At 40.1% G+C, this 144,179-nt stretch overlaps 1 protein-coding gene across 5 annotated transcripts; it reads right to left on the bottom strand.

Annotated features, from left to right (window-relative positions):
* Positions 1–22,957: 22,957 nt before the first annotated feature.
* Positions 22,958–93,330, bottom strand: LOC149772518 (uncharacterized). 5 transcript variants are annotated; one of them, XM_089947681.1, is made up of 9 exons: positions 92,985–93,330; positions 67,759–67,879; positions 45,816–47,792; positions 45,091–45,314; positions 37,203–37,274; positions 33,704–33,931; positions 32,066–32,259; positions 26,764–26,985; positions 22,958–24,977 (listed from the first exon to the last, which is right to left on the bottom strand). In XM_089947681.1, exons 2-9 carry the CDS (start codon positions 67,820–67,822, stop codon positions 23,714–23,716), a joined length of 4,245 nt encoding a protein of 1,414 aa, XP_089803807.1. In that variant the 5' UTR covers positions 67,823–67,879; positions 92,985–93,330; the 3' UTR covers positions 22,958–23,713. The 5 variants fall into 5 exon arrangements, with proteins under 5 accessions (XP_089803807.1, XP_089803808.1, XP_089803809.1 ...); XM_089947682.1 differs by lacking the exon at positions 92,985–93,330 and adding an exon at positions 92,637–92,917; XM_089947683.1 differs by lacking the exon at positions 92,985–93,330 and adding an exon at positions 68,675–68,770.
* Between the last annotated feature and the right edge of the window lie 50,849 nt (positions 93,331–144,179).

Raw genomic sequence — 144,179 nt, forward strand, 5'->3', positions numbered from 1 at the left:
CTTCAGAGTAAAATTCATTGTCCGGGTGGAATCAGGTGATTGGATCATACGTGATAAATTTGAACCAGTTCTCAGCGAAAAGAAAACAGTCATTGTTAGCCGCGACTCCAAGCCGGGGTTGTTAACCGGAATTGACAGACCATACTATGAACGAGCGTATCCTGAAACAGCAGTTGTTTATGGAATATACCCGTTAAATAAGAAACCTGATATCGGAAAACTAGCGCCGATGAAACAGTCAACGGGGATAAATTGTGTAGCAGAACGAGTAACAGAGCATTTTACAAATGCGTGTCGAGGAAACAAGTTGACTGATTTACGACGTAGCAAAATCAACCGGTGGGAGGAGACAGTGCGCGAGCGTGGAGCAACCATCAGCGACATAGCGAGATTAGAAACGTCGTTGAGATTTCCAATAACCGTTACAACGATAACCGGTGAAGTATTATACGAATCGAAGTACAAATCAAATGGATCCCCAATCAAAATTATTGATCATAACGAACACGCGTGGACGCCCGCGATCATAGTGTTTCCACGGGATAGAACGGTAAAGTATATCCCGGGGGAATTCCTGGAAGAGAACGGGTTTCTCGCGGAGAGGAAACTATTTGATGCTATCGCTTATTTGTGTAAAAACGACCCTGTATCAGTGTGGTTACTTCGCAGCGCTGATACCTTTGATCAGTTTGTAAGACCAAACGGCGAATTATATCGCACTGAAGCGTTTCACAACAGGATGAAAAAAACCGCCATAGAATTTGAAGAGCATGATGAACAACTGCTAACAAATTGTTTTACGATTCCATCGGTTGCGGCTCATGTTGCAGCGAGGAAAAATGCGTGGAGTCCAACACGCAAGGAATTTCTACCGGATGTACAATCCAGTTGTTTGGAATACTATCACGGTGGACTATGGAACACTGAATACAACCGCGACGCTATGATTTCCGTTGATATGGTTGCCTGTTATCCAGCGAGTTTTCTCGGGTATGGATCCGCCGCTGAGTATTTCAAACGATTTGGACACCCCAGACATGAAATGACTCGTGTTGCTATTAATGGACCACTGCCTGATTTTGATTTAACCGGATTCGCTCGCATAGTATCATTTGAGTTCGCGGCAGGACTTCATCGCTGTTGCTATATTTGGATCGGTAGACACATGGCTGAAAAGAAGTGGCTGCCAATAGCGTTGCTACGGTACATGCTTGATTGTAGCATGCTTGTATCGTTGATTGTCAGTGACGCGATTATATCATACCGGGCGCAGACTGAAGTCTGGTTACCAGAACCGGAGCGTCTAGATAGCATAATTGACGAATCCAGAAAACACATCGATGCCGACGAGGAATATATCATCGAATGGTGCAGGAGGATATTCAACCAACGAAACCGCGAGGCAAAAGATCTCGGTAGAAGAATAATCGGTAAGTTCACACAAGGTGGAAAAAACTGCGACTACAAACGATATTGCTCACGGCTGATTATAGATGACGCAGAATATGATTTCGTAATCAAGGACGCAGTGGCGAAAAATAGATACGTGAACTGCGAAACAGCTTTCTTGTCCAATGGAACAAGGTTGGGTACAGTTGTTACCTACAGCGATGGAGACAGCCCGGCATACCCGCATTTGAGGGCGTCTATGCTGGGTTACGCCGCTATCAATTTATTCTCGATGATAAATAGATTCCCCGACACCGCGGTTAGAGTGGCCGTTGATTCGTTTTATGTTGACGTAGCGTATAAGGGAAACGTAGCCGAGTTTACTAGTCCAGACGAGAGTTGGGGTACATGGAGAATTAAAAATGAAATACAACGCGATTATTCCCCGTCAGCAGATGTCACCGTTGAAAACAATTACCTACGCGGTGATAAATTATCAGAATGGTCTAATGCACCACCGTGTTCTGATCCAATTTGTAGACACAAGACGGTTTATTTAAGCGGCTGTGGCGGGTCAGGAAAGACGACTCGGGCAATTGAATTATTTCGAACGCGGGCAAGTATAATCGTGCTTACACCGACCCATAGACTAGCGCGAGAGATAAAACAACGAAATGTTGACGCCGTTACTTATCACAGCTTTTTTCGATACAGCGGCGGTGAGTGGACTCCTGATCGAATGGGTGAAAAATTTATTCCTGGGGTTATCATCTGGGATGAGATATGTACTGTTTCGTTAGACGTTTTACAAATGTTTCTTGAGTGGTTGCTGCGCGCGAATACAGCGGTGGTCATGTGTGGCGACCATGGCCAACCACCACCATTTGTCGGCGGGGGTCCACATGATTGGTTAAAGGGTTTTGTGGACTATTATGAAGAAACCGATACTGATTACCGGGCACTTGATGAACAACTGCGCGGGGTTAAAAAATTAATCAGATTACAGCCGGATAGAATTCAGTGTGAAATAATCCGCGAGGTGATTCCGGAAACGCCGTTAAATGAATTCTGGGAAACATGGAGACCAAACGATTTGATTGTAGCGAGTAGAAAGATAGTCAGGGACACACTTCAGCGGAAGTTGTTTACGTTGCATAAGGAAAAGTTTCCAACGCGTCCAGTGCCGTTATGTTATAGACCCGCGGATACACGGCGGCAGAACATTGAAGTTGAAATCCCGGGCCGGACAGAAAAACAAATTCTCGTGCTGAATGATATTGTGCTCGTTGATATCAGCGTCGTCGAGGACGCGCTACGTGCTGATAAATCCCCGTGGACGCTAGGATACGCAACAACAATACATTCCTCGCAGGGACTAACCATCACGGACACAATTGTTTGGATGGTTGATAATCGCATCGAATGGTCAAATCTAGTCTATCTTGCAGTGTCCAGAGTACGAAGGATAAATCAGCTTCGAAGAATTGTTATTGACGAAGCCAGTGACGAAGCCGGTGACGGGGTCACTGACGGAGTCATCGATGCAAGCGTCATTGATAGAAAACTCTCGGGTTACCGCCAACAGGATAAAAAAAAACAGCGGCGTTTTGATATTGATGCCGAATTAATAATTGCGTTACGACAACAACATAATAATCACTGCGCAAGTTGTAATTGTGTAATGCGCTGGCGTTATTTGGATAAAGACGCTCGCCAATTTACCGTGGACAGAATCGATAACAGTCTCGGTCATGTTAAAAACAATGTGAGGTTGACCTGTCTTGAGTGCAATAGACGCAACGGCGCTAGTTAAGACCACGCGGGGGTAATTGAGTATCGTCAGGTATCACTTGTAGTTGCTCGCGTGTAAATCCGCGCTGAGGAGCAGTTGAATCCAGTCTATAGATCGGTGGTCTACCAGTTGATCGTGTTATCGTTGATATGTTATGTGTGGTAACACTCCAAATAGGATCAGTAGCTCTTTTTTTACCGCCTTCAAGCTCTCCTGGTTCATATAGATATCTAACAGTGACATCGCCGAGAATCGGCTTGGAAACGCTATCTATTTTTGATCTTCCGGGTATGTACTCGTATTTAATCGCGTCGCTGGGCTTCATGTTGATTGCTCGGGTAATCTCGTTATTTAACGCTCCAATTACGCCTGGTAACCTTTTAACCCATTCACGAGATCGTTTTTCTTGGATGAATTCCTTCGCGTATTGATACCCAAATAACCGTTCAGCAAGAGTCCGATTGAATCGTTCAACAATTGCCTGATCACGATGTAGTGCAGTATGACCTCGTCGTATCGCGACGCTATGATGTTTCAGCGTTGATAAAACAGCGCCGCGAAATTCACTACCAGGATCAACTTGTAATAGATTTGGCCAGCGCAGAGGACCTCTTTGATACATTCTTTCAAACGCAGCGGCTACTTCAGTTGCTGACTTTGTTTTTAACGGCTCCGCTTGTTTGTATCGACTCGCAACATCAACTACGGTTAGCGCGTATTTGTAACCGTTGTCATGCGGCAGAAATAATATGTCAGCTTGATGAACTTCATTGGGTACGCTGACATCAAAGCGCGAGAAGTTGATTTGTTTAGGTGGTGGTAGATAAATTTGCCATATAGCCTGTTTGGATAACCAATTAGCCGCAGTGGCCTTTGTTACCTTTGCAACGCTTGCGAGTTTACCAATTGCGGCCTTTCCTTTCCAGTATCCTCTCGGAGAATAATAGATGGATTCCATGTTGTTATTATAAACGCTAGCGTTTTCAATTACCAGCGCGAGAAGCTCCGCTTCCAATCATTAATTTACCTTTCATAGCCGATTTTACCAACCATGAGGCCAATTTTTCTTTGACGGATTTATCGGGAATAGCATTTAACGCGTGAATTAATTTTACATCCGCGATATGACGCTGTTGCAGATCACCGCTACGATAAGCTATATCATGTATCCGACATGCTTCGTCGATAGCGTTTATTGGATACTCACCGGGTCGCGGCTGATTTTGATCATCGAGTCTGATATCTAATCGTGTTCCGGGGCCACAGTAGCTATATCCTGGGAGGTGTTTTTCTCCTGGATACTTTGCCCACGGTGTTCCGGGGAGTTTTGATAACTTGGCTGCAATATCACCTCCTCGCTTTTTTTTAAAACATCTCCGGGTCTAATAGAAATAAATCTAAATTTCTTTGCACCGCATTGTGCACACTTGCCAGTAAGCGCCGATCTGTTATTTTTTGTTGTAGCGGTTGTCATATCATTTGTGCCAGTACGCACTCTACACTTTACACAATATAGATCCATAATTTATGTATAGAGACATGAATATAATTGACTTTTCAGCGACTAAAACAAGAGAACCAGTTAAGCATGTTGCAGCGTTACCAAACTCGATCCGGATGATTATCATCGGACCATCTGGATCCGGCAAGACGCAATTGTTACTTAATTTAATAATGAGATGGATGAAGTGGGATAAGTTGTATTTAATCGCCCCTAGCGTAGATGATCAACGATGCTACGAGGTGTTGAAAGATTTCAACGAGAATGCATCAGCGATCGCTAAAAAAAATGTTATTGAGTTTATTACAGATATCAATGATGCACCAGGTATCGATGATATTGATGGCGACGTCAACAATCTAGTCGTGTACGATGATGTTATGTTAGACAATCAAAAAAACCCAGCTAGGATATTTTCCAGAGGCAGGCATAAAAACACCGACGTGATATATGTCACTCAACGATACACTCAGATTCCAAAAGTAATCAGAGACAACTGTAATATTCTTGCTGTATTCAACGGCGTTGATACACACACGCTACGAAATATTTGGCAGACATGGTGCGGCGGTGACATGGACTTTAATGTTTTTCGAAACTTTTTTAGTCATGCTCAGTCGACCCCACATGGATTTGTAACGATAAATTTACATGATCCTCGGACACGATATCGTATCGGACTTGACCAAATATTCGGTTAAATTGCAAATAGCCACTTAGCAGCAGGGGGGGGCGATGACATCGACGCGGTCGTCGATGTGCTTATCGGACGCTGACGACGCTGGGGATCGGCGCGCAGAAGGTATTAATTAAACCAAATGACGTCCGGACAATTGTCGATTTGGCCCCTCGACGATGACAACGACGACGACGTCGTTTTTTTTTTACCAGGCGCTGACGACACCGGATCCGCTGAGTGCAGAAAGTAATAATTAAGCAAAATAACGATTGGACAAAATGTCGGATTCGCCCCCCCCCCCCTGCTGCTCCTTCCGAAACAAGACATAAAAAACGTAAAAAAGGAAAGATGTACAAGCTGGAGACTGCATTGCGACTAGTATAAAAAGGGGGCTATGTTCAAGATGGATAGTTCATTGTGACTACCAAGACCGAGCAAACAAGATGAATACTTTCAGAGAAACACAGAACAAGTTGTTTAGAAAGGCACAATTCAAGCTTTGTGACCTGAGCGATGTCGTAAAGCATCATGGGAACTTTAGTGTCCCTACCCCTATCATGGAAAGTGATGCTGTGCGTGTCAAACCTGAGGGATGCGAAAGTGATGCCGCTCGTCCTCTTGGACATTTTACTGGGTTTCGTTTTAAAGGGGAATGTTCACCTTCACGTCTACCACCTTACGGATGTCATCCAGCCCTGAGCAAACTCCTGTTCATGTCACCCAACCCTCATCGAAACGAACCTGTGAAAGACGAATATTCGTTTCCTGTGCGTTTGTCGGAATACTGCGACTTTGAAAATCGTCTTCAATCGTTCAAAGGAAAATGGCCTAAGTATCTGGGAGGACCGACCCCCGAAGAATTAGCCAGAGCCGGATTTTTCTACTTGGGCGAAGGAGATAAAGTCAAGTGCTTCAGTTGCGGTGTGTCACTTCACCACTGGGAACCGCAAGATTCGGCCTACGTAGAACATGCTCGATGGTCACCGAATTGTCATTACTTACCCTTAGTGGGACCGAGACATTGAAGTAACTTACCATAATCTGTTCATGGATACTTTACAAGAGAACATTTGTGCTTTGCCTGTGGAGTTGAGAGAACGCATTTACCGAGAGCTGGTCAAAATACAAGTGAAACGTAAAGAACAATTGCATCCGTTACGCCACCAGATCTTTAAGCACTGGTACCTGAATGGTATAAGAGAACTGATTCGTCAGAAATTGTTTCAGTGGTCAGACCTTGTTCAATACTTCCAGGCTCCCGATGATCCACGTGTTGATCATTTTGGTTACTTCGAGATTCACCTAATACAACACATTGAGGAAGACAAGGTAAAGGATTACAGACATATTTTACGTGGAATCTACTTAGTGGAAGAGGCAACTCCTAAACAAAGTCTGACGTCTCGGTTACAGTATGCAACATTTAGATTCCCCACTGGAGAACGAAGATGTCTGGCTAGAAAGTACGTGTATTCTTTTCGAAACAAAGAGACTATAAAAACAGGCTGCCATGCCACGACTTATGTCGTATGTAATCCAACAGATTCCGTGGAAGGTACTCAATGACCATATTCAAACCGTGGATCATTACCATCGATTATTACAAGAACTGTATCCATTCAATTTGGGACGACAAGTAGTGTGTGTCTTAGTGACTTGTTTTCTGGGATTTCGTTTACCAGCCGATTCTTTGTGGACTCTTTACGATCAGTACTTACCACCTCAATGGCCTTAAATGGTCACGAAAAACTCCTTTTGCTCAAAGCCTTGCGTTTTCATCTGGATACTTCTCGACCTCAACAGGAAAAAAAGATTCGTCAACTTTTAGCTACCCAAGACGTGTATGACGATGTGTGTGTAGCTTGTGACTTACATCCCCATTGGACAGATGTCCGTGCCTGGAAAGAACGGGGTTTTTAGGCTTGGACCCAAGAAGTGGCCCAGTATGCACGAGAGTTGTTCAAGGAAAAAAGTTACTTTTCAACCCGTGTTAGTGACGGTGCCAGAAGAACCCGTCACCCAGGACAGGACTGTCGTGGACAGACCTGAAAGACCCTTTCGGGAGGACACTTGTGTGACCTTACCCCCTACTATAGAACTGGTTAAAACATTACCCAAAACATGTTGTACAGACACTTGTGTTTATTCCACGTTAATGGTTATCATGTGCCTTTTATCCTTGTACTTAAGCCTTTGGCTTTTATGTATTTTTGTCTTTCGTATTCATGTTTGAAAAAAAACATTCAATAAACGTGTTCTGAAAAAGTATATAAACTATTGTCTTGTTTGTTTTTCGTGTCACAAGTGACATTTCTCACATAATGGCTACCTCTGCTGTCTCTGCTCCCTCTTCCTCTACTGTCAAAGTCATCGACGAACACTTAGATCGTGCCAGTTGGGAGGCTTTGTATCTTCGCCATCCCTTTAGCATGCTCATTGCTGGACCTAGCGGTTCAGGCAAAACCGAATTCGTCAAACGTTTGATCGAACATAAACATCATTTGATCGATCGACCACCTCAACGGATCGTGTGGTGTTACAAAGAGTGGCAATCGGCGTACAACCTCTTGCGAGAAAGTCAAGGCGATTCCATCGTGTTTGTGGAAGGCATTCCTAAAAAAGACGACGGCATCGTCTCTGACTCCCGTCAAACCCATTTGGTCATTTTCGACGACATGTTAGGAGAAGACGAAGAAGAAATTAAACTGTGGTTCACGCGCAAAGGGCATCACCGTAATGCCAGTGTCGTTTACATCACCCAAAATTTGTTTCAACAAAGTAAAGCCCATCGCACCATCAGTCTCAATGCGCATTACGTGGTCTTGTTTAAAAGCCCTCGAGATAAATCGCAAGTGCAAGTCTTAGCCAAACAGTTAGGAACGCCTTGGCTGACTCAGGCGTACGACGATGCCACTCAAACGCCACACGCCTATTTACTCGTCGATTTGAAACCTACGACCCCCGAGGATTTGCGATTTCGTACCCACTTGTTTCACCACTGGTGCCAAGACGGAGGGCCTGTCCTGTACACGTCTCCGTCCTCGACTTCATTTCACTCCCCATAAAAAAAAATCTATAAAAACCTCAGACCCTTTTTCGTCTGTCTCACACAGTGTGAACATGACGTCCCTTCAGTCGCATCTTCCCGTCAAATTGATTCGTGCCTTGTATGGTATCAGTCGAGAAAAAAATCCACAAACACGAGCCCGTGTCTTAGAAGCTAGTCTCAAAGAAGTCTTACGATGGTTCACGGTGACGGCACGTCAATTACTCCAAGGAATCATTCAGATTCCTCATCAAACCCAACGCTTTTTCGATCGAAACAAAGTCGCTTTGGTCCAACTGGCCGATCCCCGCATCGACACTCAAACCAAAAAACAAATCATTTTGAAACCTGGAGGGAGCGGTACTCTAGGAGGGGTCATCATTCGCTCTCTCTTAAGATGGGATCCTAATGCCCCCAAAGTTATCCCCAAGAAAAAAGTCCAACGAAGCTCCAAGAAGAAGAAAAAGACCAGGTCCCCAAGGAGAACTTCTCCAGTGGCAGGACCCTCCTCTGACCAGACACCACCACCCCCGAAAAAGAAAAGAAGCCCCCAGAAAAAGAAAAGTCCACAGAAGAAAACTAGTCGCAAGAAAGGTACTTCGGCCAGGACGCAACCTTACACTCGCAAACCACGACCTGCCACAGCGGTGACTGCGTCTCCGGCAGCCTCACGTTTATCCACTTCTCCGTTAATGACACCCAGAACTGAAGAGTACTTGGAGACGTTGATTACTCCAAGAACTTCTCCGTTGATGACCCCCAAAAGAACATCCCCAGTGGCAGGACCCTCTAATTTAGTGGCAGTGGCTGCTGCTCACAAAGTACCTTCTCCCAAAATCAAAGTCCAAGAAAGATCGGGCATGTTACAAAGTTTACTGGATTTGTCCAAGCAAGAACTGGCTCGATTTAGTCCGTTACGTACCCCTGCACGACGTGTCATGCCTGTCCTCAAACTGATACGACGTAAAGACAATCAGTGGCGACGCGTTCCAGTATAAAAAAGGCCTGTGACCAAGTAGGGGTATCAGTGAACTTGTAAAAGATGTCACCTCCAAGAAGCCAAAAAAGAAAGAGACAAAGGCAGACGTGTCATCCGACAAAGCGCTTAGTCAAGCATCGACATTACCCTAAGAAAAGACAGTCGTTCCAAGAAAAAGAGGCGTCAACAAAGGGGAGGATTCCTTGGCGATTGTGGGAAAAACATTGTCACCTTTATGACAAAGCGATAGTCCCAAAAAAGATAAAAGGGTGTGTGTTAAGTCATCGACGTTAGTGTCTGTTTGGTGAATGTCCCGGAACCCACAAGCAAAGATGTCACCCTCCAGAAAACCCCAAGGAAAGAAAAGGAAAGGATTGCCTCCACGTTTAGTCAAACATGGGGACATGTTATCTGTCCTGTCCAAAGATTCTCCACAGCTACGAAAAAAACTCATTCAATCGGCCTCCAAAGAGGTCATCGATACCGTGTGCGAATGTTGTTTGAACGATTTGTAAGGCACGATCCCTTTGTCCAAACACCAGAAACAATGCTTAGGCAAACATCGTCACGTTCTTCGCCAAATGGTTCAAAAGAAAATTCCCATTCGTCAAAAAAAGAAGATGTTAGTGCAACGTGGAGGTATTTTGCCTCTCTTGTTAGGCCTCATACTGAAAGGAGTCTTGGGAACCATGTTGGGAGGACTGGTGGGAGCAAGATAAAAAGGCCTTCGAAAGTCCCAAAATCTCAGAATCGACCTCTGACAACCCCATGGAAGGACGAAAACTAGCTTTAGTGCCTTACAAACGATGGATGGAATACCATCGGAGGCAAGAACAACGCACCCCGCATTTACCTCCCAATCCCCATTTGAGCGAGATGTCCCAGTTACAACACGAACTGAAGACCTTGATGGATCGCCAAGATTTGTCCGAAACAGAAAAATCGCAAAAGTACGGTCAACTCTTGCAACGACTGCAACTCTTTCACCAGAAAGCTTTAGACGAAACAGCTCTACCCACTCTGAAAGATTTTAAGACCTTGATGAAAAGTCCAGCACCATCACCAGTACCAGTACCAGTACCACCACTACCAGTGACCAAGACAGAAAAAAGAAAAGAAGAAGAAGAAGAAGGGTTTCAAACTCCACCTGAAAAAGTACGCAAGTTAACAACACCACCTACCTCCAGAATTGGACGGATTAAAAAGATGATGGCCACCCCTTCTTCATCACAAGAGAAAAAGAAAGTGAAGACAGAAGTGAAACAAGAACCGATATCCCCCGCTCAGACATCCTGCTCTTCGACACCTATTGCTGGTCGCACACGCAAAGCATTGCAATCCAAGAAAATACCCCAAGAGAAAAAGAGTAGCATCTTCCAACAGTGGGTGCCTTATTAACACACCAACCAACACACCAAAAATGGAAAAAGGCTTAGCCAGCATTTACTACGATCACTCGCATCCTGCAGGTTACGCAGGAGTTCAAAAATTGTATCGTGCTGCCAAAACGCGACTGAAAAGTCTCCGTTTACCTCAAGTGCAACGATGGTTACAAGAAGAAGCTACCTACACTTTACACAAACCCATTCGACGCAAGTTTGCCAGAAGTCGCACCCGAGTGGAAGGCATCGATCATCAATGGCAAGCCGATTTAGCCGATGTCTCTCATTTGGCCAGCTACAATCGTGGCTACAAATATTCGTTTTGTGTCATCGGCGTCTTTTCCAAATTTGCCTGGGTCGTGCCCTTGACTTCCAAATCGAGCAGCGAGTTAGTGCGAGCCCTGCAACGGGTGTTGAAACAAAGCGGTCGTCACCCTCTTCGATGGCAAACGGACAAAGGCACCGAATTTCTGAACCAAGCTTTCCAAAAAGAATTAAAGAAACGTGACATTCATTTTTTTACCACCGAGAATCCCGAAACCAAAGCCAGCATCGTGGAACGTTTTCAACGCACTTTGAAAGAACGCATGTGGAAATATTTTACGCATCACCACACTCTGAAGTACATCGACATCTTACCGCACCTGGTGCAAGCGTACAACCAATCTTACCATCGAAGCATCGGACGTGCCCCGCAAGAAGTGACTCCCGAGAACGAAGTGTTAGTGTTTGAGCGCCTGTTTGGTACGTCCCCGACGAGGGCTGTCCCCAAGAAAAGTGGAGAGTTGGCCGTAGGAGATTGGGTGCGCATTGGCAAAACCAAACGCACTTTCGACAAAGGTTACTTACCTAACTGGACGACCAAATTGTTTCGCGTCACTGGACGAGTGCATGGCCGTCATCCTGCCGTCTATAAATTGGAAGACATGAACGGAGAAGTGCTCAAAGGAACGTTTTATTTGCCCGAGTTACAACGTGTAACCAAAAAAGAAGACGACGTGTACGACATCGAAAGCATTCTCGAACGCAGAACCCGTAAAGTGGGCAAACGACGTGTCAAAGAAGTCAAAGTACGTTGGAAAGGATATCCACCCAGTTTTGATTCTTGGATCGACGCTTCGCAAGTCATCGACTATAAAAAGAAGTGACCATCATGCCCTTTCACACAGACGCAGCTACGTCGACCACTCCTCCTTCACCTAGTTCTTCTGTGCAAGATTTACAAAAACAACCCTTGTGGGTGTGGTGCGGAGAACGTGTGCCTAAAACGCAAATCGTCTTTTTCTGCCAAATCTTCGTGGTGTATTGTGTCATCGGGGCAGCCATCGCCAATTTGAGTTTGCAACAAGAAGACAAACAATTGTGGACCATCTTATTGAGCAGTTGCATCGGTTACCTGCTTCCCAATCCCTCCCTGAAATTCTCTTCCAACGGGAACCACGGGAACCTTGTGTCCAGTGCCAGTGCCAGTCACCACTCCAACCACAACCAGAACCCCATTTTGAGCGGAGACAAGCCTCTGACGTCCAGTAATAACCCCTCGGACAGCTACAGACCTCTGGAATTATGAGTCACGAAAACCAATTTTACTTAACCTTACCCAGTGACAGTTCCATGGAGGTGTTTCCCAACAACACGTTGTGCTGTTACACGGCCAAATTACCTCAGGCCATCCCCTTAGATCACGAAGCCCATTGGGAAGTGGCTTTGGTAGAAATGATTCACCCAACACAAATCAAAAACATCACTGAAACTCAAAACACTTTTGACGTCGAAATTCTGGACCCAGCACTGCAGCAAACCATGACGGCCACTTCTCAACATAGATCACATCTTGCGAAGGACCCAATACCTCGCAGCAGCAGTGACCCTTCTCCTCCTCTTTACGTGTATCACTTTAAAATTAATTCAGGCCATTATTTTAGTGGTCAACATCTGGTGGAGGCCATCGCTGACAAATTCTATGCAACCTTTGAGAAAGTTCTGAAAAAACGTGTCACCATCGAGTACCACAAACAGTCTCACCGTCTACTCATCAGATTTGATAGTGAGGAAAAAAGTATACGTATTAAATTTTGCCCTGGATTGTATGACATTTTGGGTGGAGACCTCAATTTGGTCACGGATAAGCAGACCAAACAAATTCACATCGCAGAGATTGACAACAACTTGCATTTTGCGAGGTATTTTCGTTACCCAGTAGAACTGAACCAAGGACTGAATTTGATCTTCGTATACTCCGATGTGGTGGAGTACAACGTGGTGGGACACACCTCCGCGCCGTTACTGCGTGTCATTCCTTTCAAAGTAAATTCTGCCATGGCCACTGACGAGGAAGGTGGAAACACTTACCACGTCCACCGCGAATTTGTCCATCCTCACTATTTGCCTGTCAGCAAGTCGTATTTGGACACGGTCAACATTGCTGTAAAAGGAGATTTGGGACAAAATATTCCATTCACCAAAGGAAAAGTCACGGTGAAACTCCATTTTCGTAAACGGTTCTCTCACGACTCGTAAGTCGTGTATCCAGTGTACCGAGGGGTTGCTCTACAGCGAGGACACGGTTTAGGAGACATGTTAAAATCCGCCTTTCGTTCGGTGGCCCCGGTGTTGAAACCGATGGTGACACGCGGATTGCACGCCTTGAAAGATGCGGCACTGACGCAAGGCAAAGAATTTCTCCAAAATGTCATCATCGACATCAAAACCCTAAAGAAGCCTTCATGAGGGCTGGTAAAAATGTCTTGCTGCAAACGGACAAAGACATTTTGGGTCGCGAAGAAACACCTATAAATGCCCTGCACGCTACCGAGTCAGGCATTCAGCAAGGACAAGGCAGAAAGAGACGACGACGAAGAAAACATCCTTTCACCAGACTTCAAGCGAGAAAGATCAAGAAAAGAAGAACCGTCCGAGACTTAGACGTTTTCGATTATTGAGACACAGCAACAAAAAAATGATGCACCGAGAGTCTTGCGCCTGTTCCAAGACGGAACTGGATCTGTTTGCCATGCCCCCTACCATGATGACGATGCAAGAATCCCAATGGGTGGAATTTCATCCCGTCTCCTCATTGGCCGATTCCGCTCCCATCGAGTTTGAAATCAAAGGACAGCCCGAAGATTACATCGATCTGAATAGCAGTTACTTGTACCTGAAAGTCAAAGTTCTAGATAAGGATAATGATACAGTAGGAGACAGTGAGATTATAGCTCCCGTCAACAATTTCATGCATTCCTTGTTCAGCTCAGTGGACCTGTACTTGAATAACAAACTAGTCAGCAGCAGCATGGATACATACCCTTACCGTGCCTACCTGGAAAATCTCTTGACGTACGGAACAGATGCCAAGAATACTCATCTCAATGCCTGCGTGCTGTGGGAACTTGACGAAGCGGGCAAGTTAAAGATAGCTGACGCAGGTGACAATGACGGCTTTGGGGAAAGACGAACCAGAATCAAAGATGGAATGAGTTTAGAACTGATGGATCGTTTACATCTGGACATGTGGTTGCAAGAGAAATATTTGCTAAACGGAGTCAATGTCCGCTTGAGACTGAATCGCAGCAGTGCCGCTTTCCATTTGTTGGCTGATGATACTGCTACTAAGACTGGCAATCCCAAAAGCAAAATCGAGGAGGCCAAACTCTACGTACGACGCGTGGAAGTGTTACCTAAAGTGGGAAACGACATCAGTCAGACGTTGAGCAGAACGACCGCCAAATATCCCATACAACGTGTGGAAGTGAAAACGTTCACCATTCCTGCTAACCAGCATTCCAAAATCGAAGATCATCTGTTCCAAGGACAGTTACCCAAACGTTTAATCCTTGGTATGGTCTCGAATGCAGCCTTCAACGGAGCCTTCGCTGAAAATCCTTTCTACTTTCAACACTACAACGTGAAGAAAATCGAAGTCAGTCGCGATGGCAAGACCTTGTGTACCCGACCTTTCGAACCTGACTTTTCTCTCAATAAAATGAATTACTTGAGATCGTACTTGTCCCTGTACGAAGCCACGGGCCAGTTAGGAACCAACACCAGTCACGGCATTACGTACGAGGATTACGCAGGCGGTTACGCTTTGTGGGCTTTTGATTTCACTCCAGACCAAGGCAGCGACGAGGGACATTTCCACCCTATAAAATCCGGCCAGATTCGTGTGGAACTTCAGTTTGCAAATCCTCTGCCAGAGACAGTGAACGTCATCCTGTATGCAGAATTCGATAATACGATAGAAATCAACAGTTTGAGAGAAGTCATTCTAGATTATTAGAAGCCATGGAAGACTGTTCTCCCTCTTTACCTAGTGGAGAAACTTTGGAGATGGAATGTGAGGAAACCGTGGAAGGAGAAGAATCCCAAGACAAAGACAAAGAAGATATCATGATGAAGTCAAGATGGACAGAACAAGAAGCCCATTTAGTCTCCTGTTTTGCCAAACACTTGGTCGAAAAAATGACGGAATTGATCAAGAAAAATTGCTATGGATGTCAAAACGCTCATCCCAGTCAAATTCAACACGATAAATGTCTGATGTTAAGTCAAGAAGAAAAACTGGACGAGTATCTGGACGAGGCTTGGAGTCTCATCTCGGACGAAGACGTGCTACACCAGTGGTATAAAGACTTGCGTGAACATTCTTGTCCACCATTAACCACTCAAGAGATCCATCGTATCGAAGCTCTCCTGAATCAGAGTGAGGAGACGAAACGAAGAAACGGTTATTTGTCAGACATTTTCAAGCAAAAAGTCAGGATCGAATTGACGACTTATTATTACCTGTGAAGAAGAAAAAACAACACAAATCAATGGATACTTGGGAACTTTATTACCTTTTGAACCACAGTTCGTATACGTCTTCTTGGAATCCTGTTGTCTGTGCTAAAGATGAACTCCCTCATCGCAAACCTCAAGACCATCTAGCTTACGTGATCAACACGGACGACAGTCATCTCCCAGGAACCCACTGGGTAGCCGTCTACTTTCCTCAAGAAGGATGTGTGGAATATTTCGATTCGTACGGATTGCCTCCTTTGGAAGACGATATCATCGACTTTATGAGAAGAAATGCTCAAACCACCCGATTCAATAATGTGAAATTACAAGGCACAGATTCCTTGGTGTGTGGACAGTACTGTGTGTATTTTCTGCATCATCGCAGCCTTGGCTATTCCTTAGAACATTTAGTGACTCATTTTGATCCTCGTTCTTCTTCTAGAAACGATGTGAAAGTAGATCGATGGTTTTGTGACCATTATGCTTATCTTTTGTCTCGAGCTAGGAAACGTAGTGTCCATCAATGGCCTAATGATTTCCAACAGTGGAAATCACAATTTCATTCACAACGTTGTCAGCCCTGTTTAAAGTAGACTGTATTTGAAGAAAAAATGTTTGATGTTATCATATTGGATTATTGTTTAAAATATGTTAGAGTTGTTGTTGGTTAGTGTTAAGTGATTTTTGAATAAAAAATGTTGTGTTTTGAAAAAAAAATGCCTTTGTGGTTTGTTTACCTATAAGAATGTTGGATTCATGCTCTTTGACTTCTTACTATCCCTCTCATGACACTCACTGAACGTTGCGGCTCGAAATCCGTGTGGGGGATGTTTTCCTTCACGTCCGCGCTTTGACTTTAAGAACCGGGGTTGTTTCCAGTCTAACCATCCATTGTTGACTCATCCTCCTAAGAAGATGTGTTCCAAACTAGCTAAGCTCAACGAAGCCTACGTGAATTTGCATAGGATCAGACACAGTCTGATACCGAAGCCAGAAGAAATAGAGAATGTGAGAATGTTAAAAATCACTGAAGACCTGATAGAAGAGCTCTTCAGAGAAGAAATGAACAGGGAAAAAGAAGAATGGACAGAGAAGTACAGACTTCAGAGACAGCAGCAACAGCAGCAACAGCAGCAGCAGCAGCAGCAACCTGAAGCTGACAGAGGCTTTGTCGATTGTCGTATCGACACCAAAGAGTTCTTCTTCTCTTTCCGAAGAAGCAGACCTATCGCCAGAAAGTCTATCCTCAGAGGACATCACATTCTTAGAAACTAAAAAGAATGCCATAGTAAACAAAAAACAGCCCTTTTCAGGGCTACCCAATACTCTAGAAAAGAAATAACCATCCATTTGCCAATGTGTAGGTAGAGTAGTGTGAAAATAAACACTAACTCTTTATTGATAGTGAGAGTGTAGGTGTTTGTGTTAGTAACAGTTCACGTAAGTTTGGGTCAATAGTAGATTAAAATAATGTCTTTTTTGGTGTTTGAGGTGTATATTTGGGGTTAGATTGGATTGCTTTGCGTATGTGGATAGTCTATTGAAGTGATTTATAAAAAAATTTAAAATAATGATGGGTAGCATAAAAAGTGAGTGTTTCTTTTAGGTCCGCGCGTTGTTGTTTTTTTGGTCATGATCTAGGTAAGATCAATTTTCATGTGCATCTGGAATATGCCAGGCGCATATTAAATGAACTGGCCGCGGAAGCCATTGTGGAAGAGGGAAGGATAAAAGAGGAGGAGGAAAGAAGAAACAAAGAAGAGGAGGAGAGAAGATATAAAGAAGAAGAGGAAAGAAGATACAAAGAGGAAGAGAGAAGATACAAAGAAGAGGAGGAGGAGGAAAAGGAGAGAAGAAGAAGAAATTTCAGAATCCCAAAGAGCGAAAATTGGGATTCTGAAGCCACATATCCTGCCTCTGCTCTCTCCCCCCAAAAGGTAAAAAGTAACTGGGGGATAAGATGTGTATGTGGCGCCAGGCCTGGAAGGTGCCACCATTAACCAGGTGTCCATGAAGTTCAAAAAAAAAACAGCCCTTTTCAGGGCTACCCAATACTCAAGAAAAGAAATAACGATCCATTTGCCAATGTGTGTAGGTAGAGTAGTGTGAATATAAACACTGACTCTTTTTTAAAAAATGTGAGGGTATGTGTTTGTGTATTAGCGTTTGTAAGAGCTCAGGTATGTTTGTGTGAATAGTAGATTATGGGTTTATTTATTGTTTCTTAGCGTATGTGGAGAGTATAGTTTTGGTTTTATTATATGAAATGAGAAAGTAGGGGATGTTTCCTTCACGTCCGCGCGTTGTTTGGTCATGATCTAGGTAAGATCAATTTTACGTTTTTAGGGGGATGTTTTCCTTCACGTCCGCGCTTTCACTATAAGAACCCACCACGTTCGTCCTTCGAACCATTCTAGAAGATGGCTTCTAACCAAATGGACAAGATGCAAACATTGCAAGACGTTGTAGACAATTTAGCAATGATGGAGCAGATGTTAATAAGACTAGTTGAAGACCACTATTCCTATAGTCCCCATCGTGTAAAGATGGAAATTAATAATTTAAGAAAGATAAAGGATAAGATATGTAGTGTCATGAAAGAGATAAAGGAGGAGAAGGAGGATGAAGAGGAAAGGATAAGAATACGCAAATGGAACGAAAAAATTGAAAAAGAAGAAGAAAATGAAAAGAGGAAGAAAGAAGAGGAGGAAGACAAGAAGAAAGAAGAGGAGGAGAAAAAAAAAGAAAGAAAAGAAGAGAAAGAGTGTAGGAGAGAAAATAAGAAGTTGGTGGAGCAAAAGAAGAAATTAGAATAAGAAGAAGAAGAAGAAGAAAACCCAAAGGCCCTTTTCAGGGCCAGCCATATTTCTCAAAAAGAGATAGCCTTTCAATTGCCCACCCCCTTTTTTTTTTTAAAAAATTTAAAAAAAAAAAAAAAAATCCCATATTCAATTCCCCTTGTCCCTAAACAAACCCAAACTCTATGTTAAATTCCCATTGTCCAAAGAGTGACCCACGATTTTTCTCCATGTTAAATTTCCATTGCCCCTAGAGTGACCCACGATTTTTCTCCATGTTAAATTTCCATTGTCCCTAGATTGTCCCAGGGGTGTTTTTAATGCTAAGTCCCATTGTCCCTAAGGTATCCCCATTCACTACTAACGTCTTCCATACTGGCAAATAAGTCATATCAATCTTAAACAACCACCGAATTTGACAAATATGATACCAATTTATAGGTTTCTCGTCAGTCTAAATAGACCTAACCCAATAGAACTGTGTAAAACTGCACAATAAAAAAATAATTCGATTTGTGGAAAAAGATTTGTTTTAAATTTTTTTTTTACAAATGGGGGGAGGGGAGGTACCGTTGCAATTTAGAGATGAGACGACAGACAAATTGCGATTTGGTGTGGATTTGGTGTGGATTTGAGTGGATTTGGGTGTTTCGTAACACGTCACCAGGATGTCAGTCGACGGGCTACCAAAGAAGATATTCTACAGCGAGCTGAAGGAGGGAAAGTGATCTCAGGGTGGTCAGAAGAAATGCTTCAAAAATTCCCTCAAGCCATACCTTAAATACTTTAACAAAGACGCTGAGTCTTGGTATGATCACACACAGAATCGCTCTACCTGGTGGAGTCTCATCCATCTTGGTGATACAGATTTTGTACGGAAGAGACACGGACACTAACTGTTGAGGTTCTCACATGGGCAGGCATTTCAAGCATCCACACTCTGTTGACGAAACAACATCTGAGATTGGCAGGCTACATCACCATGATGTCAGTAGACCGGCTTCCAAATAAGACATTCTACGGTGAGCTGAAGGAGTGAAAGCGATCTCAGGGTGATCAGAAGAAACTCTTCCACGATTTCCTCAAGTCATCCCTTAAACACTTCAACAAAGATGCCGAGTCTTGGCATGATCGCACCTGGCAGAGTCTCATCCATCCTGGAACTACAGACTTTGAACGGACGAGAATTACAGAGGCAGTGCAGAAGCACAATCAGTGCGAATCTCGTAACTGTATCACGTCTTCTATTGATGAACCAGACCCAAGCTGCATCTCCTGGCAAGTGTGACAAAGACAGAGCACAAATTGTCTTGGTTAGCCATTCACGTACCCACAGCTACGAAACCTGTTAGTGATGACTTTGTCATCTTCGATGTCAAATGAAAAACAAAAATATTGAAAGTAAAATCTTGACTGATACATGAGATGCGATCAAACTGAAGCACAGGAGTATGACTACATCCCTGTACCCTAAACTACTAATTATATAAAGCAAAGCTCAAAGAAACCTTAAAATACTTGTTACATGCGACCTTGTAGATAAGATCGACACAATTCTAGTGACAGTATATTAAACCAAGCTTCCTTCATTTATTTTAAACAACAATAAATTATAAGGCACATGTGACTGCATCTTAAAAGCTTGACCTGTGACCCTGACTTTGAAGACACCTAGTTTGATCCCTTCTTCTCAAATAATTACAAAATTATAGAGTGGAAAGGAGAGAGAAATAGAAAAAAATTAAACATTTAACACCTTGACACATATCTTAAAAATAAGACTCTTAATGTGATGCACAATACACCTGTTAGTGATGACATATAATTATAACAAGTTGCACCCATTAATCTTAAACAGCTCAAAAATGATAGAATGAAACCGCAAGTATGAAGGAAAACTTCAAACATTGAACCATGGCTTTGACCTTGAAAATAGGAGCCTAAGGTGGTTTCATACAGCACATCCTTTAAAGATTATATCTATCTATCTATCTATCTATCTATCTATCTATCTATCTATCTATATATGTATGTGTGTGTGTGTGTGTGTGTGTGTGTGTGTGCGTGTGTGGCATTTGGCACAACTTCGAATGATGATATATAAGTATAAAAAGTTACATAAATTGGGTAACACTGTACACTTAGTATGTACTTCTGTTAGACAGACATTTATACGGTGAAGTTGTTTGCATTGTCAATATGCACAGTGAGGAGAATGTTGGTATACCTCTATGCTACTTTCATGTACTGTGACTGAACTCTCTTTACCCGTCATAATTATCAGAACTAAAGCACTAACTAAAGTAGACAGTTGATAAAATGGCTGCTCCCATATGTTTGAAAAATGAGCCTAAACAAGTACACTAACTTAAGCAGTCACTTAAAATCGGGAAAATTACCATTGCCAGATTAGACAATACCATCTTCTGAAAATGCAATGAATCAATCATAAAAATAGAAATAATTTTTAAAAAAATTATTTCAGCTCATTTTTCATAATTTAAATTTGAAGTCCAGGAAGTAAAACTGACCAAACAGAGCTAGCACTCTCTTGAAAGCTGCACATCTGAAGTAAGGCCAAGCTGTATATTCTATAATACAAATTATACTCATCAATCATGCAACAGACAAAAAGGGAATTAAAAAATATTTTAACAATAAGACAAAATACAAGGTCTGTTTTAAATAATCAAGACAACCAGAGCAAAAATATGGTAAATTCTATTTCTTTAAAAATCAAAACCCTATGCAAAGTGTGAAACTGTAGTGCACATCCTTAAACCAAATATGAACACTTGTGCTATTGCTTTTCTCCTTTTCATATTATCATGTACGATTTTCTCAATAAAATGGTATATTACCATTTTATATTTTATATGAAAATAAGCTAATTATGCCTATTTCACTCTTGCTTATACAGTGGCAGTATTGTGTGTGCAATGACCTTAATTATGGGGAAATTAGAAGTTTTGGAACACAAAAATAAAGACAACTTAAATTGTTGGCTCAGGTGAAAGAAAAAAATGAGAAAAATGTTTCTTTACATTCACTGGCAATAAAATTAAGGACACAAATAATGACAAAACTGATTTGCTTTCTTCTATATTCCATTGAAAATAGTAGGAGAGAGGACAATAAATCTGGCAAATGGAGAAATTGCCTTTTTCACATCCGAAGTTATATGTCATAAGGTATTTTAGTACATGCACCAAGCATAACAATAGGTTTCTTAATCAAAATAACACTTTATTCATGTGACAAGAACCCATAAAAATTTGGTGTTAATCTAATAAAAAATTTAGAATCAAAGTGCATTACTATCATGCATTGAACCAGACTTGTTTCAAGTCCAATGAGAACAAACAAATGAAACATTACGTGGAAATAAATATGGATTTATAAAATATTCAGGTGTCATAACTCTACCAGACAGTGGAAATAAACATGGGTTTATAAAATATTCAGGTGTCATAACTCTACCAGACAGTGGAAATAAACATCGGTTTATAAAATATTCAGGTGTCATAACTCTACCAGACAGTGGAAATAAATATGGATTTATAAAATATTCAGGTGTCATAACTCTACCAGACAGTGGAAATAAAAATGGGTTTATATAACATTCAGCTGTCATAACTCTACCAGACAGTGGAAATAAACATCGGTTTATAAAATATTCAGGTGTCATAACTCTACCAGACAGTAGAAATAAAAATGGGTTTATATAACATTCAGCTGTCATAACTCTACCAGACAGTGGAAATAAATACGGGTTTATAAAATATTCAGGTGTCATAACTCTACCAGACAGTGGAAATAAACATCGGTTTATAAAATATTCAGGTGTCATAACTCTACCAGACAGTGGAAATAAATATGGATTTATAAAATATTCAGGTGTCATAACTCTACCAGACAGTGGAAATAAAAATGGGTTTATATAACATTCAGCTGTCATAACTCTACCAGACAGTGGAAATAAACATCGGTTTATAAAATATTCAGGTGTCATAACTCTACCAGACAGTAGAAATAAAAATGGGTTTATATAACATTCAGCTGTCATAACTCTACCAGACAGTGGAAATAAATACGGGTTTATAAAATATTCAGGTGTCATAACTCTACCAGACAGTGGAAATAAATACGGGTTTACAAAATATTCAGGTATCATAACTCTACCAGACAGTGGAAATAAATATGGGTTTATAAAATATTCAGGTGTCATAACTCTACCAGACAGTGGAAATAAACATTATTTATAAAATATTCAGGTGTCATAACTCTATCAGACAGCGGAAATAAACATGGGTTTATAAAATATTCAGGTGTCATAACTCTACCAGACAGCGGAAATAAACATGGGTTTATAAAATATTCAGGTGTCATAACTCTACCAGACAGTAATCAAGGTGAATATGAATGATTGCAATCCAATTATTTAACAGCTATTGTGTGGAAACATCAGATAGTTGGAATAGAATCATGAAACAACTAAAATGTTCATTTTCATGTCCCTGTTTTCTAACCAAAATAATGAACACAAAATATCATCATTCTCTAACTATACCTTCAATTCAAGGAAGAAAGAAATAACTGAGAAAAAAAATCCTTTTTTACCAATTTTATTTCTATACAAGCATGTCAGGATACAAAATTCCATGACAATTTCATTAAATAATATTGTGATGAAAAATACATTTTATGCTCAAATATAAGGGAAAATTATGTGCTTATAAGGATTAAATGACTTAAACATCAGGTTTGTGTAAACCTGCTTCAACCAGCCAAAATTGGTTGCCATATTATTCTCTTTATTTACACTTCTGGTATTAGCTATGATGAGGAATACAAAAGGCAAACAATGAGAATAAACTTTTATGCATTTACTTTCAGAAACTAGCATAGGTCTGTGATGTATGTTGCATGATTATATACTCATAATGCTTCATTAAACACCCATAATGCATCATTATACATCCATAATGCATCAGCAATATAAAAGGCGAGCACTGTATTATGGCTATTATAAACAGAATTGTAAAGGGAGAGCACTCTACATGTTCCCATTAACAGCATTATAAATGGGGAACACTGTGTCATTTTCTATCATGTACATGCATGATTCTATACATTCATTTTTGTACAATCATAACAAAATTAATTTTGCATGATTTAGATTGTACCATCTCTTGCTTGAATAACAAAATTAAATTTCATGTCTTAATGCTTACTCATAGCACTGAAAAACTTAAAACAATTAATGCATTGTTTATAGCACAACACTAAAATAAAAGAAAATCTGACCACAAAACAATGCATTGATAAACCTAAATTTCTGTATCATAATGCCACTCTTGTAGTATTACAATATACAACAGTCACTCTTTTTACCATTGTAGCCTTTACCCTGGGACATCCGAGAACTACAGTCATATGAACGATGAGAAGGTAGCGGGGAACAGTCAATACTGCTAGAGACGCCATAAGATGCAGTATGAAAATTAGAATGATTGACCATGTAAGAACTGGAACTACTTGTAACAGAATGAGGTCTCTGAAGGCTTGCAGAAGAAGCAACATTAGTCAATTTTGGGGCTGAAGGTGATGAAGATGACAAAATCCTTGGGAGACTTCCTTGATGGTTGACTGTGTGAGAGCTGGGGCTACTTGTAACAGAATATGACATTTGAAGGGATGCAGGGGAATTACTACTGGTTGATTTGACTGAAGATGGGGAATTTATTTGTAGACTTGCGGGATGGCTGACCGTGTCTGTGCTGGGGCCTCTTGTGGTTGAGGGTGACACTTGAATGGGTGCAGGGGAAGCACTACTGGTTGATTTGATTGAAAATGAGGAAGTTCTTTGAAGACTTGCTGGATGGATGACTTTGTCAGAGCTGGGACCTCTTGTGGCAGAGGGTGATCTTTGGTGGGGTGAAATGGAAGCTCTACTGCTTGATTGGACTGATGATGAAGAAGAAGTCTTTTGGAGACTTGCTGGATGGGTGAAAGAGCTTGAATGTTTGAGAATAGATCTCACTCTCTTAATGGGTGCAGGGGAAGAATTAACATTAAATGACGAATTAGTCCTTTGGAGATTTGATGTAGACTGTGCAGACTGGGAAATATGAAATAAGGTTGCATTATTGTTTGGTCTAACTGAAGTTGCTTCCTTTACTGGAACCTCTTCAAGATTTATGTAACAAATCAAATATTCTGGATAGCATTGCTTCAGATCAAAGACCACAAATATGGAGGGGTTATTCATACGGTCAACACATGAGTCAAACAGCAGGTGCCCTGTTCCTCCTGGCTTATTTGGGGGACGTGTGTAACTGGAAGAACCAGTTGTATAATCTCCCACCAGCACTTTAGCCAAGAACATGTACCTTTCCTTTGTCACCACTGAACCTTTTGTGTAGGTGTGGCTATAACTGGCATCACTAGCAAAATAAGCCCCCTTTCCATAGACAGTACCATTTTTACCACAAACACGAAAGTCAAAACAGTTGGTGCAGATTCCTCTCACACTGTCTAGGGAGTCTGTGCCATGGAACAGGCTCCTCTCATCTACATTCTTGGTTTGACCACCTCTCTCCAAATTGCCTTTCATGCTCTTCTTCTGCCTGCAACATGATCAAATATGAATGACTAAATCTGAGCTGGAGAAAAATGGCTGTTTTTGTATTTATTCAAAATATAACAAAGCTAGTATTTATGGGTGCATCACAAATGACACTGTTCTCCAAATTTTGCTAGGCCGGGCCTTAAACAAATTAATCACTGTTAGAAACCCAAAGTTTGGAAAGATGGATACTTAGGGATCCAAGCTCTTTTAAATGATGAAGCAAAATTCTAAAAGTACAACTCCTTCAAGCTTTCATCAATATAAAGTTTCACAATGACTATGAATGAAGTGCAATATTCTTTATTAAAGTTATGCTGAGGAAAGCAATATCTGGAGGTTTTCAGGGGGCATAACTCTTCTAAATAATGTGGAACACATAAAATTAAACACATTTAAGGTCTCATCAATATATTACTGCATAATAAATTTGGTAAATCCACCAACTGAAGAAAATAAAAGTCAAGAGAGTGAAGTCTGGGGCCACAACTTATTAAAATGTTGTCATGGAACACTGGCAGACAAATTTATTCAAGGTTTCAGTAATATGAAACCACATGACAAACATGAGTCAAATCCAAAATAACTTGTAATGTCAGGATGATCTGTGATTGGGGGCCATATCTTTTTTTTAAACAAGACTAAGTCCATATGAGGCAATGTTCATATCAAATTACAATAGAATATGTGAATGGTTATTGAGCTCTAACAGCTACAAGCAAGATTTATTGAGAAAATATAAAGTCAGCTGTCATGGGCAATAACTCTATCCAAAATGGAGTTGACTGGGCAAAACCAATCAAAGACACACCATAGTCTATGAGACAATATACACACCAAATAGCATCTGAACATGTTTAAGAGTTCCTGAGCATGCATGAGATGGCTTGTGTATGCCATATAACACACCCCATATCTCAGTTTGAAAAAATATCTGTAAGCAAACTCTCACAGAATTTTTTACCATTTCACTGACTCACCCCATAATTCATTTCTTAAGATTTTCCTGGATTTTTAACCACATCACCACACTTTGCAAGTAATAAGTTGTATTTTTGAGTAAAACTGAAACATAACTAAATGATCATTTCAATCATGGTTGTATGTATATTCCACACACTCAATGCATGGGAAAAGCAAACACAAAGGACAATTTATTTGCATTTTTATCATTCTTCATAAATGATAAAAAATATCAGATCTCACAAAATTTCCTAAAATTTCATGGAATATTCAGTCAGTGCATACTTATAAAGCTGTCAGTTTATACGTTACAAAACTATTTTGCTGTGCATTGCAATTTTTACTATTTATTGGGGGCCCCAAGTAGCCAAGTAGTTTAAAGTGCTCACCATTATGGATCACTGCCATTTCACCGCTGTCTGTGTGGGTTCAAGTCTCAAGCTTGGCCAATGTGGGCACATGAGAAAGCTTGCCAGTAGCTTCTTGTGGTTCGGTGGTTCTTTCCAGGGTTTTCCCGGGTTCTTCCTCCACCATTTATACTGGCTACCATGTATAGCCTTTTTTGTGTAGAAAAATGGCATTAAGCCCTCCAACAACAACAATAACAACAACCATTTCTTAAGTTTCTAAGTTTCTTTTTCTGGATCATGACAGTTACAAACTTACTGCAATGTTTCTTCTCCCTGAAAATTATAAAACTTCTGTAGCTACAATCTGCAAGTAGTTATTTCCATTCCAAAAGTTAGTCCCCAAAGATGGAATTTAAACTTCCCTAATTCAAAGTTTCAAAAAGAAATGTATACAGGATCCTGTGGATTACTCACCCACAATAAGCAGTCCACAAGTCCATATTCTGCACACGACATATGTTGTTGATACGCAATTTATTGCGAAGAAGAGTGGTGAAGAAGGAGTCTTCCACTCCTTTGAACTCAGCTGAATCTTGTTGTAGCATCACCAATTCAAACTTATGGGCTAGATCCCATGGGACCCAGGTGCTTGGGAATGGTGTGTTAGCCCCTGTTGGAATGGAAATCATTGCAGGACTGCAAAACAGATAAGATCTTGCATAAGTACTCATTCAAAATGAAAGTTATCACACAAAATGAATAATTTCAACCTTGTGTGAGCCTTGGTGATCAAACAATTTAAATTATTTAACAAGTGTCATACATTTGATTTGGACAAAGCACAAATATTTGATGATATTTATCATATGGTGAAATTTTCCTATTTCATTTGATAAAACCACAAATTACACTAGTGAAACTAGATCTGTCAGTGCCTATGGAATATACCACCTATAAAACTATTAAAAAGACAAAGCCCATTCTTACACATGACACAAACCCTTTCCATGATACAAACCCTTTCCCTGATACTAACCCTTTCCATGACACAAACCCTTTCCATGATACAAACCCTTTCCATGATAAAATGCAAACAAAGTTAACTGGGTGATACAGGAGATACTAACTGGAATGTGCTTGATGAATGGACACAATATGTAATAAAACTCAAAATGTATTAATCTGAAAAATTCAAATCCTTTATGGGACACAAATGACTGTCACAATACAACACTTACAAGGAACACAGTGTCATATATTTTCTATGCTTTTGATGAGATACATTATCTGGAAACTCCTCAAAGGAAATTTCACTTTAATCTGGAACTATTTAGCTGTTCCTTAAACAAGTATGCACTGGGTCAGGCTTAAATTTTACCAGTTCATGTTATGTTGCAAAGTGTAAAGATGCCAACTGGTGGAGTACAAGGAATCTAGCTGTACATTGTCTTTGAATTCAGTGCAAAGTGTAAGGATGCCAACTGGTGGAGCACATGGAATCAAGATGTGCATCGTCTTTGAATTCAATGCAAAGTGTAAGGATGCCAACTGGTGGAGCACATGGAATCGAAATGTGCATTGTCTTTGAATTCAATTGCAAAGTGTAAGGATGCCAACTGGTGGAGTACATGGAATCGAGATGTGCATTGTCTTTGAATTCAATTGCAGCATAGCATATTAACTGTGTCCTGTCTCTCCACCTGCAAGTCTGTCAGCCTTCGGTGACTGGTTACAATAAAATCACTTCTTGACTTGCATCAATGAAATTTGGTAGGCATGTTAATATGCTGTTTTACCTTATTACATTTTCACGTGCTTAAAGACTATTCCAGTTAAACAGACATGTTCATACCTTATTAAATTTTCATGTACTTAAAGACTATTCCAGTTAAACAGACATAGTCTTACTTTATAAGGACTGTTCCAGTTAAACAGACACGGTCTAACCTGATTAAATTTTCATGGACTTAAAGACTATTCCAGTTAAACAGACATAGTCTTACCTGATAAGGACTGTTCCAGTTAAACAGACATTATAAGTCTTACCTGATAAGGACTGTTCCAGTTAAACAGACGTGGTCTTACCTGATAAGGACTGTTCCAGTTAAACAGACACGGTCTAACCTGATTAAATTGTCATGTACTTAAAGACTATTCCCATTAAACAGACATAGTCTTACCTGATAAGGACTGTTCCAGTTAAACAGACATAGTCTTACCTGATAAGGACTGTTCTAGTTAAACAGACATAGTCTTACCTGAAAAGGACTGTTCCAGTTAAACAGACGTGGTCTAACCTGATTAAATTTTCATGTACTTAAGGACTGTTCCAGTTAAACAGACACGGTCTTACCCGATTAAATTTTCATGTAATTAAAGAATGTTTCGTTTAAACATACATGGCACCCAAGGAAAGCATTTCTTTTGAAACTATATCCCTGGGTACTTTACTTATTCATAGATTTCATATGAAAATAAAAGTTCTAAACTGCATCTATGGGTGGTTACTCCACACTGAAAGTTTCTTCTCTGGGTCCCAGATATGTTGTATTGGAACAGCCCTAACTGATATTTGCATTTTCTTTTCTTTTTATAATGGGGAAGGGCCTTGTTTTAGAGTTGGTTTTTTTTCATGCAAAAGCTTTGTTGGAATAGTAAGACAGAAAAAGCTGGACTTAAGTAAAACGATTTGAGAAGCAAGTTCATACATGTATTTAGATGTCCTAATATGATGAAGGCCTTCATGCTGTGTTTTCATTACACTTAAGACTTATAAGCTACATGTGAAAATCTAGGTAGCATAATTACAAAGAAACAACACAGTCAGGGCAAATACCTTTTTGGATTTTCATGGTTTTTATGTTTGATGTTCGCATTTGTAACAGTTGTTTTTTTTTTACTAAGGAATTTGTTATTACTAATCAGCAAAATTACTAAGAAAGCCAGGTAAACGAAATCCAAAACAGATACTAAGAAAACAATGTAAGCCAACTTGTTGCCATTCATGCAACTGCAGTAGAAGAATGATCTCAGAAAAAATGAAATCAAAGAAAGGTTTAAATAAGTGGATTATTTTAATATATTTGATTGTTGTCTGGAGAAAGAACAATGTACATATATCTTATATTAAAATGAAAATTGCAGAACTTATGACACAACTAGACTAATTTGTTGTTGTTGTTGTTCTAGGATTTAACGCCATTTTCAGCACAAGATAGGCTATACATGGCGGCCAGTATAACTGGTGGAGGAAGAACCCTGGAAACCCCAGGGAAGAACCACCGACCCACGAGAAGCTACTGGCAGGCTTTCCCACGTACCCACGCTAGCCGAGCCTTGGACTCGAACCCACACAGACAGAGGTGAGATGGCAGTGATCCGGAACGATGAGCGCTTTAGACCACTCGGCCACTCGGGGCCCCCAACTAGACTATAAAAAGTTGGGGGCGGTTTCAGAGGTATTTAGTATCATAAAGAAACATATATTATTTCTAAATCAAGAGATTAAATAATTTTAAAATACTGACTGCCTACCATTGTGCACTCTCAGCCAAAGATATGACTAACATCTGTATACGCTTGACCTGTAAAGTCTCAAAATGATTGCACACTCATTTAACTCATGTTGTAATTTTGCACCATGAGATAATACCCTTGTTTTCACACCTGTGATGTCAACACACTTCATTACAGATGCAAGCATGTGGTATTAGGTAAAAGAATTACTCATCTTTACACTGATGCTAAATAATGTCAATACTCTATACTGTGAAGAAAAAAATGCAGAAAAAACAACGCTTCAGAGGACAGTCTTTGGAAACAAAAATCTTTGCCAATTCCTGAATCAAGGTTTGCACATCTATTTTATATTACTGCTTGGAACTGTACCCAAGCATGAGCAATCATATGACTTTATTGTTTGATGTGAGCTGCTTAAATAAGAAGACAGAGAAAACTTGAATACTGTGTACCAGTATTGGATGGGTGATTCTGAAACATGGAGTCTGAGGTGAGCTTATTTCAACAGCACTTCATGAATTTTAAAATCCCCTCAGAAAATATGTTGAAAGTAAGTGAAACACAATCAAATAAGCTTTGACTGATATAATGAAATTCACTTTTTTCCAAATAAAAAGCACATACAAGTGGAATCAACCAACACCACATGGAAAGTGGCTAATTAGGTAGAAAAAAAGGACATTTAAAATGGGCAGGAAGAAGAAAACAAGTAAAGTGTGGTAGAGGTTCCTGAAATTTGAGAGACATGTGAAGGATGGATTGTAACAAGAGAAATGTTATCATTTTAGCAGTATACTTAATATCAGTGTTACAGAAAGTAAAAACAAAATGTTTGTTCCTACATGAAACAGAAACAGTGCTTATAGTAAGAACAGTTGTACAAGTTACCTTCATGCAAATGATGTAAATACATAAACCTAGTATGAATTCATTTAAAATACTAGTGTGAGAAATAAATTCAAGTCTATAATCAAATAATTTAGAAGTCAGGAGGAGTTTCAGATGAAAATGGCAGTTAGTGAGTTTTCACCATTTATCTGTAGAGGAATTGCTTTCTAAAGTTCAAGAATTATAAGAAACATCACTTTTAATAGTTTATTAATACCCCCCCCTCCATTCCGTCAAAGACAATTGCATGATCCAATTAAGATTATCTTCTTCTGGTCAATACCGAAGGTTCAAGTCTGGAAGAGACTTACTTTTTCCTGTTTGTCATTACTAGAAATGCCCACATACAATTCAATCTCTGTTAAATAGAAGCATAATTGTTCTGCCTCTTTACTCTCATGCCCAACTGATCACAATCAACAGTGATAATCAATGTCCACTGTAGAAGGCAGGACAACAGACACTACCAGATAAATAGCTGAATTAGGAGTCAAAATACCATTGGTAATGAATTATCATATGATACCTTTATAAATTATGCAGAACGGAGGTGGGGGTTGGAGTTGTGGTATGAAAGAGAGATGAAATATGATAGGCTAGCAGATGCTTACATATACAATATAAATAAAGGGTAAGAAACAATTATCATTTCAAAAAATTTGATTAGAGTTTGATCAATGCAGATCAGGCCTGATTATTACAGACATTGGAACACAAGTGGATTTAACAAGAAATGTGGAAAATGAGACAAAGCTCACATTTTGGCCAAATGTGGAGTCAGATGATGAGTGTTTGATGTTTATGATTAAATTCAAGCACTTGTCAGGATCACTCAGTCATTTTATGTAATCATATTTAAGTGAGAGATAAAAATAGACATAAAATATTTTTTTCCAGACAATTGTCTTTTTCTCTAGATTTTTTTAACAGCTAAGTAGCTAAAATATTTATCTCAAACAAATCTGACATTTCTCCATCAAGGGATGGGGGTATTGCCACCCCTGCACCTCAGCTGAACATGAGTTTATTCTGAGGCATCATACAAAATTGCTTTTCTGATAATTCTGATAAAATCTGGACACCTCAAAGCAACTTTATCAGATTGCCACATAGAAAAGTCCCTGATTGTATTAATTAATGAATTTATTTAATGGCACGCTGAGTCAAGCTATCATAATTTGTTTTGAATACACATAAAAGTGATAATAATCAAAGATTCACTGATAATTCTAGCAGTCGTATATTTTCTAATATTCACTAAATGTTGATATGTTAGTATTATTATTAGTATTAATACACATGAAGCTCAGTGTAATGTTCCACTTCTTAAACACTCATTTGAACAGACAATAAAAATAAAAACCCTTACTAATGTTTAGATTCCACATCATCTTCAGATACAAACAGTGGACGTCGGAGAAGCTCCCGCTCCTTTCCAGTGTCCATGTTTGTCTGCTTCATGTGTTTAAAATCAATCTGATAGCTGAAGTTCTGACGGTAGAAGAGGTAAGTTTCTTGGCATTTCCTTGTATATTTCTGTTCCAGAGTAAACTGTATCAATTCCTGGACAAGAATAAATTAAAACTATCCTTATTCATTACTCTGGTTAGCAGATAAGAGCATAATATTTTAGGTGCAAAATGTGTAGGTCATTGTCTAAAGTCATCAAATTTGGTGGTGGGTATGAATTACCTTATTCCTTTTTACAATCTTGTGTGTTTTGGTAAACAACCTATAAAACTATTGAAAAAGAGGCCTAAATGGGTCTAGGAGTTCTCTCATGGTTCACTTTTCAAGCAATAAAACATTGTTAACCAGGTAATATTCACTGAAAGACATTACTGTGTTCACTGTGTTCCAGTGAAAGCATAACATTTGCATGAATAGGCATCAGAAAATCAGAATTGGTAGAACATTGGTTAAGCATGGAATATTAAAAATTCGTTCTGTATTTTATTCAAATTTGCAGAGAAGTATTAGATAATATGTACCCTATATTCTGTTACTCTCAAGTGTTATACTACTTGTACTAGTACACTATGATGCATCACCCCCAGTTTTATACTAATACTTATGCTGGTACTACATGGTGTAGTGCTCTAAATTATATACTATCAATGCTACAGTTTGTTTCCATAGTAACATTAAAAAAAATACTGAATGCAAAAAATTCTAAGTATCAAAAGGCACCTCCAAGCAACCTTTCTGACATGCATATCATGTCTGGTTGAAACAGCTAATGATTAGAGAGTTATGTTCTGGAAACAAAAATGTTTAATATTGAAAGACAGACAGAAATTTTAATAGGATCCACTGGTACTCCACCAGGACACTTTAAATCCAAACCTTATTAGTAATAAATTGCTTAGTATTTTTTATTCCTTATCCCTGCAACTAACTAAAAAACATTAATTAATCTAGCAATTTATAAATAATAATGTACAAATTATCAGTCATGTCCAGTAATTACCAAATGTGGCCTGCGATGTGTTTTCTTTAAACTACTAAAATCTTATTACCAGTAAATTCATTTTTGGTACCCAAGTTATTACATCAATTACTTCACAACCAGAAGCAACAGTCTGTGTCACTGCTGTCCATGATACAATAAAATCAGTCAATGAAATTGATTCTACCCTGACCAAACATGCTTTGACTCTATCCAAAAAATGCCATGGTACATCATTGTATATCATGGTCTTGCTACATAAACTTAACACAGTCAAGACCACTATAAACAACCTTGAATCCACATGAAGAAACCATGAAATTTTATGTAATGAGTTTCAGGAGAGCAGACGACATCTTAAATATTGATAAAAGTATAATGAAGCCATTTACATGCTCTTAATTATATGGGAGAATTTTAAAAATAAAGAACAATGATAGATACTACATTTGCACAAATCACCGACATTAACCTATTATGTTCGAGTCCAAATTATACATTCATTCCAGGGTGTAGCTTTCTTTTAATGCAATAATGTAATCATGAGGGGCAACTTACTGGCTCAAACAAACACCATGTCCCAAAATCATCTTGGTAAAACCATCTCCACTGAGTTTTGAAGCTTGCCTCTCCAGATAAATTGGTTCCTTCTGCATAGGATGTTGTAGACAATCTTCTGACACTAACAGCTTTGGGAACTTGACCCTTCATTGTAACAACTGCAGTCTTGATATCAGTCTTTGGAAATTTCAACATGGCAGTATAATTACTGCCTCCAAAAAATATCTGAAAATTATTTTTTAAAATATTGTGCACAAATATACTAGATGAGACAGGGTGTTTGGCCATTTCCTTCATACAATGATTGATTGGGATGGAATGTTTTCCGTGGTAAAGAACCAAATATTTAATCTAAATGTATCGATACATTTGTGGTCCAAAACTGAGTGGCCATGGCTCTGAAAATAAGTTATTATTATTAATTTTATTATTATTATCACCAACTGTACTCCCCACAATAGCTGTCAGCTGCCATGCAGTTTATCATTCACTATTAAAATTTTGTTGCATTGATTGGTAACATCTGAAAACTTACATTTATACCAAATTTAAAAATTAAATACTCCCATTCCTCATGCAGGCAAATATTTGTTGATTGAGTCTGGCAGTCAGAAATTGATCTCATATTAAACAGATTTATCCTACATAGAAACATCATAGCCATTTCTCCTAAACATGGTATAAGAAAACTGACACTTCTAGAAGGACAATGTTTTTGGTCTCTTTCATTAAATTCTATAACCTTTATACATCTATATGAGGACACCTTCCAGAACAGAACAGATTTTTTGGGTCCATGGAATTTAGCCTTCACAGACAGGATTCACTGTAATTAATTTTCCAGACCCATATTATATCTCCTGCAATTTTGGGAATCTCTTGCACTTTTGGGAATCTCTTGCAATTTCCTCCTCATTCTCCTACATAGAAGACAATACCTTCCAAATTTTAGAACAAAATCAACAATAGTTCTGCACACATCTTCCAAATTTTAATAGTCCTCTATGTAGGCAGTAGTTGGCCTTACTGAGTCCTGATGACCTTTGGCTTTGGTCAAGGTATTTTGTTTAACACTAAACTTACTGAGCAGAAACCGTTGTTTTCATATTAGACTTACCATTACCATGAACTCTGACCATTAAACCCCACAATCTATAGGTTTCTTTCTTACTCTGTGTACAAGTCATTCACATAGGTTGCCCAATGAAGTTACTCCAGAATAAAAATTATTCTGCAAAGCCCATTTTTATTTGAGTCACCAAGAACATGATCTTAGATTTTTTTTCTAACCCTAACCCCCAAATGCATAGGACTCTTCAATTCCTTAAGTTATTCGCAAACTGCGATCCAGGTAGGTCATCTTGCAGATAAAGAATTTATGGAAAAAAGTTTGCTTTCAGTCCCAGTGCTCTTGACCGTTTTACCTGCTAAACAACATGCTTCGTTCTGGCCCAAAGTACAAATTTGGTGAAGATTCATGGTCAAGCTCTGAAATTTTTTGTAGAAACTATCTTTCGTTTATCAGCCATACTGACCTTCTTCTTTGACCTTCTAACTCCAAAATCAAAAGGGCTTATTCCAAGTGCATGCCATCTGCTAGTTTCTCTGTAGAACTAAAGTTATTTTGAACAAAACAAGTTTGCTTTGTTCAGTCACACAGACCTTGACCTTTGAACTTTTAAATCAATAGTTACCCCAACTGCAAGCCATCCACAAAGTTTGGTCCAGATGTATTATGTTGAAATAATGCTGCTGTACAAAATAATTTCTCTTCTTTCAGCCACATTAACCATTACCTTTGATCTTGTTTACCCCCCAAATTAATAGGCTTCTTCCTTTTTCCATACACAAACTATACAAAGTTAAGTCTAAGTTTGTGAAGTAGAACTAATGTTATTTTGCAAAAACCATTTTTCTTCTTTCAGTCCTAGTGACAATGTTCTTTCATCCCAAAAGTGACAAGCCACTTCTTTGCCCCAAATACAAGATACTTGTAAAGTTTGGTAAACTAGATCATTATAAGGATGAATGTCTGTTTAAAAGTTTCAATGCAATCCTCTAAGTAATTGAGGAGATGTAGCAATTACAACACTGTGCATAATGAATGGATGGAAACCAGATTATAGCCATGGGATTAAAGAAAACAGATCATCCAATAAGATATTCTGGTCGATAACCAATAGAGCTAAAATAATAATGCTTGAAAACTTAACAAAACAAAATTATTTTCAAGCACAGTCCACACATCTGTTCTAAAGTACATGTAGCAGTAGTACTTGTAATAATAAAGTAGCAGTAGTACTTGTAATAATAAAGTAGTAGTAGTAGAAGTAGTAGTATGCACAACAATTTTGTAGTCACCCCACTCTGTTCATAGCAATCTTGTTATTCTGTGAATAAAAGTTTGCACTAATAATGTGCTTGAAACTATATATGTGTCAAAAATACCTGTAACAGGCTTTTGGTAGCTGCTGGTATTTAATAGTGATGCAGGTATTGGAGAAAAGACATCAGCAGATAAATACACCAAAATGCAAATCAATAAATATAAAAATATTTTTATCGTACATTGAAAAATTCAAATGATTTAAATATTATTCCTAAATTTAATTGCTTTTCTTTCTTTGTCCTTTCCTTTGAAAACAAAATTAGCTTAGAGAAAAAATATTATTGAAAATTGTAAGTGATTAAATCTTTCAAGCATTTTTGTCTGGTCTCTAACATACTATGAAAAATTCTCCTGCAAATTGGTAGAGAAGTTAAAACATGTATGTAGACCCTGTAATTGACTTCTGTTTAAAATTCCATTTTTAAATCAATATGAATACAAAGATTTGGCTAAAATCTCAGACTCACTATCAAATGCAATCAATGTTTTTTTTTTCTTCTTGCCTTTTACTGGTGAAATAAAGTGACAATTATGTTCAGGATGCCATACAAAAGTTCAAAATGAACAATTCACTGTAGATAACTAAGAATTTGTATGTGGTAGTAAAGTAACAAGTTTGGATAAATAGATTTAGATGAATGAACAGGATTTAAATTAACTGTTTAATTTTGTCAAGTAACAGGCATTCACCACAGTAAAACCTGTAATGAGCACCCACTGGTATGAGACCATCAATCTACACAGACCAGATTCTTAATTTTGTCAAGTAACACAGGCATTTACCACAGTAAAACCTGTGATAGGCACCCACTGGTATGAAATCATCAATCTTAATAGACCTGATTCTCACTGCACATATTTATTATGTTATAACCTGTCAGGAAAGACTACCTGTCTTGTGAGACTATGATTTTTGGGCTGAAAGGGTGGTCTTTCAAGATAGGTTCTACTATAATGACAACTTAATGCATTATTATATCCTAAGACAAGAAACAAAAGTGTTTTATGAAGGTGCCAACCATGTCAAAATGTAGGGGGGGGGGGTTTGGGAAGGGGGCAAAGTCAACTAATTTATGGTGTAATACCTGCTGCTTCTATCTTGCTTACCTCTTCTGGCCAAGAGCTCCCTTGTCCAAGTTCATCTGTCCATCCCATCATTAGATAGAATGTTCTAGAAATCTATTAGAGAGAGAGAACTCAAAACCAGTCTTACCTCCACATTATAGGCTCAAGTAGGATATACGTCTTGGACTTGGATCAAGACTACACATGGGCCATCAAAGTGGGGTGGCAGAAGGGAATATTGCAATAATGACAAGTATGTATTACATTATTACAATAAGTTTTCCCAATGCCACCCCAAATACATTTTAATAGCTGCAATACATTACATATAACTATAGCCTTGCTCAGTTTGCCCATTTAGAGGGAGGCTGATGGCCTAAACTAACTGGCATGTAGTATTTTATGGGGCAAAACAAATTTATTTTTTTGTGTAATATTTACCTGTTGCTGTTTTGTAGCTTTATCCTTTTACATAGAAAAACTTCATTTCTTTGATGTTAATACATTCTTCAATAGTGTTGAAAATTATCATGGAGGATGATGATGCCAGGTCATCAATGTGGTGTGGGAGGATAGCAATCAGCAATAATGACAAGTAAATATTACATAATTAAAATCAGTTTTACCAAACAAACACTGCAGCAATGGAACAGAATCCTGTTGGAGGGACTGCATGGTACAGTACCTGAGCATTGTGGATTAGCCAGTCACTAAAGTATTGAGGAGCTGGAAACCCCAGTAAACAAAGTTATACTGCTACTATTCCCATAAAACAGATGAAACTCTGGGTGTGGATGCAATTCCAAATGGCAGAACACAGAATTTAAAATCTTGGTTCACGCAAAACTGGAGATGTTTGCAATGAGGAGAAAATATTGGGATTTGTAAGCATATATCCTGAATGTCAGTTGAGACTGCCCAATGGGATCGATTCTTTACATTCCAGTTTGAGGATGTGGTCTCCATCTTGAAAGATTCCTGCACAAGCAACCAAACAGACTGATAATGTGATGAAATTTCCTGCTATTCTTGCTGACAAGGAATATTCAGAAGTAGAATGCAGTAGAACGTTTGTTCAGAACCCTCTCAACTGTCCCTTACTGTAAGAGTCCACACCTCTTCATTTAATTTCAGGAGACTGGGCTGGTGCAAAATATAGGATCTTGACAGTGGGGATTGTTTCTGCAACTGTCATCAGTAATCCCTGCTCACAATGGAATGGACCAAGTCATCATCCGTGATGCTTGACAAAACATCTGAAAAGAGACCTAGATAAGCATCTATGGCAACATCTGAAGAAACACATAACAGGATAGGAATTGAGGCCCAAAGATGGATTAAATAACTTTGGGGTCATTCATGAGTGTGTGTTGAACCCAACAGTGGTGGGGATTTAAAATGTGGATGTGGATTAGGCAGAACTGCATTTATCTACAGAACTTAGCTGTTGGTTCCTGAGGATGATGAACATTATCAAGCTTCCTGGCCAACTGCAATGGGCCAGAAGTGGTTGGAACAGATCTATATTCATGATACTTTAGATAATGGAATGCATGTCAGGAATAAGTCCTCTGAAAATGGTCTCAACTTACAAAGGCACATTTCAAAAAAGGACTACACTACGGCTGAATATGACTTTTGAGGAGTTCAACACATTCACAGTGGATGTGCAGAAGTTTTGCCAACAAAGCCAAAGATACAGAAAAGTCCTGTCAGCGGTTTTAAGCCACAGCATCAAGCACAACATGCAATGTGGTTGGGTTTGGTGAGGCCTCCTCCAGCATACAAAATAAAGTTTCTAAGAAGAGATTGGCATGAGAAGCTAATGCAACCAACCATCAAATTTTCTATTCAATAGCCCTGACAACCTGGAATCCATCTGGGGAGGTTTAAGTGGTCACTTAGAATAATGGATAAGGTGGCTCAAGACAGTCTACAGATCTCTTAGCAGAGGGAGAAACAAATCACTCTCTATGCTACCAAGCAATATCATGGCCTGCAGAAAATTTCTGACGGACAGAGTTTCTTAATTTGCTGATGAATGATGAAGTAGCATGAGCTATGATTGAATTTGTGTAACTGAGATTTTTCCAAGCAAGAGAAAATATTGTTACACTATGCACCTGACGGTTTTGGTCACAAGTCAATAGGTAAGATAAGGAAAACAATGGACCAGATCATCTTCTCTTCATCCATCTGGGACTGACAGAAGGTGTCAAATTTACTTCTTCCACACTGAACTCATTGGTTCCTTCCTGGGTAATTTAGATGATGCAACACCACTGCCTTCCTGAATGATGCCATCTGATGAGAGAAAGATAGTTGTTCAGGAGTTGCAGCATCAGCATTACTCTGGGACCAGCACCAGCAGTCCACAAAGGTATAAAGGACCAATTCCTTTGAGGTGGTGAGCCCCCACATCCCGTAGGTTTCTGACCGGAGTGGTCAATGACTTGACACTCAAAAGAGATCCGTTGGAACCCTGTTCTTCCAATCTATCACTGTCAAAGGTGCAGTGCTGTCCCTCCTTCATTGGAAGGTGACATGGGGGTCCTTACAATAAGAGGATTTTCCCAGAAATGAAGCCAGTTTCCTCCTTAAGGATAGAAATCACCCATTATCTTAAAGTATGCCAAACCAAAGCTCTAAACGGATGGCTAGCCTAGTGTCCAGAGAGATCCAGGGAATAAAAATGCATGGTAAGAGACGGTTCACATCCCTATTGCCTCCACCAAATTGAGAAAGGTTGAGAGAGACTGTTAGGATAAGGATGTTTCCTGACTGGTTTTGACAGACCAGAGGCGGCTGTGAGGGACTGGTGTTTTCTGGTCCCTAATGTCATGAAATGCCACGGTCAAAGGAATTGGACATCCAAACAAGATTCCTTCTGTGGTTTAGTAAAACCTACTAAATGACAAGAGCAACGTCCTTGCAGAAGTAAAGTCTCTCCACCGATACGTCTATGGTCATTAAAAAGCATGCTACAATATTTTGGCAACCGACTTCAGCAAGGACTACAGCACGGCTGGAGGAAAAGATTCCTCCTTCTAGAGACTGAAAAAGGCTGCCAACAAAAAGATTAGCATTAAAGCCTTTGGTGGTAAATATACAAGTCAAAAGCTCCAATATATCCAGTTTCTTGACTGGAAGGTGAGTCTAGTCCCTGTTGAAATACCCACTTGTGATGTCCCAGCATCTAAAAATGACTTAAGAGACAAAATAGGAACGTGAAACATGTATCTGGAATCTGCATGCTAGAACCAACAATCACGGAAGAGATGGGTAACACGCCGAAAGGCAAACTCCTGGTCCTTCAAAATCCTTTTAAATCAAAGGGCTGCCCCAAAGCAGTCCGAACTGAAGAGGATTTATTTTCTTGTCATCCATGACCGAAGGCTTGAGATACAAATTTGCCATCCACCTTATCAAAAGATCACATCACTTACACCTGAGCCAATCGGCGGGAGGGGTATGGAGATTCGAAAGGATGAGGGACCGTCTCAGGCAGTCCCTCAGCGAACTCGTTCAAGGCACCAAAACTAAATGAGACGTTTAGCTCTTGAGCAAAAACAGGACTTTCAAACCCTGTGTATCTGTTTATTTTCTATTCAAGTTAAAATCTTAATGCCAAAGGGAGCATTCATTTGAAGCAGTAAAATTATGTCCTGCAATAATAAATTGGTCCTGCATAAGCAATTAAAATGTACATATGATATGAAGCGGTGCAAACACATATTTTCACTACAATAATTGAGTGTACTGACAAACTTTTTAAATAGTTAATTTCCGCAACTGATGAGCTTATGGTACTGCCCTAAGGCAAGTACTAAGAAATATTTATTTGAACAACTAATGAATAAAAATGGTATTAAAATTCTGGAAGAAATGGGAATTAATACTGATCTCAGGCAGAAAAACAGAGTACTGCCGAAGCATGCAATATAATAAAATTACGTAACCATAATACAACGAGAAATACTTGAACTATCACCAGCAATGGAAACAGGAAGAACAAAGAACACCACTAGAAGAACGAGGCACACTATAGTCCCCTTTCTCTTTTAAATTATCAAGAAAGCTAAATTCTCAAATAAATTTTGCATGGATGCAGGGCATAACCACTCAATTAAAATAAAAATGTCCAATAATTTCTGGGTTCTATAATATTCTGTTCCATATTTATAGAACGTTCTATCTAATGGGATGCTAGAATTTGTAGCTTGGACAATGAGAATAGTTCTGCAAGACGTAAGCAGGCAAAAGTGACAATTCATGTGTTGACTCTATTAAAACGAGATTGGTTTGGTCTAATTTGTGTCAACTGTCTAAATAAATATGCTAGTCTCTCACTTTAAAGACCCCTAGCATACTGCTGTCACTATTATAATGCAGTATGATCATGCGTCCAATTAAACTGGTTAAATTTTGTCTTAAGCTTAAAACTTATAATTCTACTTAAATTTAGTTTGTCACAAATGGGAACCAATTATAATGTGAATTTACATCATTAAATTGTATGCACTATTATTTGCTAATATGGTAGTTCTTAACATTATTTTAAGTGATAGTTTGTCACTTTTCTATAACTGATAATTTTATACAATGCATAGGATGTAGCTCCATACTTGCAAGTTCTTTACCTACAAAAGCAATAATAGTCTATACTGTGGCAAGTTATCAATTTGTTGAAAGGTATTCTAAATTTTGGTAGATCTGAGTACCTTTATTTACCGTATATGTTGGGACACGATAAATTAATTTTTTTCCTGTCCCAGAACGTATAGTGAAACATTTGTTCACCTTGGTCATATGTCCCAAGACTTAAGAAACGAAAAAAGTTGTACTGCATTTGTGTTTGCCTGCCCCCACTGCACGTTGCAATAAAATAGATAAATAAAATGCTTAATTGATAATAAAAAGAATGAAACTAACCTTGTGTTGTTATCGTTTATTCCTTTTTTCAACATGAGCATTATAAAATAAAATATATCCACGAAATTTGTATAAGTGGCATAGGTTTCCATACTGTAGCGTGTATTAATTATGTCCGATACCACACACCATGTTGTTCATTGACATAAACATTGAGAAACAACTGTATGTGGTTGTGCTCAAAGGTTTGAACATGTTATCCGACTGAAAACTGGAGCCAACAAAATCGCAAACAAGAAGGAAATAGTAACCAATATCTTGAAGATGCCATTCATGCATGACACAGTGTTGGGTGCAAAATAATCAAGACTGACTTATATCCAGGTCTACTGTATGAAGTATCTCGCAAATAAAAATCATCATTTGAAAACACATTCACTTGAGTGCAAGCGACAATCTTTTCACCAGCTCGGGTTACAAAAGTATCCTTACTATTTACTCACAGACATCAGTGCTCCTTTGTATTAATTGTAACCACAGATGCCAAGCACATAGAAGCCCTGGTGGTGAATAAACACGAATGGCAGCAAGCAGTTAATTCCTTCGTTGAACCTACCGACAGGATATCAAAGACAAAAGGGTATTTTTATTACAAAGCAAGTCGATCTCAGAAGCTGACTTTGGTTACTTTTTTTTGTAAAGGATATCAATACAAAGGTTATTTTATTGAAAAGCAAGCCGACATCGGAAGCTGACAATGGATTCTGTGAAGTGAGCCAATTTGTTTTTTGAACATACAAAGACGGCCAAGATATGGAAGCAAACTTGGTTTCTTTTTCACCTGTATTCACGGGAAATTTTGAAAATAAATTGAAAAAATGGAACAAATTTTAAAGTGACACAATATATTGCTTTGTGCTCAGATGTCGATCAATGACCCAGAGTCACCCAGAATATCTGGATAAAATAAAACCATGCGATGAATTCGTGAAGGCCAGAAGAGAAGCAATCGATTTCGCAAACAAGAGGGAAATAATCAACCGATATATAGAAGACAACTGTCATTCCCGCATGACACGATGTTAGGTGCAAAATAGCCAAGACTGAATTATATCCAGGTCTACTGTATGACAGTATCTCACAAATAAAAGACATCATTTGAAAACACATTCACTTGAGTGCAAGTGACAATCTTTTTGCCAGCGCAGGATACAAAAGTGTCATTACTATTTACCCGCAGACATCAGTGCACCATTGTATTAATTATTACTACAGATGCCAAGCACACAGAAGCCCTGATGGTAAATACAATTGGCAGCCAGCAGTAAACTTCTTCTTTGAACTTACCAACATGACATCAAAGACAAAGGTTATTTTTATTACTAAGCAAGCCGACCTCGGAAGCCGACTTTGGACTCTGAAGCTGGATTTTTTTTTTTAAAGATATCTATACAAAGGCTATTTTATTGCAAATCAAGCTTACCTCGGAAGCTGACAATGGATTCTTTTAAGTGTGCTGATTTTTGATTTTTGATTTTTGAATATACAAAGATGGTCGAGTTAACTTTGGTTTCTTTTCACCAGTATTTATGAAAATTTTGAAAATAAAGTGAAAGAATGGAACAGTTTTTAAAGTGACACAATATAATGCTTCGTGCGCGAACATCGATGATGCAGCATCACCCAGAAGATTTGGAGAAAATAAAATCACGTACTGAATTCGTGAAGGCCAGAAGAGAAACAGATCATTTCACCAACAATATGACCATTAACATGAATGAAACTCTAATGTACTTTGATCACATTCCTGGATGGACTGATGATAAGATGTGGGTCAAAAGTGTAAGAATTAGCAAGACTAGTGCAGATTTTTAATAATCTGACTTTTGTCCTCGCAGTTTCCGCTTCAGGTGATGTGTGTTGCCTCTAACAATTTTTCACGGTATGAGAAAGCTAAAAGAATATTCATGTACCGAAAGAATGGATCGTACGCGTGCAGGAGAAGGATTGTGTTAATCATATGCTGCTGCAGTGGATTAAAGAGTTTTATCTCAAGTACACAGTTTTATATTTTTAAAACTAAAATTTCAGTTGGAGTGCATTTTCCAACATGTAATTTTAGAATGATTTAAAAGGTGTCCCACAACCTACGACTACAAAAAAACAATGTGTCCCAGAACATACAGTGCACAAAAAAATTACTTTTAAAATTAATTTATAGTGTCCAAACAAATACAGCGTCCCAACATAAATGGTAAATATGGTAAGCTAGCAAATAATTTGGATATAATTTAATTTAATATTAAAAGTTCACATCCTAGCAGTGTCTCACCATATCTTAATACAATTCTGAGTAGGCTGGACCAATTGAGAGCCATGCAACTGTTTCCTCGTGTATTTCGATAATCTTAATTAATTTTCATTATTTACTATATCTGAATTATAAACCTTGTTCTTTTTACAAAAGTGACTGAACAGACTCATGTACAATTGACATAATGGATTTGATTTAGTGATATCACAACTTTATCATCATTAGGGATATCACAACTTTAGCATCATAGCAACTCTCGCAGTCCAGCTTTTAGATGCAATTTTGTTTAATTAATCCACCATATCTTTAAGACACTACTGTATATCTTGATAAATTTTGGTATTGATTTTGATTCACTTTAATATGTTTATTAAAGACACAGTTGGAAATTAGATTGTTTTCCTTTAACATATAGCTTAGTACAGGGTTCCAGAATAATAAAATGGGTCATTTTTTTGGCTCCAATGAACAGTATTACGAACAGAGAACACAGTATTTTTAAATAGCTTAACTTCCCTACACCTGACACCATTGGGACCAAACGTTTGGCAAATACTGTAAATAGAGGTGGCAAGCATTAATGGACTTGTTCAACATTAATGTCAGAATAGATTTATTGGGACAAAAAAATTGTAGCCAGTCTATACAGAGAGCCAGTTTAGGGAAATTTCATTGTGCAAATTTTGCAGATTCCTTTCATTCCCAACTCTTAGTAAATAGTGTTTCACAATTATGGTGCCTCACCATTATCTGACATGTGGTCTTCTTGTTACAGTATTCTCTCTCAACTTTACTCATCTGCATCTTGTCCAGTGTCAGCCATTTATTAGACATCCGAATCTGCCAGATATATGGCAATCTGATGCTGTCGATGTGAAGATATGTACATCCAGCTGTCTTACACTTCCCCACAATGTAGGAATCACATACTGGATTGGACTGTGCAGTATCCATCTCAAGGACCAAGTCTATACAAACATTCATATAAGAAGGAGTATTAGTCCTACTCTGAACTAAGTCGGATTTCTGCACAAGTTACAAATAGAGTCATTATAAAATTATGAAAATATTCCTAGTCGTGCAAGATATCACATACACCAGTTTGTCCACAACAAAGTACAACACAAGTCCTTTATAAAAATGGTTAAGATCATAAAATTTGATATACTGTGTTAACTTTAATTTTGAACTGTTTCTGAATGTAAGGATCTTAATTAATGTTCCTCACTCCTCTTCCATGAAAAATAAATCAGCCTTATGATCATTGATTTCCTTTATAGCATCCATGGGCATCGCTACCAATGCAATGAAGGTGACAATGTCCAAATTGCTGCAAATCGTTAAGACATGGATGTTTGTCCCACTTATTTTGGAAAATACCCATAGCCATTTGAGAACCCATTCCACATGAAGTATTGAATGTTACTGGCAGATATCCTAGATTAAAATCAGGATGAAAGTTTACTCACCTGATGTTGTGGATCCCTTGCATTCTTCTGACCCATCTCTTGATTTACTTCTACAGCCAAGCTTTCTTTTCTGCTCCTGTTGAAGGTTCAAAGAATCGTCTTGATAATATCTTCGACAAGGTGTTGATGATCTTTTATGTCCTTCTGTAGCATCTCTTGATTTACTTCTATAACGAGACTCACGCTCCTCCCGAGGAGTCAAAGTGTCTTGCCCATATCTTTGATAAGGTGTTGATGATCTTTTATGTCCTTCTGTAGCATTTCTTGATTTACTTCTACAACGAGACTCACGCTCCTCCCGAGGAGTCAAAGTGTCTTGCCCATATCTTCGATAAGGTGTTGATGATATTTTATTTCCTTCTGTAGCATCTCTTGATTTACTTCTACAACGAGACGCACACTCCTCCCGAAGGTTCCAAGTATTTTGCCCACATCTCTGACGAGAATAAGGTGTTGTTGATCTTTTACATCCATGTGTAATGTCACTTGATTTGCTTCTACAACGATGTTTTCTCTTCTGCTCCTCGTGAAGGTTGTTTTTACCATGTGCCACTCCAATGTGCTCATTTTCATACCAGTTTTTCTTTTCTAGCGTAGATTCCACTGAGCTGAGAGATGAACATTCTTTTCCAGCTGTGTTTCCACTATCGTTAATGAAGGAGCAAGAGGTAAAAATAATTTTCTTAATCAGCTGTTCCTTCCAGTGTGAAAGGTTATAAGCTTTTAGAACATATTGGTTCTGAACTGTTCGGAGACTATGACCCAAAGGGCAAGTGGATTCCAATTCACATTTTCCTAACAAACTGTCACAACAAATGTGAAGGTAGGCGCACACTGGCCGACGACAGATATGTTCTAACATGTGTTTTTTACACACACGGGGAAACCGATGCCTGTAGATGAGGCGGATCTCATCATTACTAAACATATCCAGACCCAGCTTGTAAATAAGACCAGAATTTGTTCCATCCAAGAAATTATGAGAAAACTGGCATTTATTTCCATCCTTGCAAGAGCCACCAATAAAATCCTTGCAAACATGTGCATGAGGACAATCTGACTTGCCACAGTGGTTATTCTTGCTTAAACCATTATAACTAAAGCAAAATGTAGCTTCTTTGTAAAAGGGTACAATAAAGTGAATTTTCCCCTTTCTTTCAAAAAGGATAAACCGACTTTGGTGACTTTGAAACCAACCTGAAATATCAAACTTTTTTGGAAACAATCTGCTATCAGCTATGTTAGTGAGAGATGAAGGACCTCGGACTTCTTTTATAAAGTACTCAAAGACTTCATTTTCATCTGGACAATCTGCTGGGCTTTCAAACTCAGTCTCATCATCCGAATCCGAATCATCATATTCACTTTCGCTACTCCAACACTCAGAGGATCTCTCACTGTTGAAAGCTTCACTGGTTCTGCCCCCTCTTCCTCCAACTTGATTCTTCTCTCTTCCCCGGCCTCTAACTCTGCATCTGTAAGTTGATCCTTCAAACTCAGATTCATATTCCGAACCTGAATATTCACTTATTTCACTTGAACTCTCAGGCATATCTTCATAGAACCTTTCAAAACAAAATGCTCCACCAGTGTTGGCCCCTCTCCCTCTACCTCGGTTTCCCTCCCTCCCACGGGAACTAATTCTCGATCTGATATAATTACCCCTTCTTTTGCCTGGTCGATTTGATCTATTTTCCCAGGGTCTGTCTTCCTTTTCTCCAGATCTGATATTATGGCCTTCACACTGAATTTTACTTTTATCATGACTAATAGGATTTGCTCCACCCGTGCTGCCATCATAACCTCCATTCTTCTTTCGACAAGATCCTCTTTGGGCCTGACCACTGTGTCCTCTCTGTCTGTTCCTACCCCCTCTTCTTTGCCATCTGTTCCTACCTCTATTCACAAAATGAAAAGTCTGTTGATCTGCTTCAAGGGAACTCATTTCATGATTTCTAGACCCACTTCCTGTTTGTTCTTTAAAGAAAAAACACTAGATTACTCGTTTGCAATATATCATACACTAGTAGCAATGAAAACTTTGCTGAAATCTGAACCTAAAGAGTACAGTGAATTAGCAACTGTTTAACCCCACCCCTTCCCCTTAATGACCCAAGTCCTATGCGAAAAGTGCCTATTCTTGTTTTGACAATCAGTGTTCCTCCAAGGGTTCCAAGTGCAGGAGTCATTGTGTCCCACACCCTCAAAAAATACGAGGGACACATAAGGTTTTCAAGGGACAATGGAAAGTTATAGTGCATAATGCAGTAGTGATAAATATAAGTCCTAGATTATATTACATGTTTTGACAGTTTTTTCACCTTAATTTTGTCGTGTGCAATGTACTATCATATGCTCTGTGGAAGCTTACACTATTGCCTTGAACGCTTCATCATGTGCTAAAGTAAATCATGAAAACATTCACATGGCCTACTTGAATTACTAGTTGGCCTAAAATAAGTTGCACCATGGAGGTTTCTGTTCTGGAATTATTTAGTGTTCGCTCAGTTCACTAAAAGCATTTGTTATAATAAATGCCCATTGTTGTGAGTCTATGCTCTTAAAATAATTAACAGAAAAGTGTGAAGACAATAAGATTTGTAAAATTTAACAAATAATTTATTTCCCTAGAATACAAATGTGAAAAAAATGAGAAAATAGAACTTTGTGGTATTGTGAATCAAATCCAAAAATAATCCAAGAATTAAAGACACAGGTCCTAGTAATAAAAAGTCCTGAATAAAACTCAGTTCAGGCCCCAAAGAGATCCAAAATTGAAGGCGATGACATTGTCTGTTATGGTCTATAAAGTGTTGATGTGTCAAAAGTGTCTTGTTTAATCACAGAAATATTATTCAAGGTTTGAATTCGGTATAAATTCCAGTGAATGTCTTTAGCCAAGAATTTTGTCAGAGCACTTGTATTTCCAGAGAAAATAATCACTTGAATTCAATAATCTGAAGGAAATAAAATTCAGCCCAAACTGGTCACAACATAAGACAACTTAAAGTGCTACATAATAAAGCATGACCGGAAAAATCCTCACAGTCACATGATAATATAGTTCTCTGATTGACCTCAGGTCAAAATTGGCATTTCTAAAAACAATCATTACCTAATGGAAAATTTATCTTTTAGAATGATCTAATGAGCCTTGTTTACTTACAACACAATAGCCTTAAAAATTCACTTTGGAATCCCCAAAACCCTGACCCAAATCAACATGTTTACTTGTATAATAATTCAGTTCATTAACTCATACACAACAGAGAATAATGAAGCTATTATTAATTGTTTACATAAATATTAATTTTTTAAAAAAAACAATGTCAACCAGGTCAAGCAGAAATGAACTCAATTTTGGACAAGGGCAAGTCCATTAAACAATGTTACATTACAATAACATGTAATGAAATTACAAAAATTAAAACTAACAAACAATTTATATTACATATACATAACACCAAGTTTTCTTGATTCCTTTTCTTTTGAAATCAATAATTCATTAACTAAATGACAAAGTGTATATTTTCATAAACCAAGCCCCTTTTATTGTTAATTCAACCACGATATAAAATAAATCTTTGTTGCGGTGGGTTTGAAGTTGCTCTTGAAAATACGTTACACTAGCGGACAAATTGACTGCCTACTACAAGCTTTGATTTCATGGTCAGATACATTGCTTCCAAATGGACGCACCTTTCAATTTCACACATTTCTCACCTTTAGTGACTGTGGCCATTCTTAGTGCTGGCATAGACACTGATGGACATTCACTAAAGAAATTTTACTAATTTTTCCTGACGAAAATGCTTGTCCAATGGGGAACTGGGGCCAAGGTTTGGGCAACAAAGGATAATTATTGCAGGTAACCCACAATCCTGCTGTTAACTTTATCTGGTGATCTATTTTTACACGTATAAGTTCTAGATGTCTTACATTTGTTTTTATTAGGAGTTAAAGAATATTTTGAAATTATTTATCTTTTATCCAAGAGTTAGAATTTTTATGTTTGGATTGGTTTTCATCTGACACTTTTAGTAAACCAATGAAATCAACATTTGTATCAATTTATAAAACGTGTTATCATCTGCATGATCAATCTGCTATCATAAACCAAATCAAATGAATCGTTTATAGAAAACAGTTAACAAAATTGACCCAAAGAACTTCCTTATGGAACTCATTTTTAAATATATTGAAAAGCAAATCTCATTGAAGCCAAGCTTTACATACCGTGTGTTGAGTGCCTCATTTGTGATTCCATAACTTAGCAACAGTAAGTCATGCGCTAAAAGGTCAAAACCCTTTCACTGATCCAAGATTAGTAGCAAAGTATTTATTAGTCTTCAGTTTATATTCTTTGTATTTGTTTAGCATACACAACCTCACCTAAATTCTTATAAGAATAAATGGAAATGTTGTTCAAAAGTACTTTCCAATTGATAATAAAATTGTTGTTTCAAATATTTTGACAACGGTGGTCAGTCATAACACAGCATTCAGCTAAGGACAGATCAAGAGATCTGAAAACTTTGTGAAGGAGTCTCAACTTGAAAATCAGGATGATTTTCGTCGACCCGATTTTTAGCATTCAAATGGACAAAAGTTGCAACTATTGAATGCATTTCTTTTACTATATTAATGTATGTTCATTATCTCATCACATCAGTCCTTTCACAGTAATTTGCTTCATTTCATATTGGCTTTATAGCCTTTAGCCGTTATTAGTAGAGCATTGCCTGGATTATGTGTCAGTCCTCACCGTTGTTGATCTCAACACTTATGAGATGATGTGTCGTTTTTGGATCCAGGTTACCTCTCGAGCCAGCCTGAAATTTCCTCAAAATAGAAAATGTTTTTTCTATGTCTGCTATGCAGTAGGTCAATATTAGTACAACTCTACTGTGTCCACCACCAAGTTTAAAGTGTTTCTCGCCTGTGGATAGATTCAGTTGCAGACTGCTTGCGAAAACTTCTCAAGATTATGAAGGTCAAATATGGGAAGTTCTTAAAAGCGACTTAACAGAGATGATGGAACACATATTCGTGTCCCTTTGTACCTGATTCCAACGATTAAAGTTTTTGCTTCCATCCAATATGGAATTTTGTGTCATGGGTTAAGAATTACGCCTTAAATTCTTTTCGAAGTACTTTTTTATCTCAAAACTCTTTAAATTAAAGTTCAACACTGAATGTCTGACGCCAAAACTGACCCTGCTGAATGGATCCAAGTAAAGTTAATTATTTCACTTGAGATCATGAGTAACTCAAAGAGTTTTATTCACAAATGTTTATAATCCTCTCTGAATTACTAATGATCATATACAGTATAATCCAGTGACTCATTTAAGGTTTCTCTCTGTTAAACTTTAGCAATTAAAGTTTCATTGAAGACGAGATCATATCCATGTGATCAATGGAGGTCATTACTGGAAATATGCTACACTGGAAGCATGGTGCAAAATAAAACAGAAACAAATGTCTGTTTGCAAGTTATTTAAATATGTTTGAAGACGTGAGCGATTTAAATAAGTGACGTGAGGGGCCGGGGACACTCATCTCAACAGGAAAATGCTCCGTTGGAAGGTTTACTTGCATGGGCAATATACTGACTAGTTTTATCAAAAGTACTATTTATTTTGTGCATTGGTACAACCTGTGCTAGTAAGATTTTCTGAGAAAACTGATGTTGCTTGAGGCTTGTTTCTGATAACAGAATAGGTTAAACAACTGCTGGCTTTAATAGTCTAAAAATGTTTGGCGAAATGTATTCTATCAATTTCGGTAACCATTTATACACCTCACATGCTTATATCTTTACTTAACAAATCGCCATCTACTGGGAATCAAGTCTGCTTATTTTCTGTTGAGGCCCTTTGTAGTATAGCAGATACACATGACTGTAAACTATTTACTTCAATGTAATTTTTAACGGATAAAATCTGAAGCACTTGCCTTCTTTCTGGTCCTTTCATAACTTCACTAGGTCTTTCTGTGATAGGGTTCACTTATTGGTCCAAAATGTTTTAATAAGTGGCCAAAAATCTTGTCAGGTAAGACTTATTTCTACTCTGCTTATATTAAACAACATATTTTATTGTGTAAATAGCTTTTCAATGTAGATTATTCATAAACAGTCTTCGGCTTTTGACAGATAATTGTTTTTCTTGTGGTATACATTTGCCTGGTTCTGCAGAGAGTTTATCAATAAATACTTCATATGCATCATTTGCATAATTACTGTCGATAATGCTCATCCCAAAACTCTTACTGATCCTCAACAAACCTATCGTATCAAAATTTTAAAATCTTCTGCATAATATTCGTATATGTTCTACAAGGTGGAAACTCATATTTCAGGTAGATTAATCCTGGATCATGTATTGTAATTTATCCTATTATTTAGGCATTAGCAAATATTTTCTTGCTCTTCATTAATTTATACGCATCATATGGTTGCTTGAAAACAAAGAACACATTACAATTTTGGGTATTTTCTTTCACAGGTAAATAATACTAATTGCAACTTTTGGTGTTTATTTTGTTTCTCCTCTTGTACATATTCTGCCATTGGTGGAAAGTGTGTACAAGGTCTATTTCCAAATATGCCACCTTATTGCATTTTGCAAGAGTGATATTCCCTTTTGCAGATGTGCCTGTATTGTCTAAACAATCACAACAGCAAACAGAACCAAACCTTAGATGGCTCTACATACAAAATGATACATAGTCTGGTTCTGGAGCCCTCTCCATTAATAAATTTGTTTGATATGCATTGAGTGAAAAGAATATAATAATATCTCTGATGAAAATAATAACCTACTGATCTGTTTATGTGCTTTTCTCTGTCACTCTCTGCCAAACAAAGATACAAAGATTCTCGGAGTGTCTGAGGAATATGGAGTATAATTAGGAAGTGGTTTCAAGGTCCGATGGACAATCAATTCAATCACCGATTTCTGATTATGTTGAAAACATTAAATAAGTTTGATGCTCCATCTGATCTGAAATATGCTACAAAGTCTCTACACTCCTACACCACCCCAAGCTCTCCTATTGTCTATCCACACATGACAATTGTTTTATACTGACCCGAGCCTTTATGAAGTGTTATAACTCTATGGTGACAAATTAAGTAACAGACAGAAGCAAACCAACAATTTGTATAAAACTTAACAAATAGTTTAATTATCAAAGTATAAATAAAAAAGTGAGAGGAACTTAAGATTATTATGAACTGAATCCAAAATAATCCTGATACAATTCTATGTAAGTCCAAATAAATTAAAGTTCGGTATATATTTTAAAGCCGGAAATTTACTGGTCCGCCAAGAATTGTGACATTGTCATGATGTCGTTGTCCAGAACTCTTTGGAATAATTCATAACAGTTGCAGAGAAATATTACAGTCCAAATAATGAGCACTTTATGTTTCCACAGAACAGTCTAAACAAATGTTTTTTCTCTTGAATAATATTAAGTACAACATACAACACGTCTGCACACTTACAACGGGAACACAAGAAATGAGGATGACTCCAAAATTGGAAATAATCTGTTTACTTCTTTCCAATATACATCTTTATTTCACAATCTACAACACGTCACGGATCTTAGTACTCATTTTGTCTTGAAATTCCCTATTCATATGACCTGACCCAACTAATAGGGAGTTACTGAATTCTTCTAGAAATGCTGTCACTCCCATATTTTGGATGAAGACTCTTGGTGCTTAAGCAATTCTAAAGTGCAGAGCGGGAAGTGAAAAACTTCCTGGTCCAAGCAAAACCGCAGTTACATGGAATGTGGAGGAAACGGTAAGTTGTGCAAATAGGCAACTTGAAGGTCGATGGAGACAGCCTAATCGGACGGACGCATTGCATTCCGGATCGAGAAAGTGATCTCATTCTTGAAATGTTCTTTAAAAGGAAACTGGTTTAACGTGAGAGATTAATTATGATAAAGAAAATTCCCGGTGTTTTATGACCAGGATGACTCAAGATGCGGAGACTGATATGCGGAGATTGATGTTTCTGGACACCTCTCGACTAATCCTCTCTGCATAAAGGTGTGCGAACTTTCCTTAATTTCAACAGATTAGACAGTGAAAAAACATGGGATTCTTGATATACTGGGTTGATCCCAAAACTGAAGTTGGTAACCTTCGCTCACAAGGGAAAAGACCCACCCACCGTCTGTTATGGTTGACCAAGCCACCAAAAAGAGACCTTGACGAGCACCTATGAGGATGTTTGGGAAATCAATGTATGGCAGAAAAAGGATGCAAGTCCCAAGAATGGAACCCCCACCCCTCCTTTTGAAAGGAATCTAGGTTAGATAAATTCTTTCAATAGACCATTCAGCGATTTCCATGCCGAGAACCAGACTAACAAGGAAGATATTTCATGGTGATGTTGCTAATTGGACAGAGGCTGCATCGATTTGAAGAATTCAGTGGATGGCTCCTTGGGATGATATGCATTTTACGCTTCTCAGCCATTTGCACTGGGTCATGAGCGGGTGTGAAGGATCTCTTGCGAAACCGTGGTAGGAACGCGTCTTCTGAACTGGGTCTCGACTTCCAATAAAGTAGCCCTTAGAAATCCTTTACTGTGATTAAGACATTCGAAGAGACCAAAGCAACATCATGGCAAACGTTCCGTCAATAAATATACTGCGACTAAGAGCTCATGCCATGATGTCTTGGCCACAGCTTCCAGTATTCATTGTAATGATGGGGATCTACATTTGCATAGAGTTAGATATTTAAAAAAAAAAAATCGGGTTTTCTCCACTAGCTCTCTGGCTATCTAATTAAAACCTTTTAGATCTTATTAAATATTGGTATACACATTGTTAAAAGATATTTTGATTCCCTTCATTTGGGTATATAATCGATTGATGAAAGTTGGGTTAAAGGATATATTCATTCATTACAATTTCAGACGCTAGCAAAATTTGTTTTCCGTTTTAATAACTATTAAAGTTAGTGTACTCTGGACACCTTTTAGGCTGGTTTTTCGAGCACATGAGAACAGCCATTTTTGTCAGCTGTCACTTTTGTCAGTTCGGTTTGTTGGGTTTATATATGTATTCCCTCTGCTATCTGCTCTCAGTCTCACCTATGGAGCTGGAATATATGGGTTGAGATCGTGAAACGGCGATCTAAACGGCACGAGAGTTTGCCGCTGCTATGATGGACAGAACATCTACAGATTGCTCATATAAAGACAGACCATGTGTAACATGTCCACCTCCAAAATGACCAGTCACAGGAGCTGAAGGAACTCCATTGCCTAAATAAGTATCTTAGCGGAATCCTTCTGTGATGCATATGAACGATATCGTTGATGTGTTTGGGATGAAGACGAAACAGACTGACACGAGCCAGAAACTCAACAGATGAACAAATGCTGAGAACGGGCATGATCTGACGTCTCCATAATGACTAACCAACATAAATAACAAGTGAGACTCAAATGATTGTTTATGTCATGAACAAAAACCGAACTTCCTGAATGTTTTTGTAATAAATTGTCCAGGTACACTGCTATCACTTTGGATGATAACATCCTGAAGTAGAATATGATACCGTCCAATGTATTGTGAAGGCTCATGGGCTGAGATTGGGGCCGAATGGGAGGGCATGGAATTGGTACACTATCCCGTGATTGGCGGCTATGTAAAGGTATTTGTGTGATCTCTTGTAAATATGCATCGGACTGGTCAAGACTGATCGCACATTCATCGTGTCATACAAATAGATATACTTTCATGGCAGTGATAAATCTGGCCTCATCAAGTCTATGACAGTTCTCAATGTCCTGTTGGATTTTGTCACTAGAATCTAAGAAATATAAATTCTGTGAGTTTGGTTTCGACTGCCAGTTCCTCCTGTAAAATACACACATGCACACACACCCCCGTTGTTGGATCGCTTGGGATCGCTGTCATGATGAGGAACAAAGGAGGAGGGGGCTGGATGTACGAAAACATGCACCCCCCTGAAATGACTTGGAATTATCTGATCATTTCTCGGATATAGTTTAGTCAAAACAGAAGAAGACTAGTGATCACAGGAAGGTCGACTTCAGGCAGGAGGGATGTCAAGTTATTTGCAGTGGGCAATGGGCCAGGAGGAGACGAAACCTTGACCAGCCTGCTTGCAGAAGTTAGGGGCATATGGCAGCCTATAAAACTCACTTGCCCACAAAAGGTTGCTATTGTTCTTGGGAACTACCTGTGCGATCTTTCTGGCATCAGTTGTCCCTCCTCTGGTATGTTCACTGACAGGGACATGCTTGAATATGAGCTTGCGCTGAGAACAGAAGGAGAAACTCTGGTACCATCTGCTATTTCAAATCCTCTTTTTGGGATAACCGAAAGGAAGGGAGGGCTGGGTCGCCGCATTGACTGAGAGAAAGCTGTATGAGTGAATCTCTTCTTATCAAATCCATGTTATCTTAAGCCATTATGGCAATTACCATCATCTGGTGAGCAGCCTTGCTGTCTACATTAGTAATATGGCCGATGAAATCCCAGGCATGGTTCCTTCCGGTCTTCTTGGCTATACAAAAGATGACTAATGATGCCAGATTCAGAGAGAGGCAGATGACACAACATTCATGACCAACTAAGACGTGGCATTAGAAACTTATCTACTTTATAACAGAGTGGAGCAGACATGTTAGGGTCAGTAATATCATTGTCTAGGCTAGGTATGTCTTAATAATGAACATCGGAATGTGATTTGTACCAGTGAGGTAAGACAGTTGCAGACAGCTGACACACCGAAAAGAATGTTCTGAAGTTACAGGTTCTGCAAAGATGCCTGGAAATTTCTACCGTCTTCGACAATTGTGATACAATTCCGAAGGACTTAACTTTGCAATTAGGATGGAGTGAGTTTCCTAAGGGACAATATTGTAAATTGCTTTCATTGCCACCTTATAACTGTATGTATTTATTACCTTTTTCATCCAATAGGAATAATGATGGAATATTGTCACCATGTGTCAACCAATTCCTGTCAAATTTACTATACGTGCAGGCTGAGTCATATCCAATGCAGAAGATGGTTCAGCTGATAAAAGTCAGCATGGTGTGATCAGGTGGACAGAGGCAAACTGCTCCAAATGGTTAGTCATGTACTGTAGTATCATAGATATGGTAGGGCTGACTGGCATGTGTCTCTTGAGAGTATTGCGCCAACACTGTCAAGAAACATGGATGGCCAGCTGGGTAACTGGATTGCCAATCCAAGATGACAGATTCATGACCAACAAAACTGACATTCATTGTCCTTCTAACTTGCTTAGTCTGTTGGCAGCCAGTACGTGTACATAGGATTAAATATGAGTTGTGTGCCAGCCCTGCTGGTAAAGTTGATAGGTTATCCATCACGCCAGGCTTCAATATTTCCGATTTCATGCATGGGTGTAGATAGGGACTTATACCCAGTGGAGTGCCAATTTGTGTTTTACTCCAACTCACTTGATGACATTCTCATCAACAGAATACATAACAGCATAAACTTTGCAATTTGAGTACTTTCTTGGAATCGCTTCTCATGGAATCATTTGGTGAAGTCATCATCACAACAAATGCTCTTTTAATTATCTTCCCGACCAGATAATTACTAAAACCAGAATTATTTAAGCATGCTTTTATTTCACGGCCCTTTGTGATGTTGGACTAGATGTATTCCATTCATAATGAAAACACACTACATGTCTGTGAAGATCACTTTGTGGTTGACATCACATTAAAAGAAACAACCAGCAAAATTAAATTCAACAGGAATCAGGTCAAATTATTGCATACACAGCATATAACATTTTGACCTATAGATTCCTGCTGGCACTCTTCACCATTGCAAGTGAATGTTTAAACTGGTTACGTCTGATATATCATTGGCCACCAGTCAGGAACACGGGTCGAGTTAACTTGCAAGAGCTAATTCCCTTTATCTGTAATATACATGAACACAGATGATAAGCGTGATTTCATCTTTCAGCGACAGGTTGAATGGCAGGTAGCGATCCTAATGTCAGTGTGATCAGGTACAGTACTTGACAGAAAAATTTTGGAATAAGTCACTAAAATATTGTTCTATTATTTCAGCAACAGCAGTCGAATTTAATGAATAATCTGCATCATTAGAAAAAAATAACTGAAAAGCCTTAATGCCTGAATGCTCAGAAAGTTTCTCCAAGCTGGGAAATTTAGTGTCACAAAAGTATAAAGGCTTGGGATGCAGATCACAGGGAAAAATACAGAAGTCCTCATTTACTGCTTTGTCGAAAGTCCAAATCTCATCCTCCTCTGCCACCTGTACTGATGGAGGCATGGAACTTGAAGGAATGGTGTACCAGTTGTGTGAACCGACGATGACAAAAAAATGACCTCTTTCATCTCGATCTCATTCCTTACTCAGCTATTTCATAAAGAAAAACATTAGTAATCAATCTTTCCTATATAGTCTCTACATTTGTTTGCCTATACTAAACTTTTCATTATATCCAAATCCTAATAAATCAAATATTAATATAAAGTATATTTAAACACGAATTCCAAGTAATAAACAATTTTCTTCAAATGAATATCAAGAATGCCTAAATCTAAGTTAAGGATCACCACCAAAAAGCAAGGAAAAATGCTCTGAAACAGATTGTGACTACATTCTTTAGTGCAAGTCAGGATATAACAATTGTTACCCGAGTCCTACAGCTCAGCAGCTTCTAAAACAAATGGCATCCAACAAGAGAAAATATGTTGTAGATGAAAATGACAATCAGCCTTTTTAAAAGTTTAAATAATTAGCACACAAATATTAAAAGGAATATTCAGATTCTTCGGAGGAAAAATAGTAAAGGCAACAATTAGGTTTAGATTTCATGTCTTGATCTGAGTATGTCTCAAGACTGAGGCTGTCGGCAAGATGTTAGTCATCACCACATGAAATTCAAAGTAAACCCAAAGAGTTTCAAGAAGGGAGAATAAACAAGAAATCTTTGAGCTCCATGAAGTTTGTGAACAGCAGTTTCTGAAATTTGTATACGCATATACTAGCAGTGATGTGTGTGATATAGATTTTTTAACATAGCTTTAACAATTTTTCAGTCATATCGCTACGATGTCTGCAGTGTGATAGTTTATAGTGACGTCTAAGCACTGGGGCATCATGCCGCAGCCATGTAGCATGATGTCTGATCCACTTACATTATCCTGAAACCAGGCCGATTAGTCCTAACACTAACCTCTTAATGCTGAGCGCCATGCGAGGCAACTGTTAGTACCATTTTTTAAAGTCTTTGGTATGACTCGGCCAAGGTTCGAACCCACGACCTCCTATGTCCGAGGCGGACGCTCTAACCACTAGGCCACTGGAGCGGTGTGCACTAGCAGTAATTAAGGTCTAAGTGTACTTTACAAACTTATTAGTCAAACATAATGTTGGCAAACAAATGTAGGAACTATATAGGGAAAATAAGTGTGAGATTGTCCTAGTCATATCAGTGTGTTAAGCTTAGAATTTGAAATTAGAATGGCATTTAATTAATTCAGATAGATATGTAATTTTTTAAAGTTTTATGTATATTTACATCAATAACAGAACTATATCATTCAAAATTCAAAGTTAATTTTCATTACAAGTTTAAATTAAAATATACAAACTTTAAAATTGTCATCTTTTGCAAATATGTTCAAATTCAGAGTATCTTTGGGGTTAATGTTCATGATTATCATTACATATGTACTGCTACAACATATAAAAGTTCACATTGTGGCTAATTTTCAAAGTATACCTGAGGAAATGTCTTTCATAATCAGAATGAGGCCTTTATTCAGAACATAAGAAGATATCTTCCTAGTTGAAAGTGTGCATCTAGGTTCTTAATAGCATGTTAATATTATGGGTCCAAGCAGTTAATATATGTGTTTACGATGCAGTTATTATATGAATAATACATATCTGCTTGTATGGATTTTGGTAACTGTTTAGAAACAATGGTGCTTAATGAAAGGATGGCTATACTAGACCTGACTATAAACATAGTACAATGGGGCTTAATGAAATGATGGAATTACTAGACCTGACTATAAACACAGTATAATGGGGTTTAATGAGAGGATGGATATACTAGACCTGTAGTACAATGGTACTTATTGAGAGGAAGGATATACTAGACCTGACTATAAACATAGTACAATGGTACTTAAATGACAGGATGGATATCCTAGACCTGACTATAAACATAGTACAATGGTACTTAATGAGAGGATGGATATCCTAGACCTGACTATAAACATAGTACAATGGTACTTAAAGAGAGGATGGATATACTAGACCTGACTATAAACATAGTACAGTGGTACTTAAATGAGAGGATGGATATACTAGACCTGACTATAAACATAGTACAATGGTACTTAAATGAGAGGATGGATATACTAGACCTGACTATAAACACAGTACAATGGTACTTAAATGAGAGGATGGATATACTAGACCTGACTATAAACACAGTACAATTGTACTTACATGAGAGGATGGATATGCTAGACCTGACTATAAACATAGTACAATGTTACTTAATGAGAGGATGGATATCCTAGACCTGACTATAAACATAGTACAATGGTACTTACATGAGAGGATGGATATACTAGACCTGACTATAAACATAGTACAATGGTACATAATGAGAGGATGGATATACTAGACCTGACTATAAACATAGTACAATGGTGCTTACATGAGAGGATGGATATGCTAGACCTGACTATAAACATAGTACAATGGTACTTACATGAGAGGATGGATATACTAGACCTGACTATAAACATAGACCAATGGTACTTACATGAGAGGATGGATATACTAGACCTGACTATAAACATAGTACAATGGTACTTAAATGAGAGGATGGATATGCTAGACCTGACTATAAACATAGTACAATGGTACTTACATGAGAGGATGGATATACTAGACCTGTAGTACAATGGTACATAATGAGAGGATGGATATACTAGACCTGACTATAAACACAGACCAATGGTACTTAAATGAGAGGATGGATATACTAGACCTGACTATAAACATAGTACAATGGTACTTAAATGAGAGGATGGATATGCTAGACCTGACTATAAGCATAGTACAATGGTACTTACATGAGAGGATGGATATACTAGACCTGTAGTACAATGGTACATAATGAGAGGATGGATATACTAGACCTGACTATAAACATAGACCAATGGTACTTAAATGAGAGGATGGATATGCTAGACCTGACTATAAACATAGTACAATGGTACTTACTGAGAGGATGGATATCCTAGACCTGACTATAAACATAGTACAATGGTACTTACATGAGAGGATGGATATACTAGACCTGACTATAAACATAGTACAATGGTACATAATGAGAGGATGGATATACTAGACCTGACTATAAACATAGACCAATGGTACTTAAATGAGAGGATGGATATACTAGACCTGACTATAAACGTAGGACAATGGTACTTACATGAGAGGATGGATATACTAGACCTGTAGTACAATGGTACTTAAATGAGAGAATGGATATACTAGACCTGACTATAAACACAGCACAATGGTACTTAAATGAGAGGATGGAAATGTTAGACCTGACTATAAACATAGTACAATGGTACTTAATGAGAGGATGGATATCCTAGACCTGACTATAAACATAGTACAATGGTACTTACATGAAAGGATGGATATACTAGACCTGACTATAAACATAGTACAATGGTACATAATGAGAGGATGGATATACTAGACCTGACTATAAACATAGACCAATGGTACTTAAATGAGAGGATGGATATACTAGACCTGACTATAAACATAGTACAATGGTACTTAAATGAGAGGATGGATATGCTAGACCTGACTATAAACATAGTACAATGGTACTTAAATGAGAGGATGGATATGCTAGACCTGACTATAAACATAGTACAATGGTACTTACATGAGAGGATGGATATGCTAGACCAGACTATAAACATAGACCAATGGTACTTACATGAGAGGATGGATATACTAGACCTGACTATAAACATAGTACAATGGTACTTAAATGAGAGGATGGATATGCTAGACCTGACTATAAACATAGTACAATGGTACTTACATGAGAGGATGGATATACTAGACCTGTAGTACAATGGTACATAATGAGAGGATGGATATACTAGACCTGACTATAAACATAGTACAGTGGTACTTAATGAGAGGATGGATATACTAGACCTGACTATAAACATAGTACAATGGTGCTTACATGAGAGGATGGATATACTAGACCTGACTATAAACATAGTACAATGGTACTTAAATGAGAGGATGGATATGCTAGACCTGACTATAAACACAGTACAATGGTACTTACATGAGAGGATGGATATACTAGACCTGTAGTACAATGGTACATAATGAGAGGATGGATATACTAGACCTGACTATAAACATAGTACAATGGTACTTAATGAGAGGATGGATATGCTAGACCTGACTATAAACACAGTACAATGGTACTTACATGAGAGGATGGATATACTAGACCTGACTATAAACATAGTACAATGGTACTTAAATGAGAGGATGGATATGCTAGACCTGACTATAAACATAGTACAATGGTACTTAAATGAGAGGATGGATATACTAGACCTGTAGGACAATGGTACTTATTGAGAGGATGGATATACTAGATCTGACAATAAACATAGTACATAGGTACTTAAATGAGAGGATGGATATACTAGACCTGACAATAAACATAGTACAATAGTACTTAAATTAGAAAATGAGAGGATGGATATACTAGACCTGACTATAAACACAGTACAATGGTACTTAAATGAGAGGATGAATATACTAGACCTGACTATAAACATAGTACAATGGTACTTACATGAGAGGATGGATATACCAGACCTGTAGTACAATGGTACTTAAATGAGAGGATGGATATACTAGACCTGACTATAAACATAGTACAATGGTACTTAAATGAGAGGATGGATATACCAGACCTGTAGTACAATGGTACTTAAATGAGAGGATGGATATACTAGACCTGACTATAAACATAGTACAATGGTACTTACATGAGAGGATGGATATACCAGACCTGTATTACAATGGTACTTAAATGAGAGGATGGATATTCTAGACTTGACTATAAACATAGTACAATGGTACTTAAATGAGAGGATGGATAAACTAGACCTAAGCTTGTGTACCAAACCATTTTAAACTGTCAGCAAATAAAAATGTCTTAACAAATATATGTAAAAGGGATTAAACAAACTTTCTCTTTATCATACTGACTTATATGTGGGAACAAAGAGCACCATGAAGCATGTCTAACACAAAATGCATTCTTTTTTTGATAATTCTTGGTGAGACAAGGACTGATAGAATGTGGAATAAGGTGATATCCATTTCTCATGAATTAACTTGGTACAATGATCTAAATATGTACCTGGTATGTGTCCCACATGTGCAAATTGTCCACCCTTGTTGAAAACGTTTGGGGATTGGAATTTCACATTTAGTTGATGATATAGGATCCATTTGTAGTTATTGTTGATCTGTCAAGCACATAACTGGCTGCATGCACTTGAAATATCCCTAAATGGTATTTCCATAATGAATTAGCTTACTTAGGGTAACATCTTTTAATTTAGTAATTTGCTACTGAACTTTCCTGTATTCTGTTCTATTTTAATTTTTGTGCAAACAAACAAACCACACTGTCCCCACAATGCCTTAAACATCATGATAGCTAGTGCACCTTATTACTTATTTAGCCTATAAATGGCTAAACATACTCTGATAAATATACTTCAGGAAACTTCATATATTTTGGGGATGAACTGTCACTTTTGTACCTGTCTACTGCTTCACGTGTCCAAGTGTCACTCAGTCCCGTTTAATGTTTTTCCCTGTGCTTGCACACTTAATGTGACCTTTTCATTTTATTTACACACATCTTCCGGATCTATGAGATTAAAAATACAAATGTTATCTCTTTTTGGGTATAGCATGTTATCTGGAACAATGCAGAAGAGTTGAATTAGCTTTGAAGCTCTCCAGAAGTCAGGTAGTGATACCATGGTTTCATTAGTACATGTCCAATATACATGTACCTGCCAAAAGTTACCACAGCACTGATATATAACACCCCAACAACACGGCTTAGGTCTTCATGAGATTAGCACCATAGTTCAGAAAGGTACAGCCTCCCTGTGGTCATCAGCATTGAAGTGCAGTGAAATTTGCTACCCATCAAAATGGGACATTTCAGCATTTGAATATTTATATAATTAAGGGAGATATAACAGAGTTAGTTTGGGGATCTCAAAAGCTTTTGTCAAAACATTTTACCCTGTGGAACATGAATACTACACATTTTATAATAGTTATCACATACCTTGTTTCCCTTGAAAGTCAAAAAGACTTCATGAGTAAAGAATGTAGCCTCAGTCTATTTTAGAATATCTTTTCCTTTCTCATTTTGGGATTGAGGCATAAGTTAGATTTAGGCATTCATAGTATTGCAGGAAACTGCTAATTTGTTTAGAATATTAACAATAAAGTGTGCTTGTCTGCATGTAGTTTAGTGACAGTGTACAGTGAATAATGAGGCCTATTTGCATGCTCAGAAGTGAAATATGTGAAATAGCATGTCATTTTGTTTACAGGTATGCCTCTCTAAAACATGCCTATTAACCAATGACAAGAATCTCAGTGAGAGTTCATCTCTGAATATACATATGATTAACATATGATTTAATAGGATTTGAATGCAATGGGATGTTCATTTGATCCAAGTCCATAAGTAACAGCTTGATAATGCAGCTGTTTTGTATGAAAAGTATGGACAGTTTAAAGTGTTAGAGGTACTGCCACTCAGACAGTGGTGCTCTACAGTTTCTTATTTGGCAATGCTTTAAATTTTTAATATAAAAGAATTTCCAAAGATTTTCTCACTTGTTATTTAAATAAGACCTTGCATGTGTCTTAGGTATTGTCAAAATTACTTTTAATTCCCTTTATTTTGGTGTATGATTGATGGGTGTGACATGAGTTATGGAGTATACAGCTTGGCCTAACTTCAGATGTGTACCTCTCGTAAAGCTGCTAACTCCACTTATTCAATTTCACTTCCTGGATTTCAAAGGGAACTAGTGAAGAAAAAGAGCCTATAACTTTTTTTAATTTTATGTATTTGGTATTTCACTCATTGCACTTTCAGAAGATGGCATTTTCTGATATTGACTATTCTGGCAAAATTTATTTTCCTATTTAATAATGACAGTTTACTTTAGTTTCCCCATCGTAAAAGACCACATAGGTATTATTATTGTATGCTTATATTTTGGTTGTATAGCTGAAACATTTAAGTCACGAGCATAACAACAGTCCTTTTGAATAATTCTCATGTTTTCCCCTGCAGAACAGTAATCGTTAGAAGCAGAGTCCCACACAAGCCCAGTCTCTTCCCCTTAAACTGAAAAGTTAACTTTTAAAAAAATGCATTTTCTCAAAATACCAACTGATGCATAGCTAAAAGATGGGAACATGAAACTTGCCACAATTATATTACTATCACTTTTAAAATGTTACAGTCTGAAATGGGATTGAAGCGATGAGGTTCATGAAGGTCAACAGTCAAAGGTTAAAATGTTTGCTTATTCTTCTAACACTAGAATATGGAAGAAAGCAAATTTGCTTTGTCATCATTTATTTCTTTATTTCATAAAAAGAATGAATGAAATGAAACATTTTTACTTTATATTTCTTTCACTTAATGCACCAGTTCTAAATTTAAGTTTACTTTACTCCTGTGTTCTACGACTTATAATTTCCCCATAATAAGGTCAATGCACACACAATATTGCCATGGCATATTGTGTAAGCAAGAGTCAGATAAGCATGATTTGCTTGTTTCCATGCATAACATCAATATTATTGTACCATTTTATTGGGATTAGCTTATTTCCATGCATAACATCAATATTATTGTACCATTTTGTTGGGATTAGCTTATTTCCATGCATAACATCAATATTATTGTACCATTTTGTTGGGATTAGCTTGTTTCCATGCATAACATCAATATTATTGTACCATTTTGTTGGGATTAGCTTATTTCCATGCATAACATCAATATTATTGTACCATTTTGTTGGGATTAGCTTATTTCCATGCATAACATCAATATTATTGTACCATTTTGTTGGGATTAGCTTATTTCCATGCATAACATCAATATTATTGTACCATTTTGTTGGGATTAGCTTGTTTCCATGCATAACATCAATATTATTGTACCATTTTGTTGGGATTAGCTTGTTTCCATGCATAACATCAATATTATTGTACCATTTTATTGGGATTAGCTTATTTCCATGCATAACATCAATATTATTGTACCATTTTGTTGGGATTAGCTTATTTCCATGCATAACATCAATATTATTGTACCATTTTGTTGGGATTAGCTTATTTCCATGCATAACATCAATATTATTGTACCATTTTGTTGGGATTAGCTTATTTCCATGCATAACATCAATATTATTGTACCATTTTGTTGGGATTAGCTTGTTTCCATGCATAACATCAATATTATTGTACCATTTTGTTGGAACGTTACATATGATAAGAAAATATTAAAATAATTGCACAAATTTTCCTATTTGTCTTAGGGTGTTGCTCTACATTTTTGTATTTTGCAAAGGGTTACAGTTTTAAAAAAAAACAATTCCCTGGTTTTCATCAGTGGTTATTTAAGAAAGACTTTGTAAATCTTAAATATTATTAAACAAACTTTTAATTCCCTTCATTTTGGTGTCTGACTGATGGGTGTAATATGGGTTATAAAGTATACAGCTTGGTCTTGCTTCTGATGCACACCTCTCAAAAAGCTGCTAGCTCTGCTTGGTCATTTTTAATTCCTTCACTTCAAAGGTAAACTGTATAACAAGAGCTGGCAATGTTTCTTACATTTTATGTATTTGATAATTCATTCACTGCACTTTAAGAAGCTAGTATTATCAAGTCTGGCAAAATTCAATTTCCTAATTTAATAACTGCTAATAATACTGTATTTTATACTAATTCAAATAGAGTTTTTGAGCACATGGGATCAGTTATTTTGTTTAGCTGTGTGCTTAGATCATGTACAATTTCCACAAGTTTAATATCCAAGGAAATTTCAACCACAGTACATAAAAGTAACATAGATTTTTGCCAACATTGTCTCCACTGTGCATGTCGCAAATGCAAACAACTTAACCTCACAACTCTCTCAGAAATTCATATTTGTAGAATGCTCCCATTTATGTAAAGTTAGACTGGTTGCCTGAAGAACTCCAATGAATATTAAAAAAAATAGATCTGAATCCAACACTGAGAAGGTAGTCTTCAGATTTGATCACAGTTATTGTATTTTCACACTTTTTGCTATTATTCCATAAGTTTGTAATTTATTGATCATTTCAGAAAAACTAATGGTCAGAACATAAGGGTTGACAAGGCTGATTACTGTCAAAGGGTTTATGTCATGAGATGATGTGCATATTTTTATACAGAAAAAGGAAATTTGTTCAGTTGTTGTCAATTTTTCCAATTTGCATGCTAAAAATGGATTCATGAAATTCTTCCTGATTTTAAGTCAAAACTTGTGATGAAATGTTGAAAATCTTCTGATCTGTCTTAAGCTGTGCTCTGTGTTCTGTCTCATGTAAGAATTTAAGAGGAGTAAGAAAAAGAAACTTAGATGGATGACAAACAGGCCATTCCATAACTCTTTTAGTCTATGACCAGTAGAGCTAAATATGATACAAGTGTATTCTGAACTTTAATGTAAAACCCCACCTGGATTTTCCTGATCAAACTGGTACTTTTCATTGTCCCACCACTGTTCCCTTCTCTTGCTCATGTCTTCTCAAAAAGCTTTTAAAAAGCCTAATGGATCCCTGTTTACTCAACAGCTAATCTGTGAAGAAAAAGAAACTTTAATATCTGAATCTCAGATCTGCCATATTAAGGTGTTTCATGAACTATTTGGAATATATATATATATATATATATATATATATATATATATATATATATATATATATATATATATATATACTGTAATGGAAACTGAAAATATTGAGCCATGACCTTGACCTCGATGATACAAACACTATTAGAACACATGACAAACCGCTTCTGGTGATGATGTACAAGATTATCCGTTAATCTATTATGGCTGTAAAGTTAAAAGTTATTGATTTAAAGGTAAGGTGTGATGGAAAAATTCTGACCTGGGATTATAACCTTCATGATAACAAAAACCAATTTGGAATGTGACACCTTTTCCAGTGATAATGTACATGTCTACTAAATCTGATTTTATAAAACCTGAATGGTTTTGAAGTGATGGCACAAATGTAAAAAGAAAATGAAAGTGTAAAATAATTAGCAGTGTTAAAAATAAGAAATAATGTTGTTTTTTTAAGTCATAATGAAGACATAATGAAAAAATATAACAATTAATAACTTTTAATCATTACTAAATACTTTGAAAATAGGTAAGGGGTTGTCGTTCTTGGCAAGTTGATGAGAAAACAGGAGTTAGGAGATAAAGAAAATTCATTTGAGTTTAAATATTTTGTTGCTCTTCTGCAGTAGACAATATTTATTATTTATATCTCTATAGATCTCTGGTGACACAATATCATAAAGATCCTTCATTAAGTTCAGATATTAAACAGTTTTGGATCATGGGGCGAAGTTGACATACTTGAAAGGAATGTGTTCAACTGTCTGTGGACACTGGCAATGAATATATCCTGGTTAAGGTTCTCTCTTCAGGAAGTATTCACAAGTCATGCCCCATACATCATAGGGACATCTCAGCAATCTGCTCTATATCAGGAGTGCCACTCTCCAATGATGGGGATGATGTTCTGAGATTTGTTGGTGGAGTTGTTGTTATTTTGCTAAGTGTGAAAGAATATGCTGGTGCATAAATTTGAAGTCACGGGAAACATGTGACAACTAGACAATCAACAGTGCAGAATACAAGACTGTTTAAGTAAATCAGATAATTCCCAAATGACGTCATCAGCAGCCATATTTGCGGTATGCTGACAGATTTACTGTGGAGTTTATATGTTATTTGGAAGCTGAAATAAATTCATTTAATCTCAAGATACTGTTCCATAAACAAACGCAAATTAGGCTTTATGTTAGAATCTACAATTGTAATATATAAGTTGATTTTGTTTCAGTGTGCCGTGTTCAAAATGATAAATTTTTGTGGTCTCATATTGGAGAAACTGCCAGGTTGCCCATCGTCCAAGTAAAATGGCCCGAATATCGTCTGCTAGTGACACTGTATCGGGTAAATTGCTCAAGATGGTTCCACCACAGGAGTTGACGTTTTATCAATAAAATACGACGAAATCTCTGACAACATGAAATCACCTTATCGGTACTATAAATTTAAGGTGCTAATTTATAGTACAGATAAAGTGATTTCGTGTTGTTACAGATACTGTAGTACTTCATTGATAAAACGTCAGACTCCTGTACTTCCACAATGTGTAGCTATATACAAACCCGTTTGTTTGTATCCCTGACATGCACATAGATACAGATTATAAATACATAGAATTATCTTATTTATGTTAGCTCTACCAGCAATCTTTCTGGTTCAGATCGATTCCAGATTTCCTTAGGAATATACTTTGCTTTCCTTAGCAAAGCAAGATGTTTCAATTAGCTTGAGCTGTAAGAGTTTCAAATCAGCCACTGTGGCATCCAATTCTGGATGCAAGATCAGCAACATTTTCATTTTTGACAGACTATACGTCATTATAAAACTTCTTGTGAAAACCTGATACTCATGCACCATTCCATTCAAAAGAATTAGTGGCAAGATGTTCATTGTGTCAGCCAATTTGAATGTATGTGGGGCACCATTATCATTTATTACAAACTAGATATCATTAAAAATATATTTTAGGGTAAACTCCATGTCCATATGACAACCAGCTTTAGTGAAGTAGTAATAACAATATTTTCAAAATGGCCACCTTAGTGGCCATACTAGATGTCAGATTGGCATTATTTTCCTTCTGGACCATGAGTCATAATATGAAGTCTTCTCGTGAAAATCCTATGTCGAAATGACTTTCCATCAAGTAGAAGAAAAAATAACAAGATTTTTTTAAGATGGCTGTCAAGATGGCCATACTGGATATCAGATTGGCATTATCTTCATTTAGGACCAACTTGACATCATAAAGTTTCGTAGTGAAAACACCATGTTGATATAGCCATCTATTCCGGTGAGTTGTGATAACAGGATCTTTTTTCAAAATGTTCGGGCAACACCATTATCATTTAGGAACTACCAGACATCATCTTTTAGTGAAATCAACATGCTGATATGACCATCAGTTCAACTGTATCAATAACAGGATTTTTGGGTGTCTGAGCAGCACCATTTTCATTCTGGAACATCTAGACCTTGGCACGAATGTGTTGGAAAGGTCATGGCAATCCTCAAACTGGTTGAGGATGAGTACCAATGATAAACCTCTGTTAACGAACAGCTGATTGGGTCATTCATTAATCTCCGGTCAATATAAAGACCAGACAACGACGGGAAAAAAATATGCCGGAAAACAGGAAAAATACTCTAAAAATCAATATTGTCATTTTTTATGCATGACTATTAACAAAGTTATTGTTTTATGATTCTGAGTCATTGATTCTATTCGATCTGAGCAAAACTGCGACCGAAAAATGCTACCCGGCTGATAAATGGTGCGGAAAACTCTTTAAAATCTTATTCTATTAATAGTTTTAAATACTTTTAATGTTGGACCATTCATTTCAATACCTGTATTATCATGTTATTGAGAGTATATATATAATCAATCCAGACCATTTCAATACTTTTATTATCATGAGAGTACATATATACAATCAATCCTGACCATTTACAATACTTGTATTATCATGAGAGTACATATATACAATCAATCCTCAGTTACTATTTCAGTACTTTTATTAAACATTTAGATGAAGATTTTTACTGAAATTATTTTATTTAAGCCTTTGGGATAGATTGTATCAAGACGACGAAACAACTTGGCGTTATATCCTGATTTTTTAAAATATCAATAGGCATGTATTGTCTTCAATTATTATATAAATATCTTGCAAACATACTCTTTTTAAGGGAAACGAGGGGACGCTTTCTTTCCATTTTCATCGTCTTTTGTTAACAAACATATATCTCATGCAGTTGATTGAATACCTCTATTCACTTGCAATTAAAAATAATGTATTTGGATATTATAACTTAAAAATCAATCACCTCAATAACAGCTGTGCACGCATGATAATGTTGTTTGTTAGCAATAACTAACTAAACCCTTTATCTATTATCAGTAGTCATTAATGCTGACTCGCATGTAAGCGATAATATACGAAATAAAAGATATAACATTTTTATAATCTATAACTTAAAAATATTAGTATTCATCATCGAAAGTTGTGATCAAAATAAAATCACGGCGTGAAGTCAATTTAATATATTATTTACGAGCATTTAGAACCATTTAAATGGAATTGCATATGGAAATTCTCCCTTCCCGTCATACACCAGACCAATGAGTTCTGGTGCTACAGTCTTGCATTTGCAGGCTTGCATCAGATTAATATTATTCTGTGCTTTCTCTAACCTGAACTAGACATGAAAGCTTATCCATACACGATGAGCCCTAGACGAGCACGAAATGAACTGTGCAAATTCCACGTATTCTTTTTCCAACCAATACACATTTCCTGAGACTTACATGTATCCAGTAATGATCAAAGTTATGCATTAGAAAAGGACCCATGATTACTGCCAAGCTCATCACTAGCTCTACATTCCTCAGTGACGTGTCACATTTATGATCCTAACAGTTACATGCACCGATGTAAACACGAGCACAGAAAAAGACAAATATTTTTGAGCCCAGAAATCTCCGTAACGTCCAGCTCATATTGACCAATAAGAATACACATAGTATTAAATACAACCTTTATGATATTGTCTCGATCTAAGAGAACAATCTCGTAGGTCTGTGTATGTTATCAAAGACTAAAATTTATCTCAGATTATTTTTAAGGTCAAAGGTTACAACCTTTGAAGGAAGGACGGAATTTGCAAGGTGGAGGAATACTTGTTTACTATAGGTCTCAGAAGGTAGCCAATAACCAATGCATTCTGCCTCAATCAATACGCCTGGGGTTTTCTATTCCTACAGATCCCCAAGCTTAGCAAATGATGTCTTTGATACCGACAGACAAACCAAATTCAATACAAAGTAGGAAAATATACGTCTAGTAGGTGATCTCAACGTCGATCTCAAATACCGAAAAAGGTCAAACCATAGGAACAATCAGCTTAACAATATCACAGGAAACCATACTTGTTATGTTTATAACTAATCGCAGCCCCCAATAAGTGTTATTGCTGTTATTATTTCCCACGCTTTTCTAAAGATAAATTTCCAGATCAATTCCAGGTTTTTCCAGGATGAAATTAATTTTTTCAAGGTTTGAGATTATAAAACATACATTTTCCAAATCTAAAGATGGTTCTCTTTCAAGACTCTCCAAAACAACTAAGCCAAATAAGATGATCATGTACAAAACCACAAAATGTATCACACGAGACAGGTTTGATTATATTCCTATAAATTTGGAATGTAAAGTCATTTAAATGTACAAAATAAAAATTCTAACTTTATATTGCTGACCTGCATTATGTTGCCAAGTGGGAACAACATCATGAACATAAATTCTATAGCAATATATATATATATATATATATATATATATATATATATATATATATATATATATATATGCATTTTATAGAAAGTAAACATTTCCTATTACAGGATAAAAAACAACAAACACAAATAGTTAGAATCTTGTCTAGTAACAAAGAGAGCTTAACCCTGAATTTATCTGTGCCAATAAAATCCCAAGCAAGATCTTATAAACCTAACCTCCTTAAGAAGATAGGGTTAAAAATCCATCATTTAAAAAACATTTTCAAAAGCGCTGATTTAAAGTTGGATAAAAGACCTTCAAAATTATATACTGTTGTATAAACAAGGACTGAATTTTCTGTAAAATCAACTTGTCTTCGTGTAATTCGTTTAACCAGTCCCCTAACCAGTATTGATACGGGGCTCGAATAGTTTTTTAATATATAATACAAGGGACGACAATTTCTCATTTCAGCTTCAACAATTTAGATTACAAGTTTGGATTAAAACGAATAGCAGTCCGTTTTCTAATCCGGGTTTCCTCGGAATATTCCCACCCCATTTTTCATATTTGGACATTTAGGTTGGGGTGTGGGGTCGTTGCAAGTGCATATCGAAAATGTGGAATTTACTACCACCGTGCGGTAGCGACATGTGGTAGTCACTTACCAGCGGGCCTAGAAAATTTAAATTTATGTTTTATCGACTTATACCTGCATGAAATCGATAGAAAATGATTTATTTTCTCAGAAATGGCAAGTATTATAATCGTTGTGTCTTTATTCCGCTGACAGACTAGACGAAACTACGGCATTGATGAAACCTGACCCGGTACTCGCCATTTGCATTACTAGTCACTTCACGAATCTCAAACGACGACATCGATGTTTGCCTCTTGTGATGCTAGAGTGGTTTTCATGGCTTTCACGTAAGGAAAGATACGGATAACAAGCTGACTTGGAAAATAAAAGTCTACTAGACGAATCTAATCCACAGAGCATTTGGACTGACTCAGCGTATTTGTTTACTGCAAGCACCCAAATGATACATACTGCACCCTCTGAATATTCAGGTTAGAACTCATTAACTTTAACTCACGATTGGTTTAGTTACGACTCAGTTACGTGATTGTTTCGAGCGTCAAGTGGTGGCGGAAAATTCCCGGGTTTTTCCCGACTTTCATCAATATTTGCAAAATTCCAGGACTTTTAAAGGTCGGGAAAAAATTATCATTTCTCCCGACTTTTTCCGGATTTCCCAGTAGCGGGAGAACCCTGTGTTAACATCCCAAAATCCTTCTTGTCATAGCGTCAATTTCGAATGTGGTATCAATGGTATCACATTATACCGACAATAATGTAAGGATAGTTTGCTTCCATACCTACCAGTGTTGGAAGATATTGGGGACTCAAAAGGTGTGGTCTAAAGACCCAGTGTGCGTGACCTAAAAAGCGAAGTCCAATTCAGAATAAGTTATTTTTCCATTTAAGCATATATAAAATTACTCTCAATTAAAATTTAATGAAAAATGAAACGTTTATTCACTAACAAACAAATACAATTCGAAAACTTGATAATGCCCAATACCATCACTACACAATATGCTAGCACTCACAAAATCACAACCAGACATACATACCATCACCACACACATATGCTAGCACTCACAAAAATCACTAGACAGACATAACATCACCACACACATTTGCTAGCACTTACAAAATCACAACCAGACAGACGTACCATCACCACACACATATGCTAGCACTCATAAAATCACAACCAGACACACCATCACCACACACATGTGCTAGCACCCACAAAATCAAAACCAGACGTTCCATTACCACACACGTATGCTAGCACTCAAAAATCACAACCAGACAGACATTCCATTACCTTACACATATGCTAGCTCTCACAATATCACAACCAGACAGACATACCATCATCACACACATATGACAGCACTCATAAAATCACCGACATTCCATTATCACACAGATATGCTAGCACTCACAAAAGCACAAACATTCTATCATCACATACATATGATAGCACTCACAAAATCACAACCAACCAGACGTAAACAGACAAAAAGCTACAGCAAGTTTATGTCTTTAAAATCCACGTGTATTTAAAATGGACAATGAAATATTTTGTTAATAAGATGCTCTTCTCTGTAGTTCTGTGGGAAGGTAACGTGTGTGTCGTTTGAGTTTCAGCCTGCACGCAGTAGAGACTGGATGGTATTGTTGTTCAAAAGTTCTCAAAGATCTTGTTGATTTTCTCTCGGCATGCAAAACGATCTTTCCGCATCTGCATTGCTGTGAGAAAGTGTCAAATATGTTATGTGGTATCCAATGCCAACGGCTGTCATACATTCCAGAATGACTAATTTTGACATGATGTTTGCAGTATGTGCCCAACATATGTTCCTCAACAGCTGCTCTTTACAAAGTAAAATTCTGTCGAGGAGTTCTGAAATTTATTTTGCTGGATTTCGCTCACTTTGCAGATGGATCATCCTTTCCTGAATCAGCGTTGCATTTCGACAATTCGACTTGAATCGCACGTTGCACTGTTGCGACTACTAAATAATCATGCGTTGCATTTTATATATGCATTACAATCGAAGTTAAAAGAAACGTTGCCGGATATCATGACCTTGTCAGTAATTTTGAAAAAGATGGCTTAAACCTTCTCATAGAAGGCAGTGGTGTACAGTAACGTTTATTCTTTACAAAGCTTATCTTCGATTCACCTATAACTTCAAACGAATTGGGTAGTTCCGCTTTACGTATGCAAATTAGCCTAATAGTTCCTTCCACAACAGTTTTCAAACGATTTAACGTGACTTCATACTAGCTCTTCTCAGCCAGTTAGGTCAATAAAGACATAGTTGCCTATGTGTGATAATCTTTCCTTTAAATTGTCTGTTTGATAATCTATTGTATAAACTGCTCTGAAAATGGATTACATGGGACCTCAGCAGGACTTGTTCTCCTATTTATACATACTGTATGCCTGTTCTCCTATTTATACATACTGTATGCTCATGTACAGTGCTTGCCAAAAAAATATCTCACTATTTGTTTTCCCCCAAGACTGCTGAAAATCGTGTTTTCGAAACACGACCGTGTCCGGGGTTTGTGGGTAAAAAAAAATGTTTTATTTTTTCGTGATACGCCGAGTTATGTCAAGTATGTGCTTCAGACAGGTGTGGAAAAACCATATCCAGAAGCTACAAGTTTTATCAAAAACATTTTCTACATGATGTTTGCAAATACCTTTTCATGTCAAAGACATGTTTGATTATACTTAGGATAAATACTGGGTATACGAAAAGCAGCCATAAAAAGACAATAATATTCGTGCTCCAAAAAAAAGTAAAAATACCCCCCCCCCCCATAAAAAATGACTACACACGCACACACAAATAGTTGTACTTAGGATTCTAAGGACAGGGGATGCTGTTTCCCCTGGTCTCCAGATATGGGAGACAAGACATGTTTACAGCTAAATGGGAAAACAGTAGTACATAATGCACTAGTAGTGCTCCAAACGGGAGATAATCCTTTTTGATTTGACAGTTTTGCGACTTAGTCGTCCACACTGTACGATCATATTTTTCTTAGACACGCATAGTTACAAAACGTATTGTAACCTACGCTCAATAAACTCACGAAAACATGAGTATATTGGAATATCTGGTTTACCTGAAACAAGCTGCAGCATGGAATTATCTGTTCTGGATCTTGTGCTTATTTTACTAGCAGCAGAGGGGGCGAATCGGACATTTTGTCCAATCGTTATTTTGCTTAATTATTACTTTCTGCACTCAACGATCTAGTGTCGTCAGCGCCTGGTAAAAAAAAAACGACGACGGTCCATCCTACACGATGGTGACGTCATTTGGTTTAATTAACACCTTCTGCGCGCCGATCCCCAGCGTCGTCAGCGTCCGGTAAGCACATCGACGACCGCGTCGATGTCATCGCCCCCTCTGCTGCTAAGTAGTTATTTACAATGATCTTACAAACAGAGTGATCACTAACTCCTCCTCCTGTAGATCAATTAGGTTATTTGACTGATCGGTGAGTTTAAAATTAATTCTCGTTAAAAACCGATCATGGCATCGCATATAGACCGGATTAATCGGATTCTCAACGATTAAAAATCCCGGAGGGGCTGTTGGTGAAAATGAATAAAGGATATATCCCTGTTGAGCTTGATTTGATTGATTGGTATCTACCTGGTAACTCCCTTCGATAACATCACACACTAGATTGATTGCTATCACCGATGCGATATTTACGTTGTATGGAGCAATATGCCTACCATCATCCCCGTTATCGTGTCTGAGGATATAAGTTGATGGACCGATAAAATCATTAAGAGACTTTCTTAGTTCTGGCGTGTTGTATCTTGGAAACTTAAAATCGGGTAAATCGGCTTCTGCGATATTATACTCGGTTAGGAATTTTTGTTTATTATCAATTCTGCTAGTGGATATTACCCCGATGATTCTTTCATTGATATATTCCATGTCTGATATAAGTTGATTTAACACCTCAACGTGTTTTTGTGCTTTTGTTTCCCGTAGCTGTTCTAGTTGTGATTGGTAAATACGATTAATCTCGGTAAAAAACCTATCGATATCATTTAAATTAACTTCGACCTCGACGACCGATCCAGGAGTTTTCTCGTACCTAAAATACCAATACATGGTATTCCTGTCTTGAAATGTAAACCAGTCGGGGGGTGACGAGTTTTTCATAACAAACAAAACATCTCGATAATTGGGATTACTCTCATGATACGATTGTTTACCCTCGGGGTTTTCATAAGGTGGATTCTTAGGCCATCCTAGTATGGTTCTTATTGAACTGTTATAAATATCAACCATATACCCCGGTGTGCTTATTTCAATCGTCGACGATAACGTCGGTTCATGAACCGTAATAGCGATTTTTGATTCCTTTCCTGTGATCGATTTTATCCTGCGTTGAAATTCTTTATTGATTTGTTCTATTTGGTATGACCCAGTTGGTATTGTAACCTCCTCCCAGTTTGGGGTTCCATCGGGTTTATTTTTCCGTGCAAAAACCAGCGAGTTATTAGGTTGTTGTCCGTTAAATGCGTCCGCTCGAATATTAGGCCAACTGTGATATACTCGCAATTTTGCCAGCGCTATTTCCTTCACTGGAACCGGTGATGGAAAGTTTACACTGAATTCGGGTTTCGTTGATGTTATCGATATCATATTTGTTTGTACCGGAGTGGTGTTCTCCGCGATCCGCTGAAGTAATTGAAACCCTTCGGGGTTCAGTGACATTATTATTATTTGTTGTCTTTAGTGTTTAATATTAATAACCAGAGCCCATTGAGGTGGTTCCGGCTTCCAGTTGAAAATCCTCGATTTTTGACATCGCGGAGCTATACAACTGGACCATCGTGGAGAATTCAACATCGGATACGAACAAATTATCAATCGATAACGAGATCAACCCGGATAATTTCGAGTATGCGTCGGATACTATTTGATGTTTTACTGTATACTCGTTGAGTTTTTTCTGAAAACACGATGATATCTTTTTAGTGATTGCGTTGGCGACTCCAGCAACTGTTGTCATTGCGGAGACAGCGATTGGAACAGCGATCGGGGCTATCGTGGTTACCGTGGATAAAATAACACCGGTACCGGCTATTATACCCGACACCGAGTACACGACCGCGTCGATGGCGGTTATTTTACGACGGTATTTTTTTATTTTTACACGGTATTGTTCGGAAAGCGTTTTCAAGTTCGCGGAAAATTCTTTTGCGGTATCGAATCGATATTGATGTGACGTCGGTGATACCTCTGATTCAATTTCCTTGGTGGTCATTTTTATTTTAAAAGAGCTAGTGTTTTTAATTACTTAGATCCACTACAAATTCCGCATACCATGTGATGTTTGCCCTAAATAGACTGCTATCAACGGCTTTAATTATAAACCGTTCGATTGTATCCTTGTCGATGATTGTTGATATTGTATTGTTAAACCCGGATGAACTCGGCGATGATATACTGAACTGCATCGCCGAAATCAATGTCAATCGATAAATGCCCTTAACAATTGCGGTGACATCTATTGCATTACGCGTAGGAGTCCAATCGAATGATCCGTATTGAACCGTGTATACGCCACTGCCGATGATCCCATGAGGTGTTTTCATTTTTTCGAGTTGCTCTGTCATTCTAGGTAGTTTGTCCTTAATCGCTTCAACATCAGTTTTGATTGTTTTTATTTCCCCTCCATACGCGTCTACATTTTTTTTGTTCGCTTCAATATTAGTTTCGAGTTGCTCTGTTATTCTCGGTAGTCCGTCTTTAATCGCTTCAACATCAGTTTTGATTATTTCTATTCTACGCAAATTCGCGTCTATATTATTCTTGTTCGTTGCAACATTAGTTTTGATTGTTTCTATTTCCCGTGTATTCTCGGTCATACTTTTTTTGTTCGCTGCAACATCAAGTTTGATTGTTCCTATTTCATATGTATGTACGTCTATACCTTTTTTGTTCGCTGCAACATCAGTTTTGATTAATCCTATTCCCCGCCAATACGCGTCTACATTTTTTTTGTTCGCTTCGACATCAGTTTTGATTGTTCCTATTTCCTGTGTATGCGCGTCCACACCCTTTTTGTTCGCTTCAATATCAGTTTTGATTGTTCCTATTTCCTGTGTATGCGCGTCCACACCCTTTTTGTTCGCTTCAATATCAGTTTTGATTGTTCCTATTTCCTGTGTATGCGTGTCCATATTATTTATGATCGTTGTAACATCAGTTTTGATTGTTTCTATTTTCCGTCCATGCGAGTCTACATTATTTATGATCGTTGCAACATTAGCGCCGATTATTTCTATTTCCCGTTCATGCGCGTCTACACTCCTTTTGTTTGTTGCAACATCAGTTTTGATTGTTTTTATTTCCTGTCCATACGCAGTGATATCATTTATAGTTATTGTGATTTCATCCGGTTTGGTATTTTTTTTACCAAGGAATTTATCAAAGTTGTCATCGATCCTGTTAACATTTTTTCGTAACGAGGTAAATTGGCCCGACAGCGTCGTAAACTCCAAAATAGTATTTTTTATTGTTGCAAGATTCGGTTCGGTTACCGTCGGGGTTCCAAAAAAACTAGCGGTAGTGAGTTGTATATCGGTGACAGATTTTTTCACCTCGGCGACAGATTTTTTCACCTGCGCGTCAAGTTCGGTCACCGATCTATCTAACCTTGTAAAACCGTCCTGGACTAATGTTACCCTATCCGTCACCGCTGATATATGTCCACCCGGTTTGAGTCGTCCGTCGCTGGTATACAGCGCGATAGTGTCCTCGGCGGCATCACGCTGTCGTATTAAAACGTCATACAGTGACACATTACCGGATTTCAATTTACCCTGGCGGTCTTGAAATACAACTATTTCGCCCGGGTCAACACTTGTTAGATTCAACATATCAGCGATTTCATCCTCAATTAGTTTTTTTATGTCGGCGGCGGTCGTTTCCGTGGATTCTTTCAGCGCCGAAACCGGTCGCCCCCAGATATCAATCATTATTATTGTAAATGTTATTCTCTAAAATCCGTTGAGCTTCTACGACCCCACTAGTGTATTCGTTTACAACCACATGAGGTGGTTTTCGCGATGATGAAATCGCCGCGAGTACGTTCAATACCTCACGGCCACATATCGGTGGGTCACTCAATTGCTGTGTTGGCAGCGTGGAATAAAAAACCCGGGTTGAACACACCGGGGCTGAACACGCCCGGACATACCGCATGAACTCTTTCGGCGGGGCTAACCCGTATGAATCAAAATAGACGATTGCACGCGGATCAATCGCGTACGCAACCCAATGAGTTCCCGCTCCGGAGGACCCATCGAGGTTAATTATGCCTGTTTCAGTATTCCTTGGGGCCGCCGGTAATTGATCCCTCATAAAAACACCTCTGAAGTTTTTTATCGCTAACGCGTTTGCGGCGTCTATTAAATCAAAATTAGACATTGGAGTCATAGACTCAGGAGTCATTGACTCCCGAGTTAATAAACGGTTCCCGGTAGTCTTAGACCCTTTCCCGAATACCATGAATACGGGGTTCCCGGTAGTCTTAGACCCTTTCCGGCCACGGGTCGTTTTTTTTTGTAGCCTTTCCCGGTTGCCTTCTTTAATGCCATTCCCGCCGCGGTACCAACGGCCCCCAACGCCGCCGCCTTAGCCACTGCTGGTGCGGCCGCGGCAATCAACGCTGGAATCGCAGCTAACAGCGGAAATATCCCACCGGTCTTTTCCATGTTTTTAATTGCTGCGGCCGAGAAATCTACCTGAACACCCTTTCTGTTCTTCATCGCATCATTGAAATGTTTTATTTGACGCGTCGTCAACGATATCTTATGATTACCACCTGCCATCTGCGACGGCTTCAGCGTTATTGTGGCCCCGCATTGTTTAGCCGACTTTGATCGTAATTTCTTGACTTGACCATCAGTCAACTCTACACTGACGACACTATACGACATTTTATTGTAAACGCGTTTTGTGCTTTCAATTACATGTTTTCCACTGGCGCATCAACGATTCTCATTCGTCCACCAACACCTTCTAGCAGCATTGATTTATCGCTGAGGATGACAGCAATAGCTCTATAATTAACACCACCCGGGGCTATACGAGCTCTGAAGTGTATATCAACGACGGATTGTCTCGTTAAATCAAGATGTTCCAGCGAAAAATAATAAATCGGATACAGGTTTTTAAAATCAAGTTGTGATATTTGCAAACCAGTGTCGACGTTTTGATCACGACCCATATACGACAGCAATCGATGGTACACACGTGCGATATGGTTGTCGCCGTAATTAAGTTGTATATCCTCGGATGGTTCCTGTTGTCCGTTTATTCTCAGCGAAACATCCCTGACTCCTAATTGATCAAATATCATATGGCTGCGTTCTTGACTGCCCAATCGTTCCCTATTCTGCAGCGCTATGAATATATGACGCGGGGCTGAAACACCCTGTTTTGACGCCAGGTGCCATGTAAACGTATCGGCGACGTTATCCTCTTTAGCATCAGTTGTTACCGCTAGCCAACTCAACAGCGATTTCCCTCCCTGTTCCATAAATGCTAACAATCGTGCCTCCGTGGTAACTGATGGAGTCAGCACCGGCATCCACAATGCCATTTTAGTTAAAACAACCTTACCGGCAGCGATGCCAGCAGCACGCCATATTGCATTGTTATCATCGCCCCTTCGCGTCAGCGCGATTGTATGCTTAGCCCCATAGACAACTTTTCTGACATTTCTGCAGAATCCGAATATGTGATGGAGTGGAATCGCGCATGAAAACTTTCGGCGTTGTCCTTGCAACATTCCTACTCGTGCTGCGAATCCTAGATTGTAATCATTGTTGGTGCTTTTTATAATATTGAAATTAGCGCCTGGTTTTGCTCTGCGATCTGGATTGGTTGCTTCATCCTGGTCAATTGTGGCATTTTCTTTTATTAGCACGTTGATGTACTGAATATGGTCAGCGTTATTGGTGGTGTCCTTCGCAAACATCATAGATGGGCCCGCCGATCTTGTATAATCATCCGAGTATCTCGCCAACCCAATTATCGTCGTTGCAACATCAACCTCGCGTTCTATTGATTCAATTTCTCGCCCGTCAATAAGATATCTAGCGCTCTCAAATAACGCCATGATACCGTTGTTGACAAAACCAACTCGAACACGATGGTCATCTGCGTATGGTGCATTATCGGCAGCATTTGTCACGAGTTCTCCCTCAATTTCGATAAACGCTTCACACGGCAGAAAGTATTTACTGGTATCTTGGACTTGAAGTTCAATTCGCGATCGTAGGTCAGGTTGCGCTGCATAATAAGAATAATATTGATAATCACGGACAGAATCATCCCTGCGCACTGGGGCGTCCATATCAAACGCGGGATCAGCGGTTCGCGCAAACATTCTATTATTTATCATGTTGATGTTTTCAATTGAAATCCATCAACGTCGTTTTCGTCGTAAATTCTTTGAATTTAAACCACTCCCCGCTATCGCGTTCATGAGCGCGTTGGTTGCCGCATCGGCGGATGGCTCAGCCATTGATGGCTTCGTCGCCAACGACGGAGTCGTCGCCAACGACTCTAGTTTTTCTTCCACGGCGTTATTTATTACTTTACTGACATTTGCAGGCATCACTGTCGTTGATGGCATCTGTTTTTTTCTCCTGGATTTCACCAACGACATTAGTTTGTCCCGCGCGGCTGAAAGCACCTTTCCGGCAACATCTCCAATGGCACTAATACCCTTATCACGAATAACATCAATAGCCTTCATTCCTAATTGTTTGGCTAACGGCGCTACTTTTGGAGCCATTCTTGTAAATAACCCCGCAATGGTGCTACCGAGACCATCTCCATAGTACGCGCGGTAAACAGGCAATCGCGAGTTTACCACGTAGACGAGTACTGGTTTATCATGGTTGTAGTGTATGATCATCCTTATTAAAATCACCAGTTTTCCAATTAATCATCCACGAGCTCGTCTATGAGCGTTCGATATGCATTAATGTCCATAATACCGCCTGCAAATAACCGCTTGCAAATATCAGCGGCTTCATTGATTATTTCCGGAGAGTTATTTCCGGCTCGTTTTCCTCCGATTAGTACCTCTAGCCGTGATATATCACTGAAAACACTACCAGGACAGGTAACGCCGTAGGATTCTTTACCAACAGGGTATCCTTTTCCTTTTTTTGGTGTTATACTCTTAACTTCCTTGTGGAATTCATCGTAATCGGGATCACCACGATGTGGTAATGCTTCTTTATGTTTACTCGCTAAATACACTATTCTTGCCCAGTCCTTTAACGACTTTATATTTTTCTCGTAACCGCTATTGATATGCTTCTTATCTCGTATGCTCTTAGCAAAATTGTTGGCAGCAAAATTAATTAATTCTTCCCTGCTGCTGAAGCCTCTAATTTCATCTATTGTGCTCTTCTTGAGTACAATACGGGGTATATTTCCCTCTTTTTCTTCCGGTATTTCTTCTTCCGGTGTTTCTTCGGGTATTTCTTCTTCTGGTTCTTTCGCAGCAGCACCTAGTTCTTCTTCGTCGGCCATTGTAACATAGGGTTCTTGTGGTTCGGTTATAGCGAGTGGTGGTGGCCTCCGTGTTGTAGCAGCCGCTAGTGTTTCTAAAGACCTTTTTGTTTGTTCGGTCTGAGCCGCTATCTTTTCAAGCGCACCAAGAACGGGTACAGTTGCCGCCGTAACATCTTTGGTCGCTTTAGTTACCGGGGCAAAGAGTTGTTCGCTTCCAACAGTAAAATCGGTTTGTAGTTGCTGCCGCGTTTGAAGTTGTTCTCGGACCCTGTCTCGTAACGGTATGAACTTTTTAAGCGCTGCTAGCCGCTCTCTGGCTAGCCGAGTAGTAAGTGATTCACCTACCATTATTGCAATTGCGAAGCAATTTCTAATTTCTCGCCGGAGTTTTCGTCTATGATCCTTCTAATGTTTTTGATCTTACTAGAAATCTCCCGGCGTCGTTCATAAACACGTCCGAGTTTTTTTCGTATTATTTCAACGGCAGTGAATAGTCCAATGAATGCATTTGCGTCATTGTGGTACAAGTTTTCATTGATCGTATGTTGTAATCGTTTTATAAAAAAGTACTCGCGGGCCAGGGTAAAACGTCCCCGTTTCGACTGTTCGTTAATAATCTCATAATCGGATAATATTTTTTCACTGTCAAGACCATCAGATAATTCAATTCCTTGATTTTTTAATTTTGAAATCTCGGCTAATATATTATTGATGTCTTCGATATTCATTATTCTTATAAAACATCTTGTTTTTAAATAAAAAGAAAAATGAAACCCCGTGTATCAATTCCGAAGGTGTTTAATAATTCGTTAGACGTGACCTCGTCAGCGCCATAGGCGCCGGTGACTTCATCACTCGCTGATTTCTGTTATATATGAAAATCGAATTCTGTGACCCGTCTTTTTTGAGATCGCTGTTTGATATACTCGTTCTGCAACAAATCGCACTGCGGGCATACAAATATCAAAATATTTTCCTGCCGCATGCATGGAGTGAAATGTTTTTTCCTCGTGAGTTGTTGTATCAAATGACTTTACGGGTTTTGCTTTCTTTGGGTATTTACCGGTTTGGCCTTTTTTGGTGTTTTCACTCTGAGAGATGGCTTGCAGGTTTGTAAGAGAATTATCAGTCTTATTATTATTAATATGATCAATCACAAGCCCATTTTCGATTAATCCGTTGAATGCTTCAAATACAATCCTGTGAACATAATATTTTTTCTTTCCGGCACCAAATATCAAATACCCGTGATTGTTTTTCCATCCAATCGGCTTCTTCAGTTTGCGGTTTCTAACAATACCGTCGCGAGATGCCTCGTAATTGACGAGCACAGGATGCGGCTGAAATTCTTGGTCCATTTATATAATAATACTACTTGTCTAATTTATTATTTGGTTTAATTATAAACCTTTCAATGTAGTCTTGGGGGGTTTTGATGACGAAGTCTGCGGTGGGGTCAATGACGGCGTTTTTTATTCGTTTATCGTAATAGCGTTTTAGTTCCCTGTATCGCTTTCCGCCACAATTAATACACAACTGCGATTTTCCTCTTACACCGACGTGGCAAACCAAGCACGGGAGGGGGCCAAGAGAACCATTACGAACGCTTTGTAAATGATATCCGCAGAATTCACCTCTACATGATTTATTGCACGGGGTTGTCGACCCAATCATCAACCATTTGCAGTGATTCATTATACTATATTCTTTCATTTAAATACTTGTTTTAATTATATGGATGAGTTCGAGAGATTAGCAGCAATTAAGCCCTGGAAAAATATTAAGTTCAATCTTGATAGAGTCCTCAAGGACACACCAAAAGCGTTAATAAACGATAAAACCCTGTTGAATAAAATACGCGATTGTATCAATGAATTCAAGCGTGATGGCGCATCTCACAGTTGGTCAACATTTCGAATTGATGGCATTGTTGATGCTACCATGAACGACAACCGCGCAGCAATGATAATATCACAACTTGACGGTAAAAGGTATTTCTTCAGAGTAAAATTCATAGTCCGGGTGGAATCAGGTAATTGGATCATACGTGATAAATTTGAACCAGTTCTCAGCGACAAGAAAACAGTCATTGTTAGCCGCGACTCCAAGCCGGGGTTGTTAACCGGAATTGACAGACCATACTATGAACGAGCGTATCCTGAAACAGCAGTTGTTTATGGAATATACCCGTTAAATAAGAAACCTGATATCGGAAAACTGAAACCAATGAGACAGTCAATGGGGATAAATTGTGTAGCAGAACGAATAATAGAACATTTTACAAATGCGTGTCGAGGAAACAAATTGACTGATTTACGACGTAGCAAAATCAACCAGTGGGAACTAACCGTAAAAGAGCGTGGAGCAACCATCAGCGACATAGCGAGATTAGAAACGTCGTTGAGATTTCCAATAACCGTTACAACGATAACCGGTCAAGTATTATACGAATCGAAGTATAAATCGAAGGGAGCCCCAATCAAAATTATTGATCATAACGAACACGCATGGACGCCCGCGATCACAATATTTCCACGGGATAGAACAGTAAAGTATATACCCGAAGAATTCCTGGGAGAACAATTCTCCAGGGATGGTTTTCTCGCGGAGAGGAAACTATTTGATGCTATTGCCTACTTGTGTAAAAACGACCCTGTATCAGTGTGGTTACTTCGCAGCGCTGAAAACGATGCGGATACCTTTGATCAGTTTGTAAGACCAAACGGCGAATTATATCGCACTGAAGCATTTCACAACAGGATGAAAAAAACCGCCATGGAATTTGAAGAGCATGATGAACAACTGCTAACAAATTGTTTTACGATTCCATCGGTTGTAGCTCATGTTGCAGCAAGGAAAAATGCGTGGAGACCAACGCGCAAGGAATTTCTGCCGGATGTACAATCCAGTTGTTTGGAATACTATCACGGTGGACTATGGAACACTGAATACAACCGCGACGCTATGATCTCGGTTGATATAGTTGCCTGTTATCCAGCGAGTTTTCTCGGGTATGGATCCGCCGCTGAGTACTTTAGACGATTTGGACACCCCAGACATGAAATGACTCGTGTTGCTATTAATGGACCACTGCCTGATTTTGATTTAACCGGATTCGCTCGCATAGTATCATTTGAATTCGCGGCAGGACTTCATCGCTGTTGCTATATTTGGATCGGTAGACACATGGCTGAAAAGAAGTGGCTGCCAATAGCGCTGCTACGGTATATGATTGATTGTAAAATGCTAGTTTCGTTGATTGTCAGTGACGCGATTATATCATACCGGGCGCAGACTGAAGTCTGGTTACCAGAACCGGAGCGTCTAGATAGCATAATTGACGAGTCCAGAAAGCACATTGATGCCGACGAGGAATATATCATCGAATGGTCCAGGAAGGTATTCAACCAACGAAACCACGAGGCAAAAGATCTCGGTAGAAGAATAATTGGTAAGTTTACACAAGGTGGAAAAAACCATGACTACAAACGATATTGCTCACGGCTGATTATAGATGACGCAGAATATGATTTCGTAATCAAGGACGCAGTGGCAAAAAATAGATACGTCAACTGCAAAACAGCTTTCTTGTCCAATGGAACAAAGTTGGGTACAGTTGTTTCCTACAGCGATGGAGACAGCCCCGCGTATCCACATTTGAGGGCGTCTATGCTGGGTTACGCCGCTATCAATTTATTCTCGATGATAAATAGATTCCCCGATACCGCGGTTAGAGTAGCCGTTGATTCATTTTATATAGACGTAGCGTATAAGGAAAACGTAGCCGAGTTTACTAGTCCGGACGAGAGTTGGGGTACATGGAGAATTAAAAATGAAATACGACGCGATTATTCCCCGTCAGCAAATGTCATCGTTGAGAACAATTACCTACGCGGTAATAATTTATCAGAATGGTCTAATGCACCATCGTGTTCTGATCCAATTTGTAGACACAAGACGGTTTATTTAAGCGGCTGTGGCGGGTCAGGAAAGACGACTCGGGCAATTGAATTATTTCGAACGCGGGCAAGTATAATCGTGCTTACACCGACCCATAGACTAGCGCGAGAGATAAAACAACGAAATGTTGACGCCGTTACTTATCACAGCTTTTTTCGATACAGCGGCGGTGAGTGGACTCCTGATCGAATGGGTGAAAAATTTATTCCCGACATTATCATCTGGGATGAGATATGTACTGTTTCGTTAGATACTTTACAAATGTTTCTTGAGTGGTTGCTGCGCGCGAATACAGCGGTGATCATGTGTGGGGACCATGGCCAACCACCACCATTTGTCGGCGAGGGTCCACATGATTGGTTGAGCGGGTTCGTGGACTATTATGAAGAAACCGATACTGATTACCGAGCACTTGATGAACAACTGCGCGAGGTTAAAAAATTAATCAGATTACAGCCGGATAGAATTCAATGTGAAATAATCCGCGAGGTGATTCCGGAAACGCCGTTAAATGAATTCTGGGAAACATGGAGACCAAACGATTTGATTGTAGCGAGTAGAAAGATAGTCAGAGACACACTTCAGCGGAAGTTGTTTACGTTGCATAAGGAAAAGTTTCCAACGCGTCCAGTGCCATTATGTTATAGACCCGCGGACACACGGCGGCAGAACATTGAAGTTGAAATTCCAGGCCGGACTGAAAAACAAATTCTCGTGCTGAATGATATCGTGCTCGTTGATATCGGTGTCGTCGAGGACGCGCTACGTGCTGATAAATCCCCGTGGACGCTAGGATACGCAACAACAATACATTCCTCGCAGGGACTAACCATCACGGACACAATTGTTTGGATAGTTGATAATCGCATCGAATGGTCGAATCTAGTCTATCTTGCAGTGTCCAGAGTACGAAGGATAAATCAGCTTCGAAGAATTGTTATTGACGGAGCCGGTGACGGAGTCACTGACGAAGCCGGCGACAAAGTCACCATCGATGCAAGCGTCATTGATAGAAAACTCTCGGGTTACCGCCAACAGGATAAAAAAAAACAGCGGCGTTTTGATATTGATGCCGAATTAATAATCTCGCTACGACAACAACAGAATAATCACTGCGCGAGTTGCAATTGTATAATGAGTTGGCGTTATTCGGATAAAGACACTCGCCAATTTACCGTGGATAGGATCGATAACAGTCTCGGTCATGTCAAAAACAATGTGAGGTTGACCTGTCTTGAGTGCAATAGACGCAACGGCGCTAGTTAAGACCACGTGGTGGCAATTGAGTATCGTTAGGTATCACTTGTAGTTGCTCGCGTGTAAATCCGCGCTGAGGAGCAGTTGAATCCAGTCTATAGATCGGTGATCTACCAGTTGATCGTGTTATCGTTGATATGTTATGTGTGGTAACACTCCAAATAGGATCAGTAGCCCTTTTTTTACCGCCTTCAAGCTCTCCTGGTTCATACAGATATCTAACAGTGACATCGCCGAGAATCGGCTTGGAAACGCTATTTATTTTTGATTTTCCGGGTATATACTCGTATTTAATCGCGTCGCTGGGCTTCATGTTGATTGCTCGGGTAATCTCGTTATTTAACGCTGCAATTACACCTGGCAACCTTTTAACCCATTCACGAGATCGTTTTTCTTGGATGAATTCCTTCGCGTATTGATATCCAAATAACCGTTCAGCAAGAGTCCGATTGAATCGTTCAACAATTGCCTGATCACGATGTAGCGCAGTATGACCTCGTCGTATCGCGACGCTATGATGTTTCAGCGTTGATAAAACAGCGCCGCGAAATTCACTACCGGGATCAACTTGTAATAGATTTGGCCAGTGCAGAGGGCCTCTTCGATAAATTCTTTCAAACGCAGCGGCTACTTCAGTTGCCGACTTTGTTTTTAACGGCTCCGCTTGTTTGTATCGACTCGCAACATCAACTACGGTTAGCGCGTATTTGTAACCGTTGTCATGCGGCAGAAATAGTATATCAGCCTGATGAACTTCATTAGGTACGCTGACATCAAAGCGCGAGAAGTTGATTTGTTTAGGCGGTGGTAGATAGATTTGCCATATAGCCTGTTTGGATAACCAATTAGCCGCAGTGGTCTTTGTTACCTTTGCAGCGCTTGCAAGCTTACCAATTGCGGCCTTCCCCTTCCAGTATCCTCTCGGAGAATAATAGATGGAATCCATGTTGTTATTATAAACGCTATCGTTTTCAATTACCAGCGCCAGAAGCTCCGCTTCCAATCATTAATTTACCTTTCATAGCCGATTTTACCAACCATGAGGCTAATTTTTCTTTGACGGATTGATCAGGAATAGCATTTAATGCGTGAATTAATTTTACATCCGCGATATGACGCTGTTGCAGATCGCTACTTTTGTAAGCAACATCATGAGCATGACACGCCTTATCGATAGCGTTTATTGGATACTCACCGGGTTTGGGCTGATTTTGATCATCGAGTCTAATATCTAATCGTGTTCCGGGGCCACAGTAGTTATATCCTGGGAGGTGCTTTTCTCCTGGATACTTTGCCCACGGTGTTCCGGGGAGTTTTGCCAATTTGGCTGCGATGTCACCTCCTCGCTTTTTTTTAAAACATCTCCGGGTCTAATAGAAATAAATCTAAATTTCTTTGTACCGCATTGTACACACTTACCAGTAAGCGCCGATCTGTTATTTATTGTTGTAGCGGTTGTCATATCATTTGTGCCAGTACGCACTCTACACTTCACACAATATAGATCCATAATTTATGTATAGAGATATGAATATAATTGATTTTTCGGCGACTAAAACAAGAGAACCAGTTAAGCATGTTGCAGCGTTACCAAACTCGATCCGGATGATTATCATCGGACCATCTGGATCCGGCAAGACGCAATTGTTACTCAATTTAATAATGAGATGGATGAAGTGGGATAAGTTGTATTTAATCGCCCCTAGCGTAGATGATCAACGATGCTACGAGGTGTTGAAAGATTTCAACGAGAATGCATCAGCGATCGCTAAAAAAAATGTTATTGAGTTTATTACGGATATCAATGATGCACCGGGTATTGATGATATTGATGGCGACGTTAACAATCTAGTCGTGTACGATGATGTTATGTTAGACAATCAAAAAAACCCAGCTAGGATATTTTCCAGAGGCAGGCATAAAAACACTGACGTGATATATGTCACTCAACGATACACTCAGATTCCAAAAGTAATTAGAGACAACTGTAATATTCTTGCTGTGTTCAACGGCGTTGATACACACACGCTACGAAATATTTGGCAGACATGGTGCGGCGGTGACATGGACTTTAATGTTTTTCGAAACTTTTTTAGTCATGCTCAGTCGACCCCACATGGATTCGTAACGATAAATTTACATGATCCTCGGACACGATATCGTATCGGACTTGACCAAATATTCGGTTAGTTGTAAATAATTTTCATTGTAAATAACTACTTAGCAGCAGAGGGGGCGATGACATCGACGCGGTCGTCGATGTGCTTACCGGACGCTGACGACGCTGGGGATCGGCGCGCAGAAGGTGTTAATTAAACCAAATGACGTCACCATCGTGTAGGATGGACCGTCGTCGTTTTTTTTTTACCAGGCGCTGACGACACTAGATCGTTGAGTGCAGAAAGTAATAATTAAGCAAAATAACGATTGGACAAAATGTCCGATTCGCCCCCTCTGCTGCTTTACTTCAGTTTTCACTAATTTCACTACTAGCACTTACTATGATGAATAAATGCTTTCTTAATTACTTTCCTTATCAAATCTGACCATTAACTGAGAGGTAAATAGTGTTTTTTTTTTATATATCATCAGTGTTTGCCTTTACCCTCGTTTGCGCTTCTGAGAGCTCCAAATTTTTCATTTGACCCCCAGTTTTGATACCAAAGATTGTTTCTTACTCACTTTTGACACCAAGGAGATTTTTGACTCTCAGTCTTGCACCCCTTGGGATTACATTGCATCATTAATTCAATCTAAAGACAAAATTAAATCTTCCTTGCCATACAATATGCTATATAGTGACTATCGAGGTCTTTACACTGCAACTCATCTACCAAAAGCACTGAACGTTTACATTGCCAGATACAATGTTTTAAATTATACATTTATTTCCGCCTTACAATTTTGATCACATTTAGCGTGTTTGGCAATTGCTAATGCCAACACAGACGTTGACGGACATCCACTAAAAACGATATGTGGTGTATTTTTTTTTATTTTTTCATATAAAAACAAAACTCCAACAGTAATGCACAGGGTCAAGATTTGGCTAGCATATGACAACAAGTGTAGAAAAGATACAACACTGACGTTCATTCATTACATCTAAAACAAAATCAAAAACTTTTGGCCATTAAACCCTTTTTTATCAACCTAAAATAACGTTTAGACTAAAACATTATTTTGATGGAAGTTGTTGCCCTGATTACTAACCATACTATCAGTGAAATTTTAAATGAATACTATATATTAACACTGCATAAACCATTGCATCAAAGGAACTCGTAAATAATGATAATACACTAGTAAACGTGCTATTCGTGACAAACAACCACCCTGAAAAATTCCCAAGAATAAAACGTAAACTAGTAGTTTCAGAATTGTGAAAGGCCTTGATACATATAAATCTACATGCACTAACAACATATTTCACGATATTCTCAGATTAATCGCACCACCTTTATGCTCAGAATTCTGCATACCTTTAAATACTGTAATTGACAAAATGTCCACACACACACACACGCACACATACATACCTTGTGTGTGATGGGGTGGTGGATCCAATGACTGCAGCAAAATCATGTTACTGTACAGATATAGCAAATGGTGCACAAAATTAACAATGATTAGGTCACATGTTGAGCGGATCCTTATTTTAATGGTCGGCAACAACAATACATATTGGTTCATCTTTTGCAAATGATTTCTACTTTCACTCTCTTAACAGCAGCCATATTGCCACATAATAAAGGAAATGACTCTGCATTAGTTACTTCTTCCATGCTCCGACAATTCATAGCATGATCCATTCAGAAAAGACTGAATGCTGCTTATAAGTGTGAATAAAAAAAGTCATGAAACATGAAACGATCGTAAGGACAGACCTTCGTGTGCGGACAAAAACTTGTATCTTGTATCGTTGTCGTTTGCACCTTCCGTGTGAGGCTAAAGGTTATTTTCCTATCAGAGTCGTTGCGTTCCGGCTCGACTCGACTTAATTGGAATGTCCTCTGCTTTTTTCCGTAAAGTTGAGAAAGAAACCTTAGCACTCTCTTCACATGTTATATTGCACATGTAACGGCCTGCCTGCTGTTTTGACCTCTAGGTTATCTAAATCTTAGTGCAAAGTCTTGGTACATTAATTACACGAGCACTTTGACTGTAATAGCCTATTATAATATACTGAAATCCTATCAGAAACACTCCGTGTTTTGTGACCAACATCTCACATTTACTATCCAAACAGCCATTTTGAGTGACGAATACCCAGCATTCTACAATACAACACCCAATCTAGAATGTCCAACGTGTCATTTGTAGTGACCAACATATGTTTATCTACTATCCAACACCCTGAAGTACAATATCAACGCGCCACTGGAGTGAAAACACCACTACACTTACATGCCATTAAAAACGGTAGGAGTATGAGTGTTACCATACACACACACACAGATATATATATATATATAAAGTTTATGGCAATACGTTTTAATGCGAACCTATGTCTTGAGATTCTTTTAGATTATATTCTGATTATTATGATTATGAATTACCAAATCGTATGTCATCATCATCCTCATCATCATTAAGAAAATTGTTTTGTAAATATTCGGGGAAAGGTAGTAGTGTGGTAGTGTGTGTGTGGCTTGTGGGTGGGTTCGGGGAAGAGTAAGAAGAGCTGTGTTGTCATATATAAATATACGCTTCATGAGAAATTTTATATAGTATGAACCGAATAGCATTAGTAGTATATGGGGCCACCTTAGTCTCAAGGGGACTTTAACGTTAAAATAGGGGTTTGCACTTTTGGCGTCAGTGGGAATTTAACATGGGAATGTCACTTTGCACTTTGGCGTCAATGGGAATTTAACATGGGAATGTCACCTGGATGTCAATGGGAATTGAACATTGGGTGACGTCATGAGGTTTATAGGGTCAAATCATTTTATAGGGATTTTAATGTATTTGTAAGGACAAAGGGTAGATAGGGACAAACATACAACTACACATTTAAACACACAGAAAAGACGACAGAAATGTTCTAAAGAAAACCTTACGGAGAGAATGGAGACTCAAAAAAGAAAAATCTATTGCATGGGTTCACAACATTTATTCAAGTATATACATGGGCTCTCTGGCCTGTGCTTTGGTCTAAGCACTATCCATTTAATACATAAGCTTTTCTACATCAAACAAACCTATTTACTAGTTATTTAGTTCTTGGCTCTAGTACACCTGTTTACATTTAATGTTCATTTATAAGATAAAGCTAACATAAAACAAGTAACATGCAATCAAATAGGACAAAGTTCATTTTTCTCTCTCTATTCGTCTCACACGTTGTTAAATATCTGGTCAGCTAGCACTTGTAGTAGTGAATGGGGATACCCTAGCGTCAATGGGAATTAGCATTACAAAACTCCCTGGGACACTCTAGCGTCAATGGAAAATTAACATGGAGAAAAATCGTGGGACAATCTAGCGTCAAGGGAAATTAACATGGAGAAAAATCGTGGGACGGTTTAGCGTCAAAGGAATTTAAACAGGGTGGGACTTTATAGCGTCAAGGGAAATTGAACATGGGATTTTTTTTTTAAAAATTTTTTTAAAAAAGGGGTAGGCAATTGAAAGGCTATCTCTTTTTGAGAAATATGGCTGGCCCTGAAAAGGGCCTTTGGGTTTTCTTCTTCTTCTGCTTCTAGTTTCTTCTTTTTCTCCACCAAGTTCTTATTTTATCTCCAACACTCTTTCTCTTCTTTTCTTTCTTTTTTTTCTCCTGCTCTTCTTTCTTCTTCTCTTCCTCCCCTTCTTTCTTCCTCTTTTCATTTTCTTCTTCTTTTTCAATTTTTTCATTCCATGCTCTCATCCTTATCCTTTCCTCTTCATCCTCCTTCTCCTCCTTTATTTCTTTCAACAGATCACTGATGATTACCTTCATTTTTCGCAAATTGTTTATCTCCATCTTCACTCGATGGGGACTATAAGAATAATGATCCTCGTTTAGGTTAACCAACATTTGCTCTATCATTCCTAAATTGTCGAGGACGCTTTGCAATTTTTCCATTTTGTCCATTTGGTTAGAAGCCATCTTCTTTTTTTATTCTTTGCAGAATGGTTTGAACGACGAATACTGTGGGTTCTTATACGAAAAGCGCGGACGTGAAGGAAAACATCCCCCCATACTTTTTCATTTCATATAATAAAACCCAAACTATACTCTCCACATACGCTAAGAAACAATAAACAAAATCCATAATCTACTATCCACACAATCGTACGTGAGCGCTTACAAAACCCTAACTATACTCTCCACATACGCTAAGAAACAATAAACAAAATCCATAATCTACTATCCACACAATCGTACGTGAGCGCTTACAAAACCCTAACTATACTCTCCACATACGCTAAGAAACAATAAACAAAATCCATAATCTACTATCCACACAATCGTACGTGAGCGCGTACAGAACCCTAACTATACTCTTCACCTACGCTAAGAAACAATAAAGAAACCCATAATCTACTATTCACACAAACATACCTTAGCTCTTACAAGCACCAACACACAAACACATACCCTCACACTATCTTAAAAAAGAGTTAGTGTTTATATTCACACTACTCTACCTACACATTGGCAAATTGATGGTTATTTCTTTTCTAGAGTATTGGGTAGCCCTGAAAAGGGCTGTTTTTTTGTTTGGAACTTCATGGACACCTGGTTAATGGTGGCACCTTCCAGGCCTGGCGCCGCATACACATCTTATCCACCAGTTACTTTTTACCTTTTGGGGGGAGAGAGCAGAGGCAGGATATGTCGCTTCAGAATCCCAATTTTCGCTCTCTGGGATTCTGAAATTTCTTCTTCTTCTCTCCTTTTCGTCCTCCTCCTCTTCTTTGTATCTTCTCTCCTCCTCTTTGTATCTTCTTTCCTCCTCTTCTTTGTATCTTCTCTCCTCCTCTTTGTATCTTCTTTCCTCTTCTTCTTTATATCTTCTCTCCTCCTCTTCTTTGTTTCTTCTTTCCTCCTCCTCTCTTATCCTTCCCTCCTCCACAATGGCTTCCGCGGCCAGTTCACTTAATATGCGCCTGGCATATTCCAGATGCACATGAAGTTCCAACAGTTTCTCCAGTCTCGTGTTCATTTTTGGTGTTGATCAATCAACAAGGGTAGCTGGACTGTCGAACGAGTTTCAATTTATAGTGAAAGCGCGGACGTGAACGAAAACATCCCCTAAAAACATAAAATTGATCTTACCTAGATCATGACCATATAACAACGCGCCGACCTAAAGAAACACTCACTCACTTTTTTATGCTACCCATCACTATTTTAAAATTTTTTATAAATCACTTCAATAGACTATCCACATACGCAAAGCAATCCAATCTAACTCCAAATATACACCTCAAACACCAAAAAAAAGACATCATTTTAATCTACTATCCATACCAACTTACTTAACCACTTACAAACACAAACACACAAACACATACCCTCACATTTTTTTAAAAAAGAGTTAGTGTTTATTTTCACACTACTCTACCTACACACATTGGCAAATCGATTGTTATTTCTTTTCTAGAGTATTGGGTAGCCCTGAAAAGGGCTGTTTTTTGTGTGCTATGGCATTCTTTTTAGTTTCTAAGAATGCGATGTCCTCTGAGGATAGACTTTCTGGCGATAGGTCTGCTTCTTCGGAAAGAGAAGAAGAACTCTTTGGTGTCGATACGACAATCGACAAAGCCTCTGTCAGCTTCAGGTTGCTGCTGCTGCTCTTGTTGTTGTTGCTGCTGTCTCTGAAGTCTGTACTTCTCTGTCCATTCTTCTTTTTCCCTGTTCATTTCTTCTCTGAAGAGCTCTTCTATCAGGTCTTCAGTGATTTTTAACATTCTCACATTCTCTATTTCTTCTGGCTTCGGTATCAGACTGTGTCTGACCCTATGCAAATTCACGTAGGCTTCGTTGAGTTTAGCTAGTTTGGAGCACATCTTCTTAGGAGGATGAGTCGACAATGGATGGTTAGACTGGAAACAACCCGGTTCTTAAAGTCAAAGCGCGGACGTGAAGGAAAACATCCCCCACACGGTTTTTGAGTCGCAACGTTTAGTGAGTGTCATGAGAGGGATAGTAAGAAATGAAAGAGCATCAATCCAACATTCTTATAGCTAAACAAAAGACAAAGGCATTTTTTCAAAACACAACATTTTTTATTCAAAAATCACTTAACAATAAACAACAACTCTAACATTTTTAACAATAATCCAACAATATAACATCAAACAATTTTTTCAAAACACAACATTTTTTATTCAAAAATCACTTAACACTAAACAACAACAACTCTAACATTTTTTAACAATAATCCAACACTAAAAGTTTCTCCACTAGGTAAAGAGGGATAACAGTCTTCCATGGTTTCTAGTAATCTAGGATGACTTCTCTCAAACTGTTGATTTCTATGGTATTATCGAATTCTGCATACAGGATGACGTTCACCGTTTCATCAGGGTCTCGGTCTTTAAACTGAATTTCCACACGAATCTGGCCGGATTTTATAGGGTGGAAATGTCCCTCGTCGCTGCCTTGGTCTGGAGTGAAATCGAAAGCCCACAAAGCGTAGCCTCCTGCATAATCCTCGTACGTAATACCGTGACTGGTATTGGTTCCTAACTCTCCGGTGGCTTCGTACAGGGACAAGTACGATCTCAAGTAATTCTTCTTGGTAAAGTCAGGTTCGAAAGGTCGGGTACACAAGGTCTTGCCATCGCGACTGACTTCGATTTTGGACACGCCAAAGTGTTGAAAGTAGAAAGGATTTTTTTCGGCAGCTCCGTTGAAGGCTGTATTCTCGACGATACCAACGATCAAACGTTTGGGTAACTGTCCTTGGAACAGACGATCTTCGATCATGGATCGCTGTCCCTTGGGAATGGTGAAGGTTTTCATTTCCACGCGTCGTATGGGATACTTGGCGGTCGTTCTGCTCAACGTCTGACTGATGTCGTTTCCCACTTTAGGTAACACTTCCACACGGCGTACGTAGAGTCTGGCTTCTAGGATTTTGGTTTTGTAACCGTCACTATCAGCCATCAAATGGAAAGCGGCACTGCTACGATTCAGTCTCAGGCGGACATCCACCCCGTTCAGCAAATACTTTTCTTTCAACCACATGTCCAAATGCAAACGATCCATCAGTTCTAAACTTGTGTCGGCTCCCGTGATTCTCTTTCTTCGTTCTAGAAATCCATCATTGTTGTCTTTCTTTTCATCAGTTTCCAATATTTCAAACTTGGTAGGTTCGTCAGCTTTCCATACCACACAGGCATTGAGATGAGTGTTCTTGGCATCTATTCCGTACGTCAAGAGATTTTCCAGGTAGGCACGATAAGGGTAAGTATCCATGCTGCTACTGACCAGTTTGTTATTCAAGTACAAGTCCACTCCACTGAACAAGGAATGCATGAAATTGTTGACGGGAGCTACTGCTTCATCGTCTATAGCACCTCCAATCTTATCTAGAATTTTGACTTTCAGGTACAAGTAACTGCTATTCAGATCGATGTAATCTTCGGGCTGTCCTTTGATTTCAAACTCGATGGGAGCGGAATCGGTCAGTGAGGAGACGGGGTGAAATTCCACCCACTGGGATTCTTGCATCGTCATCATCGTGGGGGGCATGGCAAACAGGTCCAGTTCCGTCTTGGAACAAGCGCAAGATTCTCGGTGCATCATTTTTTTGTCTCTTTTCTCAATAATCGAAAACGTCTAAGTCTCGAACGGTTCTTCTTTTCTTGGCCTTTCTCGCTTGAAGTCTGGTGAAAGGGTGTTTTCTTCGTCGTCTCTTTCTGCCTTGTCCTTGCTGAATGCCTGACTCGGTAGCGTGCAGGGCATTTATAGGTGTCTCTCGTTGGCCTAAAATGTCTTTGCCCGTTTGCAGCAAGACATTTTTGCCTGCCCTCATGAAGGCTTCTGTAGGGTTTTGTTTGTCGATGATGACATTTTGGAGAAATTCTTTGCCTTGCGTCAGTGCCGCATCTTTCAAGGCGTGCAATCCGCGTGTCACCATCGGTTTCAACACCGGGGCCACCGAACGAAAGGCCGATTTTAACATATCTCCTAAGCCGTGTCCTCGCTGTCGAGCAACCCCTCGGTACACTGGATACATGACTTAAGAGTCGTGAGAGAACCGTTTTCGAAAATGGAGTTTCACCGTGACTTTTCCTGTGGTGAATGGAATATTTTGTCCCAAATCTCCTTTTATAGCAATGTTGACCGTGTCCAAATACGACTTGCTGACCGGCAAATAGTGAGGATGGACAAATTCGCGGTGGACTTGGTAAGTGTTTCCACCTTCCTCGTCAGCGTTCGTGGCAGAATCTACTTTGAAAGGAATGACACGCAGTAACGGTACGGAGGTTTGTCCCACCACGTTGTACTCCACCACATCGGAATACACGAACATCAAATTCAGTCCTTGGTTCAGTTCTACCGGGGCACGAAATAACTTGCTAAAAGACTCGTTGTCGTAAACGATGGGTAATTCGTTTTTCTTGATCATGGTCTTTCTCATGTCCATGTCTCCGCCCAACATGTCAAACAATTCAGGACAAAATAAAATGACAGAATTTTACTCCGTTCAAATTTCATCAAGAAGCGACGAGCTGCTTTGTGGTACTCCATGGTGACATTTTTGTTGACATGCTCCAAAGCTTTCAGAAACACGACATTAAACCTGGAGGCTATAGTGCTGACCAAATGTTGACCACTAAAATAATAGCCTGGGGGAATGAACAAGTGATAGGTGGTGTACTTTTTGTACGGGTTTTCTTGTCATATTTGACATTGCTATCCATCCACTGTTGCATTTGCTCGTCATGAACTTCCACATCAAAAAAATTTTGATTGGGAAGGACACTGAGGACTTGGGTCGGGTGAATCATTTCTACTAAAGCCACTTCCCAATGGGCTTCGTGATCTAACTGGATGGCCTGAGGTAATTTGGCCTTGTAACAGCACAACGTGTTCTTGGAAAACACCTCCATGGAACTGTCACTGGGTAAAGTTAAGTAAAATTGGTTTTGGTGACTCATAATTCGAGAGTTATGTGGCTGTCCGAGGGGTTACTGGAATTCAGAGGCGTGTCTCCGTCTAAAATGGGGTTCTGGTTGTGATTGAAGTGGTGACTGGCACTGGCACTGGACACAAGGTTCCCGGGGTTCCCGTTCGAGGTGAATTTCAGGGAGGGATTAGGAAGCAGGTAACCGATGCAACTGCTCAATAAAATGGTCCACAATTGTTTGTCTCCTTGTTGCAAACTCAAATTGGCGATGGCTGCCCCGATGACACAATACACCACGAAGATTTGGCAGAAAAAGACGATTTGCGTTTTAGGCACACGTTCTCCACACCACACCCACAAGGGTTGTTTTTGTAAATCTTGCACAGAAGAACTGGGTGAAGGAGGAGTGGTCGACGTAGCTGCGTCTGCTGTGTGAAAAGGCATGATGGTCACTTCTTTTTATAGTCGATGACTTGCGAAGCGTCGATCCAAGAATCAAAACTGGGCGGATATCCTTTCCAACGTACTTTGACTTCTTTGACACGTCGTTTGCCCACTTTACGGGTTCTGCGTACGAGAATGCTTTCGATGTCGTACACGTCGTCTTCTTTTTTGGTGACACGTTGTAACTTGGGCAAATAAAACGTTCCTTTGAGCACTTCTCCGTTCATGTCTTCCAATTTATAGACGGCAGGATGACGACCATGCACTCGTCCAGTGACACGAAACAATTCGGTCGTCCAGTTAGGTAAGTAACCTTTGTCAAAAGTGCGTTTGGTTTTGCCAATGCGCACCCAATCTCCTACGGCCAAGTCTCCACTTTTCTTGTGGACAGCCCTCGTCGGGGACGTACGAAACAGGCGCTCAAACACCAACACTTCGTTGTCGGGAGTCACGTCTTGCGGGGCACGTCCGTTGCTTCGATGGTAAGATTGGTTGTACGCTTGCACCCGGTGCGGTAAGATGTCGAAGACCTTTAGAGTGTGGTGATGCGTAAAATATTTCCACATGCGTTCTTTCAAAGTGCGTTGAAAACGTTCCACGATGCTGGCTTTGGTTTCGGGATTCTCGGTGGTAAAAAAAATGAATGTCACGTTTCTTTAATTCTTTTTGGAAAGCTTGGTTCAGAAATTCGGTGCCTTTGTCCGTTTGCCATCGAAGAGGGTGACGACCGCTTTGTTGCAGCACTCGTTGCAGGGCTCGCACTAACTCGCTGCTCGATTTGGAAGTCAAGGGTACGACCCAAGCAAATTTGGAAAAGACGTTGATGACACAAAACAAATATTTGTAGCCACGATTGTAGCTGGCCAAATGAGAGACATCGGCTAAATCGGCTTGCCATTGATGATCGATGCCTTCCACTCGGGTGCGACTTCTGGCAAACTTGCGTCGAATGGATTTGTGTAAAGTGTAGGTAGCTTGTTCTTGTAACCATCGTTGCACTTGAGGTAAACGGAGACTTTTCAGTCGCGTTTTGGCAGCACGATACAATTTTTGAACTCCTGCGTAACCTGCAGGATGGGAGGGATCGTAGTAAATGCTGGCTAAGACTTTTTCCATTTTTTTGTGTTGGTTGGTGTGTTAATAAGGCACCCACTCTTGGAGGATGCTACTCTTTTTCTCTTGGGGTATTTTCTTGGATTGCAATGCTTTGCGTGTGCGACCGGCAATAGGTGTTGAAGAGGAGGAGGATGTCTGAGCGGGGTATATCGGTTCTTGTTTCACTTCTGTCTTCACTTCTGTCTCCACTTTCTTTTTCTCTTGTGATGAAGAAAGGGTGGCCATCATCTTTTTAATCCATCCAATTCTGGAGGTAGGTGGTGTTGTTAACTTGCGTACTTTTTCTGGTGGAGTTTGAAACCCTTCTTCTTCTTCTTCTTCTTCTTTTCCTTTTTCTGTCTTGGTCACTGGTACTGGTGGTACTGGTACTGGTACTGGTGATGGTGCTGGACTTTTCATCAAGGTCTTAAAATCTTTCAGAGTGGGTAGAGCTGTTTCGTCTAAAGCTTTCTGGTGAAAGAGTTGCAGTCGTTGCAAGAGTTGACCGTACTTTTGCGATTTTTCTGTTTCGGACAAATCTTGGCGATCCATCAAGGACTGCAATTCGTGTTGTAACTGGGACATCTCGCTCAAATGGGGATTGGGAGGTAAATGCGGGGTGTGTTGTTCTTGCCACCGATGGTATTCCATCCATCGTTTGTAAGGCACTAAAGCTAGTTTTCGTCCTTCCATGGGGTTGTCAGGGGTCAATTCTGAGATCTTGGAACTTCCGAGGCCTTTTTATCTTGCTCCCACCAGTCCTCCCAACATGGTTCCCAAGACTCCTTTCAGTATGGGGCCTAACAAGAGAGGTAAAATACCTCCACGTTGCACTAACATCTTCTTTTTTTGACGAATGGGAATTTTCTTTCGAACCATTTGGCGAAGAACGTGACGATGTTTGCCTAAGCATTGTTTCTGGTGTTTGGACAAAGGGATCGTGCCTTTCAAAACGTTCAAACAACATTCGCACACGGTATCGATGACCTCTTTGGAGGCCGTTTGAATGAGTTTTTTTCGTAGGGGAGGAGAAGCTTTGGACAGGACAGATAACATGTCCCCATGTTTGGCTAAACGTGGTGGCAGTCCTTTCCTTTTCTTTCCTTGGGGTTTTCTGGAGGGTGACATCTTTGAGTCTTCAGGAGCACCAAAAACAACTGATACCCGACTTGGTCACAGGCCTTTTTTATACTGGAACGCGTCGCCACTGATTGTCCTTACGTCGTATTAGTTTGAGGACAGGCATGACACGTCGTGCAGGGGTACGTAACGGACTAAATCGAGCCAGTTCTTGCTTGGACAAATCCAGTAAACTTTGTAACATGCCCGATCTTTCTTGAACTTTGATTTTGGGAGAAGGTACTTTGTGAGCAGCAGCCACTGCCACTAAATTGGAAGGTCCTGCCACTGGGGAAGTTCTTTTGGGGGTCATCAACGGAGACGTTCTTGGTGTGATCAACGTCTCCAAGTATTCTTCAGTTCTGGGTGTCATCAACGGAGAAGTGGACAAACGTGAGGCTGCCGGAGACGCAGTCACCGTTGTGGCAGGTCGTGGTTTGCGAGTGTAAGGTTGCGTCCTGGCCCAAGTGGCTCTCTTGCGACTAGTTTTCTGTGGACTTTTCTTTTCCTGGGGGCTTCTTTTCTTTTTCCGGGGTGGTGTCTGGTCAGAGGAGGGTCCTGCTACTGGAGAAGTTCTCCTTGGGGATCTGGTCTTTTTCTTCTTGGGGCTTCGTTGGACTTTTGTCTTGGGGATAACTTTGGGGGCATTAGGATCCCATCTTAAGAGAGAGCGAATGATGACCCCTCCTAGAGTACCGCTCCCTCCAGGTTTCAAAATGATTTGTTTTTTGGTTTGAGTGTCGATGCGGGGATCGGCCAGTTGGACCAAAGCGACTTTGTTTCGATCGAAAAAGCGTTTGGTTTGATGAGGAATCTGAATGATTCCTTGGAGTAATGGACGTGCCGTCACCGTGAACCATCGTAAGACTTCTTTGAGACTAGCTTCTAAGACACGAGCTCGTGTTTGTGGATCTTTTTCTCGACTGATGCCATACAAGGCACGAATCAATTTGACGGGAAGATGCGACTGAAGGGACGTCATGTTCGCACTGAGAGTGAGACAGACGAAAAAGGGTCTGAGGTTTTTATAGATTTTTTTATGGGGACTGAAATAAAGTCGAGGACGGAGACGTGTACAGGACAGGCCCTCCGTCTTGGCACCAGTGGTGAAACAAGTGGGTACGAAATCGCAAATCCTCGGGGGTCGTAGGTTTCAAATCGACGAGTAAATAGGCGTGTGGAGTTTGAGTGGCATCGTCGTACGCCTGAGTCAGCCAAGGCGTTCCTAACTGTTTGGCTAAGACTTGCACTTGCGATTTATCTCGAGGGCTTTTAAACAAGACCACGTAATGCGCATTGAGACTGATGGTGCGATGGGCTTTACTTTGTTGAAACAAATTTTGGGTGATGTAAACGACACTGGCATTACGGTGATGCCCTTTGCGCGTGAACCACAGTTTAATTTCTTCTTCGTCTTCTCCTAACATGTCGTCAAAAATGACCAAATGGGTTAGACGGGAGTCAGAGACGATGCCATCGTCTTCTTTAGGAATGCCTTCCACAAACACGATGGAATCGCCTTGACTTTCTCGCAAGAGGCTGTACGCCGATTGCCACTCTTTGTAACACCACACGATTCGTTGAGGGGGTCGATCGATCAAATGATGTTTATGTTCGATCAAACGTTTGACGAATTCGGTTTTGCCTGAACCGCTAGGTCCAGCAATGAGCATGTTAAAGGGATGGCGAAGATACAAAGCCTCCCAACTGGCACGATCTAAGTGTTCGTCGATGACTTTGACAGTAGAGGAAGAGGGAGCAGAGACAGCAGAGGTAGCCATGGTGTGAGAAATGTCACTTGTGACACGAAAAACAAACAAGACAAGAGTTTATATACTTTTTCAGAACACGTTTATTGAATGTTTTTTTCAAACATGAATACGAAAGATAAAAATACCTAAAAGCCAAAGGCTTAAGTACAAGAATAAAAGGCACATGATAACCATGAACGTGGAATAAACACAAGTGTCTGTACAACATGTTTTGGGTAAAGTTCTAACCAGTTCTATAGTAGGGGTAAGGTCACACAACTGTCCTCCCGAAAGGGTCTTTCAGGCCTCTCCACGACAGTCCCGTCCTGGGTGATGGGTTCTTCTGGCACCGTCACTAACACGGGTTGAAAAGTAACTTTTTTCCTTGAATAACTCTCGTGCATACTGGGCCACCTCTTGGATCCAAGCCAAACCAATCTGGTTTCTTCTTCGTCAACGACATGGTAAGTTACTTCAATGAACAATGAACTATCGATCTTGCCTAGGGTTCCTTTTTATATACAGACCAATACCGACGTGACCGTAAGGTAAGGTGAAGTGATTGGGAAGTCGCACTCGCTTCTGTTACACAATTTGATAGATTTTTTCCAAGGGTCGACTGACGATGTGATGAGTGGGTAAACGTACAATCTTGTTCGGTTGATAGGTGGTCACTTTAAAGTTTCCATCCTCTCCCGATTGCAAGGCTTCTTTCAATACCCCAAAGTTGACCACTCGACTGGTACGATGATTCAGAGTCAGTCCTTTCACTTTGCACGTCGTGTGCACTTCTCCTTGTTTGTCCCGGTATTCGTAGCCGTATTTTTTGGGGCCGCCACTGACGAAACTTAGAATCTTGTCGTCGGGATGCTCGTCTGTCCAGGCTCCTAAACGGTCTCCTTCGATGTCAGGGTGCTGTTGAATCGGGTGATGGATGTAAATGCAACTGTCCGTGTCAAAGTACAGGACGCGTTCATCTAACAGTTCTAAAGCTTCGTACAATTTTAAGCGAGCATGGGCTGTCACGTAAGCCGCAATGATGACATTTCCAAAAGGGTCGTCTTGTACAAAGTCCAGATCTTCTTCGTAATTGACCAAGATCAAATCCTCTCGAACGACGTCCACGTGTTTCATGTATTTGGTTTTGTCGTGAATCATCTGGAAGTAGCGGGAAGGTTCTGTCAAATATTCCGTCTTGGGTAAACACGGTCGTTGTGCCATTTTACCCCACAAGCAATTTAACATCACTTTGGCAAACGATCGCCTGCCTTCGTTTTTTTCGATGTGGTCTAAAGTGATGCCTTCTTGTTCATAGTATTTCTCTTTGAATTGTATTTGGTCTTCGGGAGTGTGACAAAAGGAAGGATAGCCGCTGGCTTCTTGTTTCACTTTCAAAAAGGCATCCACGTAGTCGGCGAAAATGCCTTTCTGAGTAGGATCACCCTTGTGGTACTGTTGTGTCTTGGGAAAGTGGCAAATTTCGTACACTTCTAACAGTTGGTATCTCATGTCCAGAGCTTTGAACAATTCCACGCTGACCCAGGTTCCCGTCAAGGCACGTTCTTCCTGGCTGTGATGGCAAGGTTGGTCCTGGTTGCACGTTTCGGCACAAGTACGGCACAAGGGAAACATCAGTTTGCCTTGACAATGGTGAGGTAAGACGGGATGGTATAGGTTCGTGGGAGGCAAAACTTTGCACTTGATCAAGCCTTCGTATTGTCGAATGTTTTTCAGGTCGATGTGTTCCGTCAGCAATTGCGGGTGCCCTACGGGAAAGCGACAATATTTGCACACGTTGGGATACAGCGAACACACGTCCAAGTATTTGATTTCTTCTCCTTTCTCTTCGTCGGCTTGGTACAGCAAACAGGTGGCATTGGTCCTTCCTCCGTACAAACTATCCCTCGGGTTCAACGGGTCCATGAACTGGTAACTTTCCACGAGGCGTTTAAACTCGGGATCGGTTTTCATACGGTGATCGTACTCGTGTTCCCACATTTCCACCACTTGGTATCCTTCCTGTTCTAACTTTAGGCGTCGCTGACAAGTGTCCTGGTACAAGTCTTCCATGGTCCGTTGTAAAAACTGATTTTTAGTGCCACGGTCAGGGTAACAGACGGGACATCCATGAAATAAGCAACCGTTAAACTCTTACACGATCTTGGGGTTTTCTAAGTCCCAGCCATCGACCGAATACGTTCCGATGGTCTTTTCGCCTCCTCCGTTGCGAGCATGCTGAATCCATTTGTCTTCCTTGTCGCACAAGTAATGTAACCAACGTAGGGCTTTGACCGAGTATTGACGTTTGACAAAGTGGTTCGTTTGAGGACTGATTACAGCCACGGTGTTTTCAGGCATGAATCGTTGTCGATACACTAAGGAACACGCTTTGGCAATGGTGCAAGCTTCTTTCAAAGGATCGACCCCTCCGTGTTCCATGAACAGTTCTCGAAATTTTCCACAGCAACGCCGTAAAATGTCCACGTCGGAACGACAATACTTTAGCATTTCTTCCTGAAAGTCGAAAGGGTCCGAGGCGGGAGCTTGGTACCAAGCGTAGAAAGCTTCTCGTTGTTCGGTACGCATGTTGTCGGGGTCGTAATAGTGAGCCTCAGGTAAATGGGGTAGAACGGTGTGTTGATTGGCTTCCGTATTGAAAAAGTGTGGAAAGTACCCTTTAGCCATTTCTGTCATTCCAAACGTTTTAGGCATTCGACTCAAAGGCATGGCCAAATAGCTCATCGAATCTTTAAACTGTACTTGTCCCACTTGCATGAAAATGATTTTGGCTCCGTTCAAAGTGACTTTAGGACGCTCGGTGCCTTGTTCCGTATAGTATCTCAAAAGAAACTGTCCATCGTATCCGGAGAAATTGTGAGTCATCACCGTGGTATGACGATGACAATCTCCGTAACGTTCGATGTCCTCTTGGCTCCACGTCTTGTCGATGGGGTCTAAGACCCATCGGGCAAAATCGGCTAACGTGTTCGGTCCCCGAAAGATTTTTTCACGCCCTCCAGGAATCTTGCTGGAGTGAGGGCAATGACTGAAGATAGGTTCTTGAATGCACTTCTCGCACGCTCGATGAGCCACGCAGAAATTAGGAATGTGAATGCCAGTCTCTTGCATGCATTCGAAATCGAGAAAGATGAAATTGCCTTTCTTCTTGTGACCGTCCTCTTTCTCTGGTGGGGGTTGGTATTTTTGCACGTAGCATTGGTGTTCCAAGTCCACGATGTGGTGACAAATGTGACATTTTTTCTTTCCTGAACATACGTGTGCCTTGGTACTATTGGTACGTATGCCTTGTCTACCCGCAGGGCACAATCTCAGCAGTTGACAAGCGCATTTCTTCTGTGAACCTTGTGTTTTCAAGTGTTGTTGGTAACAGGTAGGGCTGACAAACGTGCGCAGACAAGTTGAACAAGGCACTAGTTCTTCGCTCAGACAGGGTGGAGAGGCCAAACATCCTGAGCATTTCCATCCACAATGTTTGTGTTGCTCTCGATTGTTATAACCATAGTCACATTTCTCACAATAATAACCGTATCCCAGGAATCCAGTGATACTGGTAATGGTATCGAAATGGTCATCGTGATAATAGACATGAATGTATTTTCCGTTCTTAAAATCTTGGCCTCGAAACAACAGAGTTCCACGCATTTCTTGAGGGTGCACTTTCAAGGTGTATCGTGGAGCTAGGGCATCTTGCAATTTTTGCATCTCAGGAATGCCACAGGGTGTGTCTTTGGACAGTCCGGCTTGTTGTAACAGGAGTTCTGCTTCATTTCGTTGTTTGGCTCGGTCGGATTGTTGAATAGTTTTCCAGGTTCTTTTCCATTCTACCGTGTCGTTCTTGTTGGCATAGGTTCGTCCCACCACGATGGCACGGGCTAAACACATCTGGTCTTGAGGGTTGTTAATTCGGACGAGACTTGTTTTGGTGTTGCGAAGGTCGTCCACCAATAACATCTTTTTGCGTCCAGTCCCTTGAGGAGGAGAGACGTGAGCCATTTTCAGTGTGGCTTTACCATCGGTGATGTCAAACTGGTCATTAGATTGTTGTACGTGTTGAATCTTGTCCATGACTTTGGAAGGGGTTAGTTCTGCGGGTCTGCTAAACTCGATCCAAACAGGAGATTTCAAACCGTCGTGATCTATGGATAGTGTCAAGCGATCGTCTTCTTTGGGTTGACATTGTCGCTTGAGTGAGGTGAGCAAAGAATCCCACATCTCGGTGATAAACCCTTCTCCTTTCTCCAAGGGTACGTCGGCCTTGAAATCTTTAAACTTCACCGTGTATTTGTAAGCCGTGGTTCTAAATTTTCTAGAGGAGCGCTTTTCCGTCTCTCGATTGGAATAGTACTTTTCAGGGTTGACTAAGGGTGGTGAACTTGGTTTAGAGGGTTCGGATTCTGCTTCACTCATGTCCTCTTCAAAATCACTGGCATGAATTTGTGCCAAGATTTCAGCCCTGGTACGAGGCGATAGATCACGTTTCTGCCTCTTGCTTTCTTCTTCTTCTTTCTTCTCGAATGAATAGGATCGTTTCATCTTGAATGCAAAACGCCAAATGACTCAAGTTCAAACAACATAGACTAATTTATAGTCATGGCAAACCAGCGTATATAAAAAGGGTGTGTCTTGTCCTTTCACTATTCATTTCACTCTCAAACCGAGCACAACGATGGAAGAGACTACCCAGATGGAACGTTTCGTCAGAGCTTTGCGAGGGGTCATTAGAAAGTTCTCTTCAGACCAGCCGACGGACTACTCTCCTTCCTTTCGAGATAAGAGTCAGGATACTTGCTATATCTGTCAGAAGAAAGGGCATTGGTCTTCAGAGTGTCCAGACCGTCAAAAAAGAAAAAAAAAAACAGGGGCTAAAAAAGACAAAAGTAAAGATACCTGTTATTATTGTAAAGAAAAAGGACATTGGTCTCCAGATTGCCCAAAAAAGAAACAAGAGGAGTCAGAAGAAAAGAAGGATTCTTCAGAAGAAGAGAGGGATTCTTCGGAAGAAGAGAGGGATTCTTCGAAAGAAGAGAGGGATTCTTCAGAGGATGAAGAGGAAGAAAGAAGACAATTCTATTTAAAAGAGGCAAAGAAACAGGAGAAGAAAAGAAGAAAGAAATAAAATGAGGAAAAAACGGTGAAGAAATTAAAAAAACAGAGAGACTAAACAAGGAGAAAGAAGAAGTCAATGAACTTTTAATTAAAGTGTTCTGTGGTGAATTGTGAATTGGATTGTGAAAAATGGATAAAAGAATACATGAATGATATAAGGTAAGTGTCTTTGAGTTTTGATTTTAAAATAAGAAGCTACACTCACGCACTCATGCACATACACGTACTATAAGGGTAAAATGGGTGGGGTTTATTTTTGAGTTATTGGCAAATTGAAATTGTATTTCTTTTCGAGAAATGTGGGTGGCGCTGAAAAGGGCCTTTTTTCTTTATGGTGTAGGAGTGAGTTTAACCAATCAACTTTAACTGCCTTAAGCCTTTGCCACGGCCAAGGCCTACTTCTGATGATTGGGTTGAAATCACTAAGTGTGGTACGACAGGCTTAGTCACAGGGTTGGCGTGTTTAGCTCGGGAAGGTCGTATTCTCTTCGGTCGTGATAAAGAAGTCTGATACATTTGTTTCAGACTTCTTAACTCCGCTAAAATGTCCAACAGTACCGTAGCTGTTTGATTTTCACCCTCTTGTTTCTTTGCTGCTACTTCTTCTTGCTGTTGTTGCGGTTGTTTTTTTCTTACCTCTTCTTGTTGCTGTTGCTGTTGCTGTAGGAGAAAAGCTTGTTCCGCTTCCTTTTGTCGTTGCATAAATTTCTCCAATTCTTCTTTCTGTCTCTGTCTAAAATTCTCCACTTGCGGTAATGAAGAAGGTAACGAAGGTTCCGGAACAAATTCTTGCGAGGTAAGAAAATCCACAAAATCCCAATGTACCTCTTCTCAAAGTAAGTCCGGGTTCCCTTGGGCAGTCTCCCCTGCTGGTGCACCCCAATGGATCGTTTTCTGAGTTTCCGTCATGTTGAATCACTGTCGCATAGATTGACTGCACACAAGCGCTAACGAATCTATATAGACCACGTGACGTCACAGACTGCTCTCTTCGGATTGGATGCGAGCTGACTGAATTTTGTAACGCGTGTTCGGATTGGTGAATGAATTCAATCCGTTTCAATCCTTCCTGTACCTATAAATAAGCGCAGTTCACTGCATTGATTCACCTATTCTCGTCGCTTCAAGATGTGGACCACAGTTGAGTCATCCACCCTTGTGTCTTCCATGATGTTTAGGACGGACATGCTCATGTATGTCAGGTCCAAGTGGACTGTTGTTGATAGGACAAATACTAGTCAATGGATGAGGAGAGTTTACATAGAAAGACAAGGATGTCTCAAGAGGGTACTTGTGTATGGACCGGTAGTTAGAAGGAGTTTAAGAAGAAGAAGAAGAAGAAGATGTGACAGATGCCATCTATGTTAATATTAATATTAACATAAACCCAAAGGCCCTTTTCAGGGCCAGCCATATTTTTCGAAAAGAGATAGCCTTTCAATTGCCTACCCCTTTTTTAAAAGAATTTTAAAAAAAAATCCCATGTTCAATTTCCCTTGACGCTATAAAGTCCCACCCTGTTTAAATTCCTTTGACGCTAAACCATCCCACGATTTTTCTCCATGTTAATTTCCCTTGACGCTAGATTGTCCCACGATTTTTCTCCATGTTAATTTTCCATTGACGCTAGAGTGTCCCAGGGGGTTTTGTAATGCTAATTCCCATTGACGCTAGGGTATCCCCATTCACTACTACTTGTGTTCCAGCGTAGATGTTTTCCATCACTTAATCCGTTTCATTCGTAAATCGGCTGTTATATCCATTGTGCTAGATACACTTATCAGTAAACAGATCAAGTGCAGTCATCGTCTTCTTCCCGTGGAGGTACAACGTATGCCATATGAATGGTTACTTTTCCTTCGGTGATGTCAGATTTTCCTCTCATCGACTGCACGTCTTCAATAGCCCTCAAAAGTTTGGAAGAAGTTATTTCTGCAGGTGTGCTAAATCCGAGACATACAGGTGAGTTCAATCTGTCGTGATACATAGATGGGCTCACATGACCTCGATCTTTGACTTGGCAATGACATTTGAATTCCTCTAACAGCGAGTCAAGTAGGTTCGTAATGAAACCCGTTACTTCCTCGGCTGAAATGTCAGACACAAAGTCTCTAAATTTCACCGTGTAGGTGTAAGTTGTCGTTCTAAATTTTTTCGAGGTTGCTGTCTGAGTCATTTGGATGCTAAAATACTCCTTTAGGTCTACTGAATCTTTTCCCTTCTTGGACGCACTTTGTTGTGACGGTATGGTAGTGAAAGAGGTCAATGATGTTTGTTCCTTCTCTTTTTTCATCTGTGTAGAGTGATTCATCTTTCTTGTTGCTTGTCCTCGCAATGAAGTGTCGTTCTTGGAAGTCGTCCCTTTTTATACTGGGTGATATCAGTATATCCATAAGGTAAAATTTTGCGGCCTGGAAGTTTCACTGGTTGCACGTAGTTTGTCATGGCGTTAGTACATAAATAACTAAGATGTGTTACTGCATTGGTGATGTGATAGTGAGACATAGAAGCACAAACGAGGTTCTCGTTGGACTTGAGTCTTACGCTCTATACTTGCTGTTTGAAAGGATTCATTTTTCTCGATTGGTCTTAGTTGTGACAATGAACTATTGGTCTTGTACGTTGTCCTTTTTTATATGCTGACCAATATCGATGTGACCGTACGGCAAAGTAAAGTGGTTGGGAAGTCGTACTCGCTTCTGGTACACGATTTGATAGACTTTTTCCAAGGCTCGACTGACGATGTGGTGAGTGGGTAAACGTACAATCTTGTTTGGCTGGTAGGTGGTCACTTTAAAGTTTTCATCCTCTCCAGATTGCAAGGCTTCTTTCAATACGCCAAAGTTGACCACACGACTGGTACGATAATTCAGAGTCAATCCTTTCACTTTACACTCCGTGTGCACTTCTCCTTGTGGGTCCCGGTATTCGTAGCCGTAATTTTTGGGACCGTCACTAGTGAAACTTAAAATCTTGTCGTCGGGATGTTCGTCTGTCCAGGCTCCTAAACGGTCTCCTTCGATGTTAGGATGTTGCTGACCCGTGCGCTCGATGAAGATGCAACTGTCCGTGTCAAAGTACAGGACCCGATCCCCTAACAGTTCTAAAGCTTCGTACAATTTTAAGCGAGCATGGGCTGTCACGTAAGCCGCAATGATGACATTTCCAAATTCGTCGGCTTGTACAAAGTCCAGATCTTCTTCGTAATTCACTAATATCAAATCCTCGCGAACGACGTCCACGTGTTTTATGAATTTAGTTTTGTCGTGAATCATCTGGAAGTAGCGGGAAGGTTCTGTCAAATATTCCGTCTTGGGTAAACACGGTCGTTGTGCCATTTTTCCCCACAAGCAATTTAACATCACTTTGGCAAACGATTGCCTGTCTTCGTTTTTCTCGATGTGGTCCAAAGTGATGCCTTCTTGTTCCCAGTATTTCTCTTTTGAATTTAATTTGGTCTTCGGGAGTGTGACACCAGGAAGGATAGCCACTGGCTTCTTGCTTCAGTTTCAAAAAGGCATCCACGTAGTCGGCGAAAATGCCTTTCTGAGAGGGGTCACCCTTGTGGTATTGTTGTGTCTTGGGAAAGTGGCAAATTTCGTACACTTCTAACAGTTGGTATCCCATGTCCATAGCTTCAAACAATTCTACGCTGTCCCAGGTTCCCGTCAAGGCGCGTTCTTCCTGGGTGTGATGACAAGGTTGGTCTTGGTTGCAACTTTCGGCACATGTACGACACAAGGGAAATATCAGTTTGCCTTGACAATGGTGAGGTAAGACGGGATGGTACAAGTCGGTGGGAGGCAAAACTTTGCACTTGATCAAGCCTTCATATTGTCGAATGTTGGCCAGGTCGATGTGTTCCGTCAACAATTTCGGGTGCCCTGAAGGAAAGCGACAATATTTGCACACTTACGGATACAGAGAACACACGTCCAAGTATTTAATTTATTCTCCTTTCTGTTCCTCGGCTTGGTACAGCAAACAGGCGGCATTGGTCCTTCCTCCGTACAAACTATCCCTCGGGTTCAGGGGGTCCATCAGCTTGTAACTTTCCACGACACGTTTAAACTCGGGATCGTTTTTCAAACGGTGATCGTATTCGTGTTCACACATTTCCACCACTTGGTATCCTTGCTGTTCTAACTTCAAACGTCGCTGACAAGTGAACTGGTACAAGTCTTCCATGGTCCGTTGTAAAAACTGATTTTTAGTGTCACGATCAGGGTAGCAGACGGGACATCCGTGAAATAAGCAACCGTTAAACTCGTACACGATCTTGGGGTTTTCTAAGTCCCAGCCATCCACCAAATACGTTCCGATGGTCTTTTCACCCCCTCCGTTGCGGGCATGTTGGATCGATTTGTCTTCCTTGTCGCACAAGTAATGTAACCAGCGTAGGGCTTTGACCGAGTATTGACGTTTGACAAAGTCTAAACTGAGAGAATATAGGCCGAACATTGTTACATTTTTTCCTGAACCCATGCTTGACTTTAGAATTCAGAGTTAACCACAGGCAGGGTAATACAGTGCAATATCACTTGCTTCATTCTTGAAAAGCCGTGTGATTGTCTTTTTTTCTGAAAAACTGTAAATGTAATGTAAGAAGAAAAAATATTCCGTGGCATATTGCAGTTCCAAAATAGGATAAAGTTAATATACCAGAATTGTGCAAACTCAGGCTTTTATTTCATCCAAAGATTTACTGATGGAAGAAAAACAATCGTTCTACAATTTTTAGAGTGTAAACTTTTGAAAAAAATAACTAGACGGAACAGTTCGCGTTTTATGGTGACTACTGATCACAATGTTGGAGAGGTATCTTCAAACGGGAACATATTCCATTAGGGTATAAATCAAAACTACAATGACGGAGAGAGAGAGAGAGAGAGAGAGATGGCATGTATTCCTACTTTAAAAATATCACGACACGTACGTTTGTTTGTATGGCATATTTTCCTTATGAAAGTTTCAAAGAAACACTCATTCCACTTACATAAGATAAGATAAGAATTCTTTATTTCAGACTACACAGTCTATACATCAAAAATTAAAATATAGATATAAAGTAAAATCACTGAAAATATAAAAGAACATATAGAACATAACATAATCACATCCATAGAAAAAAATACACCCTTTAAAAAAATATCACAAGAGTGAACTGAAGACGCATCTAATTAAAGAGTGACCACAGAAAAGTACATCCAAACAAGTCGTGATATATTTCGTAAAATGACTAACATAATTTCCATGAGCCACTCATGGCGTGATCATTTGTGTGTTAGTTTTATTGTTTGTGAAGTGACTAATGGTCAGATACAGAAAAACGCGTCTGATCATCTCACGGTGCGAATAACAAGTGAAACCGATTTGAAGCTAAGGCGGTGGAAAATATCGACTGACCAATGAAGTCACTTAAAATGTGTAACACATTGTTTGGTTTTAAAATTCAGCTCAAGTAGAGTAGCGACCAGCCGCAGAATAAAAAAAAAAACAAAAAAAAAAAAACACGTCCGATCTTGTCACCGTGTGACAAGGTACTGAAGTCAATTCGCAGCGAAAGCGGTAAGAAAATTAAGTATAGCCAATGAAATCGTTTATGATGAGTGATGCATTGTTTATTTTTTTAAAGGTAGTGTGGCAAAATAATGCCAACGCAAGAGCGCTGTTACCACAGTGCAGACAGATGGTGTGTAAACGTACAAACCCTTTGTTGCGTATTGTACCATTTCTTCTTGCCACATCAAACATTAAACGGCCACAGTACTGGTTCACGTTTTAAAACTGACCATACTGAAAATGACTCACGTCTGTCTTCCTCAAGGGACAGGACGCAAAAAGGTCTTTTTGGTGAACGACCTTCGCAGCACCAAAAAGAGTCTCGTCCAAATTAACAACCCTCAAGACCAGATGTGTTTAGCCCGAGCCATCGTGGTGGGACGAACCTATGCCAACAAGAACGACACGGCAGAATGGAAAAGAGCCTGGAAATTTATTCGACAATCGGACCAAGCCATGGAAATTTATTCGACAATCGGACCGAGCCAAACAACGAAAAGAAGCAGAACTCCTGTTACAACAAGCTGGCCTGTCCAAAGACACACCCTGTGGCATTCCTGAAAAGCAAAAATTGCAAGATGTCCTAGCTCCACGCTAGACCTTGAAAGTGCACCCTCAAGAAGTGCGTGGGCCTCTGCTGTTTCGAGGCCAAGATTTTAAGGATGGAAAATACATTCACCTTTATCATCACGATGAACATTTCGATACCATTACCAGTATCACTGGATTCCTGGGATACAGATATTGCTGCGAGAAATGTGACTATGGCTATAACAATCGAGAACAACACAAGCGTTGTGGATCGAAATGTTCAGGATGTTTGGCCTCTCCACCCTGTTTGGACGAAGGACAAAAACGAGTGCATTGCCCAGCTTGTCTGCGCACGTTTGTCAGCCCTGCCTGTTACCAACAACATCTAAAGACGCAAGGTTCACAGAAGAAATGCGCTTGTCAACTGCTGAGATTGTGCCCTACCTGTGGACAAGGCATACGTACCAACAGTGCCAAGGCACACGTATGTTCAGGAAAGAAAAAATGTCACATTTGCCACCACATCGTGTACTTGGAACATCAATGATACATGCAAAAATACCAATCTCAACAAGAGAAAGATGAGGAAGTAGTAAAGTGGGATACTATAGCGACAATGGGAATTAGCATTACAGAACCCCCCTCCCCCCGGGTACATATAGCGACAAGGGAAATTAACATGGAGAAAAATCGTGGGACTGTTTAGCGACAAGGGAAATTAACATGGAGAAAAATCGTGGGACTGTTTGGCAACAAGGGAAATTGAACATGGGATTTTATTTATTTTTTTCAATTTTTTTTTAAAAAAAAAGGGGTAGGCAATTGAAAGTCATTCTCCTTTCGAGAAATGTTGGTGGCCCTGAAAAGGGCCTTTGGGTTTATGTTAATATTAATATTAACATAGATGGCATCTCTCACATCTTCTTCTTCTTCTTAAACTCCTTCTAACTGCAGGTCCATACACAAGTACTCTCTTGAGACATCCTTGTCTTTCTATGTAAACTCTTCTCATCCATAGACTAGTATCTGTCCTATCAACAACAGTCCACTTGGACCTGACATACATGAGCATGTCCGTCCTAAACATCATTGAAGACACAAGGGTGGATGATTCAACTGTGGTCCACATCTTGAGGCGACGAGAACAGGTGAATCAATGCAGTGAACTGCGCTTATTTATAGGTACAGGAAGGATTGAAACGGATTGAGTTCATTCACCAATCCGAACACGCGTTACAAAATTCAGTCAGCCCGCATCCAATCCGAAGAGAGCAGTCTGTGACGTCACGTGGTCTATATAGATTCGTTAGCGCTTGTGTGCAGTCAATCTATGCGACAGTGATTCAACATGACGGAAACACAGAAAACGACCCATTGAGGTGCACCTGCAGTGGAGACCGCATAAGGGAACCCGGACTTACTTTCAGAAGAGGTGATTTGGGATTTTGTGGATTTTCTTACCTCGCAAGAATTTGTTCCGGAACCTTCGTTACCTTCTTCATTACCGCAAGTGGAGAATTTTAGACAGAGACAGAAAGAAGAATTGGAGAAATTTATACAACGATAAAAAGGAAGCGGAACAAGCTTTTCTCCTACAGCAACAGCAGCAAGAAGAAGAGGTAAGAAAAAAACAACAACAACAACAACAAGAAGTAGCAGCAAAGAAACAAGAGGGTGAAAATCAAACGGTCACGGTACTGTTGGACATTTTAGCGGAGTTAAGAAGTCTGAAACAAATGTATCAGACTTCTTTATTACGACCGAAGAGAATACGACCTTCCCGAGCTAAACACGTCAACCCTGTGACTAAGCCTACCGTACCACCCTTAGTGATTTCAACCCAATCATCATCATCAACATTACGCAGTCCAGAAGTAGGCCTTGGCCGTGGCAAAGGCTTAAGACAGTTAAAGTTGATTGCTTAAACTCACCCCTACACCAAAAAAAGGCACTTTTCAGGGCCACCCACATTTTTCGAAAAGACATACAATTTCATTTGCCAATAACTCAAAAAAACCATTTTACCCCTATAGCACGTGTCTCTGTATGAGTGCGTGAGTGTACGTTCTTATTTTAAAATCAAAACTCAAGGACACTTACCTTATATAATTAATTTATTCTTTTATCCATTGTTACAATCCAATTCACAATTCACAACACAACACTTTAAAAAGTTCATTAACTTCTTCTGTCTCATTGTTTACTCTCTCTGTTTTTTAAATTTCTTCACCGTCTTTTCCTCTTCTTCCTCCTCACTTTCTTGCCTTCTTCTTTTCTTCTCCTGTTTCTTTTTCTTTGCCTCTTGTAAATATAATTGTCTTCTTTCTTCCTCTTCTTCCTCTGAAGAATCCCTCTCTTCCTCTGAAGAATCCCTCTCTTCTTCTGAAGAATCCCTCTTTTCTTCTGACTCCTCTTGTTTCTCTTTTGGGCAATCTGGAGACCAATGTCCTTTTTCTTGACAATAATAACAGGTATCTTTACTTTTGTCTTTTCTAGCCCCTTTTCTCTTTTTTGACGGTCTGGACACTCTGAAGACCAATGCCCTTTCTTCTGACAGATAGAGCAAGTATCTTGACTTTTATCTCGAAAGGAAGGAGAGTAGTCCGTGGGCTGGTCTGAAGAGAATTTTCTAATGACCCCTCGCAAAGCTCTGATGAAACGTTTGATTTGGCTAGTCTCTTCCATCGTTGTGCTCGGTTAGAGAGTGAAATGAATAGTGATTGGACAAGACACACACCCTTTTATATACGCTGGTCTGCCATGACTATAAATTAGTCCATGGTGTTTAAACTTGAGTCATTTGACGTTTTTCACTCAAGATGAAACGATCCTATTCATTCGAGAAGAAAGAAGAAGAAAGTAATAGGCAGAAACGTGATCTATCGCCTCGTACCAGAGTTGAAGTCTTGCACAAATTCATGCCAGTGATTTTGAAGAGGACATGAGTGAAGCAGAATCCGAACCCTCTAAACCAAGTTCACCACCCTTAGTCAACCCTGAAAAATACTATTCCATTCGAGAGACGGAAAAGCGCTCCTCTAGAAAATTTGGAACCACGGCTTACAAATACACAGTGAAGTTTAAAGATTTCAAGGCTGAAGTACCGTTAGAGAAAGCGGAAGGGTTCATCACCGGGGTGTGGGATTCTTTGCTCACCGCACTCAAGCGACAATGTCAACCCAAAGAACACGATCGCTTGAGACTTTCCATACAACACGACGGTTTGAAATCCCCTGTTTGGATCGAGTTTAGCATCCCTGCAGAATTGACCGCTTCCAAAGTCATGGACAAGATTCAACACGTGCAACAATCTAATGACCAGTTTGACATCACCGATGGAAAAGCCAGACTAGACATGACTCACGTCTCTCCTCCTCAAGGGACCGGACGCAAAAAGATGTTATTGGTGAACTAGCTTCGTAGCATTAAGCGTAGCCTCGTCCAAATTCACAACCCTCAAGACCAGATGTGTTTAGCCCGAGCCATCGTGGTGGGACGAACCTAAGCCAACAAGAACGACACGGTAGAATGGAAAAAAAACCTGGAAAACTATTCAACGATCCGATCGAGCCAAACAACGAAACGAAGCAGAACTCCTGATGCAACAAGCTGACCTATCCAAAGACACACCCTGTGGCATTCCTGAGATGCAAAAATTGCAAATTCCTAGCTCCACGCTACACCTTGAAAGTGCACCCTCAAGAAGTGCGCGGACCTCTGTTGTTTTGAGGGAAAGACTTTAAGGACGGAAAATACATTCATGTCTATTATCACGATGAACATTTCGATACCATTACCAGTATCACTGGATTCCTGTGATACGGTTATTACTGTGAGAAATGTGACCATGGTTTTAATAATCGAGAGCAACACAAGCATTGCGGATCGAAATGCTCAGGATGTTTGGCCTCTCCACCCTGTCTGAGCGAAGGACCAGTGCCTTGTTCAACTTGTCTGCGCACGTTTGTCAGCCCTGCCTGTTACCAACAACATTTGAAGACGCAAGGTTCACAGCAGAAATGTGCTTGTCAACTGCTGAGATTGTGCCCCGCGTGTGGACAAGGCATACTTACCAATAATGCCAAGGCACACGTATGTCGAGGAAAGAAAAAATGTCACATTTGTCACCACATCGTGGACTTGGAACACGAATGCTACGTGCAAAAATACCAACCCCAACCAGAGAAAGAGGACGGTCGCAAGAAGAAAGGCAATTTCATCTTTTTCGATTTCGAATGCATGCAAGAGACCGGCATTCACATTCCTAATTTCTGCGTGGCTCATCGAGCGTGCGAGAAGTGCATTCAAGAACCTATTTTCAGTCATTGCCCTCACTGCAGCAAGATTGCCGGAGGGCGTGAAAAATTGTTTCGAGGACCGAACACGTTAGCCGATTTTGCCCAATGGGTTTTACATCCCATCGACAAGACGTGGAGCCAAGAGGACATCGAACGTTACGGAGATTGTCATCATCATGCCACGGTGATGGTTCACAATTTTTCCGGATACGATGGACAGTTTCTTTTGAGATACTATACGGAACAAGGCACCGAGCGTCCTAAAGTCACTTTGAACGTAGCCAAAATCATTTTCATGCAAGTGGGACAAGTACAGTTTAAAGATTCCATGAGCTATTTGGCCATGCCTTTGAGCCGAATGCCTAAAACGTTTGGAATGATAGAAATGGCTAAAGGGTACTTTCCACACTTTTTCAATACGGAAGCCAATCAACACGCCGTCTACCCCATTTACCTGAGGCTCACTATTACGACCCCGACAACATGCGTACCGAACAACGAGAAGCTTTCTACGCTTGGTATCAGGCTCACGCCTCGGACCCTTTCGACTTTCAGGAAGAAATGTTAAAGTATTGTCGTTCCGACGTGGACATTTTACGGCGTTGCTGTGGAAAATTTCGAGAACTGTTCATGGAACACGGAGGGGTCGATCCTTTGAAAGAAGCTTGCACCATTGCCAAAGCGTGTTCCTTAGTGTACCGGCAACGATTCATGCCTGAAAACACCGTAGCTGTCATCAGTCCTCAAACGACCAACTTTGTCAAACGTCAATACTCGGTCAAAGCCCTACGTTGGTTACATTACTTGTGCGACAAGGAAGACAAGTGGATTCAGCATGCTCGCAACGGAGGGGGTGAAAAGACCATCGGAACGTATTCGGTAGATGGCTGGGACTTAGAAAACCCCAAGATCGTGTACGAGTTTAACGGTTGCTTATTTCACGGATGTCCCGTCTGCTACCCTTATCGTGACACTAAAAATCAATTTTTACAACGGACCATGGAAGACTTGTACCAGTACAGTTGTCAGCGACGTTTGAAGTTAGAACAGCAAGGATACCAAGTGGTGGAAATGTGGGAACACGAATACGATCACCGTATGAAAACCGATCCCGAGTTTAAGCGTCTCGTGGAAAGTTACCAGTTCATGGACCCGCTGAACCCGAGGGATAGTTTATACGGAGGAAGGACCAATGCCACCTGTTTGCTGTACCAAGCCGACGAAGAGAAAGGAGAAGAAATCAAATACTTGGACGTGTGTTCGCTGTATCCCTACGTGTGCAAATATTGTCGCTTTCCTGTAGGGCACCCGCAATTGTTCACGGAACACATCGACCTGAAAAACATTCGACAATATGAAGGCTTGATATGGTGTAAAGTTTTGCCTCCCACGAACCTATACCATCCCGTGTTACCTCACCATTGTCAAGGCAAACTGATGTTTCCTTTGTGCCGTACTTGTGCCGAAACGTGCAACCAAGACCAAACTTGTCATCACACCCAGGAAGAACGTGCCTTGACGGGAACCTGGGGCTCAGCGTAGAATTGTTCAAAGCTCTGGATATGGGATACCAACTGTTAGAAGTGTACGAAATTTGCCACTTTCCCAAGACACAACAATACCACAAGGGTGATCCCAGTCAGAAAGGCATTTTCGCCGAGTACGTGGATGCCTTTTTGAAAGTGAAACAAGAAGCCAGCGGCTATCCATCCTGGTGTCACACTCCCGAAGACCAAATACAATTCAAAGAGAAATACTATGAACAAGAAGGCATCACTTTAGACCGCATCGAGAAAAACGAAGGCAGGCGATCTTTTGCCAAAGTGATGTTAAATTGCTTGTGGGGAAAAGTGGCACAACGACCGTGTTTACCCAAAACGGAATATTTGACCGAACCTTCCCGCTACTTCCAGATGATTCACGACAAAACCAAATACATGAAACACGTGGACGTCGTTCGCGAGGATTTGATCTTGGTCAATTATGAAGAAGATCTGGACTTTGTACAAGACGACCCTTTTGGAAATGTCATCATTGCGGCTTACGTGACAGCTCATGCTCGCTTAAAATTGTACGAAGCTTTAGAACTGTTGGGGGAACGCGTCCTGTACTTTGACACGGACAGTTGCATTTACATCCATCACCCGAGTCGACAGCACCCTGACATCGAAGGAGACCGTTTAGGAGCCTGGACAGACGAGCATCCCGACGACAAGATTCTAAGTTTCGTCAGTGGCGGTCCCAAAAATTACGGCTACGAATACCGGGACAAACAAGGAGAAGTGCACACGACGTGCAAAGTGAAAGGACTGACTCTGAATTATCGTACCAGTCGTGTGGTCAACTTTGGGGTATTGAAAGAAGCCTTGCAACCTGGAGAGGATGGAAACTTTAAAGTGACCACTCACCAGCCGAACAAGATTGTAGTTTACACACTCACCACATCGTCAGTCGACCCTTGAAAAAAGTCTATCAAATCGTGTACCAGAAGCGAGTGCGACTACCCAACCACTTTACTTTGCCGTATGGACACGTTGGTATAAAACATTGGTTGTAAGAGGATAGTCACCCACTAGAAGGATGACTTCGCCACAGCAAGAATTGAGTGAGAAACCCGATGAGAACTCCAAGCCCAAACCCTACCATTTTCCAGTCTTCTTACCTGACTATTGTGATTGTTCCCCTCGATTGGACACGTTTCAGAAATGGCCTACTGATAGGAAAGGATTACCTTCTTCGCATGTTTTAGCTAGAACAGGATTTGTCTACTTGGGACCTGAGTCAGGATTGGGATACGAGGTACAGTGTTTCGCTTGCGGACTGAAGTTACGAATGGATCTATGTATCTATAAAGATTCAGCTATTCTGGAACATACTCGATGGTCTCCGCACTGCCCTTACCTTTCTATGGCCTTTCTACCCATCACACTACGGTACAATTATGACGGTACCTTAGAGACGGTACCTTCCAAAACAAGACATAAGAAACATAAAAAGGAAAGATGTACAAGCTGGAGACTGCATTGCGACTAGTATAAAAAGGGGCTATGGTCAAGATCGATAGTTCATTGTGACTACCAAGACCGAGCGAACAAGATGAATACTTGCAGAGAAACACAAAACAAGTTGTTTAGAAAGGCACAATTCAAGTGTGGGGCTTCTGAAGTGGAATGCGATTGTGAGCTTTGCGATGGGTACGATGCTGTACGTTGTGACCTTAGCGATGCCGTAAAGCATCATGGGAACTTTAGTGTCACTACCCCTATCATGGAAAGTGATGCTGTGCGTGTCAAACCTGAGGGATGCGAAAGTGATGCCGCTCGTCCTCTTGGACATTTTACTGGGTTTCGTTTTAAAGGGGAATGTTCACCTTCACGTCTACCCCCCTACGGATGTCATCCAGCCCTGAGGAAACTCCTGCCCATGTCACTCAACCCTCATCAAAACGAACCTGTGAAAGACGAATATTCGTTCCCTGTGCGTTTGTCGGAATACTGCGACTTTGAAAATCGTCTTCAATCGTTCAAAGGAAAATGGCCTAAGTATCTGGGAGGACCGACGCCCGAAGAATTAGCCAGAGCCGGATTTTTCTACTTGGGCGAAGGAGATAAAGTCAAGTGCTTCAGTTGCGGTGTGTCACTTCACCACTGGGAACCGCAAGATTCGGCCTACGTAGAACATGCTCGATGGTCACCGAATTGTCATTACTTACCCATAGTGGGACCGAGACATTGAAGTAACTTGCCATAATCTGTTCATGAATACTTTACACGAGAACATTCGTGCTTTGCCTGTGGAGTTGAGAGAACGCATTTACCGAGAGCTGGTCAAAATACAAGTGAAACGTAAAGAACAATTGCATCCGTTTGAACCACTGGTACTTGAAAGCTATAAAAGGACTGATTCAGTTGAAAGTGTTCCATTGGACAGACATTGATCAACGATCCCCTAGTTTTAAAAAGGATTGGTTTGCTCTGGATGATTCTATCTACTACATTGTAAACGTACTGCATCAAATTCCAGAGGAAGAGTTAACGAATTACCGACATCTTGTTCACAATGTCAACTTAGTGAAAGAGGAAACTTCTGAACGAATTGTAATGTGTAAATTAGAAACTAAACGATTTAAATTCGACACTGAAGTAAAACCATGTCTGTGCAAACGGTACATTTCTTGTGTCAGACAAAAGAGGATTTAGTATGACCTATTCATGGATACTTTGCTAGAGAACATTCGTGCCTTGCCTGTGGAGTTGAGAGAACGCATTTACCGAGAACTGATCAAAATACAAGTGAAACGCAAACGCAAAGTTATTGAACCGTTTTTAAATTATGCTCTGTTCCAAAGTATAAGAAGACTGATTATGAGTGGATATTACATCAGGCACAAAGGTAAACGAGGCTATTGGCCACCACCCAAGGATTCCAAAAACAGTGTATATACTTATGGATACTTTACAAGAGAACATTTTGGGCTTGCCTGAGGAGTTGAGAGAAAGGATTTACCGAGAGCTGGTGAAAATACAAGTCAAACGTAAAGAACAATTGCATCCGTTACGTCACCAGATCTTTAACCACTGGTACCTGAATGGTATAAGAGAACTGATTTGTCAGAAATTGTTTCAATGATCAGACATTGTTCAAAACTTTGAGGTCGCTAGTGATCGACATGTTCATAATCATGGTTACTTCGAGATTCACCTAGTGCAACGCATTGAGGAAGACAAGTTAAAGGATTACCAACATTTGTTACGTGGAATCTACTTAGCGGAAGAGGAAACTTCCAAACGAACTCTGACGTTTCGGTTACAGTATGCAAGATTTAGATTCCCTACTGAAGAACGAAGATCTCTGGCTAGAAAGTGCGTGTATTGCATCCGAAAAAAAGAGAATATAAAAACAGGCTGCCATGCCACGGCTTATGTCACATGTCATTGAACAGATTCCGTGGAAGGAACTCAATGACCATATTCAAACCGTGGATCATTACCATCGATTATTACAAGAATTGTATCCATTCAATTTGGGTCGACAAGTGGTGTGTGTCTTAGTGACTTGTTTTCTGGGATTTCGTTTACCAGTCGATTCTTTGTGGACCCTTTACGATCAGTACTTACCACCTCAATGGCCTTAAATGGTCACGAAAAACTCCTTTTGCTCAAAGCCTTGCGTTTTCATCTGGATACTTCTCGACCTCAACAGGAAAAAAAGATTCGTCAACTTTTAGCTACCCAAGACGTGTATGACGATGTGTGTGTAGCTTGTGACTTACATCCCCATTGGACAGATGTCCGTGCCTGGAAAGAATGGGATTTTGAGGCTTGGACCCAAGAAGTGGCCCAGTATGCACGAGAGTTGTTCAAGGAAAAAAGTTACTTTTCAACCCGTGTTAGTGACGGTGCCAGAAGAACCCATCACCCAGGACGGGACTGTCGTGGACAGGCCTGAAAGACCCTTTCGGCAGGACACTTGTGTGACCTTACCCCCTACAATAGAACTGGTTAAAACATTACCCAAAACATGTTGTACAGACACTTGTTTTTATTCCACGTTAATGGTTATCATGTGCCTTTTATCCTTATACTTAAGCCTTTGGCTTTTATGTATTTTTGTATTTCGTATTCATATTTGAAACATTCAATAAACGTGTTCTGAAAAAAGTATATAAACTCTTGTCTTGTTTGGTTTCGTGTCACAAGTGACATTTCTCACACTATGGCTACCTCTGCTGTCTCTGCTCCCTCTTCCTCTACTGTCAAAGTCATCCACGAACACTTAGATCGTGCCAGTTGGGAGGCTTTGTATCTTCGCCATCCCTTTAACATGCTCATTGCTGGACCTAGCGGTTCAGGCAAAACCGAATTCGTCAAACGTTTGATCGAACATAAACATCATTTGATCGATCGGCCACCTCAACGGATCGTGTGGTGTTACAAAGAGTGGCAATCGGCGTACAGCCTCTTGCTAGAAAGTCAAGGCGATTCCATCGTGTTTGTGGAAGGCATTCCTAAAGAAGACGACGGTATCGTCTCTGACTCCCGTCTAACCCATTTGGTCATTTTCGACGACATGTTAGGAGAAGACGAAGAAGAAATTAAACTGTGGTTCACGCGCAAAGGGCATCAACGTAATGCCAGTGTCGTTTACATCACTCAAAATTTGTTTCAACAAAGTAAAGCCCATCGCACCATCAGTCTCAATGCGCATTACGTGGTCTTGTTTAAAAGCCCTCGAGATAAATCGCAAGTGCAAGTCTTAGCCAAACAGTTAGGAACGCCTTGGCTGACTCAGGCATACGACGATGCCACTCAAACTCCATACGCCTATTTACTCGTCGATTTGAAACCTACGACCCCCGATGATTTGCGATTTCGTACCCACTTGTTTCACGACTGGTGCCAAGACGGAGGGCCTGTCCTGTGTACGTCTCCGTCTTCGACTTAATTTCACTCCACAAAAAAATCTATAAAAACCTCAGACCCTTTTTCGTCTGTCTCACACACATTTTGAACATGACGTCCCTTCAGTCGCATCTTCCCGTCAAATTGATTCGTGCCTTGTATGGCATCAGTCGAGAAAAAAATCCACAAATACGAGCTCGTGTCTTAGAAGCTAGTCTCAAAGAAGTCTTACAATGGTTCACGGTGACGGCACGTCAAATACTCCAAGGGATCATTCAGATTCCTCATCAAACCAAACGCTTTTTCGATCGAAACAAAGTCGCTTTGGTCCAACTGGCCGATCCCCGCATCGACACTCAAACCAAAAAACAAATCATTTTGAAACCTGGAGGGAGCGGTACTCTAGGAGGGGTCATCATTCGCTCTCTCTTAAGATGGGATCCTAATGCCCTCAAACTTCTTCCCAAGAAAAAAGTCCAACGAAGATCCAAGAAGAAGAAAAAGACCAGGTCCTTAAGAAGGAGAACTTCTCCAGTGGCGGGACCCTTCTCTTACCAGACACCACCCCAGAAAATGAAAAGAAGCCCCCAGAAAAAGAAACAGAGAAAAAGTCCCCAGAAAAAGAAAAGTCCACAGAAGAAAACTATTCGCAAGAGAGGCACTTCGGCCAGGACGCAACTTTAAACTCGCAAACCACGACCTGCCACGGCGTTGACCGCGTCTCCGTCAGCCTCACGTTCATCCACTTCTCCGTTGATGACACCAAGAACTGAAGAGTACTTGGAGACGTTGATCACACCAAGAACATGTCCGTTGATGACCCCAAAAAGAACTTCCCCAGTGGCAGGACCCTCCAATTTAGTGGCAGTGGCTGCTGCTCACAAAGTACCTTCTCCCAAAATCACAGTTCAAGAAAGATCGGGCATGTTACAAAGTTTACTGGATTTGTCCAAGCAAGAACTGGCTCGATTTAGTCCGTTACGTACCCCTGCACGACGTGTCATGCCTGTCCTCAAACTAATGCGACGTAAAGACAATCAGTGGCTACGCGTTCCAGTATAAAAAAGGCCTGTGACCAAGTCGGGGTATCAGTGTTTTGGTGCTCCTGAAAATATCACCCTCCAGAAAACCCCAAGGAAGGAAATGGAAAGGACTACCACCACGTTTAGTCAAACATGGAGACATGTTATCTGTCCTGTCCAAAGCTTCTCCACCTCTACGAAAAAAACTCATTCAATCGGCCTCCAAAGAGGTCATCGATACCGTGTGCGAATGCTGTTTGAACGTCTTGAAAGGCACGATCCCTTTGTCCAAACACCAGAAACAATGCTTAAGCAAACATCGTCACGTTCTTCGCCAAATGGTTCAAAAGAAAATTCTCATTCGTCAAATAAAGATGTTGGTCCAACGTGGAGGCATTTTACCCCTCGTGTTAGGTCCCTTGCTGAAAGGAGTCTTGGGAACCATGTTGGGAGGACTGGTGGGAGCAAGATAAAAAGGCCCTCAAAAGTCCTAAAATCTCAGAATCGACCCCTGACAACCCCATGGAAGGACGAAAACTAGCTTTAGTGCCTTACAAACGATGGATAGAATACCATCGGTGGGAAGAACAATGCACCCCGCATTTACCTCCCAATCCCAACTTGAGCGAGATGTCCCAGTTACAACACGAATTGCAATCCTTGACGGATCGCCAAGATTTGTCCGAAACAGAAAAATCGCAAAAGTACGGTCAACTCTTGCAACGACTGCAACTCTTTCACCAGAAAGCTTTAGACGAAACAGCTCTACCCACTCTGAAAGATTTTAAAACCTTGATGAAAAGTCCAGCACCATCACCAGTACCAGTACCAGTACCAGTACCAGTGACCAAGACAGAAAAAGGAGAAGAAGAAGAAGAAGGGTTTCAAACTCCACCAGAAAAAGTATGCAAGTTAACAACACGACCTACCTCCAGAATTGGATGGATTAAAAAGATGATGGCCACCCCTTCTTCATCACAAGAGAAAAAGAAAGTGAAGACAGAAGTGAAGACAGAAGTGAAACAAGAACCGATATCCCCCGCTCAGACATCCTCCTCTTCAACACCTATTGCTGGTCGCACACGCAAAGCATTGCAATCCAAGAAAATACCCCAAGAGAAAAAGAGTAGCATCCTCCAAGAGCGGGTGTCTTATTAACACAAAAAATGGAAAAAGTCTTAGCCAGCATTTACTACGATCCCTCCCATCCTGCAGGTTACACAGGAGTTCAAAAATTGTATCGTGCTGCCAAAACTCGACTGAAAAGTCTCCGTTTACCTCAAGTGCAACGATGGTTACAAGAACAAGCTACCTACACTTTACACAAACCCATTCGACGCAAGTTTGCCAGAAGTCGCACCCGAGTGGAATGCATCGATCATCAATGGCAAGCCGATTTAGCCGATGTCTCTCATTTGGCCAGCTACAATCGTGGCTACAAATATTTGTTTTGTGTCATCGACGTCTTTTCCAAATTTGCTTGGATCGTGCCCTTGACTTCCAAATCGAGCAGCGAGTCAGTGCGAGCCCTGCAACGGGTGTTGAAACAAAGCGGTCGTCACCCTCTTCGATGGCAAACGGACAAAGGCACCGAATTTCTGAACCAAGCTTTCCAAAAAGAATTAAAGAAACGTGACATTCATTTTTTTTTACCACCGAGAATCCCGAAACCAAAGCCAGCATCGTGGAACGTTTTCAACGCACTTTGAAAGAACGCATGTGGAAATATTTTACGCATCACCACACTCTGAAGTACATCGACATCTTACCGCACCTGGTGCAAGCGTACAACCAATCTTACCATCAAGGCATCGGACGTGCCCGGAAGACGTGACTCCCGAGAACGAAGTGCTGGTGTTTGAGCGCCTGTTTGGTACGTCCCTGACGAGGGCTGTCCCCAAGAAAAGTGGAGAGTTGGCCGTAGGAGATTGGGTGCGCATTGGCAAAACCAAACGCACTTTCGACAAAGGTTACTTACCTAACTGGACGACCGAATTGTTTCGCGTCACTGGACGAGTGCATGGCCGTCATCCTGTCGTCTATATATTGGAAGACATGAACGGAGAAGTGCTCAAAGGAACGTTTTATTTGCCCGAGTTACAACGTGTCACCAAAAAAGAAGACGACGTGTACGACATCGAAAGCATTCTCGAACGCAGAACCCGTAAAGTGGGCAAACGACGTGTCAAAGAAGTCAAAGTACGTTGGAAAGGATATCCACCCAGTTTTGATTCTTGGATCGACGCTTCGCAAGTCATCGACCATAAAAAGAAGTGACCATCATGCCTTTTCACACAGACGCAGCTACGTCGACCACTCCTTCACCCAGTTCTTCTGTGCAAGATTTACAAAAACAACCCTTGTGGGTGTGGTGCGGAGAACATGTGCCTAAAACGCAAATCGTCTTTTTCTGCCAAATCTTCGTGGTGTATTGTGTCATCGGGGCAGCCATCGCCAATTTGAGTTTGCAACAAGGAGACAAACAATTGTGGACCATTTTATTGAGCAGTTGCATCGGTTACCTGCTTCCCAATCCCTCCCTGAAATTCTCCTCCAACGGGAACCACGGGAACCTTGTGTCCAGTGCCAGTGCCAGTCACCACTCAAATGACAACCACAACCAGAACCCTATTTTAGGCGGAGACACGCCTCTGACGTCCAGTAACCCTTCGGACAGCCACAGAACTCTGGAATTATGAGTCACCAAAACCAATTTTACTTAACCTTACCCAGTTACAGTTCCATGGAGGTGTTTCCCCACAACACGTTGTGCTGTTACACGGCCAAATTACCTCAGGCCATCCCCTTAGATCACGAAGCCCATTGGGAAGTGGCTTTAGTGGAAATCATTCACCCGACCCAAGTCCTCAATGTCCTTCCCAATCAAAATCTTTTTGATGTGGAAGTTCATGACGAGCAAGTGAAAGAGTACTTGGATAAGAATGTCAAATATGACAAGAAAACCCGTACACAAAATCAAAAGTGGACGTACCACTTGTTCATTCCCCCAGGCTATTATTTTAGTGGTCAACATTTGGTCAGCACCATAGCCACCAGGTTTAATAGCGTGTTTCTTCAAGCTTTGGAGAGTGTCAGAAAAAGTGTCACCATGGATACTTACCACAAAGCAGCTCGTCGCTTCTCGATGAGATTTGACGGGAGGCAAATCCTGTCCATTTTATTTTGTCCTGAATTGTTTGACATGTTGGGCGGAGACATGAACATGAGAATGGTCATGATGAAGAAAAACGAATTGCCAATCATTTACGACAACGAGTCTTTTATCAAGTTATTTCGTACCCCGGTAGAACTGAACCAAGGACTGAATTTGATGTTCGTGTATTCCAATGTGGTGGAGTACAACGTGGTGGGACACACCTCCGTACCGTTACTGCGTGTCATTCCTTTCAAAGTGGATTCTGCCACGAACGCTGACGAGGAAGGTGGAAACACTTATCACGTCCACCGCGAATTTGTCCATCCTCACTATTTGCCTGTCAGCAAGTCGTATTTGGACACGGTCAACATTACCATAAAAGGATATTTGGGACAAAATATTTCATTCACCACAGGAAAAGTCACGGTGAAACTCCATTTTCGAAAACGGTTCTCTCACGATTCGTAAGTTATGTATCCAGTGTACCGAGGGGTTGCTCGACAGCGAGGACACGGTTTAGGAGATATGTTAAAATCGGCCTTTCGTTCGGTGGCCCCGGTGTTGAAACCGATGGTGACACGCGGATTGCACGCCTTGAAAGATGCGGCACTGACGCAAGGCAAAGAATTTCTCCAAAATGTCATCATCGACAAACAAAACCCTACAGAAGCCTTCATGAGGGCAGGCAAAAATGTCTTGCTGCAAACGGGCAAAGACATTTTGGGTCGCCGAGAAACACCTATAAATGCTCTGCACGCTACCGAGTCAGGCATTCAGCAAGGACAAGGCAGAAAGAGACGACGAAGAAAACACCCTTTCACCAGACTTCACACGTCTAAAGCGAGAAAGGCCAAGAAAAGAAGAACCGTTCGAGACTTAGACGTTTTCGATTATTGAGACACAGAGAAAAAAATGATGCACCGAGAATCTTGCGCTTGTTCCAAGACGGAACTGGATCTGTTTGCCATGCCCCTCCCCCCATGATGACGATGCAAGAATCCCAATGGGTGGAATTTCACCCCGTCTCCTCTTTGACGGATTCCGCTCCCATCGAGTTCGAAATCAAAGGACAGCCCGAAGATTACATCGATCTGAATAGCAGTTACTTGTACTTGAAAGTCAAAGTTCTAGATAAGGATAATGGTGCAGTAGAAGACACTGACAATATAGCTCCCGTCAACAATTTCATGCATTCCTTGTTCAGCTCAGTGGACTTGTACTTGAATAACAAACTGGTCAGCAGCAGCATGGATACTTACCCTTATCGTGCCTACCTGGAAAATCTCTTGACGTACGGAATAGATGCCAAGAATACTCATCTCAATGCTTGTGTGCTATGGTAACCTGACGAAGCGGACGAGTTTGACAAATTTGACAATGACGGCTTTGAGGAAAGACGAAAGAAAATCACAGATGGACAGAGTTTAGAACTGATGGATCGTTTGCATTTGGACATGTGGTTGCAAGAGAAATATTTGCTGAACGGCGTAAATGTCCGCTTGAGACTGAATCGCAGCAGTGCCGCTTTCCATTTGTTGGCTGATACTGCTGCTGGCAGTCCTAAAAGCAAAATCGAGGAGGCCAAACTCTACGTACGACGCGTGGAAGTGTTACCCAAAGTGGGAAACGACATCAGTCAGACGTTGAGCAGAACGACCGCCAAGTATCCGATCCGTCGCGTGGAAGTGAAAACCTTCACCATTCCCAAGGGACAGCGATCCATGATCGAAGATCATCTGTTTCAAGGACAGTTACCCAAACGTTTAATCCTTGGTATGGTCGAGAATTCAGCCTTCAACGGAGTCTTCGCTGAAAATCCTTTCAACTTTCGACACTTTGACGTGTCCAAGATCGAAGTCAGTCGCGGTGGCAAGACCTTGTGTACCCGACCTTTCCAACCTGACTTTACCAAGAAGAATTACTTGAGATCGTACTTGTCCCTGTACGAAGCCACTGGACAGTTAGGGACCAACACAAGTCACGGCATTACGTACGACGACTATTAAAAGCTATGGAAGACTGCTATCCCTCTTTACCTAGTGGAGCAGTCTTTGAAGATGATATGTGAGGAAACTGTGGAAGAAGAATACCAAGACAAAGACGAAGAAGATATCATGATGAAGTCAAGATGGCCAGAACAAGAAGCCCATTTAGTCTGCTGTTTTGCCAAACACTTGGTCGAAAAAATGACGGAATTGATCAAAAAAATTGCTATGGATGTCATAACGCTCATCCCAGTCAAATTCAACACGATAAATGCCTGATGTTGAATCAAGAAGAAAAATTGGACGAGTATCTGGACGAAGCTTGGAGTCTCATCTCGTACGAAGACGTGTTGCTTCAGTGGCATAAAGACTTGCGTGAACATTCTTGTCCACCATTAACCACTCAAGAGATCGATCGTATCGAAGCTCTCCTGAATCAAAGTGAGGAGACGAAACGAAGAAACGGTTATTTGTCAGACATTTTCAAGCAAAAAGTCAGGATCGAATTGATGACATATTATTACCTGTGAAGAAAAAGAAAAAAAACACACAAAAGATGGATACCTGGGAACTTTATTACCTTTTGAACCACAGTTCGTATACGGCTTCTTGGAATCCTGTAGTCTGTGCTAAAGATGAACTCCCTCATCGCAAACCTCAAGACCATCTAGCTTACATGATCAACACGGACGACAGCCATCTCCCAGGAACCCACTGGGTAGCCGTCTACTTTCGTCAAGAAGGATGTGTGGAATATTTTGATTCGTACGGATTGCCCCCTTTGGAAGACGATATCATTGACTTTATGAGAAGAAATGCTCACACCACCCGATTCAATAATGTGAAATTACAAGGCACAGATTCCTTGGTGTGTGGACAATATTGTGTGTACTTTCTGCATCATCGCAGCCTGGGCTATTCCTTAGAACATTTAGTGACTCATTTTGATCCTCGTTCTTCTTCTAGAAACGATGTGAAAGTAGATCGATGGTTTTGTGACCATTATGCTTATCTTTTGTCTCAAGCTAGGAAACGTAGTGTCCATCAATGGCCTAATGACTTCCAACAGTGGAAATCACAATTTCATTCACAACGTTGTCAGCCCTGTTTAAAGTAGATTGTAAATTGAAAAAAAATGTTTGTGATTAGAAAAAAATGTTTGATGTTATAATGTTGGATTATTGTTAAAAATGTTAGAGTTGATGGTTACTGTTAAGTGATTTTTGAATAAAAAATGTTGTGTTTTGAAAAAAATGCCTTTGTCGTTTGTTTTCTATAAGAATGTTGATTCATGCTCTTTGACTTCTTACTATCCCTCTCATGTCACTCATTGAACGTTCCGGCTCGAAAACCGTGGAGGGATGTTTTCCTTCACGTCCGAGCTTTGACTTTAAGAACCGGGGGAGTTTCCAGTCTGACCATCCATTGTCGACTCATCCTCCTACGAAGATGTGCTCCAAACTAGCTAAGCTAAACGAAGCCTACGTGAATTTGCATAGGGTCAGACACAGTCTGATACCGAAAGCTGAAGAGATAGAGAATGTGAGAATGTTAAAAGTCACTGAAGACCTGATAGAAGAGCTCTTCAGAGAAGAAGTGAACAGGGAGAAAGAAGAAGGGACAGAGAAGTACAGACTTCAGAGACAGCAGCAACAGCAACAACAACAGCAGCAGCAGCAGCAGCATCAGGAACCTGAACCTGACAGAGGCTTTGTCGATTGTCGTATCGACACCAAAGAGTTCTTCTTCTCTTTCCGAAGAAGCAGACCTATCGTCAGAAAGTCTATCCTCAGAGGACGACGCCTTCTTAGGAACTAAAAGATTGCCATAGCAAACAAAAAGCAGCCCTTTTCAGGGCTACCCAATACTCTAGAAAAGAAATAACCATCGATTTGCCAATGTGTGTATGTAGAGTAGTGTGAATATAAACACTGACTCTTTTTTATAGTGTGAGTGTATGTGTTTGTGTATAAGATTGTGTGTTTGTAAGTGCTCACGTACGTTGGTGTGGGGAGAGTAGATTTGGGGGTTTGATTGGATTGCTTTGCGTATGTGAATAGTATATTGAAGTGATTAATGAAAATAATTTTTTAGAATAGGAATGGGTGGCATAAAAAAGTGAGTGAGTGTTTCTTTTAGGTCCGCGCGTTGTTTTGGTTATGATCTAGGTAAGATCAATTTTATGTTTTTAGGGGGATGTTTTCCTTCACGTCCGCGCTTTTAGTATAAATTAAAAGTCACTCGTCAGTCCAGCTACCCTTGTTGATTGATCAACACCAGAATCAACACCAGACTAGCGAAACTGTTGGAACTTCATGTGCATCTGGAATATGCCAGGCGCCTGTTGAACGAACTGGCCGCGGAAGCGATTGTGGAAGAGGGAAGGATGAAAGAGGAGGAGAGAAGAAACAAAGAAGAGGAGGAGAGAAGATACAAAGATGAGGCGGAGAGAAGATACAAAGAAGAAGAGGAAAAGGAGAGAAGAAATTTCAGAATCCCCGAGACAGAAAATTGGGATTCTGAAGCTATTTATCCTGCCTCTGCTCTCTCCCCAAAAAAAGTAAAAAGCAACTGGGGAACAAGATTTGTATGTGGCGCCAGGCCTGGAAGGTGCCATCATTAACCAGGTGTCCATGAAGTTCCAAAAAAACAGCCCTTTTCAGGGCTACCCAATATTCTAGAAAAGAAATAACCATCAATTTGCCAATGTGTGTAGGTAGAGTAGTGTGAATATAAACACTGACTCTTTTTTCATAGTGTGAGTGTATGTGTTTGTGTGTTTGTGTTTGTGTTTGTAGCTGCTCACGTAAGTTTGTTTGAATAGTAGATTATGGGTTTGTTTATTGTTTCTATGCGTATGTGGAGAGTATAGTTTGGGTTTTATTATATGAAATGAGAAAGTAGGGTGATGTTTTCCTTCACGTCCGCGCGTTGTTTGGTCATGATCTAGGTAATATCAATTTTATGTCTTAGGGGGATGTTTTCCATCACGTCCGCGCTTTGACTATAAAACTAACAGTGTTTGCCATTGGAACCCATTCTACGGAATAAGCAAACAAAAAGATGCCAGCAGCTTCAGCTTTGTATAACAACCTTATGGGAAGTTGGTATTGGATGGTGGATGGATTGAATGTAGCAGAAAGGCTTGAACAGGAATGGAGGCATGCAGTGACAAAAGACTTCGTCTCAAGACAAGTAACCAGCCTCCACTTAGCCATCGATATTGTAAAAGAAATAATAGAGGACGAGGAGAAGAGAATCAGAGGTTTAATTAACCCTCCGTATGTGAAAGTGGGCAAGTTGAAAGAAGCCATTGTTTATGTGACGAGTGTAAGGTGTTTTTTAGAAGACATTGTAGAATGGACAGATTGGTCTTTTGTGAAGTGGGGCTTAGACAAGCTTAAGAAAGCGGAAGAAGTAATGAGGAATGTGCTGACCGAGGAGGTCAAGAAGATCAAAGAAAAGTGGTCAAAGGAAAGAAAAGAAGAAGAAAATAGAAAGAAAAAGGAAGAACTAGAGAAACTAAACTCTAACTGGATGAAAATCCAAGAGAAGTTCCGAGCCATGGGTCACCTGGACTGGATGCCGGAAACAGAAAAGAAGAAGAAGAAAGGAATGATGCAAAAAATAAGAGGATGGTAGAAGAAGTTAAGGAGTTAGAAGAAGAAGAAAAAAACCCAAAGGCCCTTTTCAGGGCCACCCACATTTCTCGAAAAGAGAATGACTTTCAATTGCCTACCCCTTTTTTTAAAAAAAAGATTAAAAAAATGAAAATCCCATGTTCAATTTCCCTTGTCGCTAAACAGTCCCACGATTTTTCTCCATGTTAATTTCCTTTGTCGCTAAACAGTCCCACGATTTTTCTCCATGTTAATTTCCCTTGTCGCTAAACAGTCCCACGATTTTTCTCCATGTTAATTTCCCTTGTCGCTATATGTCCCCACGATTTTTCTCCATGTTAATTTTCCCATGTCGCTATATGTTCGGGGGGGGGGTCTATAATGCTAATTTCCCATTGTCGCTATAGTATTCCACTTTACTACTTGAGGACCACAAGAAGAAGAAGAAACAATTTCATCTTTTTCGATTTCGAATGCATGCAGGAGAAGTGCATTCAAGAACCTATCTTGAGTTATTGCCCTCACTGCAACAAGATTTCTGGAGGACGTGAAAAAATCTTTCAAGAACCGAACACGTTAGCCGATTTTGCCCGATGGATCTTAGACCCCATTGACGAGACGTGGAGCCAAGAGGACATCGAACGTTACGGAGATTGTCATCGCCATGCCACAGTCATAGCCCACAATTTCTCGGGATACGATGGACAGTTACTTTTGAGGTACTATACGGAACAAGGCACTGAACGTCCTAAAGTGATTTTGAACGGAGCCAAAATCATTTCCATGCAAGTGGGACAAGTACAGTTTAAAGATTCCATGAGCTATTTGGCCACGCCTTTGAGCCGAATGCCTAAAACGTTTGGAATCACAGAAATGGCTAAAGGTTATTTTCCTCACTTTTTCAATACCGAAGCCAATCAACATGCCATTCTACCCCATTTGCATGAGCTCAAGATTACGACCCCGACAACATGCGTACCGAACAACGAGAAGATTTCTACGCTTGGTACCAGGCTCATGCCTACGACCCTTTCGACTTTCAGGAAGAAATTTTGAAGTATTGTCGTTCCGACGTGGACATTTTACGATGTTGCTGTGGAAAATTTCGAGAACTGTTCGTGCAACACGGAGGGGTCGATCCTTTGAAAGAAGCTTGCACCATTGCCAAAGCGTGTTCCTTAGTGTACCGGCAACGATTCATGCCTGAAAACACCGTGGCTGTCATCAGCCCTCAAACAACCAATACTCGGTCAAAGCCCTACGCTGGTTACATTACTTGTGCGACAAGAAAGACAAATCGATCCAACATGCCCGCAACGGAGGGGGTGAAAAGACCATCGGAACGTATTCGGTGGATGGCTGGGACTTAGAAAACCCCAAGATCGTGTACGAGTTTAACGGTTGCTTATTTCACGGATGTCCCGTCTGCTACCCTGATCGTGACACTAAAAATCAGTTTTTACAACGGACCATGGAAGACTTGTACCAGTACACTTGTCAGCGACGTTTGAAGTTAGAACAGCAAGGATACCAAGTGGTGGAAATGTGTGAACACGAATACGATCACCGTTTGAAAAACGATCCCGAGTTTAAACGTGTCGTGGAAAGCTACAAGCTGATGGACCCCTGAACCCGAGGGATAGTTTGTACGGAGGAAGGACCAATGCCACCTGTTTGCTGTACCAAGCCGACGAAGAGAAAGGAGAATAAATTATATACTTGGACGTGTGTTCGCTGTATCCATACATGTGCAAATATTGTCGCTTTCCTTCAGGGCACCCGAAATTGTTGACGGAACACATCGACCTGGCCAACATTCGACAATATGAAGGCTTGATCAAGTGCAAAGTTTTGCCTCCCACCTACTTGTACCATCCCGTCTTACCTCACCATTGTCAAGGCAAACTGATATTTCCCTTGTGTCGTACATCTGCCGAAAGTTGCAACCAAGACCAACCTTGTCATCACACCCAGGAAGAACGCGCCTTGACGGGAACCTGGGTCAGCGTAGAATTGTTCAAAGCTCTGGACATGGGATACCAACTGTTAGAAGTGTACGAAATTTGCCACTTTCCCAAGACACAACAATACCACAAGGGTGACCCCACTCAGAAAGGCATTTTCGCCGACTACGTGGATGCCTTTTTGAAACTGAAGCAAGAAGCCAGTGGTTATCCTTCCTGATGTCACACTCCCGAAGACCAAATTAAATTCAAAAGAGAAATACTGGGAACAAGAAGGCATCACTTTGGACCACATCGAGAAAAACGAAGGCAGGCGATCGTTTGCCAAAGTGATGTTAAATTGCTTGTGGGGTAAAATGGCACAACGACCGTGTTTACCCAAGACGGAATATTTGACAGAACCTTCCCGCTACTTCCAGATGATTCACGACAAAACTAAATTCATAAAACACGTGGACGTCGTTCGCGAGGATTTGATATTAGTGAATTACGAAGAAGATCTGGACTTTGTACAAGCCGACGAATTTGGAAATGTCATCATTGCGGCTTACGTGACAGCCCATGCTCGCTTAAAATTGTACGAAGCTTTAGAACTGTTAGGGGATCGGGTCCTGTACTTTGACACGGACAGTTGCATCTACATCGAGCGCACGGGTCAGCAACATCCTAACATCGAAGGAGACCGTTTAGGAGCCTGGACAGACGAAGATCCTGACGACAAGATTTTAAGTTTCACTAGTGGCGGTCCCAAAAATTACGGCTACGAATACCGGGACCCACAAGGAGAAGTGCATACGGAGTGTAAAGTGAAAGGATTGACTCTGAATTATCGTACCAGTCGTGTGGTCAACTTTGGCGTATTGAAATCTGGAGAGGATGAAAACTTTAAAGTGACCACCTACCAGCCAAACAAGATTGTACGTTTACCCACTCAACACATCGTCAGTCGAGCCTTGGATAAAGTCTATCAAATTGTGCACCAGAAGCGAGTGCGACTTCCCAACCACTTTACTTTGCCGTACGGTCACATCGATATTGGTCAGCATATAAAAAAGGACAACGTCCAAGACCAATAGTTCATTGTCACAACTAAGACCAATCGAGAAAAATGAATCTTTTCAAACAGCAAGTATAGAGCGTAAGACTCAAGTCCAACGAGAAACTCGGGTGTGCTTCTATGTCTCACTATCACATCGCCAATGCAGTAACACATCTTAGTTATTTATGTACTAACGCCATGACAAACTACGTGCAACCAGTGAAACTTCCAGGCCGCAAAACTTTACCTTATGGACCTACTGATAACACCCAGTATAAAAAGGGACGACTTCCAAGAACGACACTTCATTGCGAGGACAAGCAACAAGAAAGATGAATCACTCTACACAGATGAAAAAAGAGAAGGAACAAACATCATTGACCTCTTTCACTACCATACCGTCACAACAAAGTGCGTCCAAGAAGGGAAAAGATTCAGTAGACCTAAAGGAGTATTTTAGCATCCAAATGACTCAGACAGCAACCTCGAGAAAATTTAGAACGACAACTTACACCTACACGGTGAAATTTAGAGACTTCGTGTCTGACATTTCAGCCGAGGAAGTAACAGGTTTCATTAGGACCTACTTGACTCACTGTTAGAGGAATTCAAATGTCATTGCCAAGTCAAAGATCGAGGTCATGTGAGCCCATCTATGTATCACGACAGTTTGAACTCGCCTGTATGTCTCGGATTTAGCACACCTGCAGAAATAACTTCTTTCAAACTTTTGAGGGCTATTGAAGACGTGCAGTCGATGAGAGGAAAATTTGACATCACCGAAGGAAAAGTAACCATTCATATGGCATACGTTGTACCTCCACGGGAAGAAGACGATGACTGCACTTGATCTGTTTACTGATAAGTGTATCTAGCACAATGGATATAACAGCCGATTTACGAATGAAACGGATTAAGTGATGGAAAACATCTACGTTGGAACACAAGTGCTAGCTGACCAGATTTTTAACAACATGTGAGACGAATAGAGAGAGAAAAATGAACTTTGTCCTATTTGATTGCATGTTACTTGTTTTGTGTTAGCTTTTTCTTATAAATGAACATTAAATGTAAACAGGTTTACTAAAGCCAAGAACTAAATAACTAGTAAATAGGTTTGTTTGATGTAGAAATGCTAATGTATTAAATGGATAGTGCTTAGACCAAAGCACAGGCCAGATAGTCCATGTATATACTTGAATAAATGTTGTGAACCCATGCAATAGACTTTTCTTTTTTTAGTCTCCATTCTCTCTGTAAGGTTTTCTTTAGAACATTTCTGTCGTCTTTTCTGTGTGTTTAAATGTGTAGTTGTATGTTTGTCCCTATCTACCCTTTGTCCTTACAAATACATTAAAATCCCTATAAAATGATTTGACCCTATAAACCTCATGACGTCACCCAATGTTCAATTCCCATTGACATCCAGGTGACATTCCCATGTTAAATTCCCATTGACGCCAAAAGTGCAAACCCCTATTTTAACGTTAAAGTCCCCTTGAGGCTAAGGTGGCTCCATATACTACTAGCATTAGCATTATAAGCAGAATTTGTATTGTCATTATTATTATTTCACATGTGTTAGTATTATTAGGCAAAGAAAATCCCTGTGTTTCCTGTCGGCCACCGTCTGTGTTTCGTTGCCGACCTTGTCACTTTTTTTCCGCTCAGGGTGAATAAATTTACCTTGCTACCTGCCCTAATTTTAAAGCCAGTACAATATGAAAGACACATATTTTTGGCCTTACCAGTAGTAGTATGCTAACAGGTTACATGTATTTAGTTTAGCAGCTCGACAAATAAGGAAAATAACAAAGTTTTATCAAAGTTCCACACAAGGATACTGCATTCTCACTTGATGTTTTGACTTGCATATGACAATGGGTGCATTTATCAGTACCCAACTGTTTGTCATTTTATGTCTCATGAAACTAATCTCATAAATTAAATACACTCCCATCAAATCAAGAAAACTGCAACCGTGTATATGCACTCGTTTATACGTCTCTCTCTCTCTCTCTCTCTCTCCCCTACAGACGCAAACACTTTTATCTCATTATCAGTAGAAACGACCAATGCGAAAATATTAAATTAAAGTCACATACTGGTTGTAAAAAAAGTGAAAGGACACACACTTCTCAGCATATTATTCTGAGAACAACAGCCAGTAACTAGTCGCTGTCGCAGCAACTTGAAGAAAGTCCGATTCATCAAGAATAGAGCACGTGTCAACAATGGTGTTGTAGCATATTAAAATGTGTTCTCTTCTTGAGTCTGACATTGTCAGAAACCTTTGATCTTCACTGGAGTACGGTAAGTATAATGGAAATATGCAAATTGATTCATCTAATACACCTTTATATAAGCCTATTACATATACCTTACTCATCAAACAAAAGAAGTTTAATATGCCTACTTACAGCGGTCACTGCTAATATCTTGTAGTGAGCACGGAAGGCAGAATGATACTACTGCTTGGTTAAGAAATATCGGGCCACTGGCCGCAGAAGACAGGTTACCCTATTACATGATATTTATATAGGATGGACGGATGGAGAGACAAAGACAGACAGACAGACAGACATATGCATTGATAGATAGATAGATAGATAGATAGATAGATAGATAAATAGATAGATAGATAGATAGACAGACAGACAGACAGATAGATAGATAGATAGATAGATAGATAGATAGATAGATAGATAGATAGATCCCCGCTGTAATAAGTTAGTTATGTCATACTTAATGTTAAGTTTCATATTTGCAGCAAGGTGTTGTCTATATCCCGACGAAATATGTTCACTAGGTCAGGAAGCTAATAAACAAATTAAGCCATCTAACGCTGTCGATTAGCATTGTCAGAGATAAATATATTGGCAGACTCATTAAAAACGATTATACCTCAAGTTTGCTCAAAACGTTGCGAAAATCTAACGACGTAGAAATCAGTCCCGCCCCAAGCCCCACGCGAACGGCATGTCAAACAACACACTCTCTCTCCCTCTCTCAATAACAAAAATGTATCCTGTTTTAAATTGAAGAGTGTAGTCAGTAGTGAAGTGGGATGATATATCGACAATGGGAAAATACATTACAGACCCCACCAGGGACGATATGGCGACAAGATTTATAGCGACAATGGGAATTGGCATTACAAGACCCCATTGGGACGATATAGCGACAAAACTTTTTAAGTACACCCTGGGACAGTATAGCAACAAGGAAAATTGAACATGGGACTATTGGGTTTGTATAGCGACATGGGAATGTCGGGTCTGTATAGCGTCTTGTGTCACAGTAGGGAAGATTGGTAACAATGTTGCAGCGAGGGGGATTTGACGTCACAGTACTGAGCAAAGACCGGGTGTACAGATATAACAGACAAGAGACAAACATTTATAGAACATTAAAAAAAAATATTTGTTTGGAGGTAAGAAAGCAATTCTTTTCGAGGCATATGAGTGGCCCTGAAAAGGGCCATTAGGTTTACGTTAACATTATTCCGTTAACATTGAGGGCATCGCATAGGTCTTCTTCTCTTCCTCAAACTATGTCGACTTCTGGTCCGTAAATCAAAACTCTCTTCAAACAGCCTTGTCTTTTCCAAACGCTTGTATCCGTATCTTGATAATGGTCCACGATGATTTCACATACGTGGGTAAGTCCGTACGGAACAGCATTGGCGATACGAGAGTAGAGGATTCTACGTTGGTCCACACCTTGTGGCTAGAACAGGTGAAGGGAATGCGGTGAACTGCCATTATTTATAGGGGAAGGGAGGATCGAAACGGATTGAGTTCATTCACCAATCCAAACACGCGTTACAAAATTCAGTCACAATACGGAGTCTTCCAATCCGAAGAGAACAGTCTGTGACGTCACATTCCCTATATAGAGGCGCTAGCGTCTGTGCGCAGTCAATCCATACGACACAGATTTCAATCATGACGGAAACTTAGAAGACGATGAATTGGAATGCACCGGCTGCGGAGAAGACAAGCGATGGAATAGCAGCGAATACCCAAGTTAACACCAATCTGCTTCCAGAAGAGGTTGATTTTAATTGGGATTTTGAAGATTTTCTTTCTTCTTCGCAAGAATTTGTTCCGGTACCAGTACCTTCGCCACCTTCTCCTTCTTTACCACACGTGGATAATTTTAAACAGAGACAGAAAGAAGAATTGGAGAAATTTTTACAGCAGCAAAAAGAAGCAAAACAAGCTTTTCTTCTTCAACAACAGCGAGAAGAAGAGGCAAGAAGGAAACGACAAGAAGAAGAAGCAGAAAAGAAACAAGGTCTAAGAAAGAATAATTAAAGTCAAACGGTCACGGTACTTTAGACATTTTAGCAGAGTTAAGGAGTCTGAAACAAATCTACCAGACTTCTTTATTACGACAGAAGAGAAAAAGACCTTCTCTAGCTAAACAACCCAACCCTGTTGCTAAGCCTGCCATACCACCCTTAGTGATTTCATAAGCTTCTTCTGTGTCTGTGTTCACTCTCTCTGTTTTTTAAATTTCTTCACTTTCACGCATTTTTCCTCCACTTCTTCCTCACTTTCTCTTCTTCTTTTCTGCTCATGTTTCTCTTTCTGAACGTGTCTGGGTTCTTCCTTTGTGGAGGGTACCTCTTCTTCTTCCTGTCCATAACCCCTCTCTTCTTCTTCTTGCTCCTGTTGTTTCTTAGGGCATTCTGAAGACCAACGTCCTTTTCTTGACAATGATAACAGGTATCTTGACATTTGTCTCTTCTAGTACTTGTTTTGCTTTTTTGACGGTCTGGACATTCTCAAGACCAATGTCCTTTCTTCTTAGAGATATAGCAAGTATCATGACTTTTATCTCGAAGCGAGGGTGAGTATTTGGTCGGCTTGTCTGAAGAAAATTTTCTG

This window comes from Sinohyriopsis cumingii, unplaced genomic scaffold, assembly GCF_028554795.1.
Source record: "Sinohyriopsis cumingii isolate HCF-2022 unplaced genomic scaffold, ASM2855479v2 utg001414l, whole genome shotgun sequence".
In the NCBI taxonomy this organism is placed as follows: domain Eukaryota; kingdom Metazoa; phylum Mollusca; class Bivalvia; order Unionida; family Unionidae; genus Sinohyriopsis; species Sinohyriopsis cumingii.

Excerpts from the sequence above, each read along its gene's own strand:
- LOC149772518 (XM_089947681.1), bottom strand. The coding sequence starts at position 67,822 with ATGAGCAAGAGAAGGGAACAGTGGTGGGACAATGAAAAGTACCAGTTT. Across the intron at positions 47,793-67,758 it reads GTTTGATCAGGAAAATCCAG|AACAAACAGGAAGTGGGTCT; the intron begins GTGGGGTTTTAC and ends TTTTCTTTAAAG. Across the intron at positions 33,932-37,202 it reads GGAGCTCTTGGCCAGAAGAG|ATATTTTTTGGAGGCAGTAA; the intron begins GTAAGCAAGATA and ends AATAATTTTCAG.